The sequence below is a fragment of the Mustela nivalis genome (genome assembly GCF_964662115.1).
Source record: "Mustela nivalis genome assembly, chromosome: 2".
In the NCBI taxonomy this organism is placed as follows: domain Eukaryota; kingdom Metazoa; phylum Chordata; class Mammalia; order Carnivora; family Mustelidae; genus Mustela; species Mustela nivalis.
Window position 1 is genome coordinate 53,967,980 of NC_139021.1, and position 122,526 is coordinate 54,090,505.

At 39.4% G+C, this 122,526-nt stretch overlaps 1 protein-coding gene and 1 long non-coding RNA gene across 9 annotated transcripts; one reads left to right on the forward strand and one right to left on the reverse strand.

Annotated features, from left to right (window-relative positions):
- Window positions 1–13,551: 13,551 nt before the first annotated feature.
- LOC309859060 lies at window positions 13,552–112,232 on the reverse strand. 8 transcript variants are annotated; one of them, XR_014308517.1, is made up of 5 exons: window positions 112,062–112,232; window positions 70,084–70,141; window positions 14,269–14,651; window positions 13,863–13,984; window positions 13,552–13,677 (listed from the first exon to the last, which is right to left on the reverse strand). It is a non-coding gene; the product is annotated as an uncharacterized lncRNA (long non-coding RNA). The 8 variants fall into 8 exon arrangements; XR_014308516.1 differs by lacking the exon at window positions 13,863–13,984 and having other exon boundaries at window positions 14,410–14,651; XR_014308518.1 differs by lacking the exons at window positions 13,863–13,984; window positions 112,062–112,232 and adding an exon at window positions 71,382–71,737.
- Window positions 70,228–116,009, forward strand: IL7 (interleukin 7). The gene is made up of 5 exons (XM_082719466.1): window positions 70,228–70,936; window positions 76,887–77,020; window positions 111,265–111,345; window positions 112,422–112,553; window positions 114,989–116,009. Exons 1-5 carry the CDS (start codon window positions 70,927–70,929, stop codon window positions 115,106–115,108), a joined length of 477 nt encoding a protein of 158 aa, XP_082575592.1. The 5' UTR covers window positions 70,228–70,926; the 3' UTR covers window positions 115,109–116,009.
- Window positions 116,010–122,526: the final 6,517 nt, after the last annotated feature.

The following is a 122,526-nucleotide window of genomic DNA, read 5'->3' on the forward strand; positions in this document are numbered from 1 at the left end:
ACTCTGTCAGGGACCACGGGAGCCAGCACAACAAACCAGCTTGTGTCGGGAGCCCCGAGTGCTCCTCCCTCCAGTCACATCCCCAGGCACCAGACCAAGCAGAGTTCTAGAGCGGACGGAGGAACTTCCAGCAAGGCTGACAGTGGGGACGGGGCAGTCTGGGCCTCTCCTCCTAGCAGCACCGCCTTTGTGGTCAGCACGGCCCACATTATCCTTGCCACCAAGACCCCCTCATCCCCTGCCCAGAGATTGATTAGGTGCGAAAGAGCTTCACAATGCAACAAGCCATCTTCCTGCAGATCCCAGCCCACTGCAGCAGCACCTGACTTGACAACGGCACCCAGCTGCCCAGTACTGTGTCCCAGGCTGGGCCCAACAGCCAACACTCTGGACCCACAACAGGCACCACAATGCCGGACCCCATCAGATTGGGGCTTTCGGCTGCACCCCCAGTTTTGGGGAGAAGAGATGATGTTGCCGATCTGTGCTCCAGATTTGAGGCACTCTGCATCGCAACAGCAACGAGCAGGGCCACAAGTGGACCACAGGACCCCAGGGCAAGCTGGGCCTGAACCCAGGGGGCCGCCCACACCAGAGCACCCTGTCGGGGGGGAGCCAGCACAACGAACCAGCCTGTGTCAGGAGCCCCGAGGGCTCCTCCCTAAGTCACATCCTCAGGCACCAGACCAAGCAGAGGTCCAGATCAGACGGCGGCACTTCCAGCAAGGCTGCCAGCGGGGACGGGGGCGTTCTGTCCTCTCCTCCTAGTAGCACCGCCTTTGTGGTCAGCACGGCCCACACCAGCCATGCCACCAAGACCCCCTCTTCCCCTGGCCAGAGATTGATGAGGTGCAAAAGAGCTTCACGGTGCAAAGAGCCATTTCCTGCACATCCCAGCCACTGCCCTGGCCCCTGGCTTGACACGGGCCCCCCAGCTGCCCGGCACTGTGTCCCATGCAGGGCCCAACCGCCAGCACCCTGGCCCCACAAGTGGCCCCACAATGCTGGCCCCCATAAGCATGGGGCTTTCCGCTGCAGCCCCAGTTTTGGGGAGATAGATGATGTTGCCGATCTGTGCTCCAGATTTGGGGCACTCTACATCGCAGCAGCAATGAGCAGGTCCCCAAGTGGCCCGCAGGGCTCCAGAGCAAGTCTGGGCCTGAACACAGGGGGCTGCCATGTCAGAGCACTCTGTCAGGGACCACGGGAGCCAGCACAACAAACCAGCCTGTGTCGGGAGCCCCGAGTGCTCCTCGCTCCAGTCACATCCCCAGGAACCAACCAAGCAGAGTTCTAGAGCAGACGTAGGCACTTCCAGCAAGGCTGCCTGCGGGGACGGGGGCATCCTGAGCTCTCCTCCTAGCAACACCGCCAGTGATTAGCACGGCCCACACCAGGCCTTGCCATCAAGACCTCCTCATCCCCTGCCCAGAGATTGATTAGGTGCAAAAGAGCTTCACTGTGCAAAAAGCCATCTTCCTGCACATCCCAGCCCACTGCCGTGGCCCCTGGCTTGACAGCAGCACCCATCTGCCCGGCACCTTGTCCCATGCTGGGGCCAACAGCCAACACCCTGGACCCACAACTGGCACCACAATGCCGGCCCCCATCAGCATGGGGCTTTCAGCAGCACCCCCAGTTTTGGTGAGAAGATATGATGTTGTCGATCAGTGCTCCAGATTTGGGGCACTCTGCATCGCAGCAGCAACGAGCAGGGCCACAAGTGGACCACAGTACTCCAGGGCAAGCTGGGACTGAACCCAGGGGGCCGCTCACACCAGAGCACCCTGTCGGGGGGGAGCCAGCACAACGAACCAGCCTGTGTCAGGAGCCCCGAGGGCTCATCCCTAAGTCACATCCTCAGGCACCAGACCAAGCAGAGGTCCAGATCAGACGGTGGCACTTCCAGCAAGGCTGCCAGCAGGCACGGGGCATCCTGGCATCTCCTCCTAGCAGCACCACCTTTGTGGTAAGCACGGCCCACACCAGCCTTGCCACCAAGACCCCCTCTTCCCCTGGCCAGAGATTGATTAGGTGCAAAAGAGCTTCACCGTGCAACAAGCCATCTTGCACATTCCAGCCCACTGCCGCAGCCCCTGGCTTGACAGTGGCACCCCTGCTGCCCGGCACTGTGTCCCAAGCTGGGCCCAACAGCCAGCACTCCGGCACCCCAACTGGCACCACAATGCCGGCCCCCATTAGCATGGGGCTTTTGCCACACCCCCAGTTTTGGGGAGAAGAGATGATGTTGCCGACCTGTGCTCCAGATTTGTGGCACTCTGCATCGCAGCACCAATGAGCAGGGCCCCAAGATGCCCGCAGGGCTCCAGGGCCAGCCTGGGCCTGAACACAGGGGGCCGCCCAAGACATAGCACCCTGTCAGGGACGACAGGAGCCAGCACAACGAACCAGCCTATGTCAGGAGCCCCGAGGGCTCCTCCCTAAGTCATATCCTCAGGCACCAGACCTAGCAGAGGTCCAGATCAGATGGCGGCACTTCCAGCAAGGGCTGCCAGTGGGGACGGGGGCGTCCTGGCCTCTCCTCCTAGCAGCACTGCCTTTGTAGTCAGCACCTACCACATCAGCCTTGCCACCAAGACCCACTCATCCCTTCCCAGAGACTGATTAGGTGCAAAAGTGCTTCACCGTGCAACAAGCCATCTTCCTGCACATCCCAGCCCACTGCCGAGGCCCCTGGCTTGACAGAGTCCCCACAGCTGCGCGGCTCTGTCCCATGCTGGGCCAAACAGCAAGCACCCCGGCCCCCCAACGGGCACCACAATGCAGGCCCCCATCAGCAATGGGCTTTCGGCAGCACCCCCAGTTTTGGGGAGAAGAGATGATGTTGCCGATCTGTGCTCCAGATTTGGGGCACTCTTCATCGCAGCAGCAACGATTCGGGCCCCAAGTGGCCCAAAGGGCTCCAGGGCAAGTCTGGGCCCGAACACAGGGGGCCGCCCATGCCAGAGCACCTGTCAGTGACCACGGGAGCCAGCACAACGAACCAGCCTGTGTCAGGAGCCCCGAGTGCTCCTCCCTCCAGTCACATCCCCAGGCACCAGACCAAGCAGAGTTCTAGAGCAGACGGAGGCACTTCCAGCAAGGCTGACAGTGGGGACGGGGCAGTCCTGGCCTCTCCTCTTAGCAGCACCGGCTTTGTGGTCAGCACGGCCCACATCAGCCTTGCCACCAAGACCCCCTCATCCCCTGCCCAGAAACTGATTAGGTGCAAAAGAGCTTCACCGTGCAACAAGCCATCTTCCTGCACATCCCAGGCCACTGCCGCGGCCCCTGGCTTAACAGCAGCACCCATCTGCCCGGCACTGTGTCCCAGGCTGCGCCCAACAGCCAACACCCTGGACGCACAACAGGCACCACAATGCCGGACCCCATCAGATTGGGGCTTTCGGCTGTACCCCCAGTTTGGGGAGAAGAGATGATGTTGCCGATCTGTTCTCCAGATTTGGGGCACTCTGCATCGCAGCAGCAAGAGCAGGGCCACAAGTGGACCACAGGACTCCAGGGCAAGCTGGGACTGAACCCAGGGGGCCGCCCACACCAGAGCACCCTGCCGGCGGGGAGCCAGCACAACGAACCAGCCTGTGTCAGGATCCCTGAGGGCTCCTCCCTAAGTCACATCCTCAGGCACCAGACCAAGCAGAGGTCCAGATCAAGCGACGGCACTTCCAGCAAGACTGCCCGCGGGGACGGGGGCGTCCTGGCCTCTCCTCCTAGCAGCACCGCCTTTGTGGTCAGCACGGCCCACACCAGCCATGCCACCAAGACCCCCTCATCCCCTGGCCAGAGATTGATTAGGTGCAAAAGAGCTTCACCATGCAACAAGCCATCTTCCTGCACATCCCAGCCCACTGCCCTGGCCCCTGGCTTAACAGCAGCACCCATCTGCCCGGCACTGTGTCCCATGCTGGGGCCAACAGCCAACACCCTGGACCCACAACTGGCACCACAATGCCGGCCCCAATCAGCATGGGGCTTTCAGCAGCACCCCCAGTTTTGATGAGAAGAGATGATGTCGGCGATCAGTGCTCCAGATTTGGGGCACTCTGCATCGCAGCCGCAATGAGCAGGGCCACAAGTGGACCACAGTACTCCAGGGCAAGCTGGGACTGAACCCAGGGGGCCGTTCACACCAGAGCACCCTGTCGGGGGGGAGCCAGCACAACGAACCAGCCTGTGTCAGGAGCCCCGAGGGCTCCTCCCTAAGTCACATCCTCAGGCACCAGACCAAGCAGAGGTCCAGATCAGACGGCGGCACTTCCAGCAAGGCTGCCAGCGGGGACGGGGGCGTCCTGGCCTCTCCTCCTAGCAGCACCGCCTTTGTGGTCAGCACGGCCCACACCAGCAATGCCACCAAGACCCCCTCTTCCCCTGGCCAGAGATTGATTAGGTGCAAAAGAGCTTCACCGTGCAAAAAGCCATTTCCTGCACATCCCAGCCACTGCCCTGACCCCTGGCTTGACACGGGCCCCCCAGTTGCCCGGCAGTGTCCCATGCAGGGCCCAACAGCCAGCACCCCGGCCCCACAAGTGGCCCCACAATGCTGGCCCCCATAAGCATGGGGCTTTCCGCTGCAGCCCCAGTTTTGGGGAGATAGATGATGTTTCCGATCTGTGCTCCAGATTTGCGGCACTCTACATTGCAGCAGCAATGAGCAGGGCCACAAGTGGCCCGCAGGGTTCCACAGCAAGCCTGGGCCTGAACACAGGGGGCTGCCACGCCAGAGCACCCTGTCGGGGACCATGGGAGCCAGCACAATGAACCAGCCTGTGTCGGGAGCCCCGACTGCTCCTCCCTCCAGTCAAATCCCCAGGCACCATACCAAGCAGAGGTCCAGATCAGACGGCAGCACTTCCAGCAAGGCTGCCAGCGGGGACGGGGCATCCTGGCATCTCCTCCTAGCAGCACCGTCTGTGTGGTCAGCACGGCCCACACCAGCCTTGCCACCAAGACCCCCTCTTCCCCTGGCCAGAGATTGATTAGGTGCAAAAGAGCTTCACCGTGCAACAAGCCATCTTGCACATTCCAGCCCACTGCTGCAGCCCCTGGCTTGACAGTGGCACCCCTGCTGCCCGGCACTGTGTCCCAAGCTGGGCCCAACAGCCAGCACTCCAGCACCCCAACTGGCACCACAATGCCGGCCCCCATTAGCATGGGGCTTTTGCCACACCCCCAGTTTTGGGGAGAAGAGATGATGTTGCCGACCTGTGCTCCAGATTTGCGGCACTCTGCATCGCAGCACCAATGAGCAGGGCCCCAAGATGCCCGCAGGGCTCCAGGGCCAGCCTGGGCCTGAACACAGGGGGCCGCCCAAGACATAGCACCCTGTCAGGGACGACGGGAGCCAGCACAACGAACCAGCCTATGTCAGGAGCCCCGAGGGCTCCTCCCTAAGTCACATCCTCAGGCACCAGACCTAGCAGAGGTCCAGATCAGATGGCGGCACTTCCAGCAAGGGCTGCCAGTGGGGACGGGGGCGTCCTGGCCTCTCCTCCTAGCAGCACTGCCTTTGTAGTCAGCACCTACCACATCAGCCTTGCCACCAAGACCCACTCATCCCTTCCCAGAGACTGATTAGGTGCAAAAGTGCTTCACCGTGCAACAAGCCATCTTCCTGCACATCCCAGCCCACTGCCGAGGCCCCTGGCTTGACAGAGTCCCCACAGCTGCGCGGCTCTGTCCCATGCTGGGCCAAACAGCAAGCACCCCGGCCCCCCAACGGGCACCACAATGCAGGCCCCCATCAGCAATGGGCTTTCGGCAGCACCCCCAGTTTTGGGGAGAAGAGATGATGTTGCCGATCTGTGCTCCAGATTTGGGGCACTCTTCATCGCAGCAGCAACGATTCGGGCCCCAAGTGGCCCAAAGGGCTCCAGGGCAAGTCTGGGCCCGAACACAGGGGGCCGCCCATGCCAGAGCACCTGTCAGGGACCACGGGAGCCAGCACAACAAACCAACCTGTGTCAGGAGCCCCGAGTGCTCCTCCCTCCAGTCACATCCCCAGGCACCAGACCAAGCAGAGTTCTAGAGCGGACGGAGGAACTTCCAGCAAGGCTGACAGTGGGGACGGGGCAGTCCTGGCCTCTCCTCCTAGCAGCACCGGCTTTGTGGTCAGCACGGCCCACATCAGCCTTGCCACCAAGACCCCCTCATCCCCTGCCCAGAAACTGATTAGGTGCAAAAGAGCTTCACCGTGCAACAAGCCATCTTCCTGCACATCCCAGCCCACTGCCGCAGCACCTGACTTGACAGCCGCACCCATCTGCCCGGCACTGTGTCCCAGGCTGGGCCCAACAGCCAGCACCCCGGCCCCACAACGGGCACCACAATGCCGGCCCCCATCACATGGGGCTTTCGGCAACACCCCAGTTTTGGGGAGAAGAGATGATGTTGCTGATCTATGCTCCAGATTTGGAGCACTCTGCATCGTAGCAGCAACGAGCAGGGCCACAAGTGGCCCGCAGGGCTCCAGGGCAAGCCTGGGCCCGAACACAGGGGGCTGCCCATGCCAGAGCACCCTGTCGGGGACCACGGGAGCCAGCACAACGAACCAGCCTGTGTCGGGAGCCCCGAGTCCTCCTCCCTCCAGTCTCATCCCCAGGCACCAGACCAAGCAGAGGTCCGGATCAGAGGGCGGCACTTCCAGCAAGGCTGCCCGTGGGAACGGGGGCATCCTGGCCTCTCCTCCTAGCAGCACCGCCTTTGTGGTCAGCATGGCCCACATCAGCCTTGCCACCAAGACCCCCTCATCCCGTGCCCAGAGATTGATTAGGTGCAAAACGGCTTCACCATGCAACAAGCCATTTGCCTGCTCATCCTAGCCCACTGCCGCAGCCCCTGGCTCGACAGCGGCACTCTTTTGCCCGGCACTGTGTCCAATGCTGGGCCCAACAGCCAGCACCCAGCCCCCCAACTGGCACCACAATGCCGGCTCCCATCAGCAAGGGGCTTTCGGCAGCATCCCCAGTGTTCGGGAGAAGAGATGATGTTGCCAATCTGTGCTCCCGATTAGGGCCACTCTGCATCGCAGCAGCAACAAGCAGGGCCCCAAGTGGCCTGCAGGGCTCCAAGGCAAGCCTGGGCCTGAACACAGGAGGCCGCCCACGCCAGAGCACCCTGCCGGGGACCACGGGAGCCAGCACAACGAACCAGCCTGTGTCGGGAGCCCCGAGTGCTCCTCCCTCCAGTCACATCCCCAGGCACCAGACCAAGCAGAGGTCCGGATCAGACGGCGGCACTTCCAGCAAGGCTGTCAGCGGGGACGGGGGTTTCCTGGCCTCTCCTCCTAGCAGCACCCCCTTTTTGTTCAGCACGCCCACACCAGCCTTTCCACCAAGAACCCGTCATCCCGTGCCCAGCACCTAAGAAGACGTAAAAGAGCTGCACCGTGCAACAAACCATCTTCTCCCCCATCAAAGCCTACTTCCTAAGGGCCCAAGAGGCAGAGGCTCGGCTGAGTCAATAGCTACCTGGAGAAGTAGCTAGTGGTGTACTTGCATGTGACACCAGTGCAAAACTAGTGTGGAATGGGAGACACAAGTCTGGTACTGGAGCAAGACCGGACTCCCAGCCTGCCATCCAACATTGGGAAAACTTCCCAATCCCTGACCTACCATATTTAAGGAATGTGGGGCCTTAGGCCTCTTCTGTGAACCCAGGGGCTATGGGCCTTGGGACAGTACACGGAGATCGTGTCCCTTTGGCCTCCAGTCCCACAGCTCCTGGGACTCCTGCCGCTGCCCACAGATTTCCCCTCCCCTCTCCCCACATTCCTCTCAGAACCTTTAGGTAGTGTTCATTTCATTAATTAAAGCCTGTTCTAGTTTCTCTGCATAGCTCTCCTGAGTCTCTTCTGTGGGTCATGTGGGCAAAATTTGGGGGCCGAATGGATGCTGGCATGGGAAGCCAGACGCCACCGTTTCCAGGTTCCCGTGGCCCAGCGGAGCGGGTAGGACTGGAAGGACAGACCCTTGAAGAGTGAGAGTAGGTTTTCCATTTCGGGGATGGGCCTGGGAGAACACTGGCCTGGGGAGGGCAAACTGGGGAGACTCACCCTTGCCTATTGGAAGCGCTGCTCCTCTCCCACTGGGGACCCCACGGAATCTTCTTGCTTCACAGCCCTAGGACGATGTAAAGACACTCCTGGCCTAGAGTATGGGTCTGGCATCAAAGATTGTGGCTCAGGGCAAAGGAGGACAGCTTTGCCTTGAGGGTATGACAGCTCCCTGAGCGCTGAGTGACATCCCACTTCATACAAGCACCAGGCCTCCCTCCGTGCATCTCTTCCCTCTGCCAGGCATTTGGGGGCCCCTCCCTGATGGCACTCAGGAGAAGAATGAGGAAGAAACAAGTCACCTGGAAGAGGGAGGGAGCAAGGATGACACTGAAAGGACTGTCACCCCCCAAAACTTCTCAGTCCCATATTGATTAGATACAAGATCACAACCAACAAACGAGGAGGTTATACATGTTATACATTAGTCTTGGGTCTTGTAGGTCAACCAGAAGGAATGGGAGTCCTACATTGACCATAGTCTTGCAGGTAAACAGTAGGCTGTGCCTGGCCCAGCAGCATGGAATTTTTGGCTGATTAAAACTCACTCATATGTTTTTAGCTAAGTTTTATCAAGGCCTGAGACAAAATTAAGGAGAAATTATGCCATAAACTAGAAATTCCCAGTCTATCAGGGTAGCACACCCATCAAGGACAACACAATTATTAGTAGATGAGAACATTCTGCGGGTACCACCCATTATCTATGTTGAATAAATGGAAGATAACAAGAGTCAGGTGGAGCTCTCTACTACTTTGTTGAATCCTTAAAAGTGACACTTGAAAACTGGTGCCAGAAGCAGTAGGAAGCCTGATACCTTCGAAATTCACCAGCGGATAAGAAAGGCAAGCATCCTAACTGCACCCCTCCTCTGTTTCAGTGCATTGCTGCAAGAAAAACTTTAGAAATTTCCTTTGCTTTTTTTGGACAGGGTCAAGACTTAAGACATATAGCCCAGATATCCATTACACACTCCTTGTAAAACCACTAATCCAAGATCCACTCCACTAAGGAGCACACTCCCAAAGCAAGAGTTAGCTACACTCGCAGTCTAAAAATATTTACTCCCCTAATTGAAATATTTACTTAATCTGAAAAACAGTGTAACCACTTTATAGTTGTCATATCCTTTTATGAGGTCAAGAAGAACACAGAATTGCATAACTAGACGAGAGCATAGAACAGTATCATCAAAACCAAGTATTCAAGGAAAACACCCACCAACTGTTCAAAAGTACAAGGTCATGAGTATAAAATAAAGGGCAGCTGTCCTAAGACCATATGCTAATGAAGCCATGTCCTGCATTTATTGTACATGGAGTTTGGGGCTTGTCAAAACAAATGACTGAAAGAAAATTTGCCCTCCTGCCCACCAACCCAGGTTCTTCCTTGTGGCTGATGGCATCTTGTTAGAAACATCTTAAATTTTTAAAATGCCCATCACCTGCTGCCAAACAAGCCTGATAGTTTAAAGTGAACTGAGCTACACCACATAGTTCTGAGCATGGAACAGGAAAAGGACGGTTTTAAGAAATAAAGTGGAATCCTCAAAAAATTCCACAGGGAGTGAGCAGTCAATCTAGATAATTTTCCATCTGCCCAGCTCAGACATAATCTTTAAAAAAAATTAGTTTTACATGGATTTCTGGTTTGTTGACACAAATAACTTAATAAAATTGTTTTGCTAAAACCCTGATTTTTTTCCCCTTTGAACTCACACAGTATCTACATATTCCATTAGTTGCTTTTAATACTTCACTTGTCCTTTAAAAAAGTCTAACTTTTAAAAGGAAGAGAGGGATGTAAAGATATGCAGGTAAATACAATAAGTGCTTTTCTCTAAATAAGCAGCCAGCATGTTCATTGCTGTATTGCTTTTATTAGTAAAATATTGGAAGCACCTTAAATAGTTTTCATGAGGGAACTAGCTAAATAGTTATTGATATATAAAGGACTGCAATACAACTATTTTTTTAAAAGTAGCTCTATCTGTACTATCATGAAAGATTTCCATTACAGTATTCAGTGAAAAAATTAAGTTACAGAACAACATGTATAATGTGAAACCATGAATGTAAAAAACAAAAATATATTTGTGTGCTTGAAAGTTTGGAAGGATTTTACCAATATCTGAGAAAGAGATGGATAGAAGGGAATTACTTTTTCTTGTATACCTGTCTATGATATTTGTTTTTACTACAAGAAAGAATCAGATTGTAAAATAAAGAAAAATGTAAACCTAGGAAAAGACTCTAAGTGCACAAAAGATATACATAGGGAAATGGATATTTATATTTTCCAGTATGCTTTTTTAAATCTACTCTCTAGAATTTTATATCATGGGACATATTACATATACTTTTTAAATAAAGTAAATTTTCTAAAAAAAAAAAAAAAAAGAGTGCATGCAGAGGGGGCAGAGGGAGAAAAGGAATCTTAAGCAGACTCCATGCTGAGCGTGGAGCCCAATGCAGAGCTCAATCCAATGACCCCGAGATCATGACCTGAGCCAAAATAAAGAGCTGGACACTGAACAGACTGAGACACCCAGGCACCCCCCAGAGGCAACTTTAGATCCTTATCAGTGACCCTGAGCCAGCATGTCTCACCCTCAAAGTCATCTCACCCTGGACTCTGCAAACTGCTTCTCTGTTCACTAGGTGGCTGGGAGCTGAACTCTGCTGAGAGGCCACACCAACAGGAGATTAGAGGCCCAGAAGGAAGACGGGGATCTCCCCCTCCCCTCTGTGTCTTGTCCACATTGCCTAATCGAGAAGCCTAGACTGGGTGCCTTCAGCCCCAGTTCCAGCCCTGGATTCCAGTCTGCAGTGTTCCTGGTGCACATAGACCTAGCCTTGTTCCTGCCCCTTCAGAGAGGACAGCTCCAGCGGAACTGGGAGCCCATCTCCCAGCCCCCAGGGCCACCCTGGGGCTCAGGATGCCAGCACCCAGGCTCCGAGTTTCAACTCTGCAGGGTGCCTGGTCCAAACTTCAGTTTTTTTTCATTAACAGTAAAATACACACCATATGGAGTTTACCACTGTAATCACTTTAAGCGTACAGTTCAAAATTGTTAAGAGCATTCGCGTGGTGGGTGCAACCAAATTCCAGAACTCTTCTCATCTTACAGAATGGAAGCTTTATTCCCATTGAACAGCAACTCCCTATTTCTCTGTCCTCCCAGGCCTGGGCTGTCACCATTTTACTGTGTATCCATGATTTTGACCACTGTAGGTATTTACATAAGTGGCATTGTACAGTAATTGTCCTTTTGTAACTAACTTATTTCCTTTAGCATGATATCCTGAAGATTCATGCATGATGAAACAGGTGTCGGAGTTCCCTTTCCTTTTAAGGCTGAAAATTATCCCATTGTGTGTATGGGCCACATTTTGTTTATCTGCTCACCATCCATGAACCCCTGGGGTGCTTCTATCTTTCGGCTACTGTGTGTAGTGCTGTTGAGAACACAGATATACAAGTATTTTTGAGATGCTGCTTTCAATTCTTGGTGTGTACCCAGAAGTTGAATTGCTGTATCATATAGTTATTCTAGTGTTAATGTTCTGAGGAATTCCTAAGTGTGAATAACTCCAAACTTTCCCCTCTGTGCTCCATGCCATAGGGGTGGTTGCTTGTTCCCCTTGTGTTGTTTTCATTATTTTTAGTTCCTCAAAAATTCTTTCTATTCAGTTGTGGATAATTTTGTTGCATATTAATTTTTGGAAGATAAACTTTAGAACCTAATGTTTAGTTACAGGATATCCAGCTTGGGTTGGGATTGGACTTGAGTATTCCACAGCATCCTGACTGGGTTCTAACAGCAATGCCCATTCCACCTGCTGAGTGAAAGACACCAATACATGACATACGCGTGACAGATGAAGGACACTCAATACATCATCCATAGGTTTCTCACACCCTGGGTTACCCTTGCTTAGGTCTGGAACCATGTTCCAGCTTTATCTCCAGTCTGGATTCCTTTCTTCCCCCTCCTTTTTTAAAAAAAGATTTTATTAATTTATTTGAGAGAGAGAGCAGGAGAGAAACACAGAGGAGAGGGAGAAGCAGATTGCCCACTGAACATGAAGCCAGATGCGGGACTTGATCCCATGACCCTGAGATCATTACCTGAGCCCAAGGCAGATGCTTAACTGACTGAGCCACCCAAGTACCCCAAGTGCTTTTGTTTTTAACCAGACTTAAAACTGAGGGAAGGTACAGGGATATGTATTGGGTGCCCTTCAGCAGGAGGTCAGTCAGAGGACTGACAGACAGATGGACAGATCTGGCAACAGTTCACATTGGGACATCAGAAGGTGAAGTTCTGGAAGGTGCTGAGATTGCACAGTCCCACCTCCTGGTCCTCCAAGGAGACCAGCAGGATCGAGAGGAGTTTTGAGTGTCCAGGCCCCAGGACATTGGCTGGCAGTAGCTGGTACATGGTACCTACTCAGGAGATGAATAGGAGGAAGAAGAGGAGTTAGGTCGGCGGGCACCAAAGCAAGTGTAAAAAGTGATTCTTGCCGACACTTACCTCAAAACTCGGTTCTCTTCTCTCCCAGTCTAGCTCTGTTTCTGCTAGGTTATTCACATTTTTAATATTACCAATGTTGCCAAAAATGCCATCTATTTTTCTGTTGCTGACAACCATTTAACTGTGGAAGCAGTTGCCTGGAGTCCCTGCAGCTGTTGCCCCATGTACCTGAGATGATGGTATTCCAGCTGTCACCATCGAGAGCCCAGCATGCAGGAAAACAAGATACTCTGCTGCCTTAATTCTGGTGGGGATTTAATTTAATTAGCATCTGATTTACACAATGTGCTTCTGACAGCTGTGTTTGTGGAGTATCCGTGGAAACGAGAAATTACCCTTCACTGAAATCATCATCAAAGCTCATTTGTCTTCCTGCTGCACCTGCCAGTCTTCGGCTGTGGGGGCTTCATGTAGTTTCCAGTAAGGGACACTCCAGGGAGTGTCCTGGGGTCTGCCAAGTGTTTCGTGCAGATCCTTCATAGGAAAAATCTGGAAATGGGGCTTTGGAGGTTTGATCAAAGGATGGATATTTTTTAATAGTGGATTTTAAGACACATTAAGGATCTCAGGAATTACCCCAGCAGAGATGAGAGAAGAACCTTGAGGCAGAGAAAACTGTGTGCAAAGGCTCAGGGGCTTGGAGAACAGGGGGATGGGCTGTGGGGCGCGTGTGTCTGAGTTTCTGAGCTGGGGGCGGAGTGGGTGGGTGAGGACAGAGGTGGGGACACAGAGAGGGACCGTCCTCAGCCACCTGCTGCTCAGCCTGGAGGGACAGAGCTCCCTTCAGGGGTACCTCGGGTTCAGAATGAGGCCGCGCTACCAGGTCTCCAGTGTGTTGGGGGTTTGGACCCCGGCCAGGTGGATGATGGTGTGTGGGCCCCTCGACAGCTTCTCCAGGCTTGGAGTGGTACCTCGGGTTCAGATGAGGCCGCACTACCAGGTCTCCAGTGTGTTGGGGTTTGGACCCCGGCCAGGTGGATGATGGTGTGTGGGCCCCTCGACAGCTTCTCCAGGCTTGGAGTGATGGCGGCAGGGCCCTTGGTCTGCCCTCCTGCAGGCTGAGCCAAACTGTGCGAGGGGAAGAAAACGTGGTGAGAGATTTGGGGAAACCAGCATTGGAACGTCCTGACCCTGCACTCCCCCCGGCCCCGGGGAAGCTGAGAGCCACTGTGGTGAAAGAAGGTGGGGTGGAGGGCCCGGCGGGCTGCCCTTCCTCGGAGGGAGGCCTCCACACCTGTCCCCACCAAACTCACCGTGGTGCTGAGCCTGTCCTGGGCCGTCCCACAGCCACTCTCTGCTTAACGCTGGCAACGCTTATTGCCACGGCCCTGGCTCCGAGAATCAGTCTGGAAAGGCCCCTGATGAAACTGTTTCTCTGGAGTCGTAGGAAGACGTGAGGCCTGCCAGGAGGCCATACCTGCCGTGCACCCAAGGGTCCCTGCACCCCCCGAAGCAAGCCTAGAGTCTCGACGGGATGGACAGCCAGATTCTGGCTGCCTCCTGAGCCTAGCTCCCAACTCTGGCCCTCACTCTTCCCAGCCCCCACCCCCCGTGTGACTTTAAGGAGAAGACCCAGATGCTGGGGAGGCTGGGAAGGGCACTGGAATGGCTGGAGGGCCAGGCCCACTGACCCTTGGGCCTCCCACCCTCCTTCCCAACCTGGAATCAGGATAGCATCAGCCGGACCCCCTGGTAGATGGTCCATTTCCTCCAGCAGGTCCGCAGAAACCTCCCTTCCTTCCCCGGGGAAGAGTCAGCTGCTGTGATAGCCTTGTGGCTTACAGGGGACCTCAACCAGACCTGCAGATGAGTAGAAAGATGGGTTCAGTGTACACCCAGGTCACGCTGAGTCAGTTCACATGGTTGGGCGCCCTACAGGGGGCTGGTGCTCCCGGGTGTCTGATGAGCAATGACATGCAAAGGCCCTGTGGCTGGTTCTTCTTGTGGGAGAGCCTGGAGGCATGGAAAGGGCTCTGGCTGTCCATTGTGCAAGTGAGGCCTCCTGGAGCTTTCAGCTTCTCCATCAAGTGGCTGCTGCTCCCCTAAATGAAACAGAAGAATAGACAGGCTTCCAGACCCCAGGAACAAAGCTGCTTAATTATGTGAGCATCTTGTAACGAAGCCTCTTGCAGCTAAAATTAGATCCCGAGTTCATGAATGTGTGATAATGTTTGCACGCCAGAATTCACTTTCCCCTTAAAACATGAGAGGAGCTCCCTGGTTCCTGGGGGGCCCTCAGCAGGGAGATGGGAGTGCTGAGGGGGGTCTACATGGCTACAAGAATGCTTGGGGTAGAGGCGTGTCTTCTGCACCTGGAAGCTCACCAGGGCTGTTGCAGTGTGGTTTGTGGGGGTCTAGTGGGAAACTGATGGGTCTGGGCCCCTAGTGTTCACTGTTCCCACCAGGACCAGTAGGCCTGAATGAGGTTGAGATGAAGTGGAAGGCAGAGCTTGAGCCAGGCAGGGCCATGCCCCCTGTTCCCGCCCGTTTCCCTCCCCAGCAGCCCTGGTGCCCGGGGTGGGGCTATTTAAGGTTATTGTCATCTCTGGGGTGGGGCCCCAGCTGGGCGCAGTCCAGCGGCTCCTTCCATCTCTCTGGCTACAGTGATTTTGGGGATGGTTGCATGAGCTATGGACACGTATACACTCATTCACATGCAGAGACGATCACACTCGCAGGCAGACACACATGATCCCATACGTACACACACGACCCACATGCTCACTTGGAGATACACATGCACATATACACACATGTCCCCATGCACTAACACACAGACACACACGGGTATGTGCATGTTCATGCTCACACACACATGATCAAAGTCACACACACCGGCACCTACTCAGAGGTCTGTCCAGCTCCACAATACAGACAGGAGGGTGGGTCTTGTGGGCATCCTGAAGGCTGCGGAGGCCCCTCCCTCCAGAGCCCAGGCTTTGTTCCCCCATCTGTGCTGCCTTTAATGCTCTCAGGTTTAAACCCCCTTGGCTGGAGGACAGCTGGACAGTCAGTGCTCACTCTCAGGTGAGTCCTTCTGCCCCGGGTGACCCGTATCGCCAGGTCAATGCCCTCCAGGAACCCCACGCCTGCTGCCTTGGGAAGTTGTTCATTTGGGCTTCACGATGGGAGGAAGCTAAACAATCATAAGAATGCGTTTCTGCAAATTTTGGATTTACCTAAAGACACAAGCATGTGCCTATTAAGCATGGGGGAAATTATCAGTGAATGTTTTTAAATGACCAATAAAAAGGAAAATATCTTTGCTCGTTGTTTTTTATGGATCCTAATGTTTCTTTCTTTTTTTTTTTTTTTTCTGATGGAAACATCAACAAACTCCCCTCCTAGATGCCGGCCACTAATGACACAGCCAGCACACAGTAATGCAGGCACATGGGTGCCCGTCTGTCATAATTCATCTTCATAACTGTAATTGGCCCAACAAAGAGCACAAAATCACTCTGCAAAGAGCAGATTCAATAAAAAACCGATTTCACTCTCTTTTCCAAAGCAACAAGCTGGGGACGGGAGCTCTTAAGTACATATCAGGTCGCTTCTCCGATTGCCACTCCCACCCCAATTTGATGAATTCTCGCCTATTTATTGAGGACCTACTCCACTGGAATCATTAGTTAGGTACTGGAGGAAAGCAAAGTTTGAGGCAAATTCCCCATGGCCAGGAAGCACAGTCAGGTGGGGAAGGAGATAAGTTACACTGTTATGAACACCCCAGAAGAGAGGCAGTTGTGGGTGACTCCTGCCAGGGAATCAGGGAGGGCTTTATGGAGGAGGTGGCATTTACACATGATGGAGAGGCAGGAAGAGGGTGGGCAGGAGCTCAGACTAGCACGGGGGCAATTTTAGCGGAGTGCAGGGGGTAGTGCGGGAGCGTGCGGAAAAGCAGGTGGAAGATCCCTGATTGTGGAAGAAGCAGGTGTTGAAATTTGTAGGTGAAACCTGAGCCCCCTTCCCCTCCTGCGGTGTGGAAGGAGAGCAACCTGCCCCCTGCCTCCACCCCCTGGAGCCCAGGGTGGTCCAGCTCCCTTGGCTGCAGGCCTGCCCCCAGGAGCCCAGAAGGGCAGTGCAAAGGACTCCGCCAATGCTGCTAATGAGAGGAGGCGAGGGGGGGGCGTGCGGGGGGGCTGTCACTGGGGTCACTGCTCACATGGGGCACAGGCCTCACAGTCAACCCCACAGCAGGAGGCTCCCGGCGCTTCCAAGGCAAAAGATTTTGGACCATTTACTGTTCAGTGCTTCTCTCCACCTCTGCTGCCGACATTCCCCTCCTTGAATGTTCGAATGTGCCAGGAAGAGACATTGAAGAGAAATGTTCAGGGGGACAGGAGGGAAATGCTAATGAGAGCCACAAAGCAGAATCCCGGGGAAGGGGAGGTCTCCTGAAGGAGTGGCAACCAGGGTCGCTCGCTAACAGGGAAGTCGATTTGGTGACTGGGCAAGAGACTGTCAGAAAAGCGGGGCCCGGGGAACAGAGGCCGGGTGGCAGCCAAGGGTGGTGGGAAGGAGACCCACGCTAGTGCAGGTCTGCTCGCCCGCCGGCCATCCAGACCTCCACGGGGTATTTGCTAACAGACCGACTGACTGTGGGGAAACTAGGGGTCACAGCTTCTCTGCAGGGGAAGGCAGGTGCTGCTGGGACCTTTCGGTCCTGGAGGATCTTGGCAACATGTGGAATGTGTCCCTCAGGAACGCCCCACCTATACCTGTGGCTCTCACCTTTCTGGGGCAGAAACCCGGACTTGGGGGATCTGGGAGACATTTGCCCTTTCCCTCCCCATGCACATTCCACCTGTTGCCCACTCCGTGTGTCCCCTCTGCTTCTCCTGCGTTTCTCTGCTGCCCCTACCCCACCCAACGACCCCATGGTTTCCTCTGGGACAGACTGAATCTCCAGTTTGGAGGATTCACTGCCTCATTCTAGATCTTACTTCTCAGCCTTCCCCCAGCCCCATGCCGCTCCCAGGCCCTACAGCCCCTCCCCCCTCCCCACAGCCCTTGCCCAGGCACCACAGCCCCTCCCCCCTCCCCAGAGCCCTTGCCCAGGCACCACAGCCCCACCCCTGGCCCCAAGCCCTCCCCAGGCCCTCAGCCCCTCCCCCCACCCCGTAGCCCCTCCCCCCTCCCCACAGCCCTTGCCCAGGCACCACAGACCCTCCCCCCCACCCCACAGCCCTTTCCCAGGCACCACAGCTCCTCCCCCATCCCCAGAGCCCCAAGGCCAGGCCCTGCTCCCTGCCCTTGGGAGGGAGGTGCACCATGGTGGTCCACATGGGTGGACCATGTGACCTGTCTGGGCTAATGAGATATTCTTGAAGCAATGCCTTCAGAGGCTTGCCACGTCCTTGTGCCCTGGAGTTGGGCAAGCTTTCATTCCTGGGATCCCCCGAGAAGCTTATGCACCAGGCAGAGGTGCCACTTCAGATATGGCCTCTGCAGAAACCTGAGGAAAAGACCCAAGTCTATACAGGAGCCTAAAGCCATGCCCCGCTCGCCCGCCCAAGAATGAGGGTAGCCCAGATCAGCTGTAGCGAGGTGAACCCGCAGAGCCCTGGTCATGAGAAGAAATAGCCTTTGTCTCAAGTCACTGAGGGTCGGATGCTTTGTTATGTGGCGTGGCTGCTTGGTTTGCGGGCTGATGCAACCCTGGTCATCCAAGCTCCCCCCCTTCCTCCTTAAGCCCAACTGTCATAGGGATGGTCGCTGGAGCAGGAAAGACTTCCCCATGAGAGAGATTCTGACTTTCTTCCAGAGGCTTATTCCTTAGTTCACGTGCCAACATACGGAGATCCATGCTCAGCCTTAGCGGCGGCGACAAGAGGCAAGAGCGGGTGGTTCTGCAGGAGGCTGAGACATACGCCCTTTCTTCGAGAGTGAGAGAGCAGGGCCAGAAGCCAGCAATCACCTGGCAGGGCAGGGTACCGGCCACGTTTCTGACCCAAGAGCAGACCACGGCGAGACAAAGTCATCATTCTGCAGATGCCCATGTTTTTTCTTAAGACAAATTATCTCTATTTTTTTTAAAAAATCCCCAGTAATTACGAGTATCCCTTCTTCTGCACACACCGCATGAGCCAGTGAGGAACTGGAATGCAACACAGCCTTCCCATATGTCAGTGCCAGTTACGCCTTCTTTTAAAGCGTGTTCTGTGCATCCTTCTGGAAGGAGGTGAATGAAATGTTCTTGTAAATGGACAAATGATTCACGGGATCATGACTACTTCTCACCAGCTGCATCAATTCTAGGCAGCGATGGGACTTGGTGAGATATTATTTACAACTTGTTAAAAACACTCCTTGAGACACGTCAGGCCTTGTTTGGTCCTGTTGAGCTCAGCTGACCGTGGCTGGGATGGCAGTCGACGGAAACTGGTCCTCCCGGCACACCCACGCTGCCTGGGCCCAGAGGAACTGCATGCCGGCATGGGGAGGCTTCTGGAACTCTTTCCTCTGAAAGGGAGGATGGGGAAGCCTGAGACATGCACGGGACTTTACTGGGCCATCAACGAGGCATTCAATCAGGCATCGATCCAAGTGACATTCTGTCTGGTGATGGGGTCAGAGCTACACAGGGCAAAGGACAAACACACAGTCCTGCTCTCAGGTTGCCTATGGTCTCACAGAGATACAGTTCCCCGTCTATTAGGTAGTCTTCAGGAAAGAAATGACCTGGCTTGCCTGTCCCTTTATCTCTTCCTCCGTCAAATTATGAAAATGAAAATGGTAATCACATCCCAGGACGGTGGGGACAGCCACGTCAGCCAACACATGTCCACCATACCCCCTTGTTCCCTGAGAGGATCCTGAGCTATTTGGTGTAGCCATGCTTCCTGATGACGGCTCACCTTCCCAGGCTCCCTGCAGCCTCGTGGGCCATGCACCCTGGTTCCTGTCCGTGAGCACAGATAGAAATTTTGGTGAGCGCATTCCTTTCTGAGTAAAAGGACAAAGTTTCGGAGAGATGCTGCTCATTTGCCTTCTCTCCAGAAACACCTGAATGGAACCTCTGACCACGTGGGACCAAGGGGACAGTGATGGGCTGGAGGGGCCTTGGGCTCCGAACGTGCTCCTGGGCACCTGTCAGCCGTGTTCTACTTAGTTCCAGACAGCTCTTGCTTCAGCAGCTGTCTCACGGGCGAACGTGCCCTGGACAGTGTGAGCCCACAGACTACCAGGTATGCGGGAAGTACTCCGTGGGGCCGCACTGTGTGGTTACTGATGCCGTGAGCACCCAGCACGGTGGCGTGGTGAGCGGGTGCAGACGCCAGATGCTTCACGGGGCCTGTAGTCCCAGCCAGTGCCACGGGCTCTGAGCCTCAGAGGTCTTTCCAGGCGGACCCCTCTGCTCCTCCCAGCTGTCCTGCCCTCCACTGGGCCTCTACATTGGCTGTTCCAGGAGGATCCAAGCCGGAGCCCTGGCTTCAGTCCTGCGCGAACCATCCGCCTCGCTTATTTCCAATGGGGGTCTGCTCCCAGCTCACTCCCAGATGAGAACCTCCCGGAGTGACCCCTCACCATCAGTAGCCCCTTGACGCTCAGGTCCTTAGGGCCTGAGTGCCGACACTGCCACGGACATTTCAGCAAGGCCTCCCTGGCCACTGGCAAACTCCCGGGTGTGCTCCCGTCTGAGAGTGCCCAGCAGGCCGGCTGTGCTAACCTCTTCGGCCTCTGGTCCCACCACGCACCAGCCCTGAGAAGGAGATGTGGTGGACTCTGACTCATTTTTCCAACCACCCTGGGGAACGGAGATGCTGTCAATGTGAGCGGGAAGGAGAGCTTGGACGGCAGTTCCTCAGAATCAGGGAGCACCGCGCAGAGCTGTCAGCATACCGGGTGCACGCATTTCCCGTCTCTCGAGGCCTGGGGGCGTGGGCTCTGGAGACTCTGGAGCAAGTCCCACCTGCAGGCCACAGGATCTAAGCCCAGCTCTGCCGCCTAAGCCACGCCAATGGAGGCGAAGTGCGCAGCTGCCCCTGGCACCCACCAACGCGGGGCTCGAAAAAGAGTCAAGGGGTGATTCAACGGGCTGAGCTGTAAGGCGTGGGGTGTTCTTAGCCGGGCTCTCTCAGCGCCTTGGAAGCCGGCCTGGGGGAGCAGGCGGCTGGGCGCAGGCGGGCCGGGCGCCTCAGGGACATCCTGCTCCGCAGCTTCCCACGCTCCCTGTCCTGGATGTACTTCTATATCAGATTCTCTTAATAATTTATAAGCTCTTTTTCAGTGTGGTACAGTGTCTCTTTCAACTTTGTGTTTTCTAATACAGTGCTTACATATATTAAGAATGCAACAAATGTTTTTCGTTGACTGAACCAGGAAACATAAAAGAGTAATAATTACAAGCCCATTCCCTAATTAAAACATTTCCAATTTGTATTAAAAAGTGAAGGTGAAATGTTAGTATATGAAGTACAAACCTTTGACATAATCTGACATCTGAAAAGTACTGGCATTAGTCTCAGCTTTGCCACCATCAAGCTTCCACTTAGATTCTCTGGGTCCCAGTTCCCTTAGAAGTCTAATGCTGGACATATGCACACAGTTAGGTAAACTCTCTACAGCTTATTCACCGTAAATGCCAAATGAAGTCCAAATTTTATTAAGTATGCATGAGGAGAAACTAAAGCTATATTTCACATTTTAAATCACCTCCCTTAATTTTTCTTCCTGGAACCAATTACATTATTTTTCTACAGCCGAACATTCTTTCCCATTTAATGGTGCTCTTTAGTGTCTGCAGATAAAATGTGCTCAGAACCTCAACACCACTGCCCTTCCCACAGGGGCGACAGTCTCCAGGGCCACACTCTGCCATCCGTACATATGTCTGTGCTTATTTTTATTCTGAGACTTCTCTCTCACTGTCTGGTTTGTGAATTATGTGTCTGCTTTCTGTTTCCTGCCAGAATGTTCTCTCCTCAGCAGTAGGTCATTTCTCATCAGCAGAGATACACAATCATCGCCCTCATTGGTAGTCCTCTCACTGTACAAAATGAAAAACATATTTATTTTTGTTGCTGTATTTTAACCCCATCTCTTCTCACTTTTCAGTGATTTTGGCTTTAAGATTAAGATGATCAAAATAAAAGAGCAGGTATAGGACAGTTAGTCTCTTGGTCTTCCAAATCAAAGATGATAACAGAATCACCTTCAGAAAGGACAGGATAATCAGCAATTAACTGCCAAATTACTTCTCATTGATTATATGGAAGAAAAATATATTGATACGGAGAAACACGATCTCAGTAGACTTGAAGGACTGCAAGACACACACTCAAGGAACAACATATGTGTTAATAGATACAATTTTTTTAGTCAACTGATACAACTGAAATTATCAGTGTTTCTATTATTTTCCTAGCAAATTCTTACACTTAAAGATGATTGGATTTTTTAACATTTTGGAAAAAATGGATATTAAAGAAAGTAATAATGACCAAAAAATAACTAATATCTGATACCAAAAGACTTTTAAAAGAAAAAGAAAAAACAGCATTGGATTAGAATCGTGGTGTATGTCTCTTAAATAAGAATATGCTTTTTTTCAGTGCTGCCTTTTGAGAAATGTGATTGAAAAGGTTATCCAAAAAAGGAACAAAAATGTTATAACTAAACCTGACCTGGCCTTGGAACAAATACCTGTTTCATTTCTTCAGTTGATGGTCTAAATGTTAGCTAAATGTCAAATGTCCATGATTATTCTGTAGGTCATTCAAGTACCTGCAGTCACAATGAGTCACATAACATAACAGATGAAAATATTATATGGTGATTCTGCTTCTGTATCTGGATGAAACTAACAGATTTTTCAGCGAGACATCTATAATGTCTTGAGTAAGTCTGAATAAATCCATAAATCTCTATTCTGTGCCAGTGAACACTGTAGAAGATAAAGTAAAAGATGAAGAAGAGAAAGAAAAACTGCCATTTCAATTTTTAAGATGCATATCGAGGACCAATCATATAGGGCTGGCTGTTGAAGACGGGGGAATGGCTGGCACATGATCCCGAGATAGATGGTTTTAATAAACCCATAAGCCATAATCTGATTGAGTTTCATTCCTACATCCATTGAGTGCTGTTCTTCAAGATAATCACTTTGAGCAGATACACAGTATTCTCCATAATTGTCATTGCTCAGTACAATTTTGAAACACCTCTTTTGGGAGATACGCATTTTTCAAATTACAAGATGATCTGTTTGTAATTGGTCCTAGTTTTTTTTTTCTTATTTTCTTCACCAATATATTGTTACGAAAATGGTAAGGCATACCTGGGTGGCTCAGTTGGTTAAGCATCTGACTTTTGGTTTCGGCTCAGGTCATGATCTCATGGGTTGGGGAATTGAGTCCCAACTCCCACTTCCAGCTCCTCACTCAGTGCAGAGTGGGCTTAAAAGATTCTCTCCCTCCACCCCTCCCCCTTCTCTCTCTCTTAAAGTAAGTAAATAAATAAATCTTAAGGGAAAAAAAGGGAGTGGTTAAGAACATGGAATCTGGAATCTGGATCAAAAATACCTGGGTTTAAATTCCAACTCTATTAATTCCTATGGCAAGAACTTGAACAAGTTACTTAACCCATCTATGCATAGATTTCTTTCTCTCTATCTCTGTACCTAATTCACAGAGAGGCTGGGAGAATTAAACGGTTATACATATACGTACAGATGTATGTGCACACTATAAATATACATGTTTAAAATCCTAAATGAGAATGTGTTGTTATTGTTATTATAAATAACTAGAGGTCATCCTTTTTTGACATTCTTTTTGGAGAGGAGTTTTCTCTGAAGTTGTTTTATTTTTCCCTTTGTAAACAGTACCTTTAACCATGCTAAGTATGCTTTCAAAATCCTGCAAAATTTCCTGGAAGTAAGATTAATATAATTTTAATAAAAAATGACAATGATAATATGGTGAATAGTAATTATTACATGTTAATTCTTCCATATGGTTTTTAAATGACTTTAGAGTGATTTTAAATTTTTATATAAATTTAGAAAAATACTTACATGATAATTCAATCTTCCCCAAAAGCGCATAGTCTGTCTCTTCCTTTTCATGTTTTAATATTGTTCACCAACATTTTATGATTTAATTCACATTGCTATTTATACATATTTTACATTTTCTGTGTTTATTATGAATGGAATTATTTTTTCCATAATAAATAATATAATAATAATAATTATAATTTTGTAAAGTTTAAAATAATGAAATGATTTTCAAATTATTGAAATTCAAATAAATAATATATAATAATAATTATTATTTTCTAACAAGACATTGCTGATATCTTAGGTCTGTTCCCCCAAATCAGATGCTGAGACAAGGATTCATTTGCAAGAAACTTATAAAAAGGGGCACCTGGGTGGCTCAGTGGGTTAAAGCCTCTGCCTTCAGCTCGGGTCATGATCCCAGGGTCCTGGGATTGATCCCTGCGTCAGGCTCTCTGCTCAGTGAGGAACCTGCTTCCCTTCCTCTCCCTCTGCCTGCTTCTCTGTCTACTTGTGCTCTCTGTCAAATAAATAAATAAAATCTTAAAAAAAAAAACTTACAAAAAATTATTCCCAGGAAAAAGTATTCCCAAGGGAATAGGTTTACAGAGGACAGAGAAAGGGTAAAAGCTCACTCAGCAAGGATTATATCTTAGACTAAGTCCTGTCTGAGGTACTTTCAACTTGATCCCATGGGTAACTATGACACATAAGCTAAGACTCATGCCAAGGAACTAGGGCTTCCATAAGCCCATACATGTCAGTCAAGGTTAAGTGGACACACTCAGGAAACATAAATTCCCAGAAACTTCTAGATATTCATTTAGACAATGTAAGCACTAGTAACCTTAAGGTACTACACAAAAACAGGTGCCACATACCCACCTACTGGAAACCAAAGAACACTAAACCCATAGCACATAAAAATAGTAAGAAGAGGATTTGATGCTTAACATCACTAGTCATCAGTGAAATGCAAGCAATGCAAATCAAAACAATGATGACATATTGTCTTATATGTGTTAGAAAGGCTAGAATAAAAAAGACGGGATTAACAGTGTTAGTGGGGATGTGGAGAAAAAGGAACCCTCATACATTGTTGATGGAAAGGTAAATTAGTACAGCCACTGTGGAAAACAGTAAGGAAGTTCCTGACCCAATAATTCCACTATTGGGTTTGAAAAGATATATGCACCACTGTGTTTATTGCATCATTATTTACAATAGCTAAATATAGAAGCAACCTAAGAGTCTCTAGATAGATGAAAGAATTAAGAAAATGTGGTATATATCTACAAAGGAATATTACATGACCATAAAAAGGCTGAGATCATGCTATTTGCAACAACATGGGTGGACCTAGAAAGTATTATGCTAAGTGAAATAAGTCAGAATGAGAAAGACAAATGCAGTACAATTTCACTTACTTGCAGAATCTTAAAAAAATGAATAAACGAATGAAAAACAGAATCAAACCTGTAAATAAGAGAACAAACTGATGGTTGCTGATGGGAAAAGGTGAGGGAAGAGCGAAATGTGTGAAGGTAAGTGGGAGATACATGCTTCCAGTTATGTAATGAATGTATCACAAGGATAAAAAGGACAACATAAGGAATACAGTCGATATCATAATAGGTTTTATGGTGACAGATGGTAACTACACTTGGAGTGAGCATAGTATAATGTATAAACTTGTCCAATCACTACATGTACACCTGAAACTAATGTAACATTGTGTGTCAACTACACTCAAATAACAACAAATTTAAAAGAGAGAGAGAAAGAGATAGAGAAAGGAGGAAAGGGAATAGGAGACTTCTGCCTGCACAGAATTCCTCAGCTTCATTTATAAAAACAATAGAAAATGTGATTTTTCTATCAGGTGTTATTTTTTCCATCAGGGTGTTATGCACTTAATAAAACAAATGTTTTCATGAAACAAAAAAGAGCTGAGAGGATCTTGACAAAGTACTTAAATTGTCCCCTAGGCTTGCATGTCTCAGACCCACTCCCACCTCATTTTGACTTCCCTCAATCCTGTAACTGATTCTTCAATGTGATGGTTGGTCACAATTTCTTAGGAAAAATAATCTGTATCTGGAACAGAAGCTGGAATTGGAGTCACCAACTGATAAAGTTTAAAATAATGAAATGATTTTCAAAGACTCACCACATTCTTCACAGGCCAATAATAAAAGATAAATGGGAATGTGAACAGCATCACAGCTCTACATCTTTTGAGCCTTTCAGGGTGAGACTCACTTCGGCAATCCCCAGCATAAACACAGTACGCTTTCAGTTCAGACTCTGAGAGGGAGGACAAGTTCAGAGGCTTCCACGTACCCTTCCTACCATAATAACCATCACTTCCTGGATCAGAGGGGCACTGCATGGATTCTGTCGGATGCCAAATATGCCCATTCCAAGTACACATTCAGGAACTGGAGAGCTATTCACAGGGTGGGTCTGTAGATCTAATGGACCCTTGGTGTCTCAAACTTCACATAACTCCCTTTATTACCTGATTATTATAAACCTTACTTTGGTATTTTGAATCCTTAAGAATCGTTGTGAATCCCCAAGAGTTAAGATCTCCCATTTTCTCCAGAGTACAATTACTGTAGTAATTGGCCTCAGATTTCTTTTGACAAGGTTGAAGGAAGAAAAATGGTAGATGCCTTTGGCATTATTGAATGGGAGCCCAAACTCTCTTTTGGTAAAGAAGTTCTTGATCTGTGAACTGACTTAGGTCTGGAATTAGGAGAGAGGACATGATTCTTCATTGTGTTGACTCGGATCATGAATTTGGTCCACTACCTGGAATTGTCTTATTCTAGATCAAGTAATGCTTTGCTAGGTTGCATATTTACTATTTTTTTTTTTTAGGGATATGAGATTCATTGGCTCCTACTAAAGATTTCTGTGTGTCAAAACTTCTAACGTACATTACACTAATATCTCCACTTAGTCTGACCATTGAATGTTGTATTATCTTCATGAGAAGCCCAACTCAATGATAGCATATCCCAACATTATATCTGGACTACTGAAGACATTCCCATATTTTTAGGGTATGGATGTTTCTTCCACCTGTGTAATTTCCCAATGACTGAGTGAAGAGAGTAACTTTTGGGCTCTCACAGAAGAAACAATGTGGGAATAACTAGTTGTACATGATAAATCCATTCCAACTTGCCTATTTCCCAAGTCCTTGAATTCATTCCTCTATTTTATACCAGGGAAGGTCTGGTATCTCAACCTTGTGGAGTTACTGGAGACAAATTTTTACTCAACAAACCAGGTAAAATATTATAGCCCCTCCCACCTGACACACTGAATACATTACATTCAGACTCATTAATAGTGCACCCATATCAATAAATTTGACCATACCTATTCATAAACATTTTGTGATTCATTTGGGAGTAAAGTTGTTTCCTCCGAGGTCATTTTGAGCATATCCCCTTGGAACATGCTGAGAATTGATACCAGTTATAAGATGGTTGGGGTGAATCTTGAGAAAAAGAGGCATTTCTTGTATAACAACTGCATTAAGAAAGATTATTACAGACTCTCCAAGACTTCCCAGTTATCCTGTTGCAAGTCTTAGGGTCCACACCTTCCTCATCGCAAGAGACTTGATGAAACTTTGAATTCACTTTCTGTAACCCATACAATTAAATTTTGTTTCTGATTTTTCATGGGGATTATCATAGAACTTCAGAAAATAAGAGATGATGTATATATAGATTCACCATCGAAGTTCTCTGGCTTTTTGAACGTGACTTGAGTGAGAGTCACATCACTTGAGAGTTTAAAGGACCTGCAATATCACTTTCTTTCTGAAAGTAATTCAATGCACTGAGGAGCAGCCATCTCCCGCCAGCGTTTTTGGCCATGATTAGAGGCACAACAGTTACACACAGCAGCCGCTTTGGTTCTCTGATCATTTGCTTCACTGGATACTTAACCGCAAACAACTGGAGATGGTAAATTAGTTAATCACGGCATCATTGAATGTTGGGACTTACTTGGATCCCATTTCATTTTGTCAAGGATCGCAGCACTGTATTCAAGCTTAGTTCAGAGAGAACCAATCCCTAAATCCAGGACAACACAAATGTTTGCAAAGACACACACACACTGGGAGAAAATACTTGCAATACATTTAACTACAAATGATTAATGCCTCAAACACCAAAAAGAATTTCTACAATTAATAAGAGAAAAACTAATAACACAAGAAAAAAATAGGCAAAAGCATATGAACCACCAGTTGCATGCAGGGAAATGGCCAATAAATGCATGGTAATCTGATTATTGAGCAATTAATCTTTAGGTGGTGGTTCTTTTTATATCTAATTTTTTGTCTTAAAATAAAATTTGTTGATATTAATGAAGTAATAAAAATTTCTTTTGGTTAATATCTTCTGAGTACATTTCCTTTTGCTCTCTTTCCCCATCCTCAGCTGTTGGGTATAAGCTGCAGATAGCTGGTTTTTAAAAACATAGCTTATTTATTTTTACTGCTGAGAATGACCTTTCCACGTTTATTGTGATTATTGCTATATTTGGAACTATTTCTACTTTTAACTCAGATTACTTCCATTTCATCTTTCATGTTATCATTGTGCCACATTTATGTCTGTTTACTTATTCCAATGTGTAGGCATTCTTGTTTTACATGTTCAATGTTTGTTTATATTTACTGGTGTGTTTAACATGTTTTTTTTGTTTTGTTTTGTTTTGGTTTGGTTTGGTTTGGTTTTTTTGCCCACTTAATATGTTGCATCTCACCCTCTTTCTGGGATGATTTTCTTTTTACCTGAAGTACATCCTTTCCGAGTTCCTTTAGTGAGTATAAGAATAAATTCAATATTTATTTGTCCTATTTTTTTTAACTCTTATTCTTGAAAAAGAGTAAAAATTCTAGGTTATTTTTCTCAGCATTTTGAAAATATTCTTCTCTTTTCTGCCTTTCACTGTCATGAAATCTGTTGCTGATTTTATCCACATGTACTTACATTCACTTTTTTATGGTTTTTAGAGATCTCTTTAACTTTGGTGATCCATTAGGAACCTGTAATGCATTTAAGAATCGATCTTATCTTTCTTTTATCTTCTTGATTCACCCACGCTTCTGGAGTTCAGTAATTTATATCTTTAATCCATTAATGAAAAATCTCAGACTTGATCTCTTTAAATAGACCATTTCCTTCATTGATTCCATTCTCTTCTAAAAGTACTATCAGTTCAGTTTAAACTTTCATGAAAAATGTGTTTGATTATATTTTTTATTACAAATTCTCTTTGTCTCCTTGTAAAGTATACTTGTTCTTCTTAACATATGTGCTTCTTTCTCGTATTTTCTATGTTGCAGTCATTATCATCCACTGTGGCTAATTTCTGTGTTTGTTTTAATTTTAACTGTGATTTTACAGTCAGTGGATTTTTTCTGGGGAATTTTACCTAGTCTGGGATTCAACCTTTTTCAGAAGTTTTATATATTTTCCTGATCATATATGTGAAGCATCTTACTTCATGCTGTTTTTTTTGTCTTTTCTTTCCATTCCATTTTATTTGTCTTTTGTTACACATGGTATATTTTGTTTGCTTTTGGGTCAACTTAAGTTTATGTCTCCACTTGTGGTTTCTTAAACTGCAGGAGTAGTGTAAACTTGAACTCCAAACCACTACGGTTACACATTCTCAGTGTAAACTTTTTGTTCATTGTTTGCCCTCTGAAAATACTAGCCAAAATAATATTCTTCATCTTCTATCATTCTTTACAAGAAAATTTTTTTGTTTGGTTGTTTTTTGGGATTTTTTGTTTTGTTTTGTTTTTCATCTATTCTTTTACTAATATTTTAGTTCCTTCAATTCTCAAGAGTGTTCAGGAACTTCACATACACTCTCCTTCCTTTTGCCCACATAGAGCCAAGGCCTGGTCTCCTGGGAAAGCTGCCTGGTTCTCTGGAATTCTTCTGCAGGGGAATTACAGATTTCAGTTTGTTTCCCAATCAGTTTTTTAACTCTTTGGTTTATATCCCTAGTATTTCCCCTACCTTATAGTGAACTCATTAAAAAATAGTCTGTTATATCTTATCCTCATAGAAATATATATTGTAGTGAAGATTTTCAGGGTCTGGCTTCTGCATCATTGCCAGAAATAAGAGTCCTGAAATTTTCATTTAAATTTCATCTTTGATTCAAGAGTTCCTTAGAGGATAATATTTAATTTCCAAATAGTTTATGAGTACTATTATTTAATTTTGAGATTTATTGAAGAGTTGTTCTAAAATATGACCTCTATGTTTCTCCATTTGGGGAATTTATTGGGATATTTCATGTAATCTATTGTATCATCAATTTGATCAACATTTTAAGAAACAAAAGGATGAGATATTTTTAAGAAAAAGGGTGTCAATTATCAATGTATTAGAATTTACTATTGAGTCTATTAGAATATTCTACATCCTTATTTATTTGACACTTTATCATTTGTCAAAAATTGAAGATGGCAATAACAACATGTTTCAAACTGTGTTGTGTTACTTTTCTTTTTCTCTAGGGGTTTCTGCTCTGTATACATCAATACCATGCTGTTTGCTCCTTACATTTTGGTTCTTTTATATCTTCAGTGCAAATAGTAACTTTCATCTTCCATTTTCTGGTTTTAGATTGGGAATTAGGTTTCAGGGGATATTCATAGTCCCACTCCTAATAAATAATAATTATTGCTTGCTGAATGTACCTTTGCCCATCCTTTTATTGTTTGCTTTTTTTCTGCTATGCTGTTTTGGGTTATCTTTTGTACATGGTGGATATTGTCATATTCTAGAGGGGCCAAATTCTATTTTTTTTTAATTCCAAGGTAGTTCATCTACAGTGCTACATTAGTTTCTGCTGTACTACAGCGATTCAACAACTCTATACATTACTCAGTGCTCCTTGTGATAAGTGTACTCTTATTCCCTTTTACCTACTTCACCCACCCCATCCCCCACCTCTCTGCTGGTAACCCTCAGCTTGTTCTCTGTTAATCTCTGTGTTTAAACAGTGAATTAAGGCTCTTTTTCCTTTTGCATTTGTGGTTGTGTATGAAATATTTAGTCATATGAACATCACGTTGTTTCATGTTCTGTTTATTTTGTGCTTCCTTTCTATTTCCTTTTACTTGTCTTTTTCTACATAGATATTTTGTTTGCTTAATTTCTGCGGTGAGTTAGAAGTCATATTGTTTTTATGTTTCTACTGATTACTTACAAGTTAACATTTTAAAAATATACTGTAAAATATCTATATTTAAATTTTTCTACATCAGTGCAGAAGTGTTATCCATTGACTTCCTCCTATGAAAGATGAGAAATGTAGTTTAAGCTTTTACTTCCTCTCTTCCCACCACCAACCCCACCCCACTGCCTAGTTTTAAGAAAACATAATCTGGATTCTTAGGTCCACTTTGGTACTAATACATGATATGTTGTATATTCCTTTTAAAGAACTGAGTGTATATATATATATATATATATATATATATATACATATATGTATATATATATATTTACATGACTTGTTACAGCTATTTTTACTGCTCCTGGGTATTAAATCAAACAATGTTCAAATAGTTTCTATCCTTACTAGCTGTCATTTTTACCATAACTTCCTCATTTTCATGATCTCTGTTTTAATTAATCTCTTGTTCAACTGCTGATTTTTTTTTCTCTTAGAAGTGAATGAGGACAGTGTATTTTCTGAGAGTTTGCATACAAGAAAAGAACTTTCTGTTGCCAGAACACATGATCACTAATCTGACTGCATATAAGGTTTTTATCAGAGGCAACATTTTCCCTCAAAAAGCTACTCTTCCATTTTTTTCCTGAAGCACTTAATAATGGAGGTACAATTCTTATGTCCTGATTTTTTTGTTTGTTTGTTTTGATCATTTAAAAATATACTGGGTCAGAGGTTGGGTTGTCATTGGGGGAAATAGTGAAGTTATCATATCCTTGCATAATTCAGGCAGAATATTGCCTCTTTACCAATTCTTCCTTGTAGTCCTTGCCTGCAAGAGAGGCCAAGTCCCTGATATGTTTTACCATTTGCCTAGCTGTTTATACCAGGCAGAAGGCAGGCGACATTGGGGTCCACCTCTGACATCCTCCATGTTGTCAACTCTCTGCATGGTTTAAACGGACCATGCCAGGAGCAAATCCCCTGATTCTATCTACTAGTGGAGGCTGAAACACAGTTATGTGCTTGAGAAAGAGAAAAGTAATTCAAGTGCAGGCCCTTCAGAGGCTATATGTCTCCTTTGCCTCCTTCATTCAGCTCCTGATGTAGATATAAAAATTATTGTATTTCTCATCATCATCTTTCAATATTCATATAAACTTCTGAATCTGACTTCGAAGAAGAAGAAGAAATAAGAAGAAATGCAGGGCCCAGCCTCTTAAGTCTTGGTACCACCAGCATGAAACAGAAACTTCTTGACATAAAAATAGATCACATTTATCCACAGAATACATATTAAGTGGCCCTGTTTTAACTTTTCTTCTATGAAACTGCAGTTGGTTTCTAGGCCATCTGCCTTTGTGAAGGATAGTAAGTGAAACCATCCTACGAAACTCATAAATGTATTCGCTGTAAGAGATTGGTGAGTTGATGTTAATTACTTTGCTCAGTAAGGCTGTCACCTGTAGATTCAGCCTTACCCTAGGTTTAATTTTTTTCTTTTAGATTTTTTTATGTATTTGTTTGACAGAGAGAGACACAGCAAGAGAGGGAACACAAGCAGGGGGACTGAGAGAGGGAGAAGCAGGCTTCTTGCCAAGCAGGGGTCTGGAAGCAGGGCTCGATCCCAGGAGCCTGGGATCATGACCTGAGCCAAAGGCCAACACTCAATGGCTGAGCCACCCAGGCGCCCCCGACTATACCTTTCTTTAGAGCTTTCTCATTTCATTCCAATTGCCCACTTCAGAGGCTTTCCAAAATACTCTGCCTTACCTCAGTGGGCCAATGCAGCCCTAGGAACCTGCATTCCTAAATCCAATCTCTCCTACCGTCTACCAAGCCCTTAGTTGAAACACAATACTTATTTTTCACCAGGACTAAGGCAATTCTCAAGACTTATCTGAAATTGCCTATGAGCAACTAAAATCGTCTATGAAGGCAATAATATTTGCAAAGTGACTTACCAAACATGCCATAATGTATGACATGAGGATTTTAGGGCATACTCCCAGTCACCTGCTACTGAAATTTAGCTCATTCAAATTGAGATGGTGCCTACTCCACATCACAAAATTTTACCTTTTTTTGCACATAGATAATTCAAGTGCTTTTAAGCATATTTTGCATTTTTTCTCTAATCACCTTCATAAGAGAAAACATAAGTGGTTATTCTTCCATCACTGAATAGCACAAAAAGAGAAAGACACAAGTATCTTCATTTGTTTTCTATGTTTCTAAGTAAACTTTAACAGTATTTCTAGGAGGCTTTTCCAACAAGTAGAAATTCACTACTAAAATATTGGCAAGTTTTATTCTGTTTAAGAATTGGCTATAAAACCCAAAAGGAATGAACATTTTGAGAAATCCTGTCTGAATAATCTCTTTTGAAAGTATGGTTGGAAAATTTCTAATTTGGGGACACTTGGGTGGCTCAGCCAGTTAAGCGTCCAACTCCTGATTTCTGTTCAGGTCATGAGTTGTGAGTTCCTGAGCCCTGCATCAGGAGCTAAAAGCAGTGGGTTTGAAACCTGCTAAAAGTTCTCTCTCTCCCTTTTTCCCTCTGCCCCTGCTTGCCTCTAAAAAATAAAAAAAAATAAAAAATTAATTTCTAACTTGAATCTGATGAATAAAAGAAAACAATCTGAACCCTTGTACAGATAATTGTTTTGTTTCTGAGCTAGCCATTTTATCTCCTTGAATCTCTACATGGTTTATTTGAGTTTCTGTGATGACTTTACACATAGTTATTTTCTACTTACCAATGAGGATTACTGAGGGCCTCAGTATCAGGACCAGTTAGGTCCTTTCCCAAACATTTCATGTGTGCCACCTTGTTCATTCACACCAGACCTCTAAGGCAAGAGCATCACCATTTCACAGATGAGAAAACCAGCACCCAGAGAGTTCCCCAGTGCATCTCACTATCAAATGAACTTCTATCCAAGCATTCTGGAGGGATGGAGGAAAAGAGACCCCATCATTAATATAAAAATGTTGACTTATAGTGATGCTATGAAAAAATATATTTGTTTTATTTTATTTTATTTTATTTTATTTAAACAAATATCACTGTTACGCACCATCTTATTTTTAAACAAACACCTATAATTCACGATTAACAACATGATAAGTATTATTCTTACCTCCATTTTGCAGATGAGAAAACTGAGGTACGGAGAAATTAAAATTATCTGAGATAACTCAGGAGGGCTGGACCAAAATTTTAGATCCTAACGGGTAGGCTTCAGACCATCATGCTCAAACATAAAGACAGCATACACAACCCTGTACAGAGCAATAACCAACTGTGGGCTTTTCTCAGAATGCTCTCCACAGATTTGGGACTTCTGCATTTTGCATGTTATTCATTAAGAATAACAATGCTTTATGTGCATTTGCTAAGGTTTTTAGAAAATATAGCAAAGGGTAAAAATCGGTGACTGGCAAGAAAAGTTAAAATGAATGTTCGAGGAGCTTTCTCCTATGAAGACAGCATTTTCTAAGAATGTGTTATTCATTTGGGAGATTATAATATTTAAGTGAAACATATTCATAGAATTATTAAACTGTAAATACAAAAAGAGAACTTTGAAATGTGAAAAGGAGAACACTACCCAGAAGTATTTTTCTGCAGAGAAATATTCAATCACCCTAGCTTTAACCCTTATGGTTATATATCTTTAGCATTCAGGAAGAGTTGTTTATTTATAAATAAGTGAAATAAACACCATCTCTGTGTTGGGCTACTAAAGGTGGCACAAGAAAAGACGTTTTAACATGTGTTCTTTTCATTTTGTTTTTGTTTTTGTTTTTACATTTTTGTAGCTCCCTGCTTGTCCTTGGCAATTTGTTTCTTTAAACACTTTATCAGTCGGCGTCTGCCCCCTGTGGTAAGCTGAGGAGGCAGCAGTCATGTGTACATATTAGTGCAACTTCCAGAATGTGTGTGATGAGGACCCCTGCACTCTGCACAAAATCAGCCCTACGGCTTTTCAAGGCAGTGTGTCAGGGTCAGTGGAATATGAGGACAGGGGAAGATAGCACTCAGGATGCTCTGCTCTTCTGAAGGAGGTAGAATGTTGCAGGACCCGACTGTGGCGTATTTCCTGGGTGGCTGTGAATGCAGCTGTGAAATCCTGGCCCAGGGAATCATCACAGTGAGGTGCCAGGTTTCTGGTTCCCCAGGCTCAGGTCGCTTAGATTCGAAGAGAGATGATCTCATTTAGCTTGAAGACCACAATCAATCAATTTGTTAAATACCAATTCAGGGTGCCTGGGCTGCTCAGTCAGTTAACTGTCTGCCTTTGGCTCAGGTCATGATCTCAGGATCCTGGAATTGAGTCCCGAATTGGGCTCCCTGCTCAGCAGGGAGCCTGCTTCTCCCTCTCCTTCTGCTGTTCCCCGGCTTGTGCGCTCATCCCCCACCCCTCTCTCTGTCAAGTAAATAAATACAATCTTAAAAACAAATAAGTATTTATTTGTTAGAGAATGGCTATGCTTTATGGAAAAATATAAGTCAAAATGGAGAATTTATGTATTTAATATTTTTCTTTATTTACAGTTAGCTTTGTTTGTTTGTTTTGAGAGAGAAAAGAGCTGAAGTGGGGAGGGGAGGGACAGAAGGAGAGAGGAAAGAGAATCAAGTGGACTCTGAGCTAAGAACAGAGCCTGACCCGGGGCTCCATCCCACCACCCCGAGATCACTACCCCAGCTGAAACCAAGAGTCTGGTGCTCAGCCAACTGTGCCACTACAAAGAGTTTTAAAATTATCCACAGATATATATATATATATATATATATATATATATATATCTGTATGTAAAGTATAAGACTATGTTAACATCAAATCGATTTTTTTTTGTCTAAAATGCTAATATTCAGGCAGTGTCTTTATTAAAACTTTTTTGTTGATACATTGAATATATTTGTAAGCAGCCTGGAGAGAATGAGGGGAAAGGAGATGAAGAAGGAAGAATAGATCAATGCTGACTTTGAATGATTAGATGATTAGATGTCACCACTATTCAGGTGTTTATAATTTATTTTTCTATTAAGACAACAGTCTAGCTATGATGTTTAAATACAATTGACTTCAACTCAGAAATGGGAATTAAGATACCTAATTCAAATTAAGTATAAGGGAAAGAAACAGGCCAGCTTGTACCCTCATGAAGCAATGGAAGGCAACACACCAGCCAAAGCGGTTAAGAGTCCGGGAACCACTCCCAGGTCGCTCACTCATCTGCTCCATGGTAATTTGCTTAACCTCTGTGAACAACAGTTTCCACAGCCACAGAATGCGGTTGATCGAGTTACTGTGTGAGAGAACTTGCAAAGCTTTAGAATTAAGTACAGAGGCAATAAACACCAGAGTGCTCCAAGGCACTGTCCTTCCCAAGAATTGTCCTACTAAAGGACACCTGGCAAGGGACAGGGAAATGTAACTTGGAGACTTGTTTATAAGATGCTTGACATTTGAAATAAAAACTGACATTTCTAGGAGATCCAGGATCCTTCATTACTGGAGAGAAGCAGCCTGGTAGGGGCCTGCTCTGCCTGCAGGGAACAGTTGGAAATTTCCTTTCCCATTCCACACCCACATAATATTTGTGGGGGGGGGGGAAATAAAATTGGAACACTTGATTCTTCTAGGGAAAAAATAAATAGACTACTATTTAAAACTGTTAAAATCTTAAGAGCTATTCATAATTCAAGAGCAAAATGGAGTTTGATAGCCATCACTGAGATGGCAAATTTTAAGAAGGCAGCCACAGGCATCAAGATCCTACCCTAGAAAATCCTAGTTTCTGGGGCGCCTGGGTGGTTCAGTGGGTTAAAGCCTCTGCCTTGGGGTCATGATCCCAGGGTCCTGGGATTGAGCCCCGCATCGAGTCCCGCATCGGGCTCTCTTCTCAGCAGGGGGCCTGCTTCCTCCCCTCTCTCTCTCTGCCTGCCTCTCTGCCTACTTGTGATCTCTACCTGTCAAATAAATGAATAAAATCTTTTTTAAAAATGCTAGTTTCATCCTTTTTCTCAGCTTAAACTCATAGTGTTACCTTCCCAAGTATGTTGCCATAGGGCATGTGTAGAGTAATATTCCAAGGGAGAAAAAGATACATTCTAAGATCAGCTGGGTTTAGGGAATGTCTCATACTACATTATTGGGGATGATGAAAATGAAGAAAACAAAAAATGTCACACACACACACACACACACATATATTTACTGAATCTAATGAAAGGAGAGAGAACATGACAAGAGAGAAAATGAGGCTTGGGGCTGACAGAATTTCTGAACATTTCATTTCCTATGTATGAATGTGGGTGAAATGGGTAGACACAGGGAGTCCTGAAACCCATTACCAAGACCACAGCAGGAAAACAAGGCTTTCCCCACTGTCGACACCACCCTATAAATGTTCCATGAACTACCAATCTACAGAGCATACTTTGGGAAAACTTCACAGTAGAATTCATACAAATAGAGCAACTAATAAGAAGATTTAGATACATAAACAGGTACTACTATCCAAGTTCTTGTGTCAAATTTTCAATTATTACACACCTTTGTGTTGGCCTATTGATAGAATTCATTAGATCTTAATCCTGAGTATATATAACAACCTGAGGAACTTTAAAAACAAAAACAATAATATTATCTTGGTCTCACACCCAGTGACTGATAACAATGTTCTAAGATGAGGACCCCAAACTGATACATTTAGAAGGACCCAGATAAACAAGCGGCAAACCCAAGATAAATAGTCAAAAGATGCCTCCTTCCCTCTTGCTTATAGCCCCTTGGTTTTCTTCCCATCCTCCTTCTTCTTCTTGCCCAGTGTTGTTGACAAAATGGCACCATTCCCCTAGTTCACCAAGAGCCAGCTCAAAGAGGCAAGAATAGTGATATCAAAAGAAGTGGAAAGAAGGAGAGACAGGAGGGACCTAAATGCTCTTCTGGACTAATTTCTACCCCACATGGCTATGGTTCCATTCCTTTAGGCTACTTCTCCCATGATTCCCACCTCAGATTCTTGGTCAGCATTGAGAGTATGCAGAATAAGGTACTCTGGTGACATATTCCCTAACCCGGAAATCTCCTGGGGAGAGTCTAATGTACACTTGTCGAACTGCTGGCCATCAACTTGACCAATTCGTCTTCAGTACACTCTTATAGGACCCCACTATGATTGCTGTATTCAGGGATTACAACCTCAAACAAGGATGCCAGGAATCATTTGCTGGGGCCAGCCCTGTTATCTTAACTGTTAAGACCCAGTTATCTCCTGAAATGCAGATTCCCACTCTCATCTATTTTGTTCCTCTGCCTCATTATCTCCGTGTCCCTTGAGGATGTGAAGTGTTTCATGGAGTCTAATGTAATATGTCTAAGTCCAGGGAACATAGTAATTTTCATCAGGCCCTTTCTTTGTGTGTATCTTACAATGATGGACCTGAGTCCAAGGTTTGACTTTCTAAGGAAGATGCATACCAACCTCCCAGTACAATGTGAATCTTGCCTATCATGCTCCACCCATGGGACTCTATAGCTGAGTATGCAGACCTCCAGAGTTAAGGAGGAGACAGATTCATCACTATCTGATTGCCTTCCACTGAGCCATCTCAAAAGCAAGATCAAGGTCCTCAAACCTGGTTCTGGCTCATGTTACAGCTTCCAACAAGACTTCAGGAGGCCTAACACCTATTAGGATACCTGCATCAAAGCATCGAATCCTAAGCTCTCTACCATGAAAACTTCAAGAGTAGATGTCAGAAAAACATCCTATGAATTTTAACTCCATGCATACTACATAGTAACAACAACTGGTTTAATATTTCCATTAATAGAGTATAATGTCAGGTACATCATATATTAAATAGGATCTTTTGGTCTTCCTGACACATTGACTACCATGACTGAGGTTATTTCTGTGAACAAAATGCATTAGAGTTTAAATCATTTACTGGCATGCTTGACTCTCCAAATAGCTAGTTAAATGACAAAACCAGTAGCACTTGGTAGACATAGGTAAACGGTGCTTTGTCCACAACATGTTTTCCAAAAGGAAGACTTCCTCATTTTTTTTTTGTATTTTTACTGTATCTAAAAGAATATATGCTAATTGAGATGAAAAGGAATAATTCAGTGTGGAGAATTGACTCAAAAGTGTCTCTATGACCCTGTGTTTCTGGTGCTGTCTGCAAGAGTGTGCCCAATAAAATCTGCCCAAAGGGGATTGTGCCAGGTCACAATTTTATACAGTGGAGCACCAATATACAGGCACAATGTACTTGTTCTTATTGCCAGATGCAGTTAGGTTAGAAGAGCAGAGCAAGTCAGCCCTCAGTCATAAAATCGGCTTCATTGCAACTAAAGTAGAAAAGTTAGTGTGTCCTCTTCCCTTTAAATGCTGAGATTGGCTTCTCCTTACTGGATGTGTGTGTTCACATCTATTTTCCAGTAAGGTGGGATTGCGTCTGCACTGACCATTGGTTCCCATCTGCTTGTAATTCTCTTCCTATATGAAATTCTTTAGCCCCAAAAGAAAACTCTAGGGCACCAAAGTGATTTGATGGTTTCTGTCAACAACATTATAAGCAAATAAAAATTCTCTTTCAATGTTCAGATTTCACTCACACGGGTGGTGGTCAAACTTTTGCCTTCATGCCATATTGTTCACAAGAATATTGGAGTAAGCTTTGGACTTTCTCAGAAGGAATTATATTTCTGGTTTTTAAAGCCAAACATTATGGGGATTAGTCTTTCCTACCGTGAGAACACCCTGGTATAAGGTCCTGTTTCTCTGCCCTCTTTGTGCCTGCAGTGCCCTCCACCTTTCTGACCTTCCTGAACTTTCAGCCACAGCTTCTACTCTATATTTCATTGTGGAGGTTGTTCTGCCCGTCGTTTGATCACTCTCTGGTTTGTTGATTTGGAAGTGGAAAATATCTAGTTGTGAAAGTGGGACTGGGTGAGCTCTGGGTCTTCCTACTCTACCATCTACCCAAGCTCCCTGTTCCCAAATCATATTTCTGCCAAGGACCACGAAACTCAGTAACTACCAAGTGACTCGTTCCCTACTATCGGGCCTCACAGCACATGTGACTAAATTCACATCCCAACAACATTTCAAGTCACTGCCCTTGGGGGCTGCTTTTAATTTACCCAAATGATGAATGTTCATTATTTCAGGGCACCTAGTCTGCTTCAGTTTGCAACTTTTATGGGCTACCCTCACGTGCCACAGAGAAATGACAGAGACAGTCCAACCCCAGGGCTTGCCCCAATATCCAAAGACTACCTAGACTTTTTTCCTCTTTCTTTTCCACTTAAGAAATCATATTAAAAATCAAATGAGCGACAATGATGCTGTTATAAGCCTAACCTGGAACACAGTATGTTCTATTTTTAAAAAGAAAACTTTATAATATCACTAACTTGGAAATATTAGAAATTTGCAACATATGTCACAATGAATCTCAACACATCAGTGTGTTACAAGAGCATATTTGAAAAGCATTAGTGTATAGGTTTAAGTCTAGGGCAATGAGATTGTCACAGCACTTTAAAAATGCCTTCTTCATGCAGTTCTCACAATATTCCCGTAAAGCAGGAGATGAGCATGTAACTTCCCTCATATTAATAGTCAAGTAAGCAGTTCTGTGTTGCACAAAGCGAGATTTAAGCATTTGTTGCATGAATGGAGGGAAGGAAGGAGCAGGAAAGGGGAGGTGGAGGGATGTTTTTATAATTAACTTTGCAAGGCTCACATTCAGAAGACTTTTCTTTGTTCTCAACTTCTTCACCTGCAATTAGGAAATCATGTTGTCATACCAGTATTTTTATAGTCTACAAATTTGGTTTTCCTTTGTGATCTTTTATAGAAAAAAAAAGATACTGAGTTCAACTAAGTTCTGGGAAACCCTGCATATTATGTTTGTTTTGTAGATTCACAATGCCCTTCTGTATAGTAAAGGTGATAAAAAGCCCTTCAGGAAAGAAACATTTTTAATTTTGTTTCATATGTATTATTAGCATTTATTTGACCAAGACATGCTTTTCTCCTGTAACTCCTTTTAATGTGACAGGTAATTGGGTTCTAAGGAACACTTTGAGAACTACTATTATAGGAAGTATTAACTGTCTCCTGGTTCAAATAATAAAGTGCCTTATAGAAGCTTTACTCATTCATTTTTTTTTAAGATTTTATTTATTTATTTGACAGAGAGAAATCACAAGTAGATGGAGAAGCAGGCAGAGAGAGAGAGAGGGAAGCAGGCTCCCTGCTGAGCAGAGAGCCGGATGCGGGCCTCGATCCCAGGACCCTGAGATCATGACCTGAGCCGAAGGCAGCAGCTTAACCCACTGAGCCACCCAGGCGCCCACTCATTCATTTTTATTTAAAGAAGAAAATGGGAAATAATCTCATGAGAACCCCTATAAAGATCTCTTCTTCAAAATGACAGAAGCAAAAGAAATAAAAATGAGGAAAAAATGTTTATCAGTTCTGAAACTAGTAAATACTGCCAAAGATGTATCACAAATCTTTGGCAGGAATTACTACCAAATACAGTAAATTCGAATTAGTGTGAAGAAAAACATCAAAGGCTGATGTGCAACTTCCCTTCCTGAAAATGTGCAGTTTTCAGAGAAATTTCTAAAGCAAATTCTGCCAATTCCCATTCATGGTGAATAAATGTAGAACAGGACTGGAAGCAGGAGAGGCTTTGGGAGAAAGACTTCTGTCCTGATCTGTTCCTGCCCCGAGGCGAATGAGGGGGTGGAGGGAAGAAGGAGCAGCCACTGGCAGGGTGTTGTTATTTGTTTAATAGAAGCCACTTTTCTTAAAATGTAACATATTCTCTCCGACCTGGCTGCTGGGAAGGATCCTTATGATCTACAGACTCTAGAAGGAAGGGTGAACATTTTTCACAGATACAAAGATGGCTTATGCAAGAAAGGGGAAATAAAAACAAAACAAAACAAAACAAAAAAGTGGCCTTCCCAAACTGAAAGCCCTTGGGCCCTGTCATTCTCCAGTTTGACTTCCCATCTTTTGTCTTAGTCGGCTTGGGCTCCTTCATGAAATAGCATAGACTGAATAGCTTAAGTAAGACTTTTATTTTCTCACCCTTTTGAACTGGAAGACCAAGCTCAGGGCCCCAGCAGAGTCAGCATTTTGAGGGCTCTCTTTTGGCTTGTGAGGGCTACCTTCTGACCATGAGCTCATGGGACATTTCCTTGGTGAATGTACTTTTTCTTCCTCTTCTATAAGGCCACTAATTCGAACGTAGGGGTCCCGCTCTCATGACCACATCACTTCCAAAAGGCCCAATCCCCAATACAATCACATTGAGGGATCAATATATGAATTTGGGGAGACATAACCATTCAGTCTGCAAGAACTGCCTAACTGAAGTAGATGAATAATCCACAGTCAAAGGAGTGCTCCTGTCCACCCTCAAAACAGGATATGTCCGCAACCCCCTACTCTCCTCTCCATATCTCCCACCTCCCCCACCCTGCCCACCTCCTCCACTGTACCCCTGCCTGTCCATACACATTGGAATTCACTACACGCTAAAAATGAAATCCGGTGCATTTCCCCAACACATAAAGAGAGTAAAGCATACAGAAATAAAGTTTCCCATGGACACAGCTCTTTTTCTACCTGTCTCAGGTATAGCATAGCTGAATCTATACTTAAATTTGAAAGATAAATTAAAATAGGAGTCAGATAAGCAGAAAGGGGAACTATGAATAATCTATCTGTGCACTCTTGGGAATAATTGCAGTCTTACAATGGTTACTTTCCTCAAACATGAGTGAAAGCAAAAAAATTTTGTTTAAAAAATATGGTAGAATCATATGGTATTTGTCCTCCTGTGACTGGCTTATTCTGGAGTTCTGCTGTTCAACACTGTTCCTAAAGATAACAACTCTGTAAGGTGCACTTTAAAAATCTATTAAGAGGGGACATCTCATGTTGTGTTCTTACCACAGTAATTTTTTAAATTGGTTAAATAAAAGAACCAAGCATTTGTCCTTACTTCCCTATAATTTATACCAATGAGCAACCTACTAGCTTAGGAAAAAACATCTTGTAAAATTGTTCCAGTTATTGAATGAAAAGCAAATGAGAGAATTTGAATATTAACATTTTAGAATGTTAGGTGTTGAGCATCAGTGGATGCTAACATTAAAAAAAAAAAAGTGAAAAGCTAGCATTATGTACTTCTTAATGAAAGAATGCATCACAGCTACAGTGTTGGCAAGGGAATGCAACCAGGATCTAATCAAGCCACTGGATTCAGTAGCCCATTTACAAGAAATGCAGAAGACAAAGAAATATGCTAAACTGTGAAAAACTCTACCAGTCCAATTCCCCGGGTTCTTCAAGATATTTATTAGAATGGAAAGAGAGAAAGGAGAGAAAATGTGTAAATTAAAAGACACCTAAAAGTAATATAAAGTTTTTAAAAGTGGGCATGTAAAATTGAGTGATAAAATCACAAGGAAAAGCAAAGAAGTAATTATGAAAGTCAGAATAGTGAGTACTTTTGGAAGGAGAAGAGCCATTATTAAGACTAGAAAATAAGGGAAAACAGCATGGAGGTTCCTCAAAATGTTGAAAATAGAACTGCCCTATGACCCAGCAATTGCACTATTGGGTATTCACCCTAAAGATACAAACGTAGTGATCCAAAGGGGCACATGCACCCGAATGTTTATAGCAGCAATGTCCACAATAGCCAAACTATGGAAAGAACCTAGATGTCCATCAACAGATGAATGAATCAAGAAGATGTGGTATATATACACAATGGAATACTATGCAGCCATCAAAAGAAATGAAATCTTGCCATTTGCGACAACATGGATGGAACTAGAACGTATCATGCTTAGTGAAATAAGTCAAGCAGAGAAAGACAACTATCATATGGTCTCCCTGATATGAGGAAGTGGTGATGCAACATGGGGGCTTAAGTGGGTAGGAGAAGAATAAATGAAACAAGATGGGATTGGGAGGGAGACAAACCATAAGTGACTCTTAATCTCACAAAACAAACTGAGGGTTGCTAGGGGGAGGGGGTTTGGGAGAAGGGGGTGGGATTATGGACATTGGGGAGGGTATGTGCTTTGGTGAGTGCTGTGAAGTGTGTAAACCTGGTGATTCACAGACCTGTACCCCTGGGGATAAAAATATATGTTTATAAAAAATAAAAAATTTAAAAAAAAAGACTAGAAAATAAGATAAATAAATCATGGGCATGTAAAGTACTGCAAGGTAACATAGTTAACAATACTCCATTGTATATTCAAAAGTTGCTAAAAGAGACCTTAAAAGTTCTCATCACAAGGGAAAAATTTGTGTGTGTGATGATAGATATTAACTAAGTTTATTTTGGTGATCATTTTGCAATACTTACACACATCAAATCATTAGGTTATACATATAAAACTACCAGAATATTATATGTTGATTACATCTCAATGAAAAGAAATAAAAAGTAAAATTCAACAAAATCAGATGGAAAAATGGAGGGGCTTATGGAATGACTGCTGAAGTTCTGTTCTGAACCTAAGTGACGGTAATGAGATTATTCACTTTATTTCAGTTACGTAAGATAAATAAGTTTTATTAGCACAGTAACTATAGCATGATAGTAACTATATAACAACTATATAGTAACTATTGCACAGAGACTACAGTTAACAATATTATTGTGTACTTAAAACTTGTTAAGAGGATAGATCTTAAGTATCTCTATCACAAAATAAATAAGCAAATAATAACAATAAAGGGGTAAGAAGGGAACTATGAGAAGCAATGGATATGTTTGCAGCCTTGGTGCTCATGGTCTCATGGACATATACTTATTCACAAATTTGCTGAGTTGTATACATTAATTACGTGTAGCTTTTTACACGATAGTAACACCTCAATAAAGTGGTTTTTTTTTATTATTTACTCCATAATAATTTATTGCTCTCTAATTCTTTTTTTGTCTGTTTTCTTTGTTTGTGCTTTATTCTACAATGAAAGAGTTTAAAGGGGGACACAAACCATGAGAGACTATGGACTCTGAGAAACAGACTGAGGGTTTTGGAGGGGAAGGAGATGGGGGGTTGGGTGAGCCCCGTGGTGGGTATTATGGAGGGCACATATTACACGGAGCACTGGGTGTGATGCATAAACAATGAATTCTGGAACACTGAAAAGAAATATAATAAAATAAAATAAAATGGAAAAAAAGAGTTTAAAATATGGTAGAAAGCACAACATGCAAAATGTAGATTAAGCATATTCTGCTGTTGTTTTTTTTTTCTCACCATAGCACATATGTCTAGATTAAGCATTTTCTTTACAAAAAGATTTACTCCCAGAAAGAGAAAAACATTTTAAAGAGGAGCTATAATGTCCAGATAATTTTAAATATATTAAATAATATATACTATTATCTACACATAATTCCCATTCTTTTCAAGTTCCCAAGGAAGTTATTAAGTTTATATAGTCAACTCTGTAAGTTTGAAAATTTGCTTGAAAGACATTTTTTTTTCCTGGAAAAAGAATAAATGAACCGCATTCCCTCAAAACAAATCAATGACAAAAGAAAGCACTGACAAAGCTTTTATACAACAACAAAGCATGTGCTATAGGATAATTCTTTCAGACTTCAAGGAGGAATATTTTCACGAGCACAAAGAAGGAAAGTTTCACTTTACATAAAGTTAATATAACCCTCAAACAAAACCTGACCAAAACATCATACAGGAAAATAAAATCACAGACTCATCTTGATATAAACTTAACAGCTAAAATTGATAATAAAATGTTAAAATTTATAATGCATTGTTGTTTTAAAATTCTATTATATGACCCACTGATGCTCATTTCCAGAATGTAAGAATAGTTTAATGCTAGAAGGCTTGTTAATATCATTTCTTTCAAAAATAGATGAAGAAAGGGGCACCTGGGTGGCTCAGTCAGTTAAGCCCCTGACTCTTGATTTCGGCTCAGGTCATGATCCCAAAGTCGTGAGATCAGGGCTTTGTGGTGGTCATGGAGACTGCTTAGGATTCTCTCTCTTCTTTTCCCTCTGTTTGTTTTCCCACCTCCGCTTCATTTGCTAATCACACCTAAGTGCATGCATGCTCTCTCTCTCTCAAAAAAAATTAAGTAAATATACAAACAAATAAGAGATGAAGGAGAAATACTCTGCAATTATCATAGATGCCAAAAAGTCATCAAACACCTATTCTGCATTTTTCTTAACTTCTTAATAAATGACGTGACTAAAAAAAAAAAAAAAAAAATCAGTAACAGCCAGAAACTTTTTTACTCCCAACACTAATATTAATATTGTTCTAGAAATAACATATTGTTCTGGACGTATTATTCTAAAATAACTAAGGAATTGTTTTAAAATATTTTCAAAGACTATGAAGTACTAATAATTGAAAGGAGTCCTTATGTAATAGGGGTTCAAAATTAAATATTTTGTATTTTCATATAAAAGAGTTTTGTATATGAAGAAAATAAGAACATGGACTAAAAATAACTTAAAATAAGACAACTCCATAAAGGCATCCAGTTTCAAAATTAATATTTTAATATTCAGTTAATAATTACTTAAACATATTCCATTCACAATAACAATTGTCAGGCAATAATCTTAGAAACTATCAAAATGTAAATAGTGGAAGATGGGATTACATGGGCTTTTTTCCAACTTCTTTTTTTTTTTAATATTTTGTTAATTTATTTGAGAGAGAGAGAGAGCAAGAGCACAAGAGGGAAAAATGTTAGAGGGAAAAGCAAACTCTTTATGGAGCTAGGAGCCTGATGTGGGACTCAATTCTGGGACTCTGGGATCATGACCTGAGCCTAAGGCAGTTGCTTAGCCAACTGAGCCACCCAGGCACCCCTCAACTTTTTTAAAAAAAGAAAAAACTGACAATCTTATTATCAAAATCTAAAGACCTATTTCTTTAAAAATTGATAAATAAAATACATTAATAAATTTTACCATTATATTTTAAGAGATGATGGAATTTAATATGCACTTCACAGAAGCATTGTTTTAGTTATTCTTATTTTATTTATTTTTATTTCTATTTTATTATTTTTTTTAATTTTTTATTTTTTATTTTTTATTAACATATAGGTTTTTTTAAGATTTTATTTATTTATTTGACAGACAGAGATCACAAGTAGGCAGAGAGACAGGAGGGGGTGGGGGGAGCAGGCTCCGGGTGGGGGAAGCAGGCTCCCCGCTGAGCAGAAAGCCCAATGCAGGGCTCGATCCCAGGACCCTGGGATCATGACCTGAGCTGAAGGCAGAGGCTTTAACCCACTGAGCCACCCAGGTGCCCCTTTATTAATTTTTTTTTTTAAGTACTAGAACAGTCTTCAGTAGATGTCTACCTCAAACCCTCATTTTCAAATGTGAGACTTAGGGCCTCACACTTTTAAGAGTTTGTTTAAGGTTTCTAGTCAATGGCAAAGTCAGAATTAACACCCAGACTTCTGATTTCGAGTCCACATTACGTTTACTTTGACCTAATTCCTCTTCTCTACTTCCCTCTCCAATATACCAAGCATAATAAGTGTTAGCTTTTCATGGTCTCTGTTTAAGCTGACTTAGATTTTAGAATATTAATAAAACACTTTTTTTTCAGGGCACCTGGGTGACTCAGTGGTTAAGCCTCTGCCTTTGGCTCAGGTCATGATCTCAGGGTCTTGGGATCGAGCCCCACATCAGGCTCTCTGCTCAGCGGGGAGCCTGCTTCCCCTTCTCTCTCTGCCTGCTGGTCTGCCTACTTCTGATCTCTCTCTGCCAAAAAAATAAGATCTTTAAAAAACAAAAACAAAAAACTTTTTTTTCAACTCTCCATTCAACTCTGTCACTAAATTTGAACTTGGAGTAAAAATCGATCAGTGGAGATTTAGGGGTTCAGGACAGCCTAGTTGAAAATTCTTGTGTGTATCTTTTCTCACCTGATACTGACCATTGTATGGCAGCCACAATATTTTTTTTTCTGCTAAAATGATAAAACTAAAAATAGGAAAACATTCCCTTTTCTGGGGCTCCTTTGCCCTCTGCTCTCCTTCTTTCCCGTCTAAGTACAGAACAGATAAAAGGGACATTCCCAAGAATACATGTCCTCTTGGCCTGTTCAAAAAACTCTTTAAACAGAAGTAAAGGTTTTATGGCCAGATGTAGATATCACTTATTAATTAAATTATATACTAATTTATAGTGATGTTCCAATGATCCCATTCCACAAACTCGATTCGAAAAAAATTTCTTTTAATTCTAGGTCTACTCTGGAGGACAAAGGATCCCACAGTCTTAGCAAATGAATTTAGGAGCTAAAGCAATATAGCATGCTTAATATTTAAGAAATATTTCAATCAAATACAATATAGGATACACATTTATCTCCTAATTTGAACAAATCAAATGGGAAAAAATAATTATAATGAGAAAGCTGACTAAAAGTGAGCATTTAGGAGAAGGGAGTTGGGAGAAATTGGAAGGGGAGGTGAATCATGAGAGACTATGGACTCTGAAAAAAAAAATCTGATGGTTTTGAAGGGGCGGGGGGTGGGAGTTTGGGGTACCAGATGATGGGTACTATAGAGGGTATGGATTGCATGGAGCACTGGGTGTGGTGCAAAAATAATGAATACTGTTATGCTGAAAATAAATAAAAAATAAATTAAAACATAAACAAAATAAAAATGAACATTGAAAACATATGTGATTATATTATTTTAGATATAATTATGGTATTATATTATTTAAGGTATTCTCATCATTTAGAGGTATGTGATAAAACTTACGGATTGGAAAAAATAAATCTAGTCATAAGTCCTAGCTTAGCCAAACATATCCAACATGGTCAACTTTAATTATTAATATAATCATGGAATAAATGCAAAGTGTAAACAATTAGCCCTCAAGACAGTAGGTAAACCACAGAAATGAAAGCAGTGTAGTTTAGACAAGAAGGAGAGGCAGAAGAGGATAGAAGCTAAGGATAGAACTCCAGCAATTTTAACTAGCCTTAGAACACCGAACTGCCCGGAGCAAATCATGGTTAGAGCACTACCCCCCCACCTGCCTCCTCCGCCCTATTCCAGCATGCTTGTATGCTGTGACCATCTAACCCACTCTTACATGACTCTTCCTGTGAATGTATCCTCATGCCTTCAACCCCTCTCCTGCCATCACTCTCAACTGGTCACTGCGTTTTCCAATTTGCTAAAACAAAAACTGAAGAAATCAGAAGACACCCTCAGGGGCTTCCCCATCACATCTGCCGGTAGTAGAGATCCTCATATACTCTGTTTTCTTGTAATTACAGGTGAACTACCTGCATCCTTATCTCAGCCAACCCTTTAGTTGGGCACTTGGTCACATTCAACATAGCCTATTTAAGGATTCAGATTCTCAAATCTCTCTTCTCTCCTCTCTCCCCAACCCCACATCTTCAATTTCCCACTCTACACTGGATCATTTCCATTAGTATTCAAGTACGTTATTCTGTTCATATTAAGTTCCAAAAAAAAAAAAAAAAAAAGAAAGAAAGAAAGAACACATTCAACTCTCTTGACCCATCCCTTCCTTTCGAGTCCTCCCTGTTGCTCTGTGCCTTGTCCACGCTATCCCCTGCTCCTTCCCTTCTCCTGCTTTTGCCACTCATTGAACCACTCTCAGGTCTACATCTCCAATAACCTCCAGATTATCAAATCCAATCATGAGCCATTCTCAGTGTTCACCTTATTTGATCAAAGAAGCATTTAAAATGGTACTTTACATGGCTTTCAAGACAATGCTTCAAATTTTCTACCCCCTGTCTCTGGTTATTCTTACTCTGTTTACTTTTCAGCCCTTCTTCTCCTCCCAGACCTTTCAATGCCTAAGCATCTCACTACTCAGTCCTTTAGTCTCAGTTCTAAGTATCTTCACTGCATTGGTGATGTTATCCTGATTCATGGCTCTCAATATCACTTTGTCATGCAGAACACCAGCTCTCCCCTGAACTACATATTCATGTATCTAAGGTTTTAATGTAACCCTTAGAATTTAGATTGACATATTCAAAACAGAGATTTCCAAATGCTACACCCTTTTCCCATCTCTGGTAATACTATTATCATCCATTCAGGTGCTCAGATTAAAACAAAACAAAACAAACAAAAAAAAAAAACACTGGACTTGCCTTGATTTCTCTCTTTTTCAGACCTTACATCCATTCTGCTAACAAATTCTGATGACTCATTCTTCAAATTATATATAAGATCTAACCTCTCCCTAACACCCCCACTATTATCACCCTGAACTCTGTCACTAGCTTCTCTCACCTGGATTATTACAACACTCTTTGAACTGGTTTTCCTGCTTTCACCCTTAATCCACTTTAGCCTGTTCTCAACAAGGCAGAGTGACCGTTTTCAAATGTCAGCCCTATATAGCCAATCACTCTTTTGCTTAAAATCTGCATGTAAAATATGTATGCGTATAAAACCCTGCATATAAAATGAACAGTTCCCACTTTAAGCAAAAGCCAAATTCTTAAAATTGTCTACAAAGTCTTACACATATGGCCCTGCCATGACCTCTCCAATCTCCCGTCTTGCTTTCCCCCTCCTAAAAGAAATGAGGAACTCTTTTGTCTCAAGGTCTTTGCATTGGCTGTTGTCACAACCTACATTCAACCTGTTAACAAATCCTGGTGGCTCTATCTTCAAACTAATTCTAGACTCTTGTCTCTTCTTAACACAAAATGAAATGTTCTCACATTTCCACCCCAAACATCTATAGGGTATAGGGCTTACTCTGCTCAGTGAGGCCTTACCAGTGAAGCCTCCCCTCACTGCAACCCCTAACCCTCTTATTCAAACACCCTTTGTTTGCTTTATTTTTTTCTTGATTGTACTTACAATCTTAAATACCATGTACCTTAATTATTTATTTATTTTTATTGTCTCTCTCTTTCTCCTTACGGGAACGGAAGTTCTGTAAGAGTAGGAATATTTGCTCTTCCATTCTCACTAAGACTATACTGGTACATAATAAATCAATAAATAATTACATGAGTGAGTGAATCAATGATTCTAATTGAGTGACTCATTACCACGATGGTATTTCCAACAAGAATGTTGTGCTTCTAGAGCAACTTTGCTGATAATGTCAAAAACAATAACGTCTTACATTTGCCTAGCACCCTACTCATTACGTAAAGTTTCTATTCTGTAGATTTTTGTACTCTTAGTTTTCTAGAAAAACAAATATCTAATTTAAAACTTAGATAGCCAGTAAGATATTTCAAAATAGTTAAATCTTTGTTGAGACCCAGCCTTGCCTTGTGATAGCCCAGGATTCAAGAGAATTTTCCACCCTGCTTGCCTCATATCTTCAGATGGTTAAACGACCCCACTCTTTCCTCTTGCTTTTCACAGTTTATTTTAAATTTATTTAATAAAGCCTAGAGCTCGAGATAGAATTTAGTTTGTAAACCTGTCTGTTCTGTGACCTCTTGTACAGATAACTTGCCTGGTGGTGCCCTTGAGGCTTTAAGTGTAAAGTGAACCAAGGTCATTTCCCACACAACACTGGAAGGATTTAGACCATCTGCTGAGTGTAGGTGGACATGTTGCAACTATATTTCTATAGTAACAATGTATCAATTTGTGAGGATGGATGCTAATGCTTTCTGATTTGTAGAGTATACAAATCTGCTTTCTAAGATATTGAAAACTGGAAAAATGAAACCCGATTATTTAAAAAACTCTTCTGTATTTTGAGAAATTTAGAAATGTGACCCTGTCAGTTTTGGGAGCACTTTGAAGCACAAAAGATCACTGATGCATGTGTGGGGTTTTTCCCCCCCACCTCTTCCAGATGTTAAAACACAATGGCTTTCAAAAGGGGAAAAAACACACCAAACAACCAATAACTGATGAAACAATTGCCAATATTTTTTTAGTTCTCTCTAATAACAAACCAACAGACCAAATCTATGAATATTTCTAACTGCAACTTCCCAGAAAACCAGAATGGAAGCAGTATTTAAAGCTGACACCATGGGACTTGATGTTTCCACAAATGCAGAAAACTGATGTTTCTACAAAGGCTGCTCTTACCAGCTCCCTGCGTTGATGGTACTAAGGTTTGTCTTCCTTTTTCCTGGGGACCACTGTAGCCCAGACTCACCTAACATTCTTTGCAAAGTGAGCCAGGCTAAGACAGGAAGGGACTGTGGTCCATCTCATGAAAGACCAAAGACCCTCCACTAAAGCAGAAGATGGCAGACCTAACTCTGGCCAGGCTCTCTCCAGTTAGGCTCTCTTACTGCTCTCTCTCTCCCTCTCAATCTCCATTTCTCTCCCTCTGTCTCTCTGTCTCTCTCTCCCACTCTCTCACTGCCTTCATACCACAGTCATCACTCAGACACATTTCTGATTGCAGTTTGTGGAACCTCCGTTCTGTAGGTTCTTATAGATCTTGTGGTGCTCATTGGACCTTTGTGTTAAGGGAGCATTCATAGGTACTTGGTTAGAGAACCAAGTATTATTACAACCTAGTATAAACCTTAGAACACATGATGTGTAACTGAAAAAAAAAGTGAGGTAATTTTTTACTATTTATACTATGTTAATCTCCAAGCATAGTAAAAGTTTCCAGGAGTGTAAATCACTGTTTCATTTACACAACTGCAAAGAAAGAAAGAAAGAAAGAAAACCAGTGTTCATCAAGATATTTCTTGTCAAAAGAACAATGTAAGCAAAGGGAAAGAGACGTGAAGCTGTATGATACATTTGCAATTCTGCAAAGTATTTAGCTGGGAGAGAAAGGAAGGTAAGAAATAGGTTGGGAGGCAAACAGTGTCCACCTGATAAGTGTCCTTAAAGAATTTGGGCTTCACTCTGAAGATAATGGGCATTACAGATTTTTTTTTTTTTGTATTGATTTCATTTTTTTTTTTTGAATTTAATTTCTTTTCAGTGTAACAGAGTTCATTGTTTATGCACCACACCCAGGGCTCCATGCAATACATGCCCTCCTTAATACCCACCACCAGACTCCCCGAACCTTCCACCCCCTGCCCCTTCATAACCCTCAGATTGTTTTTCAGAGTCCATAGTCTCTCATGATTCATCTCCCCTTCCAATTTCCCTCAACTCCCTCTCCTCTCCATCTCCCCATGTCCTTCGTATTATTCCTTATGCTCCACAAATAAGTGAAACCATATGATACTTGACTCTCTCTGCTTGACTTATTTCACTCAGCATAATCTCTTCCAGTCCCAGCCATGTTGCTACAAAAGTTGTGTATTCATCCTTTCTGATGGAGGCATAATACTCCATAGTGTATATGGACCACATCTTCCTTATCCATTCGTCCGTTGAAGGGCATCCTGGTTCATTCCACAATTTGCCAACTGCATTCATTGCTGCTCTGAACACTGGGGTACAGATGGCCCTTCTTTTCACTACATCTGTATCTTCGGGGTAAATACCCAGTAGTGCAATTGCAGGGTCGTAGGGAATCTCTATTTTTAATTTCTTAAGGAATCTCCACACTGTTCTCCAAATTGGTGCAGCCAATTTGAAGAATAGCCAATTACAGATAATTTTAAAGCAGAATAGTGCTATGGCCAAATGTGCCTTTGAAAAATTGCTTTGGCTGCTACAAAAAAAAAAAAAAAATGGAGGTAGAAAAACAGGACTGAGAGATCAAGGAAGACACTATTGTAGGGAGTAATACAAATATAAGTAAAAATTTAAGAAAATCTACAACATAACACATTTGGGTATATCTAGTATGTTAACTAGGGAAGGAGGATCACATTGCCACATCAATTTTATATAAAAATGGAGCATGGAGCATCATACACTAATTTAATCAACCAAACTATAAGATTTAAAGTTAAGAATGCACTTGGCACAAGAAGTTGCAAAACCCTTTCCCTGACTGTTCATACCACTGAGATCTTATCCTTCCGTGTAACTCTTTTTTTTTTTTTACTGTGCCTTCCTTCCAGTTTTACTGTAATGAGATGGGTTCTAACAAGCTGCAGCCCCAGGTAAGCCATGTGCCTTCAATGGCATGCCTTCTCTCTTTCCAAAACCCACAGAGTACATGCAAACCATTTTTTTTTTTTTTTACAAAGAAGTGTTCTTAGTGTTATCTTCTTACATTAACCCTCATTTTTCTTCTATATGGCTTGTTCATTTTTTCTCTCTGTGGAATTATTTCAAAGCTTCTTTGATATCGTTTGCCTTTCCTCCTGTATCATTCCACCAACTGATTTAATATCCCACTTGAGAGAGAGTAGATTGTAGGAGTTAAGGGCACCGATGGAAGCCAGACTGCCTGAATTCAAGTCCTAATGCCACCATCTAATTACTCCATGACCTCCAACCACTTACTTAGCTCTTCATATCTCATTTTCTCCTAAAATGAAGATAATAATACCCGTCTGTGGAAAAAAAGTGGCAAAGTTGACTCCCGTTCTTTACTAGATCCAGACACTTGGCATTTGACATCGTGGCTCTTCTTATAAGGAGGCAGAATCTATTCCTAGTCTCTTGAACCCGGATTAGTGTTTTGACTTGCTTTGTCCAATAGAGTATGTAGGAAGTGGTAGTGTGCAGTCTGAGCTTAGGTTTCAAGACTTGCCCTCTTCCTTGGAATCTTGCTATGGCCATGAGAAAAATCCCAGGCTAGTCTTTTGAAAAATGAGAGACCACACAGAGAAGGACCAAGTTGTTTTATTTGAGTCCATCCTAGATCTACAACTCAATCCAACCAGGCAGCTGACTGTAAACAGGTGAGTGAGTCAGGCCAACGTCTTTCAGGCTTAGGCCAGATCAGTAGAACCAGTGACTTGTGAAAAATTGTAAGCAGTTATTGTTTTACATTTTTAAATTTTAGAGTGGTTTGTTATACAGCTATCTTGGCAATAGGTAACTGATGCACTATATGATGGCGCTGAGGCTTAAATGAATTTGTCAAATGCTTACCTAGAACAATGGTTGCAATTTAATAAGTATTACTTAAATGTTTGCTTTTATTATTATTTGTAGTAGTAGTAGTAGCAAAGAAATGGGATCTGGATTAGAAATACAGATATGGAATGAGCATAAAAGTGACTACAGAAAACACGAGAATAGATGGGAGCCTTGAGAAAGCATTTAAAATCCTAATTCTACCCATTTTGACAGCTTGAAATATGCATTTATCTCTTCTATGCCTCGAAACATCTTAAAGTTTAAATGAATAAAAAACTATAAAATTTCAAAAAAGACAATGAGAACAAGAGGTTAGCAGAGTGAGGAAACACACACACACACACACACACACACACACACACATCTCTTTGTAGAAGTGTCATCATCAGAAGAGAATGTATTCTTCTCAATAGAAAGCTTTTGGTCAGATTCTATGGCTGGCAGGAGTAAGGAGTGTAGCTGACAATGGGGGTTTAGAAACAAATGTCTGTGCAATCTAATATGATTCCAGCTCCACAATCCTACCACACAAAGACAAGTTACTTCTGTTTACCTGGCCCCTCATAGGAGTCTGAAGATTATTTTCTGGAGGAAAAAAACCAAAAAACAAAAACCCAAGGGACTGAACTTTATAACAGGAGTTAAGAAGGCTACATGCTAAAGAGCAGATCTCCAAACCATTCCCTCCCACCTTGGCATTTGTAGCCAGATTTATAGCAACCACCCATTTCTAAGGGGTAGGAAGCATCTTCTCTGCTTTTAGCAAGAGACAGAGATAACAAAATAGATAAAGGGGGGGGGGGAGAAGACTCAAATAAGTGAAGATTATTCAGGTTAAAAAAGGGGGGGATATTTAAATATCTCCTTCTTTTTCTCTCTCTCAACATAAAATATTGCAGCCACAAAACAAGAAGAGGCTTCTCTACCAAAAAAAATGGAAAAATAAAAAATAAATGTTCAAAACGAGGGCTTTAATTAATCACTCATTACTTTAAACTGAGACACCAAAAAGTTGTACCCCCATTATAGTGGCACTATAAGTAACACAGCCCTTGCACAGATGTATAGCCTGGTTCTTCATCATCTGGATGGTTCAATGAACCTCAGACTTTGAACTCACATTAAGATGGTCCTAGATTGGAAATGATAGCCGGAAATGTCTAGTTAGCTGGCATAAGAAAACAAAAGTTCTCTCTAGAGAACGATGTCCATCATTCTAAGCCTCTAATTATTCCCACAAATGAGGTTTCTTAAATAATGTCTAGCACACAATGATATGACCATAACCAGGAACAACACAAAGAAACAAGACCTTATGAGAGAATATAACAAGAAATATCATATTCACAGATACTTGATATACTATTCTTATCATAAGTAAGTGGAAATAAAACTATAAAATACCTGGGCTTACTTCAGTCGATAAAAAATGAAAGATTGAACTTAAATATTTCAGCAGGACACCATAAATTACATGCCAAAGTTTTACAATGTATAATCTGAAGAAGTACATCTCTAAAACAGACTTAAATACTGCCTGTGAGTTAGGCCATTCCTTTGTTGGAGTGCTCTAAATGTTTAAAAGTACTTTCTTTTGCTAAGCCAGTATCTCATAACTATTGTGTCCAGGGGTGTGCTCGTAAATGACATGTTTGTACCATTTGCTAGATTCTGTAGCACAAATACTCTCACTGTGACTTGCTTCAAGTAAACAATAGGATGTCACTAAATGTAGATCTAAGAGACACGTTCAATCAGATCTTATAGGCCAGTATGAGCCAGTGCCAATACACTGTTGGTTGTTATTTCTGACGATGTCGTTTCTGGCCAAGGTAAAATATCCCTAATTCTTAGTTACTTCCCATATGCAGTTGATTATCTGTAGAATATTCATTCCTGTAATGGGTATTTATTTAGGGCCTACTATTTGTCAGTAATTGTTCTAGGCACTAAACATACATCAATGAACAAAAAATATCGTTGTGAAGCTTATGTTATAGTGAAGAGGAAAAGACAATGAACAAACAAGTAAATATATAATCTGTAAAATATTAATAAATGATATGGAGAAAAATATATAGGGATAAGGTGGGGGGGGGTTGCTATTTTATATGGGGGAAGGCTTCACTGATTAAAGACCATATGATACATTTACTCTTTGTTCTCATACATTGCCATAAAGCTCTTGATAATTTAGAGAGAAAAAGAAGAGAGTTGAATTTATGAAAACTTTAAGAAGAGCTTACAAAGGGTATAAGCACTATGAAGAGATATTACTCTAAAACAGAGATTGCAAACAAAGTGTTCAAAAGAATTGAACTAACATTTAAAACTTGGAAAAGTCCAGTAAATATGCAAAATTTCAGGCTTGCTTGCAAGACTGGGAACCAGGCAATGCTGATACTGCATTCTGGTGTCCTTTAGACAAGGGCTGAACTCTCCAGGCAGGCGTTCTAGTCCCTAGAAGGTTGTCTGTCTGTATCACCTTAAATTACCTACATGACCCTTGCACCTATTTGAATTTGTGATCTGGTCAAAATAAATTAATAATTATATTTAAAAAATTTTTTTGTTTTTGAATTTTTTTTCTTTGTCTTTGAAACTTAACCCATAAATTCTGAAAAGTAATACACTAGTGGCTCTGCAATTTACTCTACAAGGGGTTTCCAAAATACATTTTGAAAAATGTTAACATGAACATAAAACAGATGTATAAATTCGCAAGACAGCCACTCAAAATGGAAAAGGGAAAGAAACATTAAGAGGTAAAAATTCCAGAGTGCTAAAATATTCATAATACTTTTTATTAGTAATCAAGATATAGAATATTATAGCAATATTCATATTCTTCAATGTGTGTCTATTTCAGCGTAATTTGTTAGTTTTGAAACATAGTTTCTTCCTGTGATCACCCTTACCTTATCAGCATTACTAAAATATAGTGACATTTAAGTGGCATTTCATACTTTGAAAGTATTTAAAATATATTGGACAATATGGAGGAGGTCTGACCAAATTAATTAAAAAAATGATGCAAATATCTTTTCATCAGTGAATGTAGTGTGAAGGTCATCAAATTGCTGCCCATCCAATCCAGATAGAATATTTTTTAATTCACAATTCCAAATTCCAAATAAACTTCAAACCCAACAGCAAAACCAACACCTACACTAGTCTATGAAACATATTTTACAGACTCACTTTATGCAACATCACCTTCCATCTGCCAAGACACATATTTATAAAATTCTATTTACAATGCTGCCTAGAAACCACTATTAGTCATCATAAATATTGCTATAACCAAATAATTCTCATAAACCAAATGTTGCAAATAAAAACAAGTGATTCTGAAATAATTTCTAGAACCAGTCTCCTTGATTTCAAATTGTTTGTTTGTGGGAAGGAATAGAAGGAGGACAACATAATTAAAGTAGACCTTACAACTAAAACTATTCTATTTTCAACTTAAAGGTACCTATAAATGGAAATGTTTGACATAAGGAGCTATTTCATAATTAACTTGGTTCTCTTCCCTTTCACTTTGAGATTTCCTTATATCTCTTTCTCAGTTATAGAACACATGCACACACACAAATACGTAATTAGTTGACATAAAATCCATTTGGGGACCATTTTTTTTTTTTTTAAAGAAAGCCTTGTTTTATCTTCGTAGTGTTATTTTATTTAGATTATGTGAGGTTCGAAGGCATTGAACTTCTCAGAATAGGAATGTCTCTTATACCACATTTTTAACATAGTGAAATATGCTAGTCACTGTTATGTAGGATGAAATCGTAATAGATCTGTTCAAATATACAACTCAATTAAATGTGTGTAAAAGGTAGAATCTATCTGAATCTAGTATATCTGAGTGAGATATTCCAGCTCTGACCTAGTTATCAGCTGATGAGAAAATATATCAGCATGAATACAACCACCATTGCCTAAGATGAGGCTTTACATGTACTAAGTGCCAGTGATGTCCAGGGATTGTGCTAAATATTGAGAAGAGAACTGCAAACAAGATGGGTGTCTATCCTCCAGAAACTGTGAAAGTTTTAATAGTGTAACACATTCAACAGCAGAAGTAGCCATCCATTCATTCAGCACATTTAAATCAAATACCTAAGGCAAGAGAGCCTTGTTATGGGCTCAAAGGATACCTAAATAAGGAGTGCCTGTGTGGCTCAGTGGCTTAAACCTCTGCCTTCAGCTCAGGTCATGGTCTCAGGGTCCTGGGATGGAGCCCCACATCAGGCTCTCTGCTCAGGAGGGAGCCTGCTTCCTCCTCTCTCTCAGCCTGCCTTTCTGCCTACTTGTAATCTCTGTCTGTCAAATTAAAAAAAAAAAAATCTTTTAAAAGATACCATAAATAAAAAAGAAGTCTGTATCTTCAAGGATTTCACAATGAAGGGAAAAAATAATCAAAACCTTTACAGTATAGCTGCTAAGCATTTGATAAAGAAAGGACCTAGTCCATACAATTGACACTAAACAGATAACATCCCTTAGGAAATACCTAGCTTAACCTGAAGAATGGGGTGGGCAAAGGCACTCTAGGCTGCAAGCACAGCAGGTACAGAGCTAGGGAAGCCTGAGAATCCGAATGACTGGAGGATTCAGGATGCCAGTAGAGTGTCTGTGCAAATAATTGTATGGCAGGAGGGTGGAGCCAAATCATGAAGAGCCTTGTATTCCATTCAGAGTGCCAAGAGACACTGCCCTTAGGAAACATGAAGTCATTGAAAAACTTAAAGCAGGGAATGAGAGTCCAGTTGTTTTTCAAAAATATCTCTTAAGGATGTAGTGGAGGAGAGAGAGATTCCTACTCCCTAAAAAAGGCAGCAGGAACAGATGAGAGAGGACAGTTAGTAGCAAGCAAATAGTATCACACAGGATTTAGTGGTTTATTTGATTACTCTTAGGTTTCCAGCCTGAGAGATAAAAGATACAATTAAACTACATATTTTGGAAAAATATACAATGAGAAAAAATGAGGTAGTAAATAAGCTTAGGTTGGTATAGGTTGAGTTGGAGATCTCTTTGAGAAACTCAGGTAGATGCACAAAAACCTGTTGAGTAACAGGATTGGAATTTAAGGTCATGGAAGACTAGTGGCGGGGGAGGGGCGCGGAGTGGGCAATGAAAATAAACATCAGAGTGAATGCAGTAACTTAGGAAGTGAGTGCAACATGAGGAGAGGAGAGGGCAGAACCCTGAAGAATAAAAATGTTATGACAGGCAGAGGAAGAGAATCCAGGAAAGAAGGAGGAAAGATTTTAAGTCTAACAAGATGAGAATTAGGGATGTCCAAAGAAACCAAGAGGTGAAAAATATTCCAAGAAGGAGTGATTAAGTATCCAATACTTCTGAGATGTCAAGGAGACTAAGTGGTAAGATGTACCTAAAGTGCTTTTATAAGATTGCATCCAAAACAAGGGGCCAGCAATAGACTATGATTGAAAAAATTATGAGCCATTTACATATAATGCAGCTATTACAAAACAAAAATGGTCTCTATGCTCTGATATGGAGAAAAGGTTTTCCTCTGTGGGGAGAAAAAAAGGGACAGAAAAGGAAAGAGAAATAGAACCTGCCACACAGAGCTTCTGCAGTAGTCATTTCTAAACAACTAAATTTTAAAAATACCATTGGAAACAACTGAACCTATCATATATTAAATTGGTAAAATAGCCATAAATTTTAAAAGTTGAGTTTAAATGACTTCGAATACAGCATTTTGATGTTATATATGTCCTTAAAGGGATGTGTTCAAGGAACAGAAAGAACTATGTAGGCAATTTAAAATTCTGTTAGAAGGTATATTGTTTAATATAATATTATTATCAATGTTTTGCAGCCAATTTATATCAGTTGTTAAAAAATAAGGAATTAAATTAATTCTATCAGAAGTCAATATCCTTCAGTGAGAAGAAGCATGATAACATTCTAAATAAAGAAATTAAGGAAAAAGAAGCTGAATTATTAAAATGCAATTAGAAAGATCAACACAAACCTGTAATTTCCCCTGCTACTGAAATGGTCTAGAACTACATCATTCTTAAAGGGCCTATCCACCAAGAAGATCTAACAATTGTAAATATTTATGCCCCCAGTATGGGAGCAGCCAACTACATAAGACAACAACTGTTAATCAAGATAAAGAGTTACATTGATATAAATACATTAACAGTAGAGGATCTTAATACTCCACTCTCAATAATAGATCATTTAAGCAGAAAATCAATAAAGAAACAAGAGCATTGAATGACACATTGGAAGAGATGGACCTCATAGAACATACAGAAGATTCCACCCTAAAACAACAGAGTATTCATTCTTCTCCAGTGCACATGGAATTTTCTCTAGAACACACCACATACTGGGTCACAAACCATAGCTCAAATGATACCAAAAGATTGAGATTATTCCCTGCATATCCTCAGACCACAGTGCTTTGAAACTGGAACTCAACCACAAGAAAAAGTTTGGAAGGAATTCAAACTCTTGGAAGCTAAAAAGACTACCCTGCTTAAGACTATTTGGATCAACTGAGAAATCAAAGAAGAACTTAAACAATTCATGGAAACCAATGAAAATGAAGACACATTGGTCCAAAACCTATGGGATACAGCGAAGGCAGTCCTAAGGAGGAAATACATAGCCATCCAAGCCTCACTCAAAAAAATTGAAAAATCCAGACTACACCAGCTCTCTTTACACCTTAAAAAACTGGAAAATCAACAACAAATGAAGCCAACCACATGCACAAGAAGGGAAATAATCAAGATTAGAGCAGAGATCAATGAGATAGAAGCTAGAGATATAGTGGAACACATCAATGAAACTGGAAGTGGATTTTTTGAAAAAAAGCAGTGAGAGCTTCTAAAGCCCAGATTGTGGTTTCTAAATAATAATCTACTAAAAGAAGAAACCAAAGCTCCAATGTAATAGAATTTCGGGGGTCAATTTTGGAAATCTGCACATCTAGGTTTTAGATAAGAATTCCTGAAATTTAAAGATGGAGGCAAGTAAATGAAGACAAAGCATGTTGCAGAGCAATATGTATAGTATGAGCTCATTTTGGTTAAAAATATATATTAACAGCACAGCCATAATAAATGTGATATCTAGATGGAGTGTTAATTTTTACAAATTTTGCTTGTCTCCATTTATTAAATGTTTATACTTTACATGTCTGCTTTTATAATTTTTAAAAGTCAGTTTAAGAAATAACATCATCAACAATCAACCAACTAGTTCACTGAAGACCTGGGATGTGGTCTTCAGAAGTCAGGGTGCAGTGGAGTGAAAATGAATAGGAGTGGAAACTCTAAGTGTAAACTACAGAGTTTGGTACTCAGTAAAGAAAGGAAGGAGAAAGCAGAGTGATTAATCGGAAGCAGAGAGCTCGAAGGCTCCAAGCATCCTTTGCCCTAAATATTTGGTACTGGATTTCTTCTCTCCAGAAGATGCCTCTAACAGACATCCATGTGATGCACTCAGTCACATTTTAGTCTTTGTTCAAATGTCAACTTCTTACTGAAGCCTGTTCAAAATCACAGCTCTCTTCCCCAACTTCCTCCCCTCCACTTGCACAAATCCCCTGTCCTGATCCTACTTTTTTTTTTAACCACTGAACTTAGTAATTTTCTAAAATTTATGTACTTTTTACTTTTTTCTTTTTTATCTCTTCCCCTAGAATGTAAACTTCCATGTACCAGAAATTATTTTTGTCTGTCTTTTACACTGAAATATTCCAAGTACCTAGAATAGTGCATGCCACATAGTGTTACTTGATAACTATGTGTATGATTAAAAGAAGGGTTATTTAGGTTTGGGAAAGACTTGAGCACCTTTATGTATTAATCTTGAATATTCTCAGGAAGAAAGTTAAGTTTCTGTGGAAGATATTCATCACTTTGGCCACAATACATGTCAGAAACACACAATGTTTGAGCTAGTACTTACTTCCATGGAAAAGCAAGGGTCCAGTTAATTCCATTTAATGATAAGTTGTATTGAATTAGCTGCACTGACACAGTAGGATAAGATACCAAATGAGAACTGCCAAAAAGATCTGCTTGCAAGAACAGGTTTGTCACAAGGTCTATATCCTTTTACAGTTTAATATTCAATAAAGATTAAGGGGAGGGAAAAAGGAATTGTATTAAGTCAAACTAAAGTCAAAACAAAGATTTCTTGGGGCGCCTGGGTGGCTCAGTGGGTTAAGCCGCTGCCTTCAGCTCAGGTCATGATCTCAGGGTCCTGGGATCGAGTCCCGCATCGGGCTCTCTGCTCAGTGGGGAGCCTGCTTCCTCCTCTCTCTCTCTCTGCCTGCCTCTCTGCCTACTTGTGATTTCTCTCTGTCAGATAAACAAATAAAATCTTTAAAAAACAAACAAACAAACAAAAAAAAGATTTCTTAAGAGCATCAAAAGACCTAGAGAAAACTAAAGTAATAAAGAAGATAAGTAGTTTCAATCAATATTAACACAAAGCAACCATATTAACATGTTGGAGGAGGCCACTGGGAGGATGTGACTACTGGTTGACCTTGAACTGGACCCCCAAATCAGAGATTCCCCATTGCTCTTTTTGCCTCCATCCCTTGGAATGTAGGTTCTGCTTGCCTCTCCCACCCAACAGAGGCTGCTCTAAGGATACAGCCTTGAAATAATGATGTGGTGTTGAGACCATCTAGATGGTATAGATGTGATTGAACCCAGTTAAGACGTCTATATAAACTTTTAAGATTTGGTTAGCAGGTTTGAAGATCTACTTGTCTTATTGCCACCCACAAGACCCCTGCCCACTTAGAGTGGCTTGTCTCTTCTGTCTCTCCTTCTTCTCTGAGGACATGGGCCAGTTTCAGATTACAGCTGAGAGGCTCCCAGGAGCTTACAAACTGCAGTAATAACTGTAGCAAAAGTATGAACCTGCTCTTTTCCTTATCTCCTAATGCTTTTCTAGGTTCAACCTCCTGAGATTTCTTTGGACCCTTACTCTTTTTTTTAACCTTCTGATAGTGTCTTGTGACTCTTGAAAGTCCTCAGTTTCGTTTTGTTTTGATTGTTTGGTGGTTTTACTTTAAATTCCCTGATTTATACCTGGCCATTGAACAATGCTTGCAAAAATCTCTAGTCTCAGAGGACCATTCTTAAATGATCAACGACCCAGTATACACGATATTTGTTTTTGTCTTGTTTGTTGTTGTATCTCAACATAGGCCACTTGGATCATGTACATGAAATGAAAAAAAATATATACTAAAAGTTTAAAAGTAAATTCAAATAGCTTAATACATGAGTATATATTTGCATTTGGTAAACAGCCCTAATTTCATAAAGTTAAATTTAAAGATTTTTTAAAAGTTCTAATATGGGTTAGTTTGGAATTAGAAACAAAGGATCCTCATTTTTCTAATCTGAGTAAAGTTTAAAAGTCTCAGAATGAAAATGACATACAGTATCATTTTGAGAAGAAGAAAATAATAAGAAATAGAAAAATACTACATTTCACTAGTAAAAAAAAAAAACAATGTGTTACCCACATTAAACAGAAGTGTTTATTAGAAAAATAATCTAATGAGGAAGACATGATTAGAAAATCTGTTAGTAAACATCATGGAGAATTATTAACATTGTAAAAGAAATAAAGAAATCAAAACATATAGTCACCATTTCATAGGGGATATTACGCAAGAAACCTAAGACACTCTTCTCCATTGTTTGAAGAAATCATTTTCTGATAAACCAAACTCAAGAGCTCCTCTCCAAAACTTCCATTTTTGTGCTCTTCTCATGGAGGTATAAATGTCACTACCAGCTAGTACATTAAAATTTTAGGCAAGCATGTTAATGTAGTTCCAGGCTTCGGGGATGCCAGTTAATCAACACACTATTGGCATAGAGGAATGACTGATACCCCAAGAACTCAGGGAAGTACAAGCTCTTCTTAGATTACTTTTTATGGACTTAATTACTACTGCAATACACTTAATCATTCCACATCATATACGAGTTAATGGATGTTCTGATAGTCCAATCACAGTCCAACGCAATGACAAATGTGCTGGAACAACTTGGCTTGCCTGAAGGAGAGGCAGATTGAACTCATTTTCTAATTTAACAATAAAAGGATTTAAAATGGAACACATAGCCCTCCATTTTAGAAAAAGAAGTCTAAATTTAGGGGCCCTGCCTGGCTCAATTGGTTAAGCAACTGACTCTTGGTTTTGGCTCAGGTCCTGATCTTGGCACTGTGAAATCGAGCCCCATGTGGGCTCTGTGCTCAGCATGGAGTCAGCTTGAGATTCTCTCCCTCCTTCTCCCTCTTGCCCTCCCCCTGCCCAAGTGTGCTCTCTTTCTAAATAAATAAATAAATCTTTAAAACAGTCTAAATTCATATTAAATCAGAATTTTAACAAGCCTACCAGAACTTTAGACATATCAATGTCAGTCAATAGTTTTTACTATAACATTCATGGGTATTAATACAGGTTTGCCCAGAGCACTGATTCTCTGTAAGAACAGCAAGTCAAGACCTGTGCAGTTTGATATCGCCCTTTTCTACAAGTCATACTTGGGAAGAATTTGTAACTTGATAGGAATTCTGTTGACTTTCGAGAACTCCAGGCTGAGTAAGACACTGTCGCTGTTGTTCAAAGAGCTCATAAGAACAACTAAACAGCTTCACATAGTAACTGGATGCTCTAAAGGGACTCTGTCAGGGATTTTAAAGAAATAAAGGAAAATATTTTTCCATTTTCTTCAAATAATTTCCATAAAACATTGTCATAAGTGTAATCTTCTTTAAGCAATCATCTATGAAGACAATGGTTAAAAGCACAGTCCCTCCAAAATTTAGTATATAAAAGAAATCTCTAAGCGCCAACAACATACCCATTACTATGTAAAAAGGATTGGACAATACAAGCTATATAAGACAGTGCTCTTCCTTCCAAAAGACAATTTGGGAAATATTTCTCTCTTACACTAGCCAATTCTCAACCCAGAGGACACAAGTGAGGTCAGAGGGGACATTTTGATAAGAAACAAAATTAGGCACAAGATTCCTAATGGATTCTGACTGTTTAGAAATACACAATTTATGGACTGAAATGAAAGAGGAGAGAGAAATGAAGGGAGGATAGGGAAAAAAATAAATCATGTACCTTGAGTTTCTTGGTTCTAGCCTTTCCTACTTCTTCCAAATAACCTAATTTTACCAACTAATACATAAATATGCTCTAGTACCTCTCATGCATGAAAATGAAACCTTCCATCATGCTTTACATGCCTTTCAAACCATTACCCTATTTCTTTATCTTTACCACAGATCTTTAAAAGTTGTCTCTTCTTTTTGTATCCTTCCTTGCATCCCACAAACTAGAATATTGCCTCTATCTATACTGCTCTTCTAAATTGTTGTCATGTTGACCACAATCTCTACTCTGCCAGATCAGTGGATACACCTTTCAATTTTCCTTTTGTTTGATCTTTTTGTGACATTTGGAAATGCTGACTAGTTAGCCTATTTTGACATTCTATCCTGGGATACCGACTTCTCTCTCTCTTACCCTGCTGTCCACTGTTTGGTCAGTTTGTTGGTGGGCACCCATTTCCCCAGCTACCCCTAATGTTTGTGTCTCATGGTCCCCCTAATGTTCGTGTCTCTTTCTCTCATCTCTTCTAAGTTGGATGATATCATTCCTTTCCATGGCCTCAGCAGTCACTGATATGTGGACATACACATTTTTGGCAGGGCTCCTAATATTCTGATTCAGCCTTATAAGTAACTTTATTTTTTTTACTCTTCTAATGCTTTAAATGGACAATCTCATCTTATTCCTAGGCTGCATCTCATGAAATTAAGTATGTGTTATTGGTAAACTCTAGTCAATCACCCAGAAACAAATAGTTCAGATAATGATTAAACACAGTTCTAGAAAACAATAGAATTTCCAAATCCCTTTATGAAACTAAGAAAATCTGACAAGATAGCCCAAGCCTAGTTAAATATAATATGAAGAACAGACCTATACCAATTACAAAAAAAATCGCAAAAGTCTGTTAAGTATTAGCCACTGGAATTTAGCATTATGGTAAATTTACAGTTTCTTTAAAAATGCAATAAGAAAAAAAAATTTGACCTTGTAAATAGATCCTCAGTAGTCATTTGATAAAAATCAAAACCCATCCTCAATCTCGGGCTTGAAAATCAAACAGATATGATTTAGAATTATAGATTATCCACTTATAGCTGTTTTTACATTAGACAGGTAAATTAACACTTTTGGGATCCTAGTTTCACTAATTTTTAAAATGGGTCTAGATTGCCTTAAACCCTTGTGTGAAATATATCTTATCCTATCCTTTTCATAATATTCTTTATCCTTGAAGTCACATATTTAATATATGTTTTCCCCACCAGACCGAAAATACCTTGAAGATACGCCTATATGTGTGTGCATGGTCAGTTAGCGAATTTGCAGGGCCCTGTACAAAGTGAAAACGAAAGTACCCTTGTCCAAAAATAATTAAGAATTCTGAGACAGTGATAGCGGAATATTAAACCAAGCAGGGAGCCCTTCCATGCACCGGCCCCCATGCAACTACACAGAACACGGGGAGGACTTATGTGATATGTCTGTGTGTGTATCTGCTTATTGGAAACACGTTAAGTATTAGACCTGGAAAATCAAGCCATAGGAACCTCAGAAAATATCCATAGACAGAAAGTTAGCTAGCATTCAGATCTATATAAACAATAGTCATATTACGTTGAGCAAAAATAGTTCAGATATTTAATCAAGAAAATATTTTCAGGCTTACCACTGACTGACTAATTTGACAGACGATTGTAGAACAGTTAAAATGACATTGATTAATCTTTAACAATTTGTCCTTTAAGTAGATATTTATATCATTTCATTTCAGTGTTTTCTATTGCATTATATAAATCACTCTGAGATGATGTTTTCCCTTCTAATATATATTAATTGTAATTCACAAGCTATGCACTATTTTGTTTCTGTGTTGACTTTTCTGCATAATTCATTGAATCTATGAGTGAACGTTATAATAACCACTCCATTTCTCTAATCATTAACTATTAATACATAAACATTTATAGAATGTTTAATCCTTGTTCATCTGTCTTATACAAAATAATGTTCAGCTTATCAAAGTATCAACCACTAATTTAAGACTTTATTTTGGAATTCTTTCAAAATGCTATAATTCATTTGACAGAGTTAGAAAAATAATAATTTGAAAGCTATTTAATAATAATTTGAAATAATAATTTGATAGAGTTAGGGCATATCCTTTTTTCATATACCAATAAAAATTCTAAATGTTTTATGAATTTTTTTAGTGTGATTCTTCACATTTGGGGTCAGAGTTTAGGTTGGAATTCACATGTCCCCTTCTGGAGCTCTGAATAATTTCCTCTCATGATTCCCAAAAGTTTACTTGTGCACAAGCCTTTATTCTGCCAGGTTTTATGTTGACCTCATGAAAAAGGAAGTGGATTTCCTCTTGAGGAAGTTATTGATGGATGCTCTTTTATCTGTCCCTGAAACGTATTTTTAAAAAAGAAGAAAAGGTGCAGGCTTTGTGCAATTACATACCTCTATGCTGCTGTCAGGGATTTTAGACTAATAAGTAACTAATCTGGGTGTGTTTAGTTATAGAATTCATTTATTTTATTTTATTTATTTATTTGATAGAGAGATCACAAGTAGGCAGAGAGGCAGGCAGAGAGAGAGGGGGAAGCAGGCTCCCTGCTGAGCAGAGAGCCGGATGTGGGACTCCATCTCAGGACCCCAAGATCATGACCTGAGTCAAAGGCAGCGGCTTAACCCACTGAGCCACCCAGGCGCCCCGAGAATTCATTTTTAAAAGTCACTCCATCCTCCTGTTTTTCCACTCCCACCTCCCACTCTAGGCTCCAGTCAAATGAAAATGCTTGTTTTTCTCCATCCCAGTCTGTCTCCTGTTCCCATTTGCTTCGCTCCTTCTCCAGCTTGTTCTTCTATTTCCCTTCTGCCTTTACATATTTTCTGTTCATGCATGCTCTCAACATGCGTTCTCATACAATTGTTCTCTCTCGTTCTGTCACTCAGCAATACTTTCTGAATACCTGTGTGCTGGATACTATTCTAAGTGGACAGATGCTTGGCTGGGCACAGGGAAGAAAACAGCGGGAGCAGAGTGAGTTGTGTACCACAGGGGGTGAGAGAGGGCAGTAGCACCCAGATCACACCAGACGACCTCGAAGGCTTGGTACACAGTGGCAAGTGGCCAGAGTGTGGTCACAGAAGATGGCATTGCATAAATCAAATATCCTGCTGCTATGAAGAGAGTGTATTTTAGAGGTAGAGTTGACAAGACTTGCCTATGGGCTGGATGTGAGAAGTGAGACGAAAAGAGAAATGGGAGATCCAAACTTGAGGCTTGAGTAATTCCATCTCACTCTTTCACTGTAATTCTCTTCTTCCTCCCTTCTTTTCCTCTTTTCTTTGTTCACACTATAACTGAATCTGGAATGTTCACCACCCTAGATTAGTGCCTGCTTGAGTCTCAATTTAGAACTCAGAAACTCTAGAAAGCTTTCCTGAGGTCCCCAACAGTGGAGCAAAGACACACCCATGGGATATCTGACCCTGTCTCCCTCTGGCATTAATTTCCACATTCTTCCCCAGGATGGCTAACACAGAGGCTGCAAGCATGAACTCTAGAGCCAGAATACACCAGGTTTGTGTAAAAGCTCTATTACTAACTAGCTGTTAACTTTGGCAAGTTACTTAAGGAAGTCTCAGTTCCCACATCTGTGAAGTGCAGATAAGAAAATTTTCAACTCAGAAAATTATGCTTGAGAGTATATATGTATAAAATGCTTAGCACAATATAGTACAGAGCAAATGCTAGATAAAGGATAGCCATGATCATCATCACTGTTATTACTTCACTCACCTTTTAAGCAGGGCTCCTGCAGAATATCAGAAAACAAATTCAAGCAGGAAATACTAAAATAATTCAGGTTTAGAAAAATATTAACTTCTCAGTAAAACAGTAAAAATGGTCAATTCTGATAAATGCCTGGGTAGGGGTCATAGTTATTAACTATTACAGTCAGTCTCCATTTCTTCCACCTACTCTGGGCTTTGTTTCTGGTCCAAACATACCACTTACCAGATTAGATGCGCCCACAGGATTATTTTTCTTTGAGGTCTCACCCGGGCAGGTGCATCTACAAAACAGGGCAGAAAGAGACTGATTACATAGGTTTGAGGGGCTGAGGGCGTAACCCTTTTAATCTTTCTTTACTTCCTTTTTCTTCTTTCTTTCTTTCTCTCTCTCTCTCTCTTTTTTTTTTTTTTTTTCAAGACGACTTGGCATCGTCCACGACATCCGTGCAAGAGCTACGACGCCTCCTTGGTGGCGTAGGCTTGTTAATTGCCCAGCTTTTCGCACTACACGTTTGTGGCTTCCGTGGACAGAGCAACCAATGCTTTTAGATCCCAGTCGCCTAGCTTTGCCAAGACGGTTAGAGGTCATTTGGAAAGTCTTTTGCCTCGAATTGTTCTCATTCAGAAGGCCCGCTGGTTCCTCCTGTGGGGCTTTGGAAATTCGCGCCCTCCTCTGGTGCCGGTTCAGGTGCACAAGAAGAGCTAGGGGAGGACGCAGGTGCTCAAAAGAGGTGGGGCGGTGAAGGCACCCCGGTGGTGAACCCGAAGATCAAACCTGCAGACCCAGCTCAAAGTAGAAACTGAAAGTACACTGCCGGCTGATCCTACGGAAGTTATGGGAAAGGCAAAGCGCAGAGCCGGGCCGTGGTGTGTGCCGCCCCCCTTGGGATGGATGAAGCAGCAGGCGCGGAGTGGGTGAGAGGAACCAGCGGCAGAGGCCGCCCTAACCCGCACGGACTCCCGGCAACTCCGCGGAAGACCAGGCTCCTGGCAGCGACTATGGGCGGTGAGAGCTCGCTCCTGCTGCAGTGGCGGTCATCATGACCACGCCCGCCTCCCGCAGACCATGTTCCATGGTAAGCGCTCCTCTCCCAGGCGCACCACTCCGCGCGCCCGGCGCTCCGGGGGACTCCAGGACGCGTCGCCGGGCCCCGCGCCCAGGCGCGTCCGGGAACAGCCCAGCCTTGCACTTTGGACCTGCCGAAGGCACTGGCTCTCCCACAGGCGGGCGTCAGCCGCGCTTCGGTACCCTGGCCCACAGCCACTTGCCGTCGGGACTGCTGCGCCTCGCCCGCTGCGAGAAGCCACCCCCGACGCCGGCTGGCGGTCCCGAGCCCGGCGCTGCAGCCTCCGCGCCGCTCAGCGGCTGCAGCCGGCAGCCGGGTCTCCGAGGTAGCCAATGGCTCGCCGTCAGTCCTGCCGAGCCCGCGCTCCCCTCCGGCAACCCCGCGCCTGCCCGCCCTCCCCGCGCTCCTGGCGGCGCCCAGTTACTCACGGGCGCCCGGGGAAGGGGCGAGTTACCTGAGCTCGTGTAGTTCCCTACTCTCTAGAGAAGTGAAAGCGAAGCTCCCACGGGACTCGCTCTTAAACTCTAAGGGGACAGGTCTCTGGAAAACCCCGTTTCACCCCTTCAGCGAGGCTGGGAGTTTCCGACTGGGGCTGTACCTCGAGCCCTTTGCTGGGAACCCAAGTCCTCGGGCTGGCGTCGAGAAAGGCGAGCTTCGGGGTTTGGGTTTCTTTCTTTTTTTCTTTTTTCTTTCTTTCTTTCCCCTATATGGGTGCTTCTTGGTGGAGGCAGGATGAAATAGGCTTAAGTCTAAATTCTAGACCTTTGCCAAGATCTAATGTATTTTTATTCGTGCGGACTACGGACAAGGGCAGAGGTGAGGCGAATGAGTTGGATTCCCTTGGCAGCTATATGGCCAAGGGAAAGAGACAAAAAGTTTACTGGATGGGGAAAAAAAAAAAAATAAAGAGAGATGTGACAGGCAAAGAGCTGCTGAGATAAATTAGAATATTTTATAGTAAACACTTCCTCATGAAAAAGAAAAAAAAAAAAGGCGGGTGGAGGAGGGTGAGGGGAATAAGGAGCAAATTGCTTTTGCTCTTCATGCGTGGTCTGTGCGCTTTCCAAGCTACACCGTTAGATCAAAAATCTTTTCTCTCCCGTAGGTATTAGAGAATCCATAGCCAAGAAGTACCAGATCAGTAACAACATTAGGGGGAGAGGTGGGTAGAGTATGAAAGACGATTATGGAAAAAGATTTGTAATGCGTGCCCTTCAGAAGTTTAGTATGGAATTAGAAATTAGGTATATCCCTGTCTCACAGCGCCATGGATCTCTAAAAAAAAAGAAAGAAAAAAGAAAAGGAAGCTAGGAAGTGCATTATTAACAAGGAGCTTTATTTCCTGAAGTGTATCTGTATTATTCATCTACCAAAAGTTATTAGTAAACAAAATATTAGAATTCTAAATTTGTTAATAGTGATTATAATGTGTGGCTTTTGCATTTCCAAGAGATTTCACAAGAAGCTTAAGGATAGGGTTACTCTTTTTAAACTTTTCCTTTGCTGCTTCTTTGAGGAGTTGAAGTAGTTGATGCCCTACTATGTGGTTCTCAAGGGTACTATCTAGTTTAGGCAATTTAATCACATTTGAGGACCAAAAATGGAATAGTAATAAAAACAGGGAACCGAGAAAGATGAGAAAGCCTGAACAGGTACAAAGGAGAGTCACAAATGGTACTACATCAGTGTTGGAGTCTCTTAAACAAAAATGGGAAAAGCTATTTTATAGGATCAATTTATATGTCATATTCACATTCATGCACATGAGATTATTTTTTCTGGTCTTGCCTCTGACACATAACCTGGTGTCATGTGTCTGTTTTTCTGAAATAAGAGTGTGTGATGCAGTGTTTCAGAGCTTGATCAGGAAGCACCTTAGTGAGGTTCATGTGGAAAAAAGATTTTTTTTTTTAAATATTCCCTTGACTGCACACACATGCTTGTTTTTGTAGGAAGCGGTGCAGCTCAGTGGCTAAAAGCTGAGTTCCTAAACTCTTTAACCTGTCTCTTACTATACACATTATATACCGGGAAAAATTTCTTTGTTCCTTAGGTTTTCCATCTGCACAACCGTGAAAACTGGTAGTACTTACCTCCGGAACTGGTTATGAGAGAAAATGGAATATTGTGTGCAATATCATAGGATGGCTACAGAAATGTCTTTAAATTTTGGGTTTTGTTTTTTTTTTAGATTTTATTTATTTATTTGACAGACAGAGATCACAAGTAGGCAGAGAGACAGGCAGAGAGAGGGGGGGGGGAGCAGGCTTCCTGCTGAGCAGAGAGCCAGATGGGGGACTCGATCCCAGGACCCCGGGATCATGACCTGAGCCGAAGGCAGAGTCTTTAACCCACTGAGCCACCCAGGTGCCCTGTCTTTAAGTTTTATCATGGGATTTGTGGATAGAGTTTACAGAGTAGTCTTAATATTGATTGTGGCAGAAATTAGATTTCTTCATATGAGGATAATCAAATTTATTATGTTAAGGTTATAACGAGCTGTTTTCCATACAACTCATGGTTGTTTTCTGTTTATTAACTTTTTCTTCTATTTATGCACCAATTTGCTTGTGCCAAGCACAAGCCAAGTCTTATATTAAAACCAAGTCTTATATACTCAGATAATGTTTTCTATTCCATCCTGAATGTCTTTTCAGTATTTTTTTTTTGTAATTCCTAGTGAAAACGGTTCTATGAAATGTTTATAGTGGACATTCAATAAACATTTACTTATCTTAAGGAGGGATGAAGGACTGGATTCAATAGACTTAGAAACTAATTTATTTATATTCACTTTGACCCCATAACTTACGCGGCTGAGGACTGAATGTATTATTTGGCTTAAATTAAAAACCAACAAGAATTTTTAGACAGCCATCATTCTGGTGTAACCAAATTCCCTATTGAAAAGCAGAGTCTCCAGTTTCAATCCCTTCAGGAAATCTAAAGACAGAATTCCACAGGCCCAAGCTCGCCTTGCATTATTCCTTATGGTTTATCTTCTCTGTGACCTAAAGAAAAGTTCAGGGTCACGAAGGGGGTGAATGTCTATGCATAGTCTGAAATAAAACAGAATAAGTGCAGAGTTTTTTCCTATCGTGACAACAATGTCAAAAGCATGCTTGAAGTAGGCAGTACGAATATGCTTATTCTTTGGGTGGTGTGGAGAAAAGTCTTCATTCAATTGCAGACCAAAGTGCAGTTGTTCATCTGAGAGGTGGAAACTTCAGATCCACATCTCAGACCCAGTGAGATGTGGATCCAAAGCCCTGGGTGTGTTTGCAGTATTGTCCCTGAGGCGATTTCAAGTCTAAAGAAATACTCTATTGGGATGGCCAGGGAGATTCTTAGACTTAAGGTGCTTCAAAGTTGAAAGGGACCTTAGATCATTTAGTCTAAAGTTTTCACTTTACACATCAGTTAAATGAAACTTAAAAGACACTGTCATTCACTTAGTCACACAACCCGTTGTAATACAGCTTCTTGGCATACCAAGATGAAAATCCCAAGTCTCCATACTCCAACCCTCTGTGTTTTGTTTTGGCCTAGTCCATCTGAAGCTAACCTATTTAACAACAACGACAAAAATGGCTTTGACTTTATAGACAAAGCAAATTAGGTTTCTTTCAAGAAGATCTTATGTATTTATTTATTTATTTAGAGAATGCATGTGCAGGAGGGGGCAGGGGCAGAGGGAGAGAGAGAGAGAGAGAGAGAATCTTAAGCAGGCTCCATGCTCACAGCCTGACTCAATCTCTTGACCTTGAGATCATGAACTGAGAAGAAATCAATAGTCAGATGCTTAACCAACTGAGCCATTCAGGTACCTCAAGGCAAATTATGCTTCGGGATTGAGAAACTAGTTGAAATACATAAAAAAGGCTAAGTTTTCTAACCAAGCCATCATTGAACGCACTGGTAAATGTCATTCAATGAATAAATGGATCAGTGTGAACTTGGGGAGCACTAATTACTGAAAGTTGGGGTGAAGAGGACACAACAGCTAGGGCTCATAGAAAGTAAAACAAACTCCTTTGTCAAAACATTAAAGATGGACCTTTAAAATAACATTTATGTAGAATAATAAAAAGGTCTCTTTTTTCACTCCAGTATTTAATTATTTTATTATATTCCCCTTAAAACTCATTTCAAGTTACATGCTATATAACTTATCACCTACTCTTTGCAAAGTATACCTTTTTGGACACCTGTAAGAAGACAGAAAAATGAAGTTTGGATCTATGCAGTCTGTACAGATCCAATTACAGTGTCAGCATCTTGTAAATAAACAGCAATTGACTATCGTCTGAGAATCTTCAGGGCAAAGGAGCAATAGTACAAGAGAGAGGTGGAGCTCTGTAGTATTTCATAGAAGTGGTTTCATTCAGAGGACTAATGTAATTACACGTTATCAGAAAACTATGGCCATTTCTGATAAAATCTTGGTGAGACAGTAAACTCAGGTTAGAATTCAGACTTGGCACCTACTGTCTGGTTTTTACAAAAAGATTAAATTGTACGACTCTTCTGATATTTACAGATAGGTATAAGGTAGCAAAGTGCTTGGCCCATGATAGGTACCCAAACATAACTATCATCATCATGACCATTATTAATCTCCTCAGTGAATTTTGCTGGCACATGTATAGACTCTTAGTGGCAGAGCTATGAATCAATTCTGTGTCTCATTTTGTTTCTCTTACCTTGTCAGTTGTCTGTGATACATGAAGATACGATGTAGGATTTGTGTTTGTTCTCATACCTGCTATGTAGCCTACTTTCTCTATTTATAAAAATATAAATCATTTATTGGGGAGTGCTACTGATTTTTATATGACACATGATGCAATAGAGGATAATGTTATTGGGAACTTTATGATGCATTTAACATATGTCACAATATTAGTTCTTTGGGTTCCAAGGAGTATTGTTTGTAGTCCTAATCAGAAAAGACACACATGTGAAATGTCTTGCATTCATCAAGTATAGCTAAACTTCATTTGGGAAATTAAAAGGAGATATTGTCAACATAACTCAAGAGTTTGCAGAAAGATACAAACAAGACATTTTGGCAGACTTATGAAGAAATACATTTCTATATAACCACATTTTAAAGTCTCTGGGAATAATTGGATTTCCATCAGTGCATTATTACTGCCCAAAATGATACCATTTATAATTTCATTCTTTTTGATTAGACAATTGCCTCTAAAGTAGGAAGTCTCATCAAAAACAGATATAAATCATTAGTTACCAGGGTGTGAATTTATTTAATGGGTTTTTCTAATTTGTCAAGAAGCTAGACAGAGCTGTGTTTGTAGAAAATATGGGCCTCTGGGCACTTAGAAACAAAGAATATACTGAAAATATAGAGCATCAAAATGTAAATGTCAGCTTTGTCACAGTTCTGGGAAGGGTAAATCCTTTAAGGTCCATCATTAAAAAGAAAGAATATAATCACAGTACCATGAAAATAAACGTGCAGCGTGGCTTTCAGGAAGAGGCTGGATACTTGGATAATCATCAAGGCTTACATAAATATACATGCCACAAATCATAAAATTTAAAAAATGTGTAATTTGTTTACCTGTAGTTTACCTGTTTACCTGGAGATGCTTTTTCTTGTAGAAGTGTTCAATATAAATCAAAATTGAATAAATTGATTTATACCTTAGAGTGTTTTTCAGGGACAGAGAGTCTGCTTTCATCACACCTGTTCATCACTTTTCCAAAGAGTAATTTTTAAATAAAAAAGTGAAAGAAATCTAAACTCTAAAATGCAGTCCTACTTTGGTTGTTACAGAATACTGAATTTTAGGGTTCTTCCCACACTATCCAAAAGCCATGATGCATTTCAAAAAATTATTAGAAATAAATGGTCAGGCCAATCAAAACAACACAATCAGTATATAATCTGACGTACAGCATTTAGCTCATTCTTACTCACTGTTCAATTTAGTTTCTTTTAGGTATATCTTTGGAATTCCTCCCCTGATCCTTGTTCTGTTGCCAGTAGCATCATCCGATTGTGACATTGAAGGTAAAGAGGGCAGAGAGTATCAGCACGTCCTAATGATCAGCATCAACGACTTGGTATGTGCTTGTTTGTTTTCCTCACACGGTAACAGTTTCATATTCAAGTATCCATCTGTATTTCTTGAAAGAAACTGAAATAACTAAAGAGCAAAATTTAATGGGACACTACCTATTTTTATAGTTGACATCATTATATCCTTTTAAAATAATTCTTTAATAGGCCTTCAGCTATGCATTTCAGCTCAGTTCACACCACCACCACATTTCTTGTAAGCATAATTTAGCATAACTATCTGCATTTCCTCACTTTGTGATGACAGTCCCCGTAGAAGCACTTTAATAGAGCAGGGAAAATAACAAGAGTACAACATTAAACCACAATCATGAAAAAAAGACGTATAGTTATTTTATCTGAATGTGTGTACAAACATAGGTATTATAGAGGTATTTTTACACACACATTTATATGTAATTTGCTGTAAATTAATTTTTTAGTTTATGGTGTGCTTCTTCTTACAGTATAGTTTATATTTTAGTTTTAAGTTTGCAGAAATGTTAAGCAGAAAGTAGAGAATTACCATAACACTCTTCCTCCTTACAATTTCTCCTATTAGCAACATCTTGCATTTGTGTGGTACATTTGTTAAACAGATGAACCAATATTGATACATTATTATAATTGAGGTCCATAGCTATCATTAGGGCTCAGCTTTTGTGTTGTACTTTCTATGGGTTTTAACAACTGTAGTGTCATGTGTCCACCATAACAGTATCATACCGAATAGTTTCACTGCCCTTAAAATTCCTTTGTGCTCTGCTTACTCACCCTTTCCTTTCCCTCCCTTTTGAATGCATGGCAACCACCAATCTGTTTATGGTCTCTATCATTTTGCTTTTCTAGAATATCATATGCTTGGAATCATGCAGTATATAGCTTTTGTTTTTTAGACTGGATTCTTTCTCTTGGCTATGTATATTTAAGCTTCCTCCATGACTTTTTGTGGCTTAATAGTTCACTTCTTTAATTGTTGAATAAAATTCCACTAACTGGATATACTAGTTTGTTTTCCCATTCACTGATTGAAGGACATGTCTTGGTTGCTTCCTACTTTTGGCAATTATGAATAAAACTATAAGCATTCATGTGTAGGGTTCTGTATGGACATATTTTTTCAACGCATTTGCATAAATATCTAGGAGAGTGACTACTGGATCACATGGTAAGACTATGTGTAATTTTACATAATACTGTCAAAGTGTCCTCCAAAATGACAGTACCATTTTGCATTTTCATCAGCAATGGATGAGAGCTCCTGATGCCTCAAATCCTCACCAGTATTTGGTGTTGTCTGTGTTTTGAATTTTAGCCATTCAAAAATGTGTGTTATGGCATATCATTGTTTTCATCAACAATTCCCTAGTATCATAAGATGCTGAGTATTTTTTTATTATTTTTTATCATTATTTTTTAAAGATTTTATTTATCTGTTTGAGAGAGAGAGTAAGAGAAAGCATGAGAGGGGAGAAGGTCATAGGGAAAAGCAGACTCTCTGTGGAGCTGGGAACCCAAGCGGGACTCAATTCCAAGACTCCAGGATCATTACCTGAGCCAAAGGTAGTCGCTTAAACAGTTGAGCCACCCAGGCACCTGTTGAGTATCTTTTCATATACTTTATTACTACCTGTATATCTTGATCAATGAGGTCTCTGAATTCACATCTAAGCTGACATCTTAACAATACTAAGTCTTCTTCTAGTGAGATAGCTTTCCATTTATTTAGATCTCTCTTTGATTCCTTTCTTTGGTTATATTTTTCCTCATATAGATCCTGTTTAAGATTTTCTTAAATCTAAACCAGGGTGCTATTATAAATAGTGTCTTGTTTTCAATTTCAAATTCCAGTTGTTCATTGCAGATATATAGGAAAGCAATTGGCTTTTGTGTATTAACCTTATATCTTGAAACCTTTCTGTAATTGCTTATTAGTTCCAGGAGGTATTGTTGTTGTTGATCCTTTGGGATTTTCTACACAATTATAGCACTTACAAAAATATTTTTTTTTTACAATTTAAGAGCTGATCAACATCATGGGATGTGTTGATTTAAAAGATAATCAGTTCTTAAAGCCCCAAATGCAAAAGAAAACCCTCTCAAATGTTCTTAAGATGGGATAAATGGTCTAATTTCTCCCTCCTGCCATCCCACTATCATCTTCACTACATACTTACACCGAAGTGGCATGACATTTTGGGAAATTCATTGTTCTACCTCTTGAAAGGATATGGGGAACTCAAGATAATATTGAACAGAGACCACAGAGGTCCTTGATTTTACCCGTTGACAAGGAAAAAAACATACTCTAAATGGCAGTTACCCCACTTTGCATTTCATGAAGTTTTGACACGACATTTTCTGCATTAATTAAAGTACTAAGTTAATTTTTAAATCAAGATAATGCTTTCATTTAATTTTATTATCTAGGCAAGGAATCAACTGGTGTTAGTCCTACAACACTTATAAATAACTCTGTGTGTAAAACTGCAAAGAAAAATGCTGTTGACAATCCAAAAGGAGAGTTTTGTCTACCATATTCATAGCACATTTCTTCTGGAAATGTAAAGGGGTTTATCTGATTAAAAGGCACAGCAGCAAAAAAACAACAGCAGCAACGATCCTTTTAAAACAGTACCTGGTGGTGCCTGGGTGGCGCCGTTGGTTAAGTGGCCAACTCTTGGTTTCGGCTCAGGGCAAGAGCTCAGGGTGATGGGATCAAGCCCCTTGTCAGCTCAGCACTCAGGGCAGAGTCTGCTTAACTGTCTCTCCCTGTCCCTCTGCCTCTTCCCCCCTTCCCCACTTTCTCTCTCTGCAAGATAAATAAATAAATCTTGAACAACGACAACAAAAGCCAAAGTAAAACATGGCAACTCTTCTTAAGAGATTATTTCATCAGATGTGGAAGACTATATGAGGAAGAGTATATGAACTAATCAATTCAAGTGAATAGTGCCATGATAATCGCAAGAAAGTCATCTGTAAATATGAGGTGATAAAATAGGAGGAAGGAGAAAGAAGTCACCAAGAACTACTTGTATCAACATGCCTGGTAGAGGAAATTCAGTCCCCTTACTAACTCGTGTCCTAGATGCTTTGCAGACATTATAGTGTTTGAGTCTCGGGAATACCATAATAATATTAATATTTATGAAGCACTTGTTTTATTCCAGGTGCTAGCCAAATACACTTTCACAATATACCTGGAAAAGAGGTACTTTTATTACTTTAATTTCACAGAGGAAGAAGCTGAGTCTTGTGGCCAGCCAGTTTGTGAGGGGCAGAACCCGGATAAGAACCTTTGCTGTTAAGCAGCACGCTCTCTTGCCTCTTGATAACAATATTGGTGTTAGCATATGCATGGGGCAAACATCTATTTGGAACCTGTTATTATGGAAAACCTTTCATGTGGTGAAGTGGTGGGGGCTTCTGGGTAGGTACCATGATGGACGAGGTATAGACCCTTCTTCAAAGAAGCTTTCCTTCGGTGATGGCTAAGTCTTGGTGTGAAGGATGCAAGCTGCAGCTTGAAGAGGGGTGGCTGCCTCACGGCCATTCAAAACCAACAGACTGGCTGTGAGCTAGATTTGGGAATAAAAAGATAGAAGCTGTGTTCTAGGAGGAGTTGAATGGATCTGCTTGGCACTAGGAGAAAGACCATGTTGTGGGAGAGTGGACTGATATCCAGTAAAAATTTTTTGAGCTTGCCGTTCCCATAGACATTTAGCATCTATTTACATATTAGAGCTTTAATAGTATTTTTGCAAGCATTAATAAAGATACACATAAAACTGGAGAAAATTTGCAAAGGATGGCATCAAAACTACATGTAGACAGAATTTCTAAAATTTTTCCTCCCACACTGCAGTGGATGATCCATTGTGACTCCACTTTCAAGACCAGTGATAGAGCGGAAGACATAAGTGGATCTATACTTTATAGCAAGATTGAAAGTGGTGTTGATGCAATGATATTTGGACTTTATTCTCAGCATAACTGAAAGTCTGTAGTGATTTGATCATAAAAGTTACAGAAAGCTAAAATATGAATCTCTGAGCATTTATTATTATTATTAGGCTATAAAAAATTAATAGTCCGTGTTCTTCTATACCCTATAAGGATGACGGATGTATGTGTCACTCCAGTACAAAACGATAAGTAGTACCTTACAAAAAAGTTTCATATACATTATCTTTTTTGAGCTTCACAGTACTCCTGTGAGGTTATGATAATAATAATAATAACTAAGACAAAATCAAGGTATACAATGTGCCAGTGCTTCCATGAGCACTTTCCATGTATTAATTTATATAATTCCTACAACACCTCTATGTAATGAGGACACCAAGATCTGGACAACATAGCTGGCAAGGGGCGAACCTGGAAATCAGACCCCAGGAAATGTGCTCATTAGTATGAGAAAAAACAGGGTAAAGCTCTGCTATTGTTTTGGCTCTTTCAGGTCCCTTGCAATTTCATATGAATCAGCTTTCATTTTTAGGAAGAAGTCAGCTGAGACTCTGATAGGGAATTCCTTGTACCTGTAGATAAATGTGAGTAGTATTATCTTTTCAGCAATGCATAACAATGCTTCTGATCCACCAACACCTAAACATGGGATGCTTTGCCATTTATGTAGATCTTCTTTAATTTCTTCTAACAAATATTTTGTATTTTTCAGACTATAAACTTCGAACTTTTTGGTTAAATGTATTCCTAAGTATTTTATGTGCCTTTGATGCTAATGTAAATGGGATTGTTTAATTTCATTTTTAAATTGTCCATGATTCTCAATTGTCTGTGATTCTCTGTGACCCTGTATACTTACCTAAGTTTGTGTCTTATTTCTTCATACTAGCTTATAAGTATCTTAAGGACAGTTTATGCTGGATTTATCTTTGTGTCCCACAGAATGTTCAACAGAATACTTTGCATATACATAGTAGTTTTTCATCAGTAACTATGAATTGTAATAATATATGATAAATAATGGATGAATTTAAAATTAATGCCACAAGTTCATGAGAAGCCAGAACTTGTTTCAAATAGGCTAAAAGTCTCTTCTTTTGAACATCTGTTTCTATGGACATTTGTTAGAATCAAATGTCAAGTGCCATTCTGATATTCAATATGAACTAGTTTGGGATATTATATAATATTGTTTTTTTCCATAAAAAACTATTTTGTCAACATGACTTATATGGTTGAATTACATAACTTATATGGTTGAATTACATAACTCTTAGTCACCAGAACAAAGGCTGGTTAAAAATATAAAGACTGCTGGGAATGGCCATATACTTTCTACGAATGACTCAGTCTAGTTAGAGGCACACAAAGGGCTTACTTTATTGTAAGTTATTAAATTATGAAATCCAGTGAATGGGTTATACTTGGCTTTTGCAATTTTCAATGTCCTCAATTCTGTCTTCATCTCTATTTGCGGGGCCTTTAGGAATTCAAGGTTTGTCTTTGCATTGATGGTCCTCTGGTTTACACCCCTTTCATAAACTTAAGCACCATATAATTTAAATATCAATTAGAAATCTTTACCCCGATGAATTGCACTGACACATCATGCATAATGGAGAACTAGTTAGCACTTTTCACTGCTTCCTGCTTCTACATTTTCTATCTTAGGTAACAATGCTGAAAGCCTGGGATCATCCTTGGCACCCCTACTCCTTCAGCTCATCCATCAGCAATTCTACAGATTAGTACACCTTCTCAACACCTGTGCAGGTCATTCATTCTGTTGACTTCCACTAATCATTTCAGGTCAGGCAGTTATTGACATCACGAGACCACTTCCATAGCCTCCAGGGAGTTCCTGGTTGTTCTCCCTGTGTGCATCTGTCCTCTTTGCTGGCATTGGAGTTATCTTTCCAAAATTCAAATCGGATACACTCTCTCTCCTTTCCAAAAGCTCTTTAACGCTTTAAAATCTCTCTGACCTAGGACCTATCAACTTCGATCTTGCATTTCATTGGTTTGTTGACAAATAAATGATCAAATTCCTGCCAAACATTACTTTATAAATATGTCTAAATATGTTTAACTCCAATTAACAGAGGAAAGATGTTTTAAATTGGCTAAAATTAGTCTTAAATTAGTTCTTCTTTTATCAAGTTATGCTAGAAGATAAAACAAATTTCCTGTGTGTATAATTTAGCAGTATGACTGAGTCAGTTGCAATTTAACAAGGGAAGCTAGAAGTGAGTCTTTTTGTCCTAGCAATGACTTTATTTTAGTTATAAAAATGAAATAAAAATACACTACTTAAAAGACAGATTTGCTGAGTGGATTTTTTAAAAAAAGGAAAAAAAGGCCCAAATATATGTTATCCACAAGAAACCCACTTTAAGTATAAAGATAGTATAAAGATACATGTAGATTAAAAGTAAAAAAGATGAAGGATGGTATGCCATACTAGCACTAATCCAAAGAAAGCTGGAGAAGTTATATTTATTTTAAGCAAAGCACATAGTAAGGAAGACTATCAAAGATAAGTAGTAAGTAAAGTAAGGGCATTAAATAATAATAAAGGGGTAAATTCTTTAGGAAGGCAACAAACTTTAATGTGTATGCCTAACCATAGCATCAAAATTTGTGAAGCAAAAACTGGTAAACTGCAAGAAATAGATAAAACCACTATTAAAGTTGTAGACTTCAACACTCTTCTGTCAGTAATTGACAGATTCAGCAGAGAGAAAATCAGTAAGTATATAGTTCAACTGAAAAGCACTCTAAAAACTGGACCTAATTGACATTTATAAAATACATCATCCAACAACAGCACAATACACATTTTTTGCAAGCTCACATAGAGTAATCACCATGTTCTAAACATATTCTGGGTCATAAAGCACATTTTCACAAACTTTTAGCAAATAGAAATCATGTGAAATATACTCCCAAACGAAAACATAATTAAACTGGAAATCAATACTAGAACAATAGATGGAATATCTGCAGTTTAAACAACATTTTAGATAAATACAGATTTAAAAAAAAAAAGCCTTGGGAAAATTTAAAAGTAATAAACTAAATGTTAACAAAATTTGTGGGACACAGTGAAGGCAGAGCTAAATATATGCATTAAGTGCATATATTAGAAAAGAGGAAAAATGTAAATCAATCATTTAAGCTCCCACATTAGAAAAATGGAAGAGAGAGAACAAATTAAAATGAAATTAATCAGAAGAAAAGAAATAATGAAAATTAGAAAAGCAATTGAAAGCAAGAAATTAATAGAAAAAAAATCAGTGAAACCAAAATCTGGTTCTTTAAAAAGATCAATAAAATTGGTAAACTTTTCTCTATCCAGGCTAACCAAGAAAATAAGAAAGATGCAAATTACTAATATTAGAAATAAAAGAGAGGTCATCACTACTAATCCCATGCATATTAGAAGGATAATAAAGGAATATTATTGTGATGTTTAATTTTATGTGTCAGTATGGCTAGGCTATGGTACCTGGTTATTTGGTCAAACAGCAGTGTAGATGTTGCTGTGAAGGTATTTTTTTAGATGTTAACATTTAAATCAATAGACTATGAGGAAAACAGGTTACCCCTCATGATACAGGTGATCCTCATTTGTATGGACTGAATGTCTATGTTCTACAAAAATTTATATATTTAAGTCCTTAACCTCAAATGTGATGGTCTTAGAAGATGGGACTTTGGAAGATAATTAGATTCAGAGGAGATCATGAGGGTGGAACTCCCATCATAGGATTAGTGCCCTTGAAGCAGAAGAGACACCAGAACTTTCTCTCTCCATCATATGAGAACATGATGAGAAGATGCCTCCCTGCAAGCCAGGAGGAGGGTTTTCACCAGGAACCAAATTGACTGACATCATTCAGGCACCTTGATTTTGGACTCCCCAGCCTCTGGAACTGTGAGAAATAAACATCTGTTGTTTAAGCCACCCAGTCTGTGATATTTTGTTATAGCAACTTGAGCAGACTAAGACATCATTCAATCACTTGAAGGCTGTAAGAGAAAAGACCAAATTCTCCCAAGGAAGAAGGAATTCTGCCTTCAGATTTAAGATTGCAACATTAGCCTCCTTGCGGTTCCAACCTACTGGCCTATCCTACAGATTTTGAACTTGCCAACACCCACAATCAAATGAGCCAATTCCTTAAAATACCCCCACTTCTCACTCCCTCTCTTTCCCTGTTTTTTTCCTCTCTCTCTCTATAGATAGACAGACAGACAGATAGATAGATAGATAGATTGATTGATTCCTATTGAATGTTCTGTTTCTCTGGAGAATGTTGACTAATACAATTATGAACAACTCTGTGGACACACAGTTGATAGTTTAGATGAATGCAGCAATTCCTTAAAAGACTGAAATGATCAAAACTCACATAAGAAGATTTACATGATCGAGATAGGACTACATTTATTAAAGAAATTGAATAAAAAATTAATGACTCTTCAAAATACAAAATACAGGTCCAGGTGGTTTCACTTGTGAATTCTACCAAACATTTAAGCAGGAAAGCATATCAGTTCTCTAAAAACTCATTCAAAAACAGAGGGAATACATACCAACTCATTCTGTGAGACCAGTCTGACCCCAGTACCAAAATCTGACCATGGCACATAAGACAGAAAACCTCCAAGTGAATATTTCCATGAACATAGGTGGGGAAAAAAATCTTAACAGAGTATTAGCAAATGAAATCCAATAGTGTATTTTTTAAAAATTATACATCATGACTAAATACAATTATTTCAAGTATGCAAGGTTGGGTCAACCGTTGAAAATCAGTTAATGTAATTTATAATGTCAACAGGCAAAAAAATAAATCATATGATTACAGTAATCGCAGAAAAAGTATTTGATAAAATCCAGCAGTGATTCATTAGAAACACTCCCAGCAAACTATGAATAGGGAATAATTTAACACACTGATAAAATTTATTTGTAAAAATCCTACTGTTAACATATTTAATGGTGACAAAGCAATACTTTCCCTTGAGATTAAGAACAAGTTAACAATATACCCTCTTATCACTCCTATTCAATATCGTCAGGAAGTCCTAGCTAATCCAACAAAACAAGAAAAGAAAACAAAATATATTCAGAAGAATTTAAATGGTTTTTCTTTCCTGGTGACATGACTGTCTTCATAGGAAATCTAAAGTAACCTGGAACTAATAAGCAGTTATAGCAAGGTTTCAGGTCACAAAAAGACAAAAGACAGTTTCTTTTTTGTATTCCAGCAGTGAAGAATTGTATTTTGAATTATACCACTCATATAAGCTTCAAAAAATGAAATAATCATAGATAAATCTATTTTAAAAAGGACAATATCTATATGAGTAAAACTATAAAACCTTAGGGAAAGAAGTCAAGAAGAACCAAATAAATGGAGAGATATTTCATGTTCATACATAGGAAGCCTTAATATTGTAAAGATGTCACTTCTTCAAACTTGATCAAAGCAGTGTCAATCAAAATACAGGAAGTCATTCTGTAGATATCAACAACCTGATTCTAAATTCACAAGGAATGTCGAAAGACTCAAAAAAGCCAACAAAATATTGAAAAAGAAAACAAAGAGTGCCGGCATTGCCCAACTCAAAACTTATAAAGCTAGAGTAATCAAAGCAGTGTAATATTGGGGAAATAACTGACAAATCAATAGAACAGAATAGACAGCCCAAAAGAGACCGACATCAATACAGCAAACTGATCTCTGACAGAAGATCAAAGCCAATTCAATTGGAGAAAGGATAGTCTTTTCAACAAATAGTGCTGGAACACCTGAACATCAATATACAAAAGACCTTATAGCTTTCACAAAAATTGACTCAAAATGGAGCATGGATCTAAATGTGAAATGCAAAACTATAAAAACTCCTAGAAAGTAAAATAGGAATAAAACCTAGGTAACACTGAATTTGGTGATAATCTTTTAGATGTGACACTCAATAGTGCCATACATGAAATAAAAAAAAGATTGGACTACATTAAAATTAAAAGTGCTCTGAGAGGGGGTGTCTGGGTGACTTAGTCAGTTAAGGTCTGATTCTTGGTTTCAACTCCGGTCATGATCTCAGGGTCCTGTGATTGAGCCCTGTGTCCAACTTTGTTCTAAGTAGGCAGTCTGCTTGAGATTCTCTCTCTTCCTCTCCTTCCCCACACTGCCCTCCAGCTCGCTCACTCTCTCAAATAAATGAATAAATAAATAAATCTTAAAACCAAACCAAAACAAAACCAGAAACCCTAGCTCTGAGAAAGACACTGTTAAGAACATGAAAAAACAAGCCACAGACTGGGAGAAAACATTTTCAAAACACATATCTGATAAAGGATTTGTACTCAAAATATCCCCACCCCCCCAAAAAAAAGTTTAAACTCGACAACAACAAAAGAAAACAACGTAATTTAAACAATGAATGGACACCTCAGCAAAGAAGATAAACACATTGGAAATAAATATATGAAAGATATGAAAAGATGCTCAGTGTCATATATCATTAGGGAATTGTAAATTGAAATTGAGGTAGCACTAAACATCCGATGAATGGACTAAAATCTGTCATAACTAAAATGACTAAAAACAATCATACATCAAATGCTGACAGGCATGCAGAGCAACAAGTGTTCTTGTTCATTGCCAATGGTAATGCAAAATGGTACAGCCATTTTGAAAGACAGTTTGGCAGTTTCTTACAGAGTTAAACATAGTCATATCATGTAACCATGATTCTGGGGATTTATCCAAATGAGTTCAAGACTAACATCCACAGTAAAAATGCCATGCTAATGTTTATAAAGGTGTTATTTATTCATAATTGCCCCAAATGGAGGCAACCACATCATTCTTCAACAGGTGAATGAATAAACAGAATGTGGCACATCCATTCAGTGGGATATAACCAGTGATAAAAAGAAATGAGCTGTCAAGCCACAAAAGGACATGATGGTGTCTTAAATGTGTATTGTGTGAAAGAATTCAGTATATAGGACTACTTGCCATAGGATTCCAGCTATATGACATTCTAGAAATAGCAAAACTATGGACAAAGTAAAAAGATCAGTGGTTGCTGGGGGCTGGGAAGAAAGGAAGGTAGGAATGAATCAGTGGTGCACAGAGTAATTTTAGAGCAGTGAAGCTATATTTTATATGACACTGTAATGGTAGATACATGACATACATTTGTCAAAACACATAGGACTTTATAGCACGAAGAGTGAACTTAACGTAAACTAAGAACTTAAGTTGACAATAATGTAACAATATTGATTCATGAACTGTAACAAAAATACATTAATGCAAGACGTTAATGAAGGGGAAGCAATGGTGAAGGCATATATTTGAACTGTGTCCTTTTTTTAAGTTTTTCTGTAAGCCTAAAACTGATTTTAAAAACAAAGTCTGTTGGGGCACCTAGATGGCTCAGTTGGTTAAGCATCTGCCTTCAGGTCAGGTCATGATTCCATTCCTGGGATCAACACCCATGTTTGTTTCCGTGCTCAGTGGGGAGCCTCCTTCTTCCTCTGCCTCTCTCCCCTGCTTGTGCTCTCTCTGTCTCACTCCCTCAAATAAATAACATCTTTTAATTTTTTAAAAATAAAGTCTATTAAAACAGTAAAGTCATTCATTCATTTGCTCATTCATTCATTAAAAAATAAAACAAGGCTAGCAGTATTTTATGGTTCCATAAATTCTCCAAATCCAAAATCTGTTGGTATGTACAACTAGTCCCTAGGGAGGATATAATTTCACTTCCATAGATAGTTTCCTGGGCAGGGTGAGTTTAAGAACCCAGACTCTTACTTTTTGAAGCCTCGTGATATTCGATTCTTTATGAAAGATTGAATTATTCCTGTCTGATATCTACTGATAGGAAGGATTCATTGAGAAAGAAAGGAGTTTTGACTGGTTCCCTAGACTCACCACCACCAATATACTTGTTGTTTTTCAAGATATTTGTTGGGGAAAGTTTACCCTGGAAAAGAGTGTAAGGATTGGTATCACTTTTAGATCTGATTACTTTGCTATCATAGATGTCTTTGGAAACAGTGCTGGGCAAACAAGTATAAATTAAATAACTATAAATTTGGGCCCTCGGGCCTGTGCCTGAAGTTATACACATATCTGGACCAACAAGAACATTAGACTATGTTGCACTGGGTTTTTTGTGTTGATACATTATATCTGCAACAGAAATTAAAACAGAAAGAAAAAGCATAAGCAGAGAGCTGTGGATGGATTGCATGGTTCTGTTTTCCTTACATGGCATATGGAAGGAAACTTAGCCTGTTTGCACTGAATAAACTCTCTACATTCTTGTCTAATTCTGAAAATGAAAAGAGAATTTATACGAATCTAACAAGTGGAAATAGAGCTAATTTAATTGGGAAATTTGTAAGGATGTGACATTGTGAGTACTCTGAATCTGTTAAAGCATGTCATGTCTGTTTTGAAAACTACTATGATCTCATTACAATGAAGAAATGGCATAACATATGTTCTAACCTTCACAGTGGGCTGAAAACATACTGTTTTAGAAGATCACCCAATAGAATCTAAAGGTACATGTGTCACTGGTATTCATGATTTCAAATGTACTGCTGGGGTGAGATGACAGATTAAATCCCATTGAAATGAGCTGAAGTTGAGTACCTCAAACTGTACAAAAGTATAGAGAATCAAACTAATGGAAAGACACTCATTTTTACACACACACACACACACACACACACACACACACACACAAGTTATTGAAAACCAGCAGCTCCCGAATAAGAAAGACCTTTCAGGAACTGACATGAAAACAACACTCCTCTAAAAATAATCATACAGGTAGTGCAGTGGTTCAAATGTGGCACCCCAATGGGTGTGTGTACCTGCTACCTTATTTGGAAAAAGCATGTTTGCGGTTACAATGAAGAATATCAAGAGGTGATCAACCTAGATTAACTGAGTCCAAATTCCAACAACAAGCGTTCTTGGAACTGAAGAGCAGGAGAAGAATCACAGGAAAATCCATGAGCATTGGAGTTATGCATTACGAGCTACGAGGAATGCCAAGGATTGCTGGTAGCCTCCAAAAACTAGAAAAGAGGCATGGAAATCTGCCAATACTTTGATTGTGGATTTGAGCCTCCAGAGAATATATATATTTTTTTGTTTTAAGCCACCTAGTTTGTGGACATTTGTTATGGCAGCTATGTAAACTCATATTGATAGTGGCTAAAGTGGACAAAATTCTGAAAAAGAGCTCACTAATACTCCATTTTGGAGAAAGTCAGTGGAAATATCTGTTAGGGAAAGGCAAGTGAAGTGGAAAATCACTCCTGAATATCCTAGTCTCTATCAAAAGTGAAATGCTTCACTCCTAATGGGAAGGGAACCTTTAAGTCCAAGTGACCATTCTATCCCCAAGAAAGGCAGTTCACCAAACCCCACAATGAACTTGAAAAAATTGTTATGGGGTAGACAATAACATGGTCTCACTGGAAGTGCTGGGATAGGTGATAGCACAGAGTGGTCCCCTATAAACTTAAGATGAAAACAACATGGCAACCATGCAGAAACACCGCAGAAAATAATAAGTCGGTTTATGGATTACCATTCCTCCAAAAGAAAACTCATCAAATGGAAAAGTAAAATAACTTATGATAGAGAAAAATGTTCCCCAAATGGATAAAGAAAATGGAATTAACAGATTAAAGGGGCACACCATGGGGTGCCTGGGTGGTGCAGTCATTTTAAGCATCCAGCTTCTAGTTTTGACTCAGATCATAATCTCAGCGTGGTGATATTGGCCCTGAGTTGGACTCTGTCCTCAGCACCAAGTCTGCTTAAGACACTCTGTTCCTCTGTCCCTTTAACTGCTCAGTGTTAACTGCCTTTGTGTTTACTGGTTCCTACTACAAGAACTACATTTTAACAGTCTAAAAGTTTTCCATTGTGTTTTCATATGATCAAAAATTACTGAATGACAATATCACTAGTCACATACTCCTAAACTTTCAGAAGACATCAGTTGCCATATGTAAATTCAATGCTGAAATAACCCATCTTTCTGGTGCTTCCCATTTCTAATTTATTTTATATGAGCTATAGGAGTTACCTTTCAAAAGCTCAGATCTCATTCTGCCATTCTGAAGTTTAAAAGTGTTCAGTGGATCCCTATTATCTAGTCACAGAAAACCAAGTCAACATTCCTCAAGTTGGCAGGTAAGGCTTTCTAAGATCTGATCACAACCTAACTTCTAAACACTCTACACTCAAATCTCCATCTAAACTTAATCCACAAAGGGCCACTGACTTTTAATGCAATTCCCAAGCTCCCTGCATTGAATTAGTTGCTTTCTCTAAACATTTTTAACTGTTATTATCAGCATTATTCCCTTGTGTTGTAATTTTTGAAGTCGTTATCTTTTCTTCAAAACTGTGAACATCACAGGATTAGGACCCAGTCTGGAAGGCTGGTGTTTTTATACTGATGTTCGATACCTAACAGCTTACACATAGCCACTATCAAGCATTTCATAAATGCATACAGTATTGCATTGAAAACCTTGGACTCCAGCCTTGACTCAAATAGTCTTCTATTCCCTTTTATTTGCCTACTTAAGACCTACCATTCTTCAAAGCCCTATAAAATTGTAATTTTTGCTTCAGTCGCTAGAGTTCTTAGAAAATATATGATCCATCTTTGAGTTGGCAGGTTCAAATGCTTAATAAATGTTTAACTGAACCATTAAGGAACAGAAGTTGAGATTTACACAGATCTGGAGAGCTGATTGTAAACTTGCCAATGTGTGCACATTGATCATTTTAGGAGATGTTAATCACTCACCAGTCTTAAGGTTAATAGGCAGTAATGATTATATATTATCTTACACATATGACAGTCAGCAATTAAAAACATGCCAAATATGAATTTGTAATCTCAGTGCTTACATACTTTACTTTCTAACTGCCTTACTGAACTGAACTTTATATATCTCTTCCAACTTTAGGACTCATAGGACTCATAGAATTTTATTAATTTTATTAATTTTATTAATGAGAGAATATGAGGGGCCAAGTACTAGATTGACTACATTAGATCACAGTGAGCTGAAGGAAAGATAGACTCTCTGACTCTCTGCCCATGTCATTGCAAATGGCAAGATTTCATTCTTTTTTGTGGCTGAATAATATTCCATTTATATGGTATACACACACACACACACACACACACACATATATAGCACATCTTCTTTCTCAATTCATTATTTCATGAACATTTGGCTCTTTCCATAATTTGGCTATTGCTGTTAATGCCGTTGTAAACATCAGGGTGCATATATCCCATTGAATTAGTATTTTTATATTCTTTGGATAAATACCAAATAGTACAATGCTGGATTTTAGGGCAGTTTTATTATTTATTTATTTTGGGGGGGGGTGATAGTTTTATTTATTTATTTATTTATTTATTTGATGGAGGTAGAGAGCGAGAAAACAGAGGAAGGGGCAGAGGAAGGGGGAGAGAGAGAGAACTCAAGCAGACTTCCTACTAAGCATGTGCCTGATGTGGGGTTTCATCCCAGGAGCCTGAGATCATGACCTGAGCCAAAATCAAGTCAGACGCTCAATTGACTGAGTCACTGAGGCACCCCAAGGCAGTACTATTTTTAACTTTTTTGATGAACCTCCATAATGACTTCCACAGTGGCTGCACCAGTTAGAATTCCCACCAATAGTACCCTTTTTCTACATCCTCTCCAGTATCTGTTATTTTCTGTGTTGTTTATTTTAGCCATTCTGATAGGTGTCAAGTGATATCTCATTTGTTGTTTTGATTTGTATTTACCCAATGATGAGTGATCTTGAGCATCTTTTCATGTGTCTGTTGGCCATCCGTATGTCTTCTTCAGGAAAGTGTGTATTTATGTCTTCTGCCTGTATTTTAACTGGATTATTGATTTTTGGGGGTGCTGAGTTTCGTAAGTTCTTTACATATTTACTAACATTATAACATAAATATGTAACATTCTTTACATATTTACTAACCCTTAATCAGATACATCATTTACAACTATCTTCTCCCATCCTGTAAGTTGCCTGTTTTGTTGATTTTTTCTTTCACTGTGCAATAGCTTTTTATTTTGATGAAGTCCCAGTAGTTCATTCCTGTTTTTGTTTTGCTTGCCTCCAGAAACATATCTAATAAGAAGTTGCTACAGCCAATATCAGCGAGATTACTGCCTGTGTTCTCCTCTAGGGTTCTGATGGTTTCCTGTCTCAATTTTAGGTCTTTCAACCATTTAAAATTCATTTTTGTGTATTTTATGAGAAAGTGGTCCAGTTTCATTCATTTGCATGTTGCTGTCCAGTTTTCCCAGGAACATTGTTGAAGAGACAGTCTTTTTTCCATTGGATTGTTTGTTCTAGCTCTGTGAAAAACGCTAGTGGCATTTTGATACAGATTGCATTAAATGTGTAGATTGCTTTGAGTAGTATAGATATTTTAACAGTATTTGTTTTTCTAATCCATGAGCATAGAGTGTTTTTCCATTTCTTCATGTAATTTTCAATTTTGGTCACCAGTGTTTTATAATTTTCAGAATACAGACCTTTTACCTCTTTGGTTAGATTTATTCCTAGATATCATATGGTTTTTGGTGCAATTGTAAATGGGATTGATTCCTTGATTTCTCTTTCTGCTGTTTCATTATTGGTGTATAGAAATGTAACAGATTTCTGTACTTTGATTTTTGTATCCTGTGACTTTACTGAATTCATATATCAGGTCTAACAATTTTTTGGTGGACTCTTTCAGGTTGTCTACATAGAGTATCATGTTATCTACAAATAGTAAAAATTTGACTTCTTTCTTGCTGACTTGGGTGATTTGGGATTTTATTTCTTTTTGTTTTCTGATTGCTGAGGCTAGGACTTCCAGTACTTAGTTAATAACAATAGTAAGAGTGGATAGCCCTGTCTTGTTTCTGACCATAGAGGAAAACTCTCAGTTCTTCTCCCTTGAGGATGATATTAGCTGTGAGTTTTCCTTATCTGATCTTAATGATGTTGAGGTATGTTCCCTCCATCCCTACTTTGTTGAAGGTTTTTGTTTTTTTAATCATGAATGGATGTTGCACTTTGTCAAATGCTTTTTCTGCATCTCTTGAGAGAATCATATTGTTCTTAAAGCAAGATTCCATAGGATTAGTGGGACTGAAATAGCTCCCAGCAGTTAGAAAAAGAAGACACTTTTCTAAGTAGGGGCAGTGAGATGAATGCTAGCACCACAGCATGATTACAAAGCCTGTCCTAGTGAAGGAGAAAGGGCTTTTCATACTTCTCTTTCTATATGTGCTTATTATTGTTAAACTTTGGTTTACTCATATCTGGCCAGGTTTCTACTAAACCTGTGCCTTTTTTCTTTGAGGACAATGGTTTCTAATACTCCCATGCTTTGATAGCAATTTTGTGAGAATTACTATATTAGTAATTTTTAAATTTGTTTTGAACCCACACCTAGGTCACTATTAGATTTACCAATATCATAAGCTTTATAAAATCTGGTTCCTTTATCATGTGCATATAAAGGTAAATCTTAGCCAGATAACCAACCAAGATGTCACAGATGTTGTAGATCATGTAAAAGCTATACGTGATCCTCAGTTGTTTTCTATTAATGGTGGTTATTAAATCAATGACCATCATTGGTGTTGAGTACTATGAGGTAGAAATGTAGTTTATAGAGATAAAATGATTCTGCATACCGTGAAGACCACAGATAGGTTTTAATCAAACAGTGAATACTTTAGTGTGAACCTATTTATGCCATGACTCAGTGAACCCTGTGTGAATGTTCAGTCTAAATCTGCCACTTGCTGGCTGTGTGACATTGGATAAATACTTAACCTTTTAATGCCTTTGTTTCCTTATTTCTAAAATGGGGATAAAAATTAGTACCCACACTTCACTGGACTATTATATGGATAACATGAATTGGTATATGACCGGCTGATGAAACAATTCCTGGAACTTAGTAAGCATTCAACAAATGGTGGTTCTTATAATCTTATTCAAGTTAGAACATTTCTGTAACAATGACTTCTAAATTTCTACTTCATGCCCTTAAGAACAGAAACAAATAAAAACCTTGAATATTTTAAAATGGCTATAAATTGCTTGATATATGAGTGAAATTCTATTAAAAGATGTATAAATGATGACTTTGCATTTAAAACTTCGAAGTGAATCATCAATAACTGTGGTTTTCAAATTTTTATTTATCTATGAATTTTTTTTTCAAATAAATCGTACATAGAACTCCAGTGAGGTTGTGAGCCTTGAGTGTTATCATCTTGTGCCTATTTTCAGTGTCTTCTGTGTCGTTCTATAAACCCCAGGGTTACAAGGAACAGGGTGTTGGAAAACCACTGCTCAAGTTCAGTGTACTACTTTACAGATGAGGTAATTCAAGGAGAGGCTAGATCATGTCAGTGTACTGTTGTAGAGAGATTGTTGGTCTGGAAAGAAAAAGGTTTCCGTCAGAGTCCTAGCTTTGGGACTTTGAACAAGTCAATTAACTGCTATAGGGCCTCACTTTTATAATTCATAAAACTAGAACTTTGACTTGCGTAATTTTTGAGGTCCATTACCACTGAAAAATTATTTAATGCCAATAGAGGAACGTTAGGATCCAGCTATCCACACCTCTGTTTCAGTCTTCTTTTCATTGCATTGATGTAGGACTTTAGTTTATTTAAAAGAAACATAGAATGGTTGCCATGTATGAAACTTTCTCTCTCATAATAATATTCCTACACACCCAGAGGAGCATGTGCATAACTTTTTGGTCTGTGGCACTATACCAACTACAGGTGGATATGCCACCAGGTTTCAGTGGTTATTCAATGTACTTAATATTGCACATTGAGATTTAGGGAAATCTGCCAACTGTTGAATCATAGAATTCCTGGAACACAGTTTCTTATCATCAATCTCTGGTGACCACACTTTGGTTAACACAGATGAGTAAAATACCAAGTTATGTATCCAGGGTGTGCTGGTAATGCTGGAGAGGGATCTCATGAGTAGAAAATATATCTTCACCTCCAAAATAGGCATCCAATGCTTATATAATTTTGCACAAGATAAAGAATGGGTTTAATAGCTAAGATTTATTTATCATCCTTTTGTAGTGTCCTCCTTTGTTGAGCATTCATGGAACCATAAGTATTTTTAATAAATGTTGCTGATTGTTTGATTTTTCTTATTTTGAGCCACATCAGAGAAATTCTTTAGAGGTATTTCTACAAGTGGGAACCCACAAACACAAGTTTTCTTTTCTAACTCTTCTGTATAAAAAGTACTTTGGAGGCACTTTCATGATACGACTTTGAAATATTTGATAAGAATCATTTTCAATATTATTTTTGGACTGGTCCTCTTTGTTTTTATTCCTAGTGTGCTCTCTATAGTGAATTATCATTAATGTTAATTGTTAAAGCATTTTTTTGTGTGTGTTAAAGCATTTAACTTCTTATTTCTGCTATTATTTATGTATATGGAGACATAATATAAAACACACTATTTTCTGAATGGAAGTTAAATGAGAAACAAATGACAATACATTAATTAGAGCTGTTTTACTTGGGCTATTCTCGGTCATAGGAAGGACTGGAAAATTAATATTATTATACTTCAATAACCTCAGAAATTTGATTAATAAATTTACAGTTGTTAATTAATAGTACTCTATATTTAACTTAGAATTTTAGCACATGTGAATAGGGTTCAGGATTGAGAAAATAATATATTTTCTTGGTTTTTGGCTAGATACTCTCAACTCTTCTGTTAAACTTGGTTGATTAGGGCCCCTGTGTGGTTCAGTTGGTTAAGCTACTGCCTTCTGCTCAGGTCATGATCCCAGGGTCCGAGGATCGAGTCCTACATCTGGCTCCCAGCTCTGCGGGAGAGTCTGCTTTTCCCTCTGACCTTCTCCCCTCTCATCCTCTCTCACACTCTCTCTCAAATAAATAAATACAAATCTTAAAAAATAATAAACTTGGTTGATCAAAATTTTTAATCAAGTCTACATTACTTGGATGGCAACCTTAGTGTAGTAGAAAAAGCATGAGCTTTATAACCATGCCAACCTCTGTTTGTATGCTAATTCTGCCAATCATTAGTTTTTTCAGTTAGTCTGTTTGTGAATCTGCTTGTCTGGGATTCTGGGGTGTAGTGGTGGTGGTGATCATTGATATATCGAGTATTGTTTGCCATCAATCATTCTAGGAAAAGGACATGCCTGGGAGGGTAAGAAATGTAACTGTTTTCTGGTTGTTTTTCTTTGTTTCTTTTTCTTTTTCTTTCTCTCTCTCTCTCTCTTTTTAATACAGGAGAAGGAACTCCCTCTTCTCTTTGGAACTGGAAATGAGTTGCTCTAAAAATCTCAGTTAAGAGGACTAGAGAGCTTTTCTAATGCTGAAGGTGACCGTGTGGAAGTAGGGCAAGTGTGAGCCACAGATTCTCATTGGTAGAAGTAGCTGCATCAGAAGAGGAACTGTTTTTAGAGTAGCCAGAGTTTAGAATATTAGTCATGAAATCCTTCAGGCTGAAGAAGTTATATCAGTTAGTACACTTTCACTTATCAGTAGTAGAAAACAACATAAATGAACTTCATCATTAAAGAGTATTTATTGGCTATTTTTAAATGAAGTATAATTGACATAAAATATTCTGTTAGTTTCAGGTATGCATCATAGTGATTGGATATTTCCAATCACTGGATATACATTGTGAAATGATCCCTATAATAAGTCTAGTTGCCATCTGTTACCATACAAAGTTATTATAATATTATTAACTATATTTCCTATGGTATATATTATAGTTCTATGACTATTTTATAATTGAAAGTTTGTACCTCTTAATCTAGCTTGTACCTCTGTTTCATCTGCCTCCCCCCAAGATCTCTCCAATCTGTTAACCAATAGTGTGTTTTCTGTATCTGTTTCTGTTTATTTCTTTTAGTTTTCTAGATTCCATATATAAATGAAATCATGTGGTATTTGTCCTTCTTTGTCCATTTCACTTAGCAAAATACCCTGTAGGTCAATCCATGTTATGGGAAATGACAGGATTTTATTCTTTTTATGGCTGAGTAATAATCCTGTATGTGTGTACCATATCTTTTTCAGCCACTCATCTATCAGCTTCATTTCTTTTCACTCTACATTTCTCTGTGTGCCATTTGGCTTCATGTTGTGACTTGTCAGTAGCAGAGTTTATTGCTTCCTTCAGATCCAGAAGAATGATCATTCTCTTGTACATAGCCAATTTAATCAAGGCTCTGGCTGTATTTTTATTGGATTGCCTATGAAACAGTTGTTATGACAGTAGAACACCAAGGACCTGAATGCTTTAGACCTTGGTTATTTGAGCCAATTACTTTGAACAAGGAAGATCAGATAACCCTTATTAACTTTGTATCTAAGTCTTAGACCAATTAGATTCCAACCTATAAGTGGGAGTGGAATAAGTCCCAGAAATCACGTGTCTGCTAAGTCATGAAGAGGGGGAGGAATTGATAAGATATGGAAAGAAAACACAATGTTCATTACAGTAGGAGTGTTCGGAGTTCCAGCAGCCAGAAAAATGCTTCAACACAAAATGTTGTGATTCCTCTCCACAACTAGAGGTGGCATATGACCGATTCTCACTAGCTTTACCCAAGAAAGTGGTGAATTCATGAATACCACCACCTCTAGAAGAAGGTCTTGACAGCAAGTTGAAGAGATCAGGTGGAAGAACTGAGGAGTTATTACAGAGCATACATTAGATAATACCAGGAGGAATTTCAGAAATAACATGGCAGACTGCCTGAGTGGTTCAGTCAGTTAAGTGTCTGCTTTCGGCTCAAGTCATGATCCCAGAGTCCTGAGATGATTGAGCCCCTCATGGGGGCTTCTGCTCACAAGGAGTCTGCTTCTCCCTCTGCCCCTCACCCCACTCATGCTCTCTCTCTCACCATTTTTGTCTTTCTCTCAGATAAATAAAATCTTTAAAAAAATAATGAACTTGTGAGATTAAAAAATAAAAAATTTTAAAAATTTAAAAAAATGAACTTAGCAAATGAGATGAGTTTATCTCAATAAGCTAGGAAGGTAAAGGTTTATATTATAATAATGTGTGCGTAAAAAAGAAAAGCTACTTTATGCTGTGATCATTTCATAGACATACATGTAAAGATCTCTCAAAAGAAAAGGCAAAGACTTTGTGTAATTATACATATTGTAGGAAAAAAATAACAAATGAAATAGAAGTAAAAATTCCAGAATTGAAAAAAGATATATTTCTGTATTTTATTTAAAAAAATATCAAAAATTCCTTTGATTATGTCAATAATAATAATAAACAAATCTAGCATATTTCAAAGAGAAGTTTTTCAAACAAGTATCATCCTAGAAGAATAAAGAGAAAGGGTTTCCAATAAAGGAAGATAATTTTAGGCCACCCTCCAATTTTTAACCCACTTTTACTTTCACCTGACCAATCTCTACTAAGATCTGTAATAACAAGAACATGAGTCCACAATCCTACACGTAGGCAAATTTTAATCAATGTGCCAAAGAAAATAAAAACACATAGCACTCAGGAAAGATACAACTCTCTTACCTAAAACAATCACAACAAAAATCTGACAGCAAGATTGGTCCTATCAAACAAGATATTAATATATTTCAATAATGAACAAATGATGCTATAAAATGACTACTATTAAATACTGAACTGTTTTTTGGTGTCTAGATAGTTATTACAAATATGGGAACACAATAATAACATGTTTAATCTAAAAACTAATAATATACAAATCAAGTGGATACAGGAGGTTACAGGAGAACTGAAAGTAAAATAGATAATTTATCCCTCTTTGTGTTTCAGAATGACCATTTATATGAGATATATTTACCATTTATATGGAGAAAAAATATAATTTTAACAGTTTTTTGGAAAACATTTTTTTTGAAGATTTTATTCATTTATTTGTCAGAGATCACAAGTAGGCAGAGAGAGAGGAGGAAGCAGGCTCCCTGCTGAGCAGAAACCCCTATGTGGGGCTTGATCCCAGGACCCTGGAATCATGACCCAAGCTGAAAGCAGAGGCTTTAACCCACTGAGCCACCCAGGCGCCCCTGGAAAACACTTTTTAAGAATTACCTTTAATATGACAAAATTACAAAACAAATGAAAAAGAGCACAAGAAATAATAATGAATATCTAACAATAAATAAGAATTAAGGTCTGAAAGTAAAACTAATTGTATAAAAAATATGCATTATATGAGAGACACAACTGAAATAAAACATAGAAAGTTCTAAAATATTTCTTATATAAAATGTACAAACTGTTTATTAAAAGAAAAGCAACCTAAGAATGTATAAGAACTGGCTATTTATATAAAAGGAAATGCAAAATGTCAACATGAAATGATGCTCATTTTCTAATAGTAATAGAAATGCAACTTTAAGCTACAATGAGGCATAGATTTTCACATATCAAGACTGGTAAAAATGTTAAAGGCTGATGACATCTGTTTCTGGCAAAGATGTGACAGAATGGGCTCCCTTACTTCCTAGTCAAAGTGTGAATGAATTAAAATTCATCAAATTCATTAATAAAATTCATTAATAAAATAAGATTCATTAAAATAAATATACCATTTTCTTTAGCAAATTTCAATGAGGGGAAACAATTCTACAGAAATGTAAGTATTTATCTGAAAGGGGATAATACACACATAAAAATATATATGTATACACACACAAAGATGCCTATTATAGCACTGTTTATAGGAGCAAATATTGACTGTTGAATAAAAGAAAACTGTTGAATAAAACTAGAATACACAGGATGTGGAATATAATACAGTCATGAAAAATTGTTCTAGATATATTTGGCCTAGAATGATAGTCACTATACTATATAAAGTGAAAATAATACATAACAAAAAGTAATGTATATACTATGAATCCCTTTTTTAAAAGATTTTATTTATTTATTTGACAGAAATCACAAGTAGGCAGAGAGGCAAACAGAGAGAGAGAGGAGGAAGCAGGCTCTCTGCCAAGCAGAGAGCCCAATGTGGGGCTCAATCCCAGGACCCTGAGATCATGACCTGAGCTGAAGACAGAACCTTAACCCACTGAGCCATCCAGATACCCCTATGAAATTTTTTTAAATGGTAAAAGAAAATACCTTCATACATCCTTCATATGTCATATATATATATATATACATATATATATATATAATATATGTGTATGTGTGTGTATCCCCTTCACATATCCTATATAAGTGAATTTTGAAAGCTTATATGTACATTACATACATTACATATAAACATCGGTTTTCTTGAGCAAGGATGTTTTCATCAAACTGCTAATACCAGTCACCTCAGGTGGGTGATTATAGTGGGGACAGAGGAGAGAAATTAAAAAGATTTTCATCATACATCTCAATATTATTTGAATAATGGCAAGCAAGTAATATATTTAACATTAAAAGTATTTTTAAGTTATGTTAAAAGTAATTTTTTTAAAAAAAGATAGGAAAACTCTATACCATGCAAACCAAAAATCAAAGTACCATAGTACAAGTAGGGTGAGCAAAAAATTTATTGCCCAATCTAGTACATTTTATTTTATTTTATTTTTATTTTTTTTTTAAGATTTTATTTATTTATTTGACAGACAGAGATTACAAGTAAGCAGAGAGAGAGGAGGAAGCAGGCTCCCTGCTGAGCAGAGGGCCCGATGTGGGGCTCGATCCCAGGACGCTGGGATCATGACCTGAGCCGAAGGCAGAGGCTTTAACCCACTGAGCCACCCAGGCGCCCCCAATCTAGTACATTTTTAAGAATGTAAGAGGAAGGGGGCACCTGGGTGGCTCAGTTGGTTGAGTATCTGCGTTCAGCTCAGGTCATGATTCCAGGATCCTGGGATGAAGTCCCACATCGGACTCCTTGCTTGGTGGGGAGCCTGCATCTCCCTCTGCCTTTGCCTGCCACTCTGCCTGCTTGTGCTCTCTCTGTCTGACAAATAATTAAAATCTTAAAAAAAAAATGTAAAAGGAAGCTAACCAATAGGCTGCCACTCTGGTACAATCAAGATTGGTCCCAGAAAACTGGGGTGTGTGGTCACACTATGAATAAAATAAACTTCAGAAGTATTATCAAAGATAACAAAAATATTTTATTTCTTTTTTTTTTCTTTCCTAAGACTTTATTTAAATTCCAGCCAGTTAACATACAGTGTAATATTAGTTTTAGTTGTAGAATTCAGTGATTCATCACTTACATATAATACCTGGTGCTAATCACAAATGCCCCCCTTAATACTTACCACCTGTTTAACCCATCCCATTGCATCCAGTAACCATCAGTTTATTCTCTATAGGTAAGAGTCTGTTTCCTGGTTTGCCTCTGTTTTTCCCCATGTTTGTTTGTTTGTTTCTTTAATTCCACATATGAATGAAATCATGTGGTATTTGTCTTTCACTGAATTATTTCACTTAGCATAATACTCTCTAGCTCTATCCACATTGTTGTAAATGGCAAGACTTCATTATTTTCATGGCTGAGTAATATTTCTCTGTGTGGTGTGTGTGCATACATGTGTGATCCATATAAATCACATCTTCTTTATTCATTCAATAATCAATGGACAGTTAGGCTCTCTCTATAAATTGGTTATTATTGATAATGTTGTATAAACATCAGGGTGTATATATCCCTTTGAGTCAGTATTTTTGTATCCTCTGGATAAATACCCTAGTAGTACAATTGCTGGATCTTAGGGTAGTTCTTTTTTTAGCTTTTTGAGAAACCTCGATACTGTTTTCCAGAGTGGTTGCACCAGCTTGCATTCCTACCAGCAGTGTAAGAGGGATCCCCTCTCTTTGCATACTCACCAACATCTGTTGTTACCTGTTTTTTATTTTAGCTATTCTGACTGGTGTGAGGTGATATCTTATTGCAGTTTTGATATGCATTTCCCTGACTTTATCAGGGAGTATCTTCTGCTTGAAAAGTTGAGCATCTTTTCATATGTCTGTTAGCCATCTGTATGTCTACAAAGAAGAATATTTTATTTTAATAAAAAATTATTGTAAGGAAATATTCACATACAATATATGGCAATATTAATGTAAAAATTCTTATAAATAAGGCAATCTTCTCTTTCACTTCTGCCTTGGAGAAAGACATATCTTCCTGTATCCTAAAAGTAACAACTTTAAAAATGCACTTGAGATTTTATTCCACATGGCCTCCTCTTAAGACTCAATTTTTATTTAATTAGTTATCTATTCTTTTCCTTGAAACACTGGCTTCTCCACTGAAAAATTCCCATTATATAACAAACATTTCACTTAACTATTCCAAAAGAAAGCAAATAAAGCATTACAGTTATGGAAAGGACTCTGGAGTTAGATGGCCTAGGCATAATTTTTAACATTCACTAACTGTGCCTTTGGACAAATTACTCTGTCTCTTTATGCCTCCATTTTTTCCTTTGAAAGAAATTGTGTATTATATCCCAGTGTAATAATGGATTAATAATAGCAGTGAATTCAAAGGCTCTTTCTGATAATAGGAGAGAGAAGTAGTTAAGCTTTGTGTCTTTTACAGAAACACACATTCAACACCATGATTCAAAGTATCACAGGAGTACTTGTTGATCTGTGGATCTTCAGTAACTAGAGCCACACCGGAATCTTGACATTGGTTAGAAAATATTGTTAAACTTTAAAAGTCAATTATATCATCATTATTACTAAGATATGATTTTTCTCTACTTTTTCTATAAACTTTCTTAGTATTGCCTCAGTGCAATTAAAATTGTTTCTTCCTCCTCCAATCTACAGACTGTGACTGAAAGTGCAACATTGTATCTATAGCATGTTTGCATGCTAGTGCTTGCCATAGAGCCAAATAAGCTCTAAAAATTCCAATGGGGAGGGGGGGGGATACGGGTAAGTGTAGTCAAAGGTACAAAATTCCCATTATATAATTAGTAAGTCCTGAGAATGTCATGTAAAACATGGTGACTATGGTTATTTAGTGCTATATTGTATATTTGAAAGTTGTTAATAGTGTAGATCTTATAATTTCTCATCATAAGAATAAAATTTTAACTGTATAGTGATGGATGTTATCTAGACTTATTGGGGTGATCATTTTGCAATATACACAAATGCTGAATCATTGTTGTATGCCTGAAACGAATGTTACATGCCAATTACATCTCAACTAAAAAGAAATGTCTGGGGCATCGATATGGGTAAGGCAGGATTGGAATGTATGCTGAGCCACTTGATGCAACTTTGTGTGGCAAAATAATGTTGTACTCCTACGTTGGTATTCATCTTATCTAAATAAAAATCACTCTGGGTGGAAAGGCCTCATTTAGAAACACTTAGATTCTTAACTAGTTACCATGGCTACAAGGCTAATCATAGATGTAGTCATTAGATGATATCATATTAATCTTCTGTTGATTCCCTATCTATCTTAACAACCCTAAGAAACCAGTCTCTAAAAAGTTTACTTTGCAAACTTTGTTTTCAAAGGATAGGTGTATGTATGTGTCAATATAATATGATATGATATAATATAATATAATATAAATATAATTATACTATATACAGTGTTACTATATTATATATTACATACATTATATATTACATTATGTACATATACTAATATAGATAGTGCTACTATAATTACTATAATCAGGGAAAATATGTATGTATATGTATGTGTTTTGAAGTTTTTATTTTAATGAAATCCATATTATCAATTATTTCTCATGAATCATTCCTTTGTTATTTATTTAAAAAGTCATTACCACTGGTGTTGAGCATCATTTCATAAGTCTATTGGCCATTTGTATATCTTCTATGAAAAAATGTCTCTTCATGTCTTCTCATATTTTAACTGGATTATTCATTTTTTGGGTGTTGAGTTTGTAAGTTCTCTATACATTTTTGTATTAAGCCTTTATCAGGTATGTCATTTGCAAATATCTTTTCACATTCTATAAGTTGCCTTTTAGTTTTGTTGATAATTTCCTTCACTGCGCAAGAGGTTTTTATTTTGATGAAGTACCTATAGTTTATTCTTCTTTTTGTTTCCCTTGCCTCCAGAGACATATCTATTAAGTTATTACAGCCAATGTCAAAGAGGTTACTGCCTGTGTTCTCCTCTAGGGTTCTGATGGTTTCCTGTATCAATTTTAGGTCTTTCAACCATTTTAAATTTATTTTTGTGTATTTTGTAAGAAAGTGGTCCAGTTTCATTTGTTTCCATGTTGCTGTCCAGTCTTCCCAACACCATTTGGTCATCAGGGAAATACAAATCAAAACCACAATGTGAGATATTACTTCACACCTGTCAGAATGGCTAAAATCAACAACACAAGAAACAACAGGTGTTGGCAAGGATGCAGAGAAATGGGAACTCTTTTGCATTCTTGGTGAATACTTACTGGTTCAACCACTATGGAAAACAGTATGGAGGTTCCTCAAAAAGTTAAAAATAGAGATATCCTATGACCCAGCAATTTCCCTACTAGGTACTTACCCAAAGAATACAAAAATACTAATTCAAAGGGATACATGCAACCCAATGCTTATAGAAACATTATCAGCAATAGCCAAATTATGAAAAGAACCCAAATATCTATTGACTGAAAAATGGATAAAGAATATGAGGGAGGAGGGTGTACATACACACACACACACATATAATGAAATATTACTCGTCCATAAAAGAAGAATGAAATTTTGCCATTTGCAACAATCTTGCCTTTTGAAAGTGGATCCTTTAGTCCCAGTCAAGCCTTAAGTGATTATAGATGTGGCCAACATCTTAACCACAGCCTCATGGAAGACACAGAGTTAGAAGTACCTAGTGAAGCACCTCCCAAATTCCCAAACCATAGAAACTATAGAGTAATAAATGTTTGTTTTAAGCTATTAAAGTTTGTAATAATTTATTTTGTCATAATAAATAATGAACAAATGGCTACCAGAGGCTTATTCTCCTCATGTTGAAACACATGAATACAAGTAGGCAAATTCAGTTGGGCAAATACATCTCAAACCTCTGCTGTTGTTCAGTTTGCAAATGGCCACTATCCAAAGCATGGTCTTTTGGTCAAACTCAATACCAACAGTCATGGAAATATTCTCCAAAGGAGGCTATAGGTCACTTAACAGATATCAGGTTCAAATCTTTAGAAATTCATAGGGAAGAGGAGTCTTTACAGATGTTATTAAGAATTTTGACACAAGATTATGTCTTATGCTTGAGCAAAATGGCCATCACAAGTGTCTTTGTAAAAGAAAGCTAGGGGTGGGAATGCAAACTGCTTTAGCCACTCTAGAAAACAGTATGGAGGTTCTTCAAAAAAAGTCCCACTTTGCACTACTAGGTATTTACACAAAGGATATAAAGATACTGATTCTAAAGGATACATGCACCCTGATGTTTACGGCAGCATTATCAACAATAGCCAAGGGCTCCAGGGTGGCTAAGTTGGTTGGGTGACTGCCTTCACCTCAGGTCATGATCCTGGAGTCCCAGGATCAAGTCTTCCATTGGACTTCCTACTCAGTGGGGAATCTGCTTCTCCCTCTGACTCTCCCCCCTCTCGTGCTCATTCTCTCTCTCTCAAATAAACAAATAAAATCTTTTAAAAATTAAAAAAATATGGCCAAATTATGGAAAGAGCCCCAATGTCCATTGACTGATAAATGGATAAAGAAGACACATACACACATAGAATTATTATTCAGCTATGAAAACAAACGAGATCTTGCCATTTGCAATGATGTGGATGGAGCTAGGGAGTATCATGCTAAGCAAAATAAGTCAGAGAAAGATAAATACCATATTATTTCACTCATATGTGGAATTTAAGAAACAAAACAAATGAACATAGAGGGGAAAAAGAGGCAAACCAGGAAACAGACATTTAAGTTTAGTGAGCAAACTGATGTTTACCAAACTGAGGTGGGCAGGAGGGGGGGATGGGTTAAATACGTGACAGAGATAAAGGAGGGCACTTGTGATCAGCAACAGGTATTGCATGTAAGTGTTGAATCACAAAATTATGCACCTGAAACTAATATTACATTGTATGTTAACTAACTGGAATTTAAATAAAAACTTGGAAGGAAAAAAAGAGAGAAAAAGACAGGGGGAGACTTGACAGACACATAGCGAAGAAGGTGATAGAATTTCAGACAGAGACTGAAACCATGTGGCCACAAGCCAAGAAACACCAAAAAATGATGGTAGCCGACAGAAGAAAGAAGAAGCAAACAAATGGATTCTCCCCTAGATTCTCCAACTGATCCCTTCCTTTCAGATTTCTGGCATGCAGAACTGTGACTAAATAAACTTCTGTTTAAACTTTGGTAATTTGCCACAGCAGCCCTAGGAAACAGATATATCCTCTGATGGGGTAGAGGGAAGAGTTGAATATTGGCTGAAAATATTATCTAATTTAGTTTAGCATCCCTTCAAAAGATAACCAGAAAATAACATCTACACCCCCAATGTTTATAGCAGCAATGTCCACAATAGCCAAATTATAGAAAGAGCCCAGATATTTACAGATAAATGAATGGATAAAGAAGATGTGGTATGTGGTGTGTGTGTGTGTGTGTGTGTGTGTGTGTGTGTGTGTGGAGTATTACTCAGCTGTCCAAAATAATGAAATCTTGCCATTTACAACGATGTGGATTGAACTAGAGGGTATTATGCTGAGTGAAATAAGTCAATCAAAGAAAGACAACTATCATATGATTTCACTCATATGTGGAATTTAAAAAAAAAAAGGAGCACAAAGGAAGGGAGGGAAAAATAAAACAAGATGTAACCAGAGAGAGAGACAAACCAAAAAAGACTCTTAACCATAGGAAACAAACTGAGGGTTGCTGGAGGGGAGGTCGGTGGGGGGATGGGGTAACAGGGTGATGGGCATTAAGGAGGGCACATGATGTATATTGAGCATTGGGTGTTATATACAACTGATGAATCACTGAACTCTCTCTGAAACTAATAATACACTATATGTTAATTAATTGATTTTAAATTTAAAAATATATATAACCTTGGGGCGCCTGGGTGGCTCAGTGGGTTAAGCCGCTGCCTTCGGCTCAGGTCATGATCTCAGGGTCCTGGGATCGAGCCCCGCATCAGGCTCTTTGCTCAGCAGGGAACCTGCTTCCTCCTCTCTCTCTGCCTGCCTCTCTGCCTCCTTGTCATCACTCTCTGTCAAATAAATAAATAAAATCTTAAAATATATATATATATATATATATGTGTGTGTGTGTGTGTGTGTGTGTATAAAACCAGAAAATTTTTAAAAACTATGCATTGATACTACCAAAAGAAATGGGCAAATGAACATGTAAATAAGCAAATGAATACATAGATAAGGAAAATGAAGAATTCAGATCAAAGATCAATTACCCATGAAAGCAGTAGAAAATGTCAAATTTTTCTTCATAACACTCCCTAAGAAACTGAAGTAAAAAAATCTAAAAAATAATACAGTGTGAGGAGAAGAGATAACAGAGAAAATGAAGGTGAGCTCTTTGGATTTAGGGGAAAAATAGAGAATAAAATGAAAACCATAAATAAGTGCCCTGTTAGAACAGGCACATGGAAGACATGGTGGAGAAAACCACAAAATATGAAATTTAAAAAAAAACCAAAGACAAAGATATAAAAAGAAAAGATGAAATAGAAAATCCATTGTAAACACAATTAGTGTTTCTGAAGAAGATACTGTTAAAGGTGTAACAGAAAAAATTCAAAGAAGAAATCTATACTGAAATGAAAGACATGTTAAGTCTACAGATTGAAAGGACATTATGTATTTTTAGAGCAATTTATGTAACACCATGTTTTATACTGGAAAATATTGCAGTTCGCAGTCATTGTGATCCTGGCTTTTCTCTTTTGATTTTCCATATCTTTATTAAATATGATGAAATCTTCAAACATGTCATGATGCTTATAAGAAATTATTATTGGTAAAGTAAATCAAGTAAAGTGACTCAAGAGATGGATATCTAAGTTCTCTTCAACTCTGTGATTCTATTAACCTTAGTCTGAGCCATCCTTCTCACCAGGTTTGAATAAAAACAGTTTCAGAAACTAACTGTAATTGGCACTCATATACCTGTTAACATATTCATAAAAAACACTGAAGCCAATAATTATTACCTCTATAGAAGTCAATCTTTTAGTGTAGAATAAATCTTTATATACTGTAGCAAACAGTATATATATATATATATACACTGTAGCAAACAGCATACATTTAGCAAACAAATCAACTGGCATAATATTATCTTTCTTATGTTGTACATACGTATAACAACATATGACTACATATAAATGAGTTGTTTTTAAACTCATTGGAACAAGGGCTTAACCAAGTGGTTTTTCATATATTTGTGTGCCATGCAATTTGTTAAAATGATCCAAGAAATGAGTGCTAATTCTGTGATGTATTTTTGTATAATAATTTTGATAAATTGGAAAACATGCACATTTGTCTATCTTCTTTTTTTCCTAATGTTTCATATTTTTATTTAAATTTCAGGTAGCATACAGTGTAATATTAGTTGCAGTCGTGGAATTTAGTGATTCATCACTTAATAAAACATCCAGTACTTATCACAAGTGTATGATGCCTTAATGCCCATCACCCATTTATCCCATCGCCTGCCCACCTCCCTCTATCAACCCTCAATTTGTTCTCTAAAGTTAAGAGTCTCTCTTATTTTTTTTAGTAATGGCACAGCAAAAATGAAATGCTCCATGTTTTATCAGAGAGAAATGTATATATGATTTATTGGGGTTTTTTGAAGTTAAATGGAAATCCATAGGAAGATAATTTAATAGGAAAATGTTAATTCTTCACTACCTCTTCAGGAGTGTGTATAATAGCAACATGAAGTTAGTTACAGGAAAATATATCCATTTGCACCTAAGATATTTGCAGTATGACTGGGGAGGTTGGTACTAACAAATATTTTGTTTACAAAGCATACTTTTACAAAGGTAAGAAGTGATAGAAAAGTGTCCAAGGGATGATGCAATATCTTCCCTTTATATCAAATGGCACAAGAAACTGAAACTGTTTCTTTTACTCCTCGGGCTTAGCAGGGACCGTGCACACTGACTGATAGTAAGTGTCCAGTAGTTAAATGAATGTTCACACACTCATTCCTACATAAAGCAGATAGTAAATACAATTCAAGTCAGGATAAACCCAGAGACCATTCATACTTTTCACTGGTGACCAGGGTAATGCACATTTTTCTGAAAGGCAGGTGAAGACTAGAACCCCATGACTAAAGCTTGCCATTACTCCACTTACCCTGTTTCTTTGGTGACAACATACAGGCTGTGATTGCTTCAAGTACTTCTGGAAGCTCTGATAGCATAGAATTGCTAGTTTGCTTGACAAAACCAGTCTAATCCTGTGTATAAGAGAATCCGAATCCTTAGGAAATTCTTCCTAATACCTCAACTAAATTCCTGATTTGGGTAATCCCCACCTTCTACTACTACATTCCTTAGAAATGAAAAATTAACATGGCTTGTCTGCCTTCCTACTCCTACATAACAATACACACACAGTCAATCCCATTGTTTATTAGCAAAGTTCTATCTCAAGCATCCTAGACAAATTGGGTTAGTAAAAATGCTGCAAAATAAATTTCAGCTTCACTCTCTCTGTCAAGAGGTTTTCTCTTATTCTTATGTAAATTCTTTTTGTTGCTGTTTTGTAGTGGCAGGAAATTGGACTGGAGAACCTCTTAAATGCATCTCAACATTATGATTTCAGAATTTATTGTGCTTTGTCTACATAGTATAACTTCTAAAATAGGCACTTCTATTTCCCCAATGAACCAGAATCTCACAGTGATTTCTGGGATTAAATTAGGGAGTCTGGGGAAGCTCTACATATGTGAGGGTTTGTGTCTATACTGGTTTATTCTTTAACTGTAGAAAACTATTCTTTATGCCTAGTCAGCTGAGCCATGCTGAAGTTATTTTCCTTAAAATGCACATATTAAAAGCAAGTATTATAACGTTGTTTTTAAAATTGCTACATATTAGAAAAGTCCCCAATTTAACCATACTATTATATAATTACTCTTTACAGGACACCATGATAAAAAATCGTACCAATTGCCCGAACAATGAACCTAAAGTTTTAAAAAAACATGCATGTGATGATAATAAGGTAATAATAATTTTTTGGGATTTATATGTCATTTAAACTTGATTTTATAGAAGCTTGTATTATTTGTTAAGTATTAGATAATTATATTGATTATATTAATAACATAATCTTTTCATTTTAACCAGATAATTCTCACTGACCTATTAAATTATACTATGGTCTTCTTTTATACTTTGATTTTATAAAAAACCCTATGTTTATTCAGTAAATATTTTTTTCTATTTTAGCATTTCAGTTTTCACTTTGGAAAATGCTAGAACTGCTGAATTCAAAGATACACATCCCTTATTTGTGACATTTTTGTGCAGGAAAATCCTTGTTAGAGTGACTGCTTGCACACACACACAAACATAAGTCATGGGAATAATTTACTTTTAGGCCTTTGAAATTTCTTCCTTCAATATTTGCTTATCTTCAAACAACGACTGCTTCTGGTTGGTGCAATACTACAATTTACAAAACTTACAACCAAATTTTGTATTAGTTCCTTCTACAGAAACTAGTATGATATTCAGTCTTTTTTAAACTCACAGTAGCTGAGTTAACCTCATAGTATCACATTATATATTCATAAATTCTTTTTATTCTAATTTCTTACTTTAAATATTTGAAAGGCTTGTTTGAGGTGAAAAATGGACTTTTTTTTTTTTTCTAATTGCCAGCTATTCATCCATAACTCAACAGGTACAAAAATAATAAGAAGAGAAACCACATACCTTCCACTATTGTCACCTCCCGAAGCCCTCTCCTTTGGTTGACTCATTTAAAATGGAATAATGCTGTTATAGGTTCATCCATAAGTGATAAGATCATAAATTTATATTATGAAGAAAGGAGACTTCAAAAAGTCAAATAATCATTAAGGCAAACTCTAGGCACTCCAGATTGTCACTTAGGAGCTAAACAGTTTTAGTCTAGTTACTTGTCAGTCATGTGATTAACTGGAATAGAAATCTGGGGCGGAGGTGGGGCATTATTTGGCAATACCTTTCTGGCTTTAGGCTCCTTATAAAAGCTTATCATTTTTTAATATTTTGTTTGAACCACAACCCTTCTGATTTTTTTTTCTGTAATAGGAAGGTATATTTTTATATCGTGCTGCTCACAAGTTGAAGCAGTTTGTGAAAGTGAATGACAGTGAGGATTTCAATCTCCACTTATTAAGAGTTTCACAGGGCACATTACAATTGTTGAACTGTACCCCCAAGGTAAGTTGTTTACTTTGAACAAAAATATCAACTAGTCCTGTGATAGGATACTATAATTCTCTGGTGATCATATCTGGTATCATAGAATTCTGTTTATCATCATTTAAAGTTGAAATATATTTACTCAACTTTAGAAGAGGAAAGTCTTAACTAGGAAAGCACCTATTCTTTGCTAGGGCAAATAGTTTACAGAAGCGGAGTAAAAATAAGGAAGTGCATACATCATTGCTATAATAATGTTGGTGGAGGTTAATGTCATTAACTTGGGTGGGAATGGTGAATTTTTACCTCTAAAACTCATTAATAATTTTTGTCCATAGATGTACACATTTATAAGAACTCATAGCCAATAAAACAGATAATCAAAAGCATTTAATATCTTTGTATGTTAAAACTTCACATGTTAAAAAAAAAAAAAAATATATATATATACATATATGTCCAATTTTAAAAATTTTTTTGCTTCAATCATTTTGTTAAGTATAGGGCTAATTTTCCCTACTTATCTTCTAGTGGTTATGAAATATAAGCAATAAAACAAAATTTGGAAGACACAATCTTGATACTAGGCCACAGTTTCTTTATCTGCAAAATGGAGAAAAATATAATATCTACATTACAGGATGGTGACAGGGTTAATTAATTGGCATAATTCATGTAAAGTGCTTAGTACTAGAAAGGTTTCAATAAATGATATATTATTATTACCACTATCCCCCTCTTCAGAAATTTTTACCAATGGCCAGAAAAGCCAAAAGGTTTCTTATGATTTCTTAAAAAGAAATTTTTAACATTTTCGTGACATAAAAGTGTTCCTATGTGTTTTTATTTTTTTAATACCTATAGTTGTCCACAGGCGGTAAGATGGTAAGATTATCCTTGAGCCTTATTGAGAGTGATGAAAATAAAGATGATAGAATGTGAACCACTTCATTTATCATTATATTATCTACTTGATGCAAGCCAGTCTCCTCTTGGTGTTTTGGATTCACCAAGTTTATTTCCAGTTTTGACCCCTTACTTAAGTTAGTCTTCTATATGAAATTTCTTTTTTTTTTTAAATTTTTTAATTTTTTATAAACATATATTTTTATCCCCAGGGGTACAGGTCTGTGAATCGCCAGGTTTACACACTTCACAGCACTCACCAAAGCACATACCCTCCCCAATGTCCATAACCCCACCCCCCTTCTCTTAACCCCCCTCCTCCCAGCAGCCCTCAGTTTGTTTTGTGAGATTAAGAGTCACTTATGGTTTGTCTCCCTCCCAATCCCATCTTGTTTCATTTATTCTTCTCCTACCAATTTCTATTGTTCTCTTTTCTATAAATCCATAAGGGATGAATCTCTAAATTTTACACCTGAAACCAATTTTACCATACATGTTAACTAACTTGAATTTAAATAAAAACTTGAAATAAAAAAATTTAAAAATAAACATCCTAAATTGTTAAAAAGAAAAAGGAAAAATAACCTGTCTTGCTTTTTCCTTTTTCCTGATATTCTATTTCTAAATGAAATTATTCTTCCATACTATCAAAACTGAAGATTCTCAAATAGATTAGATGAATTTGACAGCAATTTAAAATTTAGCCATGAAAATAAAACAAAATAAAATTTAGCAGACATTAATAAAAGAAGCAATAGACAATTAATATTCAATATTATCAAAGTGACTGTTTTTAAGGAAGGAATAAAGCTACCTTCCCAGGGTGAAGTCCAACCCACTAAAAACTTGGTGAGAATAATTGTATAATTTTCTTTCTTCATCAGCTTTTTATTCAACTTAATTCCTTTATGTTTCCCTTTGAATTTTTTTTTCCTTTTCTATGGTTCATTTTGAAAACAATCATTATATTGTTAATAAAAGGAGATGGGATGTACCCCTTAGAAATTGGATTCCTTTAAGCTACAGTTTTTAAAGCCACTGCTTAATTTTTTTTTTTTTTAGAGTTTTATTTATTTATTTGAGAGAGAGAGAGAGACAGTGTGCGGAGGTAGGAGGTGGAGGAGAGAATCCTAAGCAGGCACCACATGCAGTGCCTGAGCTCCATGCAGGGCTCCATCTCACATCCCTCAGATCATGACCTGAGCCAAAATCAAGAGTCAGACACTTAACCAACTGAGCCACCCAGGTGACCCTTAAAGCCACTACTTTAAAATGAAAGAGGCGAGGGGAAATATCAGAGCACCATTTTTTTTTTTTTAATAAAGCAACAAAATGAGCACATCAATAGGTAATGAACAAAAGACATGAGCAAACCACTTCTATAGGAGCACATAAACTAGAAAACAAGTGTATGAAGAAAGTAGCCATCCTGGTTAGTTAGCAAACCTTCAGCACAACCTAACATGATGGAAATTAAAGTTTGAACACTTGAAAATGTGTATTTTTTTCAATATAATTTTAAAATTTGTTTTAATATCTTTTTCTAGGAAGACAATAAATCTGTAAAGGAACAGAGAAAACAGAAGAGCTTGTGTTCCCTAGGGATACTACTACAAAAAATAAAAACTTGTTGGAATAAAATTTTGAGGGGCTCTAAAGAACATTGAAAAATATGGAGTGGCAATATAAAGACATATGAACTTCACTTGTATCCTTCAAGAATATATCTGCTCATAATGGGGGGTAGAGGACCCTAGAAGTTACAGAATGCATCCTGGTAAAAGTGGATTAGAGCAATTGAGTAATTCATACCATAGTACTAGAAGATGGATGTAAACAGTGTAAACCAAATGCTGCAATCGATAAACCTTCATATGTTTTTGGACATAGAGCAATCAGTATTAATTCTGTGATTTTTTGCAAGACAATCCAAGTAAGGTATTAAAGGCAATAATACTTTTAAAAACTGTCTTAAAATTCCAGAAGAAGACATGTAAAATCTGTGAAGTATATAAAGGTTGCAGGAATTAAAAATTAACATTGCTTTATTATCCAAATAATTTTGTGCACCAGCATGCTACAAGGAGAGTGAAAATTGTTGTCTTCTGTGCTGGAAATGTTTCAAAGTTAACAAATGTGGGTAATGCCAATGAGAGTAAGGGCTAAAGAAGCAGTATGAAGGAGTCCAAGATACTTCAGTGAGATTAAGACATGTAATTAAACTTGAATGCATAAGACAGTGCCTTCATTAATGGTATAGCAAATGTTTTAAGATGACCATAAAGAATGATTTCACAAAATAGAAAGTCACCTGTTCTAAGGATGCCAAACCATAATGCTGAGTTACTTTTGTCATTTATGTGTAATAAAGTTTTTCTAAATGAGTTTGCAATTTGGGAAGTATATTTTTAACAGAATAATATATGTTGACCTTTTAATTAATGGAATGTATATTTAATTTTGACACTATATCTGTATTATATAAAAATATTTTCATACATATTACAAACAAATTGCTGGCTTTGGATAACATTTCTCCTTTGATAATAAATGACCTATGTAATAACACTGTCAGATTCACTTCATGAATTTTGAAGAATTTTTAAGACAAGATTTTTAATACTGTACTACTATTTGAGCTCTGTCATTGAATATGTGACTTTAAACCTTATTACTCAGAATGCACATGAGACCAAAACTATATAAGAACAGGAACATTACTTTCTATGTTAAATTTTAATCTTTTAAAAGAGACTTTTGTATATACCAGATCCAGTTTAGAAGGTCTGTCAATGGTCCTCACTTACTTATAAAGGGAAATAAAAACTTTAGTGGAGACAGGTCAGAGTCCTACCACAGTCACCAGTCGGCTCAACTCACATCCTTCCTGCTCTTGCACACCTTCATCAGCCCCTAATAAAGTGCTGACTGGCTTGATATGAGCTTCAGGTGATGCCCAGGTGTCGCCCTCACTGTGTGGTGGTAAAGACCATCCTCTCAGTTTGTGTGGACGTGTCACTCTCCCTAACCCCTATGCCCTTCACCCTCACGGGTGCAGACAGCTGTGTAGAATTCTATAGAAAGTTGTATGGTTAAGGAAAGCCTTACCAGTAACAGTTGATTAACATATATTTTGTATGTTATATGTATTATATCCTGTAATCTTTTTTAATTTTTTAATATAGCTCTTCATATACCCTGTAATCTTCTCATATCAGATAAATTAGATTTTAAACTGAAGACCGTAGTCAAAGATACAGAAGGAAACTACATCATTCTTTAAGGGACTATCTACCAAGATGATCTAACAATTGTAAATATCTATGCCCCCAATATGGGAGCATAAGAAAACTGTTAATCAAGATAAAGAATCATATTGATATGAATACATTAATAGGAGATCTTAATACGCCTCTCTCAGAAATAGACAGATCATCGAAGCAGAAAATCAATAAAGAAACAGAGGCATTGAATGACACATAGGACCAGATGGACCTCATGGATATATACAGAACATTCCACCCTAAAACAACAGAATACTCGTTCTTCTCAAGTGCACACGGAACCTTCTCAAGAATAGAACACATACTGGGTCTCAAATCAGGACTCAACCGATACCAAAAGACTGAGATTATTCCCTGCATATTTTCAGATCACAATGCTTTGAAAGTGGAGCTCAATCAAAAGGAAAAGTTCAGAAGGAACTCAAACACCTGGAAGCTAAAGAACACCTTGCTTAAGAATGCTTGGATCAACCAGGAGATCAAAGAAGAACTGAAACAATTCATGGAAACCAACGAGAATGAAGACACTTCTGTCCAAAAGCTATGGGATACAGCAAAGGCGGTCCTAAGGGGGAAATACATAGCCATCCAAGCCTCCCTCAAAAAATTGAAAAATCCAAAATACACCAGCTGTCTCTACACCTTAAAGAACTGGAGAATCAACAACAAACCAAACCAACTCCACACATAAGAAGGGAAATCATCAAGATTAGAGCTGAGATCAATGAGGTAGAAACCAGAGATACAGTAGAACATATCAATGAAACTAGAAGCTGGTTTTTTGAAAGAATCAATAAGATCAATAAACCATTGGCCACACTAATCCAAAAGAAAAGAGAGAAAGCCCAAATTCATAAAATGATGAATGAAAAGGGAGAGATCACAACTAACACCAAGGAAGTAGAAACAATCATCAGAAGTTATTATCAACAGTTATATGCCAATAAGCTTAGCAACCTAGATGAAATGGATGCATTCCTGGAAAACTATAAACTACCAAAATTGAACCAGGAAGAAATTGACAACCTGAATAGATCGATATCTAATAACGAGATTGAAGCAGTGATCAAAAATCTCCCAAAAAGCAAGAGCTCAGGACCTGATGGATTCCCTGGGGAATTCTACCAAACCTTCAAAGAAATAATACCTATTCTCCTGAAGCTGTTTCAAAAAATTGAAGCAGAAGGAAAACTTCCTGCCCCAAACCAGGCAAAGACCCTGCCAAAAAGGAGAATTTTAGACCAATATCACTAATGAATATGGATGCTAAGATTCTCAACAAGATCCTAGCCAACAGGATCCAACAGCACATCAAAAAGATTATCCACCATGATCAGGTGGGATTCATCCCAGGGCTACAAGAGATGGTTCAACATTCGCAAATCAATCAATGTGATACAACAAATTAATATGAGAAGAGAGAAGAACCACGTGGTCCTCTCAATTGATGCAGAAAAAGCATTTGACAAAATCCAGCATCCGTTCCTGATTAAAACACTTCAAAGTATAGGGATAGAGGGAACATTCCTGAACCTCATCAAATCTATCTACGAAAGACCCACAGCAAATATCATCCTCAATGCGAAAAAGCTTGCAGCCTTCCCATTGAGATCAGGAACAAGACAAGGATGCCCACTTTCACCACTCTTGTTCAACATAGTATTAGAAGTCCTAGCAACAGCAATCAGACAACAAAGAGAAATAAAAGGTATCCAAATTGGTAATGAAGAAGTCAAACTCTCTCTCTTCACAGATGACATGATTCTTTATATATGGAAAACCCAAAAGACTCCACCCGCAAACTACTAGAACTCATACAGCAATTCAGCAATGTGGTAGGATACAAAGTCAATGTGCAGAAATCAGTGGCTTTCTTATACACTAACAATGAAAATACAGAAAGGGAATTTAGAGAATTGATTCCATTTACTATAGCACCAAGAACCATAAGATACCTGGGAATAAACCTAACCAGGAGGTAAAGGATCTGTACTCGAGGAACTACAGAACACTCATGAAAGAAATCGAAGAAGACACAAAAAGATGGAAGACCATTCCATCCTCTTGGATCGGAAGAATAATCATTGTTAAAATGTCTATACTGCCTAGAGCAATCTATACTTTTAATGCCATTCCGATAAAAATTCACCGGTATTCTTCAAAGAGCTGGAGCAAATAATCCAAAAATTTGTATGGAATCAGAAGAGACCCTGAATCGCTAAGGAAATGTTGAAAACAAAAATAAAGCTGGGGGCATCACGTTACCTGATTTCAAGCTTTATTACAAAGCTGTGATCACCAAGGCAGCATTGTACTAGTATAAAAACAGACACATAGACCAGTGGAACAGAGTAGAGAGCCCAGATATGGACCCTCAACTCTATGGTCAATTAATCCTTGACAAAACAGGAGAAAATATACAGTGGAAAAAAGACAGTCTCTTCAATAAATGGTGCTGGGAAAACTGGACAGCTATATGTAGAAGAATGAAACTTGACCATTCTCTTACACCGTACACAAAGATAAACTCAAAATGGATAAAAGACCTCAACGTGAAACAGGAATCCATCAGAATCCTAGAAGAGAACATAGGCAGTAATCTCTTCGATATCAGCCACAGCAACTTCTGTCAAGATTTGTCTCCAAAGTCAAAGGAAACAAAAGCAAAAATAAACTTTTGGGACTTTATCAAAATCAAAAGCTTCTGCACAGCAAAGGAAACAGTCAACAAAACAAAGAGGCAACCCACAGAATGGGAGAAGGTATTTGCAAATGACAGTACAGACAAAAGGTTGATATCCAGGATCTATAATGAACTCCTCAAACTCAACACACACAAAACAGGCAAACATATCAAAAAATGGGCAGAAGATATGAAAAGAGACTTCTCCAATCAAGACATACAAATGGCTATCAGACACATGAAAAAATGTTCATCATCATTAGCCCTCAGGGAGATTCAAATTAAAACCACGTTGAGATACCACCTTCTACCAGTTAGAATGGCCAAAATTAACAAAACAGGAAACAACATGTGTTGGAGAGGATGTGGAGAAAGGGGAACCCTCTTACACTGTTGATGGGAATGCAAGTTGGTGCAGCCTCTTTGGAAAACAGTGTGGAGATTCCTCAAGAAATTAAAAATAGAACTTCCCTATGACCCTGCAATTGCACTCCTGGGTATTTACCCCAAAGATACAGATGTCGTGAAAAGAAGGGCCATCTGTACCCCAATGTTTATAGCTGCAATGGTCACGGTCGCCAAACTGTGGAAAGAACCAAGATGCCCTTCAACGGACGAATGGATAAGGAAGATGTGGTCCATATACACTATGGAGTATTATGCCTCCATCAGAAAGGATGAATACTCAACTTTTGTAGCAACATGGATGGGACTGGAAGAGATTATGCTGAGTGAAATAAGTCAAGCAGAGAGAGTCAATTATCATATGGTTTCACTTATTTGTGGAGCATAACAAATATCATGGAGGACAAGGGGTGTTAGAGAGAAGGGAGTTGGGGGAAATTGGAAGGGGAGGTGAATCATGAGAGACTATGGACTCTGAAAAACTATCTGAGGGGTTTGAAGTGGCGGGGTTGTGGGAGGTTGGGGTACCAGGTGGTGGGTATTATAGAGGGCACGGATTGCATGGAGCACTGGGTGTGGTGAAAAAATAATGAATACTGTTTTTCTGAAAATAAATTTAAAACAAACAAACAAACAAATAAATAAATAAAAGTTGTATGGAGTTCATGGGTTGCTCCATTCACAAGGCTTTGAATCAAGTATGTTTTCTGTTTGATTTTTGTATTAACTCCAGAAAAGGGAGCTGACGAATATTTTTTAGAGCAGACGATTCCTCACCAAACCCTGTCTTCAGAGGGACTTTTCCAAGTAACTGTGCTTCCTTCTACCATAAAACATGGTCAGCTGTGTGATTCACCTCCACCCTGATGAACTAGCACTGTTGGTAAACCATTAGCTATAGAAATGAGGGAACTTCACATTTCTAAAGGTAAACTCTTAAAACTGTCCTTGAAAGTGTTTCCTTAAAGGCAGTCTAAAACATCCCTAACAAGTGTTGAAAAAACATTCTGAGATTATGGTAAAATAAGGAACAATATTTTTAAATGCTTGCTAAAGGTTATCAAAATTGTCTTCCTTGATTTTCATTTGTTTATGATAGATCTGAATTTTAGAGAAAATTTATGCTCAAAACAGCATTCAGCTGGTTGTGTCAAATACTTGGGGGAAAAAATAGCCATGCATTCGTGTTTGTATTTGCTTTCTTTGTTTTGTACCTACTAGGCAAGGTAAGTAGACACAGGCAGGCTAATTAATAATGAACTTGGATATTATAGTTTTATTATTTCTACTCCCCAATTAAAGACTTGTTTTATTTCAGTGAATGTTTTCTTTCACATATGTATGTGGAGGCTTTAAATCAGCATTTTCTAAAGTTTGTTCCAAGAAACCCTAATCCTCAACAGAAAAATAAGCCAATGAGACAAAGAGGATAAAGCAAAAAGTGGGGGCAGGAGGAGAAGAAATGAAAAAAGGAAAAAGAAAAAGAGGGAGTATTCCATGTTCTCAGGTCAGATAAATTTCTTTTGGAGAGTCATAGTTTATACAAGTATATTATTAAAGGCTGTGTAAGCTCATACAGTGTGTTGGTTTTTTTTTTTTTTTAAGTTTTAACACTAACACAACATTTTCAAAATTTGACTAGAGAATGCTAGTTTTATGTAAAAACCATTACCTAAATGTACTTCAGGGAATATTGAATTATACAAAGGGACTCAGTTAAGGGTCTTTTAAAATAGGCTTTCAAGGAATCTGTTGAAGGAAATACTCCTTTCAGGATAAAATAGTTCTATTAAAACTAGAAAAGTTTCTTTGTCTTACTTCATACTTCCATTGATAGCCAGCTTATAAAGGATATTTCATCAAATCTACTGAAAACACTTCTCCAGAATCTTTAAGTCAGATAATCTTTATGGTACTCTGTCCATGCAATCGTCATGTCTTTAGTTATTATGTTCTTACTGCTTAGAAAGTTCTTCCAAATTCTTTCCAGATCCTGCTCAAACTTCAAGGGCATCTCAGTTTCTTTCTCCTCAATTGCTGTGGCTTCCATGATAATTCTGTATAATGTTACTATTTCTTCCTTTAGTTTCCTAGCACTTAATTATCTGTATCATGCATTATTATCTGATCAGATTCATCTTAATATTTTATCTTAAATATAACTATTATTTACATAATTCTATTTATGTTTTCTCTTGAAAGAGTGTATGATCTTTTGTGTTCCCTCCAGCTCTTAATGGGAAAATCCAGATATATCATGGTTAATAAGTAAAGACAAATTGCATTAAACCAGCGTATTAATATCAAAAATTACATCAGAATAATAATAGACTAGAATAATAGAATAATAGAATCTGTAGAAGTCTTATAGGACAAGAGAAATAAAATAGGTAGGTACATTGATAATCAATTCCAACAGTTTTTAAAATCTCCATATTAAAATATATGTATGCACCTAGATTCATGAATTATTTAGTATTTGAGAAAGATGCAAAATAGTTACTTTGGTTTGGGAATAACCTGGGATTTACTTTCGCTTGCTTGTTTTACATCCTCTCCATACAAAATGGTAAGAAAGAAGTGCATTCTTTCTGTATAGGAAAAACTTTCCAAGTGAGGGAGGTTAGATACACTTTAGGACCTTATTCTCAAAGTGAATCAGTTTTTTTAAGTGGAGCTTGAACTCACGACCCTGAGCTCAAGACCTGAGCCA

Coding starts and splice junctions, on each gene's coding strand:
- IL7 (XM_082719466.1), top strand. Junction 111,346..112,421: donor ATGCATGTGATGATAATAAG/GTAATAATAATT, acceptor TTTCTGTAATAG/GAAGGTATATTTTTATATCG. Junction 112,554..114,988: donor TGTTGAACTGTACCCCCAAG/GTAAGTTGTTTA, acceptor ATCTTTTTCTAG/GAAGACAATAAATCTGTAAA.